Raw genomic sequence first — 144,179 nt, 5'->3', positions numbered from 1 at the left:
TATTTATTTATTTGAGAGAGAGAGAGAATGAGAGACAGAGAGCACGAGAGGGAAGAGGGCAGAGGGAGAAGCAGACTCCCTGCTGAGCAGGGAACCCGATGCGGGGCTCAATCCCGGGCCTCCAGGATCACGACCTGAGCCGAAGGCAGTCGCTTAACCAACTGAGCCACCCAGGCGCCCCCAGCTCCTTTAGTTCTTTGAGGTACCTATTTTACCCATTTTACAGATGGGCAAACTAAATCCTAATCTCAATTGCCTCGGGGCAAGCAACTGACATAACCACTTTCAGAGGGCCGGTATAATCAAGATTAAGAAAATATCTTTTATTGAGAGCAAGATAACTTTACTTTTGGAAGTGCTGGGAAGGCAAAACAAAATATACTCGCTGGTTCCTCTCGCCTTTGAGTCACCAGCTTAAGATCCTTGAGTTCAGTAACTCAGATCAGCCTGTTTCTGGGGGCCATGCTCTTAACACCTAGTTTTCCCCTTCTCTATGATTCCCTTTCTTCCTATGGAGCCCATCAGATCTAAATTGAGTTGTGCGGGCAAGGATGCAAAAAATCAGTATTGAAGAATCCCCAGTATAATTGAGAGGAGAATTCCCACTACCTATTCCGCAATATGAATAACTCAGGTACAAGACAGAATCTTGTGCAGTAGTCCCCCCTTATTTCTGGGGGATCTGTTCCAAGCCCCCCCCCAGTGGATGCCTGAAACCTGCAGATACTACCATCCCTATATATATACTATGTTTTTCCTATACTACATACCTATGATGAAGTTTAATTTATAAATTAGGTACAGTAGGAGATGAACAATAACTAATAATAAAATAGAACTATAACAGTATACTGTAATAAAAGTTACGTGAATGTGGTTTCTCTCCCACTCTTTTGCTCTCATAATATCTTACTGAACTGTACTCACCCTTCTTGTGATGAGGAGAGACGATAAAATGCCTGTGTGGTGAGACGAAGTGAGGATGGAGTGCAGTAGCATTAGGCTGCTACTGACCTTCTAAAGGTACATCAGGAGGATCACCTGCTTCCAGATTGCAGCTGACTGCAGTAACAAACCACAGACAGTGAAACCACGGATAAGGGGGCACTACTGTAGTCTTAAACTTATGCACGATGTGGGGAAAAGAACCCTACCCAATTCTTTAAATCACAATATGGAACATGTCCAAAGAGAGGCAAAACTTGCTTTATTTTTTGTTGTTGTTTTGAGAGAGAGAGAGCACGCACATGTGGGAGCAAGAGGTGGGGGGTAGAAGGAGAGAGGGAGAATCTGAAGCAGGCTCCATGCCCAGCGTGAAACCCAACACAGGACTCAATCTCATGATCCTGAGATCATGACCTGAGCTGAAATCAGGAGTCCCACGCTTAACCAAATGAGCCACCCAGGTGCACCTGCAAAACTTGCTTTAAAAATTAAAAAAGAGGGGCACCTGGGTGGCTCAGTCAGTTAAGCATCTGCCTTTGGCTCAGGGTCCCGGGCTCAAGCCCCGCATCAGGCTCCCTGCTGAGGAGGGAGCCTGCTTCTCCCTCTCCCTCTGCTGCTCCCCCTGCTTGTGCTCACTTGCTCCCTCTCTCTCTGTTAAATAAATAGAATCTTTTTTCAAAAAATTTTTAATTAAAACAGAAAAGCACAAAATGCCATCAGAGTCATTTTGTGTCTATTGCAGTATCTCTTTAAGACAATGCTTTCCAGCCACATTCAGTGGACAGGTAGGGGGGAAACCAACAGCAAAGGACAAACATGAAACATGCTCTGGGGAGGTGGGCTCTAGCCTGAGGGGCATGGAACCTTTGCTGGGTTTCAGGGGGTCCATGCACATCTTGGAAGTTCATTCAAAATTTTGTGTATCTGTGCCTTTTTCTGGAAAGAAGGTTCAGAGCTATCATCAAAAGGCCCACCACTCAGGGAAGAAAAAAAAACAGCAACATTAAAAACACTAACTTATTGTAGATATAAATATCTTCTATAATCTAAAAGTTTTTCTCAAACCCAACTGTCCCTCCCTCCTGAAAATTGTGACGTCTTCCCCACTGGCCCCAGAGAGTTGCTGGGGGCTCCAGGAACTCAGTGACCCCAGGCTTGGCAGCCCAGTTGGTAGTTCCTATCATGCCTGTGCCCGCCTAGTGATGCTGGCGACCCCTCCACAATGGAAGGCCAGGTATGCTCTCATAGCACCCTAATCAAGCCAAACGGAAAACATTCAAGAGAGCCCAAAGGGATAGAGCGTGGAAAATAAGCATCCAGTCCCCAAGAGAACACAGCTCAAGTAACCTGAGGAATGCCTCGGGGAGGCTGGGAAGGCTGAAAGGCTGGAATCACTCAGGGAAGCAGATGAGATTTCCGAAGGTTAGGAAGAAAGAGCATGTTACATGGGCTGGGCTTACAGGTGTAACAAGCACAGATCAGAGGCAGGAACAGATTAAAGCAGCAGAGATGTGGGGAAAGAACAGATGGACTGGTCCAGGGCCAGGGTGAAAATGAAAGGCAAGATGAAGGCCATATCATCAAACATCACTGAGAGATGAGGCTTGAACTTTTATATGGAAGATGTCACAGATTGGGCATATTTCAATAGGGAAAAAGACCATGCACTAGGCTCTAAAGGAGAGGACTGGGAAGTGGGGTTTAAATGATAGAAAATAGAAGAGAGATATGATTACTGAGAAGATAAATTGGCCAGCACATGGAGGGTCAGGTATTAATTTTGAAGGCACATTGTAGACGAATGGACCATTCAGCAAGGGGTGTACAAGACCAGATGCAGGTGTGGATAAATGGGTGACTCGGGTCAAAAGAAATTGAGGGACCCTCTGCATACATGCCTGGGGTCCACCTCTATAGAGGTCTTCCCTCAGCTCTATCAACTGACTTTTAATGTAGAATTATTTTGAGTACCCGTGATGGTCCCAACATCCATCTCTGCCAACACTTCATCTCTTACCTTTTAAGAAAAGATTAACTGAGTAGCCAGTATTAAAGAAAAATATAAATTACAGCACAAGAAAGCCAGAAAATGACCTAGTCCATTCTGGAACCAGTTCTATACCCTGAACCTGGTGTGCATTCTACTCCTTGATTTGTTGTTGTAGGAAAATGTAAAATCTCAACATCCTAAGGACCATCAGTAAATGACTCATTAAATAAATTATTTTATCTACACCCTGGAATATTATGCTGCTACTTAAAGGAATGAAGAGCATCCAGTTGTGCTAACATGGGAAAATGTTCAAAATTCCACCTGGGGAAAGAAAAACAAGCTGGAGATTGTACATATAATACAATTCTACTTGTTAAAACGAATTATACAAATCAATATGAACTGTTTAGTTATGCTTGATAATCATCCATCCATCCATCCATTCATTCAAGAAATATATATTAAGCATCTTCTGTGTATCAGGTACTACACAAAAATCCCTACTTATACAGAATTTCTATTCCAGTGGGAGAGATGGATAATAAACAAGAGAGCTAAGCAAGAGTTATGTGTACTATGTAAAAAGTGCTAGGGATAAAAAGAAATCAGGGGAGGGGAATAGAAGTGTAGGACAGGTATGATTTTTTATACCAATGTCAGGTCCAGGTGACCTCGTGGAGGTGTATTTAAGTAAAGAGTGGAAGGAGGTAAGGGGAAAAGTCAGGCTGCTATCTGGAGGAAGCGAAGGTTCTGAGGCTGGAGCATGCCTAAAAGGCTCGGGCTGGTGGGGAGGAGAGTTGGGGGGGCAAGCAAGAGTCCAAGTCCAGGGGTAACAGGGCCATACAGACCATGTAAGAATACTGCTTTTACTCAAAGTGAGGTGAATACACATGTAAAGAAAAGCTTCTAGAAAAATATTAATACTGGTTAATTGAGAAATGGGATTCGAAATAGGAGTGAAAACCCTTTTTAATTTTCACATTATAAACTTTCATACAGGTTTTAAATTTTATTATGAGTATCTATGCCTTTTATCATTAATTTCTAAAGTAGTTCAAAATGCAAAATTTTTTTTGAAAGTTGAAAATAGAGCTACCATATGATCCAGCAATTGCACTACTGGGTATTTACCCCAAAGATACAAAAGTAGGGATCCAAAAGTGTACGTGCACCCCGATGTTTATAGCAGCAATGTCCACAATAGCCAAACTGTGGAAAGAGCCAAGATGTCCATCGACAGATGAATGGATAAAGAAGATGTGGTATATATATACAATGGAATATTATGCAGCCATCAAAAGGAATGAGATCTTGCCATTTGCAACGACGTGGATGGAACTGGAGGGTATTATGCTGAGCAAAATAAGTCAAACAGAGAAAGACATGTATCATATGACCTCATTGATATGAGGAATTCTTAATCTCAGGAAACAAACTGAGGGTTGCTGGAGTGGGGGGTGGGGTGGGAGGGATGCGGTGACTGGGTGATAGACACTGGGGAGGGTATGTGCTCTGGTAAGCGCTGTGAATTGTGCAAGACTGTTGAATCTCAGATCTGTACCTCTGAAACAAATAATGCAATATATGTTAAGAAAAAAAAAAAAGAAGGTAGCAGGAGGGGAAGAATGAAGGGGGGGAAATCGGAGGGGTAGATGAACCATGAGAGACGATGGACTCTGAAAAACAAACTGAGGGTTCTAGAGGGGAGGGGGGTGGGAAGATGGGTTAGCCTGGTGGTGGGTATTGAGGAGGGCACGTTCTGCATGGAGCACTGGGTGTTATGCACAAACAATGAATCATGAAACACTACATCTAAAACTAATGATGTAATGTATGGGGATTAACATAACAATAAAAATTTTAAAAAAAAGATTTCTTTTTTGATATTAAAAATCATTATTCCATTAAATACATAAATTCAATTAATTTGCTACTCTTAGAGTATTCTATGTTTTCTCAGATTCTGTATTTGTCTCTTGGCATCCATTCATCACAGGATCAATTATATTAACTATATTTTATTTTCTGTATTCTTGGTACTCTGGTATTTGGGGGCCTCATAGACTCAGAGAGAGACTGCCCCTTCCAGGGCTACTAATTCCTAAAGATAATAACAGCTTGCTGCAGAGCACACCTTTCGTATGCAAACCAACCAATCCCTGAGTCTGTATCCCCAACTAGTTCTTAATCTAACTCACAAGACCAGGCCACTATCTCCGCTGTCCCAAGTCAAACCCAAGGCCCCTCCCCTACGTGCATGCATGCATGCTCTCTCTCTCTGTCATAAATAAATCTTTAAAAAATTATCTGATCCAATTCCTATATTTTAGGAACTAAATAAACAGAGAGTCAGAGAGGATAAATGGCTTGCCCGAGGTCACCCATCTCATCGGAAGCAGACCTAGGACTAGAACCCACAGTTCCAACATCTTCATGTTCCCATGTTTCCACTCCACTACCTTCATTTGTATTCTTGGAAAAAAATTATGAAGCTTGCTATGGGATATGGGTGGTGGGGGGGAGGGCTAGAAATGGAGATATAGTAAACAATTTAACACTTTTTAAAAAGAACATGAAACAGGGTGCCTGGGTGGCTCAGTCGGTTGGGTGTCTGCCTTTGGCTTGGGCTGTGATCCCAGTGTCCTGGGATTGAGTCCTATGTCAGGCGCCCCGCTTGGTGGGGAGTCTGCTTCTCCCTGGGCCCCTCCCCCCCAATTGTGCTTGCTCTCTCTCTCTCTCTTGCAAAAATAAATAAAATCTTTAAAAAAATAAAAATTAAAAAAATTAAAAGAACATAAAACAGAATGTCACTACCAACATCCATAGAAATTTTTGTACTTTTAGGTCCCAAATATAGGATGAGGGAGAAATCATAAAGCTCAGGTAGAAGGTAGGACCTGAGAAGTATTTGCGGGGGATGCTCCAATATACTCCTTCACTAAGCACTGTCTACACACTAATAATAGTAATAATGTCTTCCACATAGATATTCTACAGCAGTTCTCAAAGTGTGGTCCAGGAACACACAGGCATCCCAAAACCTTTCAGAGCCTCCACAAGATCAAAACTATTTTCATAATAAAACCCAGATATTGTTTGTCTTTTTCACTCTGAACTCTCAAAAATATACAGCAAAATTTTCCAGAGGCCACATGGCACACAATATCGTAATAGAGTGAATGCCAAAGTAGATATAAGAATCCAGCTGTCTTTCCCTCTGCCTGCCGCTCTGCCTACTTGTGCTCTCTATCTCTCTGTCAAATAAATTAAAAAAAAAAAAATCTTTAAAAAAAGGGGCGTCTGGGTGGTTCAGTCGGTTAAGCAGCTGCTTTCGACTCAGGTTGTGATCCCAGGGTCCAGGGTCCTGGGATCAAGCCCCGCACTGGGCTCCCTGCTCAGCAGAGAGCCTGCTTCTCCCTTTCCCTCTGCCTGCCGCTCTGCCTACTTGTGCTATCTCTCTGTCAAAAAAAAAAAAAAAAAAAACTTAAAAAAAAAAAAAAGAATCCAGCTGTCTTCTATCAAGTGAGACATTAAAGAGATTTGCAAAGATGTAAAACAATTATTACTCTCCTCACTAGTTTTATTTTGTTTTGGAAAATATTTTTCTTTTTCAACAAAATTTATTTATTTATAAATAAATAAAATCTTTAAAATATATATATATATTCCAATGGGAAGGGGAGTGAGAGAGGTATAAACAAGATTGACCATAAATTGATAGCTGTCAAAGCTCAGACATGGATATTATTTTTTCTACTTTTGTCTACGTTTAGAAAAGTCCATAATAAAAAAATGTTTAAGTAGGTTGTCATGCTAAAAAAAAAGTGGGAAACCACTCCCCTGACTCATTCTTGACTTAGCCATTTACAAATCAACAAGCCATATAATTTGGGGGCAGGGAATTTTTTTTTTTTAAGATTTTATTTATTTGATAGAGAGAGACACAGCAAGAGAGGGAACTCAAGCAGGGGGAGTGGGAGAGGGAGAAGCAGGCTTCCCACTGTGCAGGGAGCCCGATGTGGGGCTCCATCCCAAGACCCTGGGATCATGACCCGAGCCGAAGGCAGACACTTAATGACTGAGCCACCCAGGTGCCCCAGGAATTTATTTTTTTAAGATTTTATTTATTTATTTGAGAGAGAGAGCAGAGCGAGAGCGAGAAAGAGAAAAAGCACGAGAAGGGGGAGGGGAGAGGGAGGTGCTGAGCAGGGAGCCTAGTGCAGGGCTGATCCCAGGACCATGGAATCACCACCTGAGCTGAAGGCAGATGCTAAACCAACTGAGCCACCCAGGTGCCCCTGGGGCAGGGAATTTAAATGAGGCCCTCCCTCATAACCAGAACATCAGATGGGAAGGGAGAAACACTCAGAGCAAAACTCATACCCCAGGAGTGAGTATAGCTCCAAGAAAAGCAAGTACTTAGGGGTGCCTGGGTGGCTCAGTCAGTTAAGCATCTGCCTTTGGCTCAGGTCATGATCTCAGTGTCCTGGGATTGAGCCCCACATTGGGCTCTCTGCTCAGTGGGGAGTCTCCTTCTCCCTCTCACTCTCCATCTGTGCTCTCTTGCTCTCAGTCTCTCAAATAAATAAATAAAATCTTAAAAAAAAAAAAAAAAGCCACCTTTCAAAGGCCTCCTGCTTTGGGCAGAACACAGGCGCTATGAAGAGAACCCTTAGCTCCTGCCCAAGACACCTGCCCAGGTTATCTACCAGTGTCTTATCAATCGACAAGCACACTAGTCTCCCTTGAAAAGCCACCAGAAGCACTTGGAGGGAGCAATACTAAATGTGGACCACTTCATTTGAGCCTGAGCCCAACTACATTGATCTCTTATAGCAAACAGTTCTTAAAGACAGAAATCAACAGATGCATACTGATATATTTCACCTCTTATTTCTCTATATTGAACCTTTTTTAAAAATCTTTTATAATCTTTTAAAAAGGAAAAAAAGGGGGGGGCCACCTGGGTGGCTCAGTCAGTTAAGCAATCCAACTCTTGATTGCAGCTCAGGTCATGATCTCAGCGTCCTGCGATCAAGCCCCGCAATGGGCCACACTCAGTGGGAGTCTCCTTGAGGATTCTCTCTCTCCCTCTACCCTTCCCTCTGCTCACACACGCTCTCTCGCTCTCAAATAAATAAACAAATCTTTAAATAAATAAACAAATAATAAAATCTGTTGTGCAAATGCACACTACTTTGGAACACAGTTTAGAATTATTTACTGAGGTATAAAATACACATATCCTACAATCTAACAATTCCTTTCTCAGTACATATCCAACAGAAATGCATATATGTGTACCAGGAGATATGCAGAAGAATATTCTTAACAGAAACAAAGACAATCCAATGTCCCTTAATAATACAATGGATAAATTATGGTATATTTACATATTGGAATATTATACAGCAGTGAACACAACAAATTACAGCTATCCATACAACATGGATGAATCTTATAAACATGAAGTTGAGCAAAAAAGACATAAAAGAATACATTCTGTGGTGTTAAATAATAATTTAATATTTTGGTATATTTTAAGACAAAAGATTGAGGGGCGCCTGGGTGGCTCATTCAGTGGGGCGTCTGCCTTTGGCTCAGGTCATGATCCCAGAGTCCTGGGATCGAGCCCCGCATCAGGCTCCCTGCTCCACGGGAAGCCTGCTTCTCCCTCTCCCCCTGCTTGTGTTCCCTCTCTCGCTGTCTCTCTCTGTCAAATAAAATAAAATAAAATAAAATAAATAAAAACTCTCTTTCTCTCCTTGTCTTTCTCGCTCCTTTAAAAAAAAAGACAAAAGATTGAATGCAGAATGAGAAAAAAATTCCTACCAAGCTGGGGAACCTAATCTAGCACAGAGTCTAGGCTCTGGGAGATGACACTAGGGGGATACGAAATGGGGTGAGTCAAATATCTTCCTCATACTGATACTGGGAAAACAAAGCCTCACAGTGTTGCTGATCGGCTGTGGATATGCAGAATTGTGAGCTAAGTAAAAGGCCTGGGCTGGCTGGGGGAGGTCCCTGTATACATGGGATTACAGCTCCAACTTCAAGATTAGGGCTTGGATGCCTCTGTTGCATATATGATGGTCCCCACTGGGGACTATATTACCCAGCCAGATTCATGCTGGTGTCAGCAATCGAGGTACAAGTCAGTGTTTGTTAGTATTTTTCTATTTGTGTATAGAATTCAAAAATAGGCAAAACTTTAAAAATCAAGGAAGTGATAATCATAAAAATCAGAATAATTGTTACCTAGGTAGAAGGGGGAGGTTGAGAAGGAGGTGATCAGGATAGGACACATGGAAGGGGTTCTAGAGTTCTATTTCTTAATCAGGGTGGTGTTTTCATGGCTTTTTATAATTATATTTACTTTATAATTATTCATCATACTCTGTTTTATGCACTTTTCTCTGTGTGTTATCACTCACAATTAATAAAGGTTTAAAATAAACAAATCAACTTCATTTTATATAACTACAGAAGTCCTCTGAAATTGTTAGACTTGTATTAAGTGTATTAATACAGCTTAATTTTTGTATGACGGTATCAATTGAAAATGGAAGCCATCTATTTCTCACTTGGCAAATTTTCATATGCTATTTTAAGATCTCCTGCCTATTGATTTAAATACAGATGAGCTGTAGAATAAGTATGTTCAACACACTATTCTAAAATGGTGACATTTGGGATCAAAGGTATCCCAAGAACATTCTAAGAATGACTTTTAAAAGTACTGTATTATAACTAATGTTTAATTTGGATCCTCTCCATTTTGCTATGCTTTACACCAATTGAGCTAAGGTTTCCAGGCCATAAAAAGCCATTAGAAAGAATTGCGACATTCTCAAAACACTAGAAAACTAGTGCTCTGGAGATCATACTCTAAAAGTTGGCTCGAGCAAATTCCAATATGCAAATGTATGCTTTAAATTAAGCTTCATTAAAATGCACTTATGAATTTAAGTGGAGGCTGATTTTGTAACCACATTTGGAATTTAGGTTCTTACTACTTTAAAACAAATGCTATGTAAACATGAAAATTAAGTAATCAAATGATTCTTCGACCTCCTTCTACAACAATTTCACTTGGAACAATTGATATACTTCAAAATATAAACCCTCAGAACATCCCAGTGAGGAAACGGAACCCCTTGGCTTTGGTAGTGCACTTTAGCCTAGTCAAAAGCAGACTCCCTTGATCCCATGAAGATCACTGGCTCAGGGAAACCTGGAGAAGGCCCTCTGCAGCTCATCCCAACAGCCTTTCCCAGGCCCGAACAGGCCCTCCGCATTCTCCTGTCCTTGCCTGCCAGCCCCTGGAGTTGGCCTGCATTCTCAGAGCATGCTCCTCCTAGCCCTTAAGGTCCTCTCTCTCCCTATTTGGCTGTGAAAGGGTCTATCATCTCCCCAGCACCTCTCATTACAGACCCAGTTTGAGAAAAGTTCAGAGCATGAGAAAAGGACAGAACACAGACATTAATAACACTTGCCCAGCATGTAATGCAGTCCACACCCCTCAAAAACCTGACAGGGAAGTGTCATTAGACCCTCATTTTACAGAGAAGAAAATCAAAGTCCAGACAACTTGTAAAATCTGCTTGAGGTCACACAGCTAACAGAGTGGAACCCAGCCAAGCCAGTGCTTGGTAATTGACCTCCCTGCCTCTTTGCAGACTCAGTATCTTAGACTGCTCCACTCAGTGGTTCAGAGCTAGGGCTTCAGGTCAGACAGTCCGCACTGGAGTCTCAGGTCTCTCACCTCCAAGCTTTGTGATCTCAGATGGATTATTAATCTCTCCAGTTTGTTCTCTAAAACAAAGCTCAATGAATGGTAGCCATGACTATTTCGTTCTCAGATGCTAATCTCTAGCGCAGGCCTCTGTTCCCAAACTTTCCTTTGCCTAAGGATCACCTGAGGGAACCTGTTAAAAGCAGATTTCTCCTCTGCCCTCGGAACTGCTGAGCCAGGTCCAAGAAGCACCACTTTAATGTTTTAACAAGAGTCCTAGAGATTCTGATGCAGAGAGCCAAGCTTCGGCAAATAGCAACCAAGTGCTTCTATCCTCCATAAGCATCTGTACATACATTTGTTTCTCTAAGGGAAACTCTGGCTCTAAGAACTCGAGGTCTTTCTTCTGAAATAGATCACACTCCATATCTGCCTTCTAACTGGTGGCTTTCAAACATTTAGACCATAATCACAATAAGAAATGCATTTGACATAGTAACTAAACACACACACACACACACACACATAAATTTTCCACAAAATAAGGTCTTCAATGTGCATATTGCATTTTCATTCTTTTTTTAATCTTTTATCTTATTTATTTATTTTTAAAGACTTTATTTCTTTATTTGACAGAGAGAGACACAGCGAGAGAGGGAACACAAGCAGGGGGAGTGGGAGAGGGAGAAGCAGGCTTCCTGCCGAACAGGGAGCCCGATGCGGGGCTCGATCCCAGGACCCTGGGATCATGACCTGAGCCGAAGGCAGACACTTAACGACTGAGCCACCCAGGTGCCCCGGTGGCTTTTTTAAATCCTTTAATGCTAGGCACAACTTCCAATTTCATTTCACAACCCAACAATAAGTTGTAACCAATAAATAAGCTGCAATCAGTAAAGACCAACACTAGATGAATAAATAGAAAATCTAAGCAAAAAAACAGAACAATAAAAAGGTACCAAATAGAAATTGTAGCAATGAAAAAAAATACATATGTGAAATAAAAACCGCACTTAATGGACAAATTGAAATGGCAGAAGAGTTGGTAAACTAGAAATTATTCAGTTTGAAAAACATAGAGAAAAATATTGACAAGAGTCTCAGAGACCTGTAAAATAATATCACACAATCTTACATACATATAATTAGAACTCCAGAATGACCAAAAAGAGAAAAAGAAGCCAAAAACTATCAGAAATAATGGCTCCAAAGTTCTCTAATTTGGTGAAAGACATAAATTCAAGAAGGTTCAGTAAGATCAGCAGAACTCAAGCAGAAGAAATAAAAAACACACCTGGGCATATCAGTCAAACCGCTGAACATCAAAGATAAAGTGAAGAATGTTTAAAGCAGCCAGAGAGGGTGCCTGGGTGGCTCAGATGGCTGAGCGTTTGCCTTCAGCTTGGGTCATGATCTCCAGGTCCTGGGGTCGAGTCCTACATCGAGTTCCCAGCTCAGCAGGGAGTCTGCTTCTCCCTTTCCCTCTGCCTCTTCCCCTGCTCATGTTCTCTCTCTCTGAATCTCTGTCTCAAATGAATAAATAAAATCTTTCAAAAAAAAAAAATAAATAATAAAGCAGCCAGAGAAAAATGACTCATTACTACAATGATATATTTAATAGCTAATTTCTCATCTAAAACAATGGAGGCCAGAAGATAGTGATGCAACATCATTAATGTGTCTAAAGAATAATAAAAAAAAAACCTTCCAACTCAAGGGGCACCTGGGTGGCTCAGTTAGTTAAGCATCTGACTTTTGGTTGCAGCTCAGGTCATGATCTCGAGGTAGTGGGATCAAGCATCATATGGGGTTCTGCACTCCATGTGGAGTCGGCTTCAGATTCTTCTCCCTCCCTCTCTGCCCCTCCCCACTCGTGCGCTCTCTCTCTCTCAAATAAATAAATAAAATATTTTTTTAAAAAAAGACTTCCAATTCAAAATTCTATATCCAGCAAAAATATCTTCCCAGAATGAAAGGAAATAGGGGTGCCTGGGTGGCCCAGTCATTAAGCGTCTGCCTTTGGCTCAGGTCATGATCCCAGAGTCCTGGGATCAAGCCCCACATCGGGCTCCCTGCTCAGCAGGATGCCTGCTTCTCCCTCTCCCACTCCCCCTGCTTGTGTTCCCTCTCTCACTGTGTCTCTCTCTGTCAAATAAATAAATAAAATCTTAAAAAAAAGAAAGAATGAAAGGAAATAGAAATGTTTTCATATAAATGACAACTAAAAGAACTCACCAACAGAACTATACCACAAGAAACACTAACAAAGTAAATTCAGGCTGAAGGGAAATAATACCAGATGGAAATTCAGATCTTTGGGGAGAAATAAAGAGCACCAGAAAGAGTAAATATGTGGATAAATATAAAAGACTTATTTTTTCTCTTAATTTAATATATCTGACTATTTAAAGAAAAATTATAACAAAGTACTGTCGTATTTATAACATACTTATATTAATGCACACAACAACTATAGCATAAAGCAGGAATCAACAAACTTTCTCTATAAGGGGTCCAGATGGGAAATATTTTAAATTCTATAAACTATATGGTCTCTGTTGCAACTACTCAACTCTGCCATCATAGTATGAAAGCAGACATAGACAGCACGTAAATGAATGGGTGTAGTTGTACTGCAATTAAACAAAAGCTGGTAAAGGGCAAGATTTGGCCTAAAAGCCACACTTTGTCAACCTCTGGCATAAAGGCATGAAACCGAATGGTTGCAAAATGTTTACATTTTATGTGAACTGGTGCCATAACTTTAAGCAGACTCTAAAAACTTAAGGATGTATATTGTAATCCTCACAGCAACCATTTAAAACAAAACTGCAAAGAAAAATAACTAAAAGCCAATATAAAAAATGAAATGAAATTCTAAAAAATACCCAATTGACTTACCAGAAAACAGTGAGGGGTGCCTGGCTGGCTCTGTCAGTAGAGTATGCAACTCTCGATTTCAGGATTATGAGTTCAAGCCCCACATTGGGCATAGAACTTAATTAAAAAAAAAAAAGTGAAAAAATAAAAGAGAACAAGAACAAAATTTTAAAAACCCATAGAACCAACAGAAAACAAATTGTAAAAGGATAATCCAAATCTGTCAATAATTTATATTAAATATAAATGAACCAAATACTCCAATTAGAAGTGAGAGATTATCAGACTCAAACAAGAAAGTAAGACCCAACTATATTCTTCCTACAAGAAACACCCTTGTACCAATTATTAATATATTGCCTCCCAGACGAACCATGAGAGACAATGGACTCTGAAAAACAAACTGAGGGTTCTAGAGGGGAGGGGGGTGGGAGGATGGGTTAGCCTGGTGATGGGTATTAAAGAGGGCACGTTCTGCATGGAGCACTGAGTGTTATGCACAAACAGTGAATCATGGAACACTACATCAAAAACTAATGATGTAATGTATGGTGATTAACATAACAATGAAAAAAATGGGTAAAAAAATATACATGTATATATATTGCCTCCCAGCCCCAAATTCATATTTTATTGCAGGCTCTGTAGAAATGGAGCTAGGCCCTTTAAATATCTTCTCTTTACCACCTGGCACAATATTAAGTTTTGTCAATGGTGAGCATTGCAGAAACAGTGCAGGAAAAGAGGATTTTCTTTCCTGGTTAGAGTGCTCTCTCAGCAGATACCCAGCACTATCAACCTCTCTAGTGCCCAGTTTTTGCAGTGCACAGTGGTCAGCAGCACACAGCAACCAGCAGCTTTTCCAGGACCTCCTGGGCAGTTTCATAGCAGAAATTACCCCTGGCAAGACACCTTCTGCATGAATAACTTTCCTCAATACCCCAGAGGGCAAGTTTCTCGCAATTTCCAGAGAGTAGATTTCCAGCAAGTTCTGTCAATGCAGCACCACACTGATTTCTTTGCCATTCTGTAAGCCATGGCCCCACACTCTCCAACAAAGTCTAGCCCTCAGCTTTGGCAAGTGGGTTGGAAATATTAGGAGGAGGGAGAAGCTCTTCCTTGGTCACCCTGTCTTAGCCTTAGGGATAGTGGCTGACACTTACATCTGCTGTTCTTATATGCTTTAGAATTTTGTTCACTTCTTACTAGCTCATTCCTCATTATTCCAATCTCCAATTTTACTTAAAAATTCTTTATCTTAAACTTTCCTGGTTGAAATTACTATATAGTTTGTCTCCTGGTCAGACTCTCACTGATATGGCACCTTAAATATAAAGACAGATAGGTTTTGGGGCGCCTGGGTGGCTCAGTCGGTTGGGCATCAGACTCTTGATTTCCACATGAGTCATGATCTTGGAGTCATGATCTTGGAATCATGGGATTGAGCCTTGTGATGGAGCCTACTTGGGATTCTCTCTGTCCCTCTCCCTCTTCCCCCTTCGCCCCCCTGCTAGTGCACATGTGTGCATTCTCCCTCTCTCTCAAAAAAAAAAAAATTTTTTTTTAAAGTAAAAAAAAATACCCTATAAACAATAATCATAAAAAGAGCTGAACTGAACTGGCTATATTATTATTCTATTTGGTAGTCGTTAAGACAGAGTATTACCAGAGACATAGGGGAACATTTCATAATGATAAGAGATTTAATTAGGAAGACATTAGTCATAAACATGAATGTGCCTAATAAAACTTCAATGCAGAAAAAACTGATAGAATTAAAGGGGAAAATAACACAATCGTTATAAAAGATTTCCACACCCTTCTCTCAATAATTGTTAAAATGAGCAAAAAAAGTAAAAAACATAGAAATGTTTAACATAGAAATAGTAAAACATAGAAATGCTCAACAATATGGGGTGCCTGGGTGGCTCAGTCGTTGAGTGTCTGCCTTCGGCTCAGGTCATGATCCCAGGGTCCTGGGATCGAGCCCTGCATCTGGCTCCCTGCTCGACGGGAAGCCTGCTTCTCCCTCTCCCACTCCCCCTGCTTGTGTTCCCTCTCACTGTGTCTCTCTCTGTCAAATAAATAAATAAAATCTTTTAAAAAAAAAAAGAAAGAAATTCTCAACAATATTATCAGCCACCTTAATTGACATTTTAGAACATTTACTCAACAACTATAGAATGTGTGTTCTTTCCAAGCACAAATATTACACTCACAGAAACAGATCATATATGGGCCATAAAACAAGTCTCAATAAACTTCAAAAGATTCAAATCCTACAAAGTATGTTTTCTGATCACAATGGAATTAAATTAGAAATGCATGCTGAACATAATTCAGCTTTCTCTGAATCACTCAAGACTCATTACTTGGAATATTAACAATTTACCAGATCCATCAGGACCTAATCAAAGTGTGTCAGGACATTCCCCTTATGTTAATTAGTGGTGTTTGAGGGTATCTATCAGCTTTTGGTAGTTTTGCTATCCCTATCCCTGACTATCAGTTTCCTTTTACTTTGCTTTCCTTTTATCTTGAGAAACTTCGAATTCCTATTTCTGTTTGTAAAATGAAAATGAACGTACTATATATTTTCCTAGTAATCTGTAAGGATTAAAATTAAGTAATTTATGCATTAGTATCTGTCATTTAATTGCTCAATAAATATTAGATAACCACACACACACACACACACATACACACACACACAACTATATGCCAAATTTACCTCCAGGCCAGACCTCTCTTCTAAGAGCCAAATGATATCTGATACTTCTGCTTGGATATCTGATAGGCATTGTGATAGACTGACTGCAAAAGTGTCCCAATTCTTTTCCCTTCTTATAACCACGTCCTCTGCAATGTGACTGTAATTCTTCCCACCAAGGGGTGAAGTCTACTTAGGGTAACCCGCCATTCCAATATGCCCAGAACTGAAGAGTTTCCTGGGACACAGGACTTAGAGTGCTAAAACCAGAGAAGTCATGAGCAACCCAGGATGAATCGGTCATGCTAATTCTACTTCCTCTTTTGAATCTGGGCTGGTCTTGTGACTTACTTTGGCCAATAGAATGCAGTGGAAATAACAGTGTGCAAATCCCAAGCTTAGATCTCAAGAGGCATAGTGCATTCTTCCTCTTTCTCAGAGCCCTTCCACTGCTATATGAACAAGCACAGGTCAGCCTGCTGGATGAAGAGAGACATGTGGCCCAGTCACCCTACTTGCCCCAGCTGCTGGCCAAGTGAATGAGGCCATTCCAGACAAGCCAGCTTCCAACTGACCACTCAGGCCTCCACAGACACATGAGCAAGCTTATGCAAGATCAGCTGAACCTGGCCCCAATCAACTGACTCCTAGATTTATGAACAATAATAAATGCTTATTATTTGAAGCTAACAACTTTTGAGGTAGTTTGTTATAGCTAACTGATAGAGATACCTCAAACTCAACATGTTTAAAACTGGAGGAGGGAAGAGCAAGATGATGGAGGAGTAGGAGACCTAAATTTTGTCTGGTCCCAGGAATTCAGCTAGATAGTTATCAAACCATTCTGAACACCTACAAACTCAACAGGAGATCAAAGAAAAGAGTAGCAGCAATTCTATGAACAGAAAAGCGACCACTTTCTGGAAAGTAGGACGTGTGGAGAAGTGAATCTGAGGTGATACTTGAAAAGATAGACTACGGGGGGAAGGTGTCTCCATCAGCCACTATGGGCAAGTGATAGAGCTGCAGAGCACAAAACCGGAACTTTTAGAAGTTGGCTCTACTGAGGGACGTCGCTCCAGTGGCTAAGCAGGGGGTGGAACCCTTGCTGGGACAGTGTGGTCTCAGGACCCTTGGGGTCACAGAAAGACCAGGGTGCCTGAGTGCGGCAGAGCTCCCAGGTATTGGAGTGGGGAAGCCAGCTGCAAGGACAGAGCCAAGGAGTGGGCTCTCAGCTAGGGATGGCCATAAACTGTGATCCGCGGCACAGTCGGGCCACTGTTCTTCAGGCAGCGACCCAACAAGCAGCAGATCTGGGGAGACTCTCCTTCCTCCTAATGAGGAAGCAGAAGGCTAGTTGAGGACAAAGCAGAAGTTGACACCCTACACCCCCCTGCCCCCATATGATATGTGTGACATTCCTCAGGCACTCCTGGCTGCCCTAAAGGAAAAACAAATGGTTAACTGTTAAAGATCACAGTCCTGCAGGACAGGAGTCTCCTTCAGTTTACAAACGTCCTAGTGATTTACAAGGAAGAAGCTTTCTTATCAATAACCTAACTTCCAGAGACCCAGAACTCAGTTTCCTGAAGCCCTAATATCACCCTCCCCTACATGAAATTGAGGGAGGCTGAGGCAGAAGGAAATGTAAATAAAATTGAATTTCTTCTGAACCTGAAGCCCATTGACAAGGATGTGTGATAGGAGGAATATAACATTCCTCCAGGAAACTCCCAACTGTCTTCATGTTAGTGCCTCATTAGAGGGAAAAACAACCTTGGCTTGACAATAACCAGGCCTCCAGTATCCTGAGAATCTTTAACATATGACAGTCCTTCTGAACACCCCCTTTGTCCTCACCTCCCTAGCTTCCAAGTATATAATCAACCACACCTCACAAACCCAGGGCAGCTCTTTCTGCCCACAGGTCCTGTCCCTGTGCTTTCATAAAATCACCTTTTTGCACCAGAGATATCTTAAGAATTCTTTCTTGGTCGTCAGCTCTGGACCTCACTTATATTATAAAACTTCATCACTCCTTGGGGAGGAGCGGCACGGGACCGCACCGCAGGGATCTGCTGGGTTTGGAGACTCCACACCGGATCGGGTGCCAGAGATAGAAATGCTTGGTCACAGGCCGGGTGAGCACGGAGTGCTGCCAGAGACCCAGGAGACAGGAGTGACTGACTGCTTTTCTCTGGGAGTGCACTGAGGAGTGGGGCCCGAGTTCTCAGCTCCTCCATGGCAGAGATTGGGAGGCTGCCATTTTCACTCTCGGCCTCCAAAGCTGTACAGAAAGCTTGCAGGGAACAAAAGCTCCTGAGAGCAAACCCGAGCAGATTACTTAGCCCGGACCAGGCAAGGGTGGGGCAATTCCGCCTCCAGCAAAGACATTTGGGAACCACAGCAACAGGCCCCTCCCCCAGAAGATCAGCGAGAACAGCCAGCCAAGACCAAGTTTACCGATCAATGAGAATGGCAGAACTCCAGTGCTAGGAGAATAATGCACATAGAATCCATGGCTTTTTTAACATGATTATTTAGTCTTTCATAGTTAATTTTTCTAATTTTCTTTATTTTTTCTGTTTTTTTTTTTAGTTGAATTTTTCCTCTTTCCTTTTCCCACCAACATCTTATCGATTCCTATTTTAAAATCTTTTTTCATTTCCATTTTTACAGTCATATTCTATCTCTTCATTGTATTTAACCTTATTTTTTTGTATATATGTAAGTTTTTCTTTCTTTAAAATTTTTGGAGGCAATTTCTTCTAATGGACCAAAATACACCCAAAATCTAGTGTGTGGCTCTGTTCTATTCACCAGCCTGATCATATTCTTTTTTTTTTCCCCCTTTCTTTTACCCCCAGTTTCAGGTCTCTTCTGATTTGTTTAGTGTATATTACTCTGGGGTCATTGTTACCCTTTTAGCATTTTGTTCTCTCATTCATCTATTCTCCTCTGGACAAAATGACAAGACAGAAAAACTCACCTCAAAAATAAAAAAAGAACAAGAGGCAGTACTGACTGCCAGGGATCTAATCAATACAGACATTAGTAAGATGTCGGAACTAGAGTTCAGAATGATGATTATAAAGATACTAGCTGGGCTTGTAAAAAGCATAGAAGATACTAGAGAATCCCTTTCTGGAGAAATAAAAGAACTAAAATCTAACCAAGTCGAAATCAAAAAGGCTATTAATGAGGTGCAATCAAAAATGGAGGCTGTAACTGCTAGGATAAATGAGGCAGAAAAGAGAATGAGTGACATAGAAGACCAAATGATGGAGAATAAAGAAGCTGAGAAAAAGAGAGATAAACAATTACTGGATCACGAGGGGAGAATTTGAGAGATAAGTGATACCATAAAGCAAAACAACATTAGAATAATTGGGATCCCAGAAGAAGAAGAAAGAGAGAGGCAGAAGGTATATTGGAGCAAATTATAGCAGAGAACTGCCCTATTTTGGGGAAGGAAACAGGCATGAAAATCCAGGAGGCACAAAGAACACCCCTCAAAATCAATAAAAATAGCTCAACACCCCAACATCTAATAGTAAAACTCACAAGTCTCAGAGACAAAGAGAAAATCCTGAAAGCAGCTCGGGACAAGAGGTCTGTAACCTACAATGGTAGAAACATTAGATTGGCAGCAGACCTATCCAAAGAGACCTGGCAGGCCAGAAAGGACTGGCTTGATATATTCAGAACACTAAATGAGAAAAATATTCAGCTAAGAATACTATATCCAGCTAGGCTGTCACTGAAAATAGTAGGAGAGATAAAAAGCTTCCAGGACAAACAAAAACTAAAAGAATTTGCAAACACCAAACCAGCTCTACAAGAAATATTGAAAGGGGTCCTCTAAAACAAAGAGCCTAAAAGTAACATATACCAGAAAGGAACAGAAACAATATACAGTAACAGTCACCTTACAGGCAATACAATGGCACTAAATTCATAGATATGAATAGTGACCAATGGTTCTTGTTCTTTCTTTTATTAATGTATTGTATCATACTGATTGATTGAAATCACAAGATTTTAATAGTTACCCTGAATGTAAATGAGCTAAATGCCCTAATCAAAAGACACAGGGTATCAGATTGGATTAAAAAAAAAAAAAGAAGAAGAAAACCCATCAATATGCTGTCTGCAAGAGACTCATTTTAGATCCAAAGACACCTCCAGATTTAAAGTGAGGGGGTGGAAAACGATTTACCATGCTAATGGACATCAAAAGAAAGCTGGGGTGGCAATCCTTATATCAGACAAATTAGATTTTAAACCAAAGACTATAATAAGAGATGAGGAAGGACACTACATCATACTTAAAGGGTCTATCCAACAAGACGATCTAACAATTGTAAATATCTATGCCCCTAACATGGGAGGAGCCAAGTATATAAGCCAATTAATAACAAAATCAAAGAAACACGTTGACAATAATACAGTAATAGTAGGGGACTTTAACACCCCCCTCACTGAAATGGACAGATCATCTAAGCAAAAGATCAACAAGGAAATAAAGCCTTTAAATGACACACTGGACCAGATGGACTTCACAGATATATTCAGAACATTCCATCCCAAAGCAACAGAATACACATTCTTCTCTAGTGCACATGGAACATTCTCCAGAATAGATCACATCCTGGGTCAGAAATCAGGTCTCAACCAGTACCAAAAGACTGGGATCATTCCCTACATATTTTCGGACCACAGTGCTTTGAAACTAGAACTCAATCACAAGAGGAAAGTTGGAAAGAACTCAAATACATGGAGGCTAAAGAGCATCCTACTAAAGAATGAATGGGACAACCAGGAAATTAAAGAAAAATTTTAAAAATTCATGGAAACAAATGAAAATGAAAACACAACTGTTCAAAATCTTTGGGATGCAGCAAAGATGGTCCTAAGAGGAAAGTATATAGCAATACAAGCCTTTCTCAAGAAACAAGAAAGGTCTCAAATATACAACCTAACCCTACACCTAAAGGAGCTGGAGAAAGAACAGCAAATAAAGCCTAAACCCAGCAGGAGAAGAGAAATAAAGATCAGAGCAGAAATCAATGAAATAGAAACCAAAAGCACAGTGGAACAGATCAACAAAACTAGGAGCTGGTTCTTTGAAAGAATTAATAAGATTGATAAACCCCTGGCCGGACTTATCAAAAAGAAAAGAGAAAGGACCTAAATAAATAAAATCATGAATGGAAGAGGAGAGATCACAACAAACACTGAAGAAATACAAATAATTATAAGAACATATTATGAGCAACTATACGCCAGCAAATTAGATAATCTGGAAGAAATGGATGCATTCCTAGAAACATTTAAACTACCAAAACTGAACCAGGAAGAAATAGAAAACCTGAACAGACCCATGACCAGTAAGGAAATTGAAGCAGTCATCAAAAATTTCCCAACAAACAAGAGCCCAGGGCCAGATGGCTTCCCAGGGGAATTCTACCAAACATTTCAAGAAGAATTAATACCTATTCTTCTGAAACTTCCAAAAAATAGAAATGGAAAGAAAACTTCCAAACTCTTTCTATGACACCAGCATAACTTGATCCCAAAACCAGAAAAGACCCCATCAAAAAGGAGAATTACAGACCAATATCCTTGATGAACATGGATGCAAAAATTCTCACCAAAATACTAGCCAATAGGATCCAACAGTACATTAAAAGGATTATTCACCATGACCAAGTGGGATTTATTCCTGGGCTGCAACGTTGGTCCAACATCTGCAAATCAATCAATGTGATACAATACATTAATAAAAGAAAGAACAAGAACCATATGATTCTCTCAATAGATGCAGAAAAAGCATTTGACAAAGTACAGCATCCTTTCTTGATTAAAACTCTTCATAGTGTAGGGATAGAGGGTACATACCTCAATATCATAAAAGCCATCTATGAAAAACCCACAGTGAATATCATACTCAATGGGGAAAAACTGAGAGCTTTTCCCCTAAGGTCAGGAACACAGCAGGGATGTCCACTATCACCACTGTTATTCAACATAGTATTAGAAGTCCTAGTCTCAGCAATCAGACAACAAAGAGAAATAAAAGGCATCCCAGTCGGCAAAGAAGAAGTCAAACTCTCACTCTCTGCAGATGATATGAAACTTTATGTGGAAAACCCAAAAGACTCCACCCCAAAACTGCTAGAACTCATACAGGAATTCAGTAAAGTGGGAGGATTTAAAATCAATGAACAGAAATCAGTGGCATTCCTAAACACCAACAACAAGACAGAAGAAAGAGAAATTAAGGAGTCGATCCCATTTACAATTGCACCCAAAACCATAAGATACCTAGAAACAAATCTAACCAAAGAGGCAAAGAATCTGTACTCAGAAAACTTTAAAATACTCATGAAAGAAATTGAGGAAGACACAAAGAAATGGAAAACATTCCATGTTCACGGATTGGAAGAACAAATATTGTGAAAATGTCTATGTTACCTAGAGCAATCTACACATTTAATACGATCCCTATCAAAATACCATCAACTTTTTTTCAAAGAAATGGAACAAATAATCCTAAAATTTGTATGGAACCAGAAAAGACCCCGAATAGCCAGAGGAATGTTGAAAAGAAAAGCAAAGTTGGTGGCATCACAATTTCGGACTTCAAGCTCTATTACAAAGCTGTCATCATCAAGACAGTATAGTACTGGCACAAAAACAGACACATCGATCAATGGAACAGAATAGAGAGCCCAGAAATGGACCCTCAACTTTATGGTCAACTAATGTTTGGCAAAGCAGGAAAGAATGTCCAATGGAAAAAAGTCTCTTCAACAAATGGTGTTGGGAAAATTGGACAGCCACATGCAGAAGAATGAAACTGGACCATTTCCTTACACCACACACAAAAATAGACTCAAAATGGTTGAAAGACCTAAATGTGAGACAGGAGTCCATCAAAATCCTAAAGGAGAACACAGGCAGCAACCTCTTCGACCTCTGCTGCAGCAACTTCTTCCTAGAAACATCGCCAAAGGCAAGGGAAGCAAGAGCAAAAATGAACTATTGGAACTTCATCAAGATAAAAAGCTTTTGCACAGCAAAAAAAAAGTCAGCAAAACCAAAAGACAACTGACAGAACGGGAGAAGATATTTGCAAATGACATATCAGATAAAGGGCTAGTATCCAAAATCTATAAAGAACTTATCAAACTCAAAACCCAAAAAACAAATAGTCCAATCAGGAAATGGGCAAAAGACATGAACAGACATTTCTGCGAAGACATCCAAATGGCCAACAGACACATGAGAAAGTGCTCCACATCACTTGGCATCAGGGAAATCCAAATCAAAACCTCAATGAGATACCACCTCACACCAATCAGAATGGCTAAAATTAACAAGTCAGGAAATGACAGATGTTGGCGAGGATGCAGAGAAAGGGGAACCCTCCTACACTGTTGGTGGGAATGCAAGCTGGTGCAGCCACTCTGGAAAACAGTATGGAGGTTCCTCAAAAAGTTGAAAATAGAGCTACCGTACAACCCAGCAATTGCACTACTGGGTATTTACCCCAAAGATACAAATGTAGTGATCCGAAGGGGTACATGCACCCCAATGTTTATAATAGCAATGTCCACAATAGCCAAACTATGGAAAGAGCCTAGATTTCCATCCACAGATGAATGGATAAAGAAGATGTGGTGTAGGGGCGCCTGGGTGGCTCAGTCGGTTAAGCGACTGCCTTCGGCTCAGGTCATGATCCTGGAGTCCCTGGATCGAGTCCTGCATCGGGCTCCCTGCTCGGCAGGGAGTCTGCTTCTCCCTCTGACCCTCACCCCTCTCATGTGCTCTCTCTCTCTCTCATTCTGTCTCAAATAAATAAATAAAATCTTTAAAAAAAAAAAAAAGAAGAAGAAGATGTGGTGTGTGTGTGTGTATATATATATATATATACACAATGGAATATTATGCAGCCATCAAAAAAGTGAAATCTTGCCATTTGCAATGACATAGTTGGAACTAGAGGGTATTATGCTAAGCGAAATAAGTCAATCGGAGAAAGATAAATATCATATGATCTCAGTGACATGAGGAATTTGAGAAACAGGACAGAGGAAGGGATAGGGGAAGGGAGGGGGAAAACGAAACAAGCTGAAACCAGAGAGGGAAACAAACCATAAGAGACTCTTAATCTTAGGAAACAAACTGAGGGTTGCTGGAGTGGTAGGGGGTGGGAGGGATGGGGTGGCTGGGTGATGGACACTGGGGAGGGTATGTGCTATGGAGAGTTCTGTGAATTGTGTAAGACTGATGAATCACAGATGTGTACCCCTGAAACAAATAATATATTATATGTTAATAAAAATTTTTTTAAAATGTTTAAAACTAAACTCAGAGTTGATAATTATGTGACATGATAAAGGTGCTAACTATTGTTAAAATGGTAATCAAATTACAATAAATAACGTATCAAATCAACATGGTATACACCTTAAATTACACAACATTATATGTCAAATATATTTCAATAAAAAGAGTGTGAATGTATTCCAATATACCTTTATTTAAAAAATTAAATTCATAGTGTTCTCCCCAACTTGTGCCACCTCCAAGGTCCTCTGTCTTGATAAAGAGCACCACCATCCATCCAGTTCTTTATGCCAGGATCTAGGAGTCAGCCTTGAAGCCTCCTTCTTCTTTGCCCTCACCAAATTCTATTAATTCTACTGCCTAAATATTTCTGGAATCCACTCACTTCTCAAAATTTTCGCTCTTCCCCCCTAAATTAAGCCACCATCCCATAACACCTAAACTATAGGATCTACCCACATCCATTCTTATACCTTCTACCGTCCACTCTCCAGACAACAGAATGTTCTTTTTTCAAAAGAAAGAGAAGAGAAGAAAAACTCCATGAAAGACCCTGTTAAGAAGATGAAAAGAAATGCCATGGTGGGAGAAAATATTTGCAAATAACATATCCAACAAAGACTCTCAAAATTCAAGAGCAATAATGAAAACAATCCAGTTAGAATATGGGCAAAAAACGCAAAGAGACATTTCATCAAAAAAGATGTACCGTGGCAAATAAGCACATGAAAAGATGTTCAACATCATTGGCTGTTTTAGGAAAATGGGATAAAAACACAAAGACATACCACTATTCACTTATCAGAGTGGCTAAAATAAAAACAGTGGCAACACGAAATGCTGGTGAGGATGCCAAGAAACTGGATTCACACCTTGCTGTTGAGAATATGAAATGGTACAGCCACTCCAGCCAACAGCTCGGCGGTCGACAGTGTATTAGTTTGCTAGGGCTGCCATCACAAAGCATCACTGACTGAATGGCTTAAACAACAGAAATTTATTTTCTTTCAATTCCAGAGACTAGGAGCCTGAGATCAAGGTGAGGGTAAAATTGGTTTCTTTTTTTTTTTCACAGCCTTATTGAGATATAATTGAAATATAACACTGTGTAAATTTAAGGTGTACAATGTGTTGATTTGATACATATTGCAAGATGACCACCCCCTAGTGCTAGCCAACATCTCCATCACATCATGGGTTCTTCTTAGGCCTCCTTCCGGGCTTACAAATGACCATCTTTTCCCTCTGTGTGTGCGTCTGGGTCCTAATCTCTTCTTTTTATAAGGATACAGTGATACTGGATTAAGGCCCACCATGATGACCTCATTTTAAGTTAATTACCACTTCAAATGCCCAATTTCCTAGCACATTAACATTTTGTGGTACTGGGGATTAGGGCTTCAACATATGAATTTGGGTTGGGGGCAGAATTCAGCTCATACCAGAAAGTTACTTTTAAAATTAAACATATAACTACCATATGACCGGGCTCCTGGGTGGCTCAGTCAGTTAAGCGTCTGCCTTCGGCTCAGGTCATGATCCCAGGGTCTGGGATTGAGCCCCGCATCAGCCTCCTTGCTCACCGGGGAGCCTGCTTCTCCTTCTCCCTCTGCCTGCCACTCCTCCTGCTTGTGCTCTCTGTCAAATAAATACATTAAATCTTTAAAAAAAAAAAAAAAAAAAAACTACCATATGACCCATCAACTGCACTCCTGAGCATATATTCCAGAGAAATAAAGACTTGTGTTAACACAAAAGCATATACATGTTGAAAGATGTTCATAGCAACTTCACTCATAATAACTAAAATCTGACAACCCAGATGTCCTTCTGCAGGTGAACGGTTAAACAAACTGTGGTACATACATGGCATGGAATACTACTCAGCAATAAACAAAAAGGATAAAAGGATAAACTACTGATACACACAACAATCTGGAAGAATCTCCAGAGAATTACGCTGAGTGAAAAAAGCCAATCCCAAAATGTTTCATATCATGTGACTCCATTTATATAACATTATTGAAATGACAAAAATTATAGGAATGCAAAACGGATTTGTGGTTGCCGGGTCAAGGAGAAGGTGGAATGGGAGCTAAGTGGATGTGGCTTTTAAAGCTCAACACAAAGACTGTACTGATAGAAATAGTATCTTAACCGCATCAATGTCAATATCCTGGCTGTGATTTATACTATGACTTTTTAAAACACTGCAATTGGGAAAAACTGAGTATAGGGGCGCCTCAGTGGCTCAGTTGGTTAAATGTCTACCTTCAGGTCATGATCTCGGGGTCCTGGGATCGAGCCCCATGTCAGGCTCCCTGCTCAGGTGGGGAGCTGGCTTCTCCCTTTCCCACTACCCTCCCTCCCTGCTTGTGAGTGCTCAAATAAATAAATAAAATCTTTTTTAAAAACTGAGCAAAGAGTACAAAAGATGTCTTTCCATTATTTCTTACAACTGCATATCAATTTATAATTATCTCAATATAAGAAGTTTTTTTTTTTTTTAATGTTTTAAACCTTTAGATTTTACCATTGTTCTTAGGCCAAAAACCTACTAGGTCCTACATGATCTAGCACTTGCCTACCTTGCAACCCTGTCTTGCAGACTTCTCACTCACTGTGGGCCAACTCAACTGGCCTTCTTCCAGGTCTTCAAATGTCCCTTTCAGACTCTGAACTCTGCACATGCTATTCCTTCTTCCTGTGATGCTCTTCTCTCTACATTTTACCCAGCTAACTCTAATTGATCCTTAAGTCTCTTTTCATTCAGTCACTCATAGATGATGGGGATCCAGCATTCAGGATACATATGGTCCATACTGATAGAGAGCTTATAGCATTTGCCTTTCTGGATCTGGGTTACTTTTGATGTTTATTTTCCCTTTTGCTATCCCAAAACTTTAGTAAAACCTTGTTTAAACATCTAGAATTCCCCTAGCTGTTCTTTGGGTTATGATCCTAAGAAAGCCAGATGGTGGGCACCTGGGTGGCTCAGTTGGTTAAGCGACTGCCTTCGGCTCAGGTCACGATCCTGGAGTCCGGGGATCAAGTCCCACATCGGGTTCCCTGCTCAGCGGGGGGTCTGCTTCTCCCTCTGACCCTCTTCCCTCTCGTGCTCTCTGTCTCTCAATCTCTCTCTCAAATAAATAAATAAAATCTTTAAAAATATATAAATAAATAAACAAACAAAAAATAAAAATAAAGAAAGAAAGAAAGCCAGATGGTCAGAGTATCAAAAGTGTAATGGAAAATAGTGTACTGGAATACTCCACTGAGCTCAGCTGGGGATAATTACATAGGGAGAAATGCTCAAGGTAACATTGTTAAGACACAACATTTGAGGCCGTGAAGTCTAGCTGCCACTTACTTCACAAGATGTCTCCCTCTGTGGAGAGTGTCAGGGTTTGGGTATTCATGTTACAATGAAGTTCTGTTTTGTTTTATTTAATAAACAAACAGCACTTTCCTTATACTAATTTGTACAATGTGTTGGCTCTACTCTGAATTGGGATGATGTAGATGAAGACCATAAATGACCACTGGGTGTCATCGAAGTCTTATACAAGGCAACAGTCTTGGTTGGCATGGCTCCTTAGTGGTCTACCTTTTCTGGAAAGTGGAGATAAATTGTGCTCGGTTCTAAAAGGAACCAAAGCACATTATCAATTTAGAACTTATCTGTGTGGTAATATGGGCCAGAAGAACACGGCTGAGGACTGGAAAATAAGCAAAAAATAATGTCTTGAAATCATCCAAAATAACATCTCAAAGTCCTTTCACTTGTATTTGTATACTTTCTTCAAAGTATTCGGACAGCTATTTGGGCCCTGTTAATGGGAAATCTACTGTTTTGTTTTGTTTCTATTTTAAATTATTTCATTATTAGTACTTCTAGCCTTTGTATTGCCTTGCCCTTGGCCCATCCCATTAGTTTAGGTACTGTACAGACTATAGTAGGAAGTGGGCTTACCACCTCATGACAACTCGAAGCGTAATAAGCATGTGCCCCAAGGCAAGAGTGACACTGACATGGAAGGGAGGGCCCCACATGGCAGGGTGACAAACCTCTGCAACCTGTCACCTTTCAAAGGAAATACATATGATTTTGGCTTAGACCTGCCAGAACCTCACTAACGATCATTTTAAGACTTGTGTTCCTAATGATAACCACCAGCTGTGCTAACCTATTTCTATCCATGGACTGAATGCACCTAGGAATCAAATCGTTTGAGTTCTATGCTCACCTCCCAATACAAAGTCTGGTTTTCACAGGCAAAAGACGTCCTGGATTTTTTTCTACACTTTGCTGACAAAGTCATCACCCTCTGACTCCAAGGTCATATTAGTTATAGTAGTTAAGCTTATATATCTCCAGTGTGATGATGCAAAGCCATGATAGAATTTGCTGGAGCCCCAGTTAAGCACTCTATTAGGTGACTCCAAAGAAAATATTTTGTAAAAAATAGATCCCAAAATTCTTAAAATATCAGAAGTTTATTTCTTGGTCAGGTAACCTTCCAAGACAAGTGTTGGAGATTCCCCTAAGTGACTCCCCTAGGGCCATGTCATCTGCATAGTCGGGGCTGGTTCCAGCCAGTGGATGGGGGAAAAGAGCAGCTAGGAGTCTCAATGCTGTGTTAAAGGTTCCATCCTAGGAGTGGCACACATGACTTTCGCTCAAGTTCCATTCATTGCCTAGAACTGAATCACATCATTATACCTAACTGCAAGGGAAGCTCGGAAATGATGGTCTAGCTGTGTTCTCCCCAAAATCAGATTTTTGGAGGCAGCACTTGGTCCACAAGTATCCACTACTAGTCCAAATCATGAAGTTTTACTCTGATTAAACATTAAATTGAGGCACAGAGCAGTAAATTTTCCCAAGGTCATACAGCTAGTAAATGGCCAAGTTAGGATTTAAGCCTAGAGTCTCTACTTTTAACCACTCTAGTATATTTCTAATACTGTTTGATTGTCTAACAGCCACTCTGTATAACTTTGTAATTTTTTAACAATAATAATTTTTTTAATTAAAAAAAAAAAAGATGCAAGGAGCCAGGGATAGCTAACCAGAGGGACAATTTCCTATGAATAATTTGCAGGGCTCCTCCCCATCCCCACCCCCTCTGCATGTTCAGAGAGGTGAGCAGAAGCAGACTGGGTATGCCACACATGGAAACTATCTAAGACTTCACCTAGTGGTGCTCTGCCCAGCAGACTGCAAGAGGGTAGGGCAATGCCACATGGGTTAAAAGCTGCTTTAGAACCTTTCCTAAATTCTGGGCAGCAGGCAGCCTCACCAGCACCTGACCTCTTCCCAAAGCACCTGGACAACGCATTGCGGGCCCTTTGGAGGCCCACGCCCGGATCCCCTGCCTGCTCCAGTCCACTGGAGCCTGGAGGCCGCGACTGCTCTAGGCTCCTGAAGAAGGCTTTCTCTCACTGGAGAAGTGGGCAAATACCCTTGCCTTGGCCTCTTAACACTTGTGGAGCCCAGGTCATAGAATGCAGAGTTCTCCAGATAAACGAGGCAGCAGTCCAGAAAACATGTAATGGTCTGTTCCCAGGCAGTAATCCCATGAGGGAGGTACTGTTATTATTACCAGCATTCTACAGGTGCAAACAATGAAGCACAGAAAAATTAAGTCTTTTTCCAAAGGCCAGACAGAAACCAGTGGTTCAACTCAGTGGAATCTGGCTCCTACCGCTGGCGTGAACACAACCTCTTTGCAATCCTATGAATTGGCGGGGCGCCTGGGTGGCTCAGTCCTTAGGCGTCTGCCTTCGGCCCAGAGCCCCGCATCGGGCTCCCTACTCTGCGGGAGGCCTGCTTCTCCCTCTCCCACTCCCCCTGCTTGTGTTCCCTCTCTCGCTGTGTCTCTCTCTGTCAAATAAACAAATAAAATCTTAGGGGAAAAAAAAAAAAAACAACCCTATGAATTGGCACAACTCTTTAGTGAGTGAAGAAGCAGCGTGGGGCGGGGCGGGGAGAGGGGAAAGGGAGTGGAGAGAAAGGAATCCGTGTACCCAAAAGGATACTCAGAGTTTCAAAGGGTTCCTTACAAGTTCTCCCCGTTTGGTGGAGTGTGTGTGGATATGAGTGTGCGCGCGCACGCTTTAACCACCAAATAGACAAAATAAAAGGGACCTGACTAAGATCTAAGACCTGGAAGGCAAAAGGCAAAAATTGGTACTGAAAGTTCCAGAAGCGTGCCGTAACTGACAACCCAGCGCTGTGAGCCTCCGGTGGTGAGGTTTCACCCTCCGCACCTCCTCTGCGAGGAGCTGAGGTTTCAAACTGACAGCCTGGAGCCACACGCGGATGACAGAAGGTTCCAGCACGAAAGCAGCGCTCCCCTCCCGGCTCCTGCACGCAGCCCGGGAGCGCCCGGCACCTCGGCCGGCTGGCGCCCAAAGGTTCCCTGAGGCGTGGGGCGGTGCAGCAGGGCGGGGAGCTGAGGCAGGGAGTAGGGGCGGGGAAGGTCGGGGATTGTTTTCTTCAGGTCCGTGGACGAACCTTGTTGTGAGCCATTTGCACACCTCCGGTTCCTTACGCAATGTGAGTGCGGCTCCAGGTGCAAAGTGCCCGTCCCAGGGGTCTTTCCCTCGCCCACTGCTGCTTGCCCGCCTGAGCTCTTAGTAACCAGGCCTGTGAGCGCGGACTCAATGGGGAGGCCACCGGCCTAGCGTCTCAGAGCCTCGACCCATGCTGGGTACCCTCAAGGGCCAGGAACCCTAGCTTTTGCTCTCTTTAACCACTGAGTAGTCTATAAAGTGAAATGGGCCTGAGTGGGGGTGGGGAGGGGGGCGTCAGTAAGACCTAGAAGGCAGAAGGCTCATTCCCGTTCAAATCCTTTTGCTTTACTCACACCAGCAGATAGAAAGGTAATCTTGGCGGAAACAGCAGGGTCTCGGGTTGGCGAGCAGGGCCAGGCGGCGCCCGCCTCCGGTCCTCGGGGTTGACCCTCGAACCTGTTCCGGGATCTTTCCGGGTCGCCCGGCGATCCCTCCCACTCAATGCCCGCGCTCCTGCTAGTCTCTGGGAGAACACTCTCCTTCCGGTCTGCTCCTGGGCCGGAGGGGTGTGTTCGGGACTGTCAGTGCCCCCTTCCCACCGGCCCCATTGCGCTCTGCTCAAAGCACCTGGCACAGGAAAGGTGGGATAGTGCGGCCTTCCCCCGTGAGCCCCAGGCCAAAAACCCAGCGCGAAGCGGCCTTGCCTCTGCGGCCCAGACCTGATTTCAAATGACGTCTTTGCTGAGTGTCCCTGAAGGTTTTCTCAAGGTCCCCACGTCGGCAGTGGGTGTGTTTCTATTATGCGCTCTCGCGGAGTTTACGCCTAGGAAAAAAGTGGGGTCCAAGTAGGCAGACCCCGGAGCCAGAGATCCCATCTGCTTAAGGGTCGAAGGGTCTGTGAGGAGCTGACCGCACCCAGAATCCCTGGAGGCTCTGTTAGGGATGAGGGGGCAAGTTGAGGACACTAGCAATGTGAAAGGATCGGGCAAGCGTTGTCCCCAAGAAGACGCAATGGCCAATGAAGAAGGGAGGAGAGCAGGCCAGTATGGTCCTGGAAAGGTGGAGATAGGAGGCTCCCATAAACTCCCAACTTCTCCCAACGTCTTTGAGTTCTAGAATGAACCCAAAAGAAATTCAAAAGCTCAGACTCCTAGAACTTCTAGGGGGATGAAAACATGAAAGAATGCCTCTAGGACCAATGGCCCAGAAACCCACGTCCCCAGGACCCTCTATGGGAAAGTGCAAAGTGGGGACAAGGGGCAGTCCAGCAAGTGCATGTGACAGCCCCCCCCCCCCCAGGAGAGTAGGCAAGTGCGAATAAGCCTATCCCTCTGCGCACGGAGGGCACCCTGCGCTCCCTCCCGACAGGGGGCATCCTCTCCCCCACTGGACCCCTCAGTGTAATGGAGGATGCCCAATGGTAGAGCAAAGGCAGTGCATTGGGCCAGGCGAAGCCCAAGGCAGCGGTAGGTCAGGGGCTGAAAACAAGGCATGGAAGACCTGATCTCCAGCTGTTCACCAAGGCTCAGAGTAAATACCCTGTGATTTGCGCTACAGCAACAGAGAAAGAAGGGGTACCCGACTCAAAGAATGTCCTTTCTACCCTCTACCTTCAGTGTTCCTCTGTCCAATGGGAACGGTGATTCCGTCCACGTCTGGCAAGGGTTACCTCGAGGCTCTCCTGGGAGGACACAGCGGGACTCCGTGACCTGATAAAGTACCGCAGCAGCAACCTGATGGGCATGAGATTCAAAGCGGGAATGTCTTAGCGAAGCGACTGGGATGTAGGAGGCCAGAGCAAAAACACTGAGCTCCCCTACTTCCCCCATTCTTCTCTAGTTCCCCGGAGAGTAAAAGAATGCCCCTGCCAAGCGAGAAAACCAAAAGCAGAAAAGGGGAAGGAGAGTGCTCTGAGGCAGAGGAGTGTGGCCACACAGAGGTGTCCCTCTACCCTTCTCAGATCACTGTGGAGAGGGGCGTCCCTCTGCTCTGAACTGTGGACGAATGTGTCCATTCTCTAGGGTACTGTCTCCCTGACTTTAGACCAAAATGAGGAAGTCATTAGGATATTGTGATGTGGTGACCAGATCATTGGGGCAAACCCAGCTTTGTGACTGAATTATCAGATTTCATATTTCAAGTCTTTACTTTATTCTCCAAATGCAGTTGTAAGTTCTGCCTCTCTGGTTCCCTCGCTCTTGCTCTATCCCCTTGCTCATTGCCTCTGGTCTTTTCTCCCATATACACATACAGTCCCTTATTTTCCAGTTAAAGGGAAACTGGAATCATATTTTCTTCCAGGAAGATTCCATTTTCCAGACCTCAGCTGACCTAGACTTTAGGTTATTAATGGAGGTTCTCATAGATAACAAAATACAATAAACTTGCCACCATGAAAAAGCCTAGAGGACATGCTTGGAGTGGGAACAAAGGAGCAAGGAGAAGGCAAAACTAGGGCAATTATCTCTTTTATATTTCATTTTGGTGGGGGGGGGATTTCTACATCAGGCCAAAGCAGCTACCACTGTGGTGACAGAAACTCTTGGAATTTGGAGTCAAGATACCAAAAGGCAATACTGATAAAATATCTAGAGATTAGTTTTGTAACTGGGGCCCAAAAGCAGCAGGCTGAGCACAGCGGTAAGGCAAGGCAGTCCCTTGGTGGTGAGAGCCCCACCTCCCAAAGCGTTTCTAACTAGTTCACCAGCCTCCATCAAGGGGCCTTCCTTAACCAAAAGGAAGGCTGGGAACTAAATCCAGGCAGATTTGAGGGTGGATTACCTTCCTCATTATTCCGCAGAGAGTGAGCTGTGTGGATGCTGGAGTTTTAATTACACACTTGCTTTTTCTGGGGAAGAAGACCAAGATCATATTTTTCAAAGTATCAACTTGTTTTCCATTAGGCAGTTGTTGAAACAAGTTCTTTCAGCGACATGTTATGTCTTTAGGAAGGGGTGCTTCAGATGGCTCGCACTAGCACAATTTTGTGGCTTTTAATTACTATTTTGTTCTTTTGGGGGGTTTCAGAGACTGGCGCCTCAGCGTTATTAGACCGTCTACTGGGCCCGCTGCAACCACGCATGTCTCCAGCAGGTGTCGCCACAAGGCAAGCACTGCCGCGGGAACTGCGAATTTGGGGAGTCCAGTAAGGCGAGTGTCTCTCAACTCCGGGCCACGGTCCCCAACCGCTAGGAAATACTGATATGGGGGAAGTCGCCACTTCAGATTTAAAAGAAGAAGAAATTGCAATGACAGGACGAAACAGGGTCCTAAACTGAAAGAACCGTAAAATAGGGTTAAGTGCTTGAGATAAAACTTTTTTCTATTTGTTTCTGTAAGCTTACCAAGACTTGTAGCATCGAGAAGACTCTCTCACCTATTAGGCCACTTCTTTGTCATAAAAATATGGAATTTAGAATTAGAACGAACTTTGAAGGCCATCTGGTCAATCTGATCTAGCGTTCCAACCTAGAGAGGAAATTCCTGGGATCGCTTTTGACCTGTCAGTTAACCATCAAATATACATAATTGCTCGAAGTCTCGTCCTATCAGGAAAGTACAAGGAAAATATGGTTTCGAATATATCATTAATAAGAATACCTTTGAATTTATATAGCTTTTCACGCAAGCAACAAGAAAAAAATCGTTTAAACATTATCTAATTAATTGCCTAATATTCCTGTGGGTTGGTTAGCCAGTATGTGGAAGTAGGTATTATTATACGTGGTTTATGGATAATTTAAATCAATTGACTTTGTCAAGTGCCGAATGACTGACAAGAGTGAGTAACTGCCAGACACTTCGAGGAAAAGCGGAGCCAGACCCGGCCCGACTCTGGGCACCGCTTTGATTAATGTTTGAACGCTGACCCCGGACAGGAAGATACGAATCATCGGGACTGGTTGGCCCTTGAACACAGAATGGGATGGGAGACCCCGTGTCTTCTTCCTCTGAGCCAGTCTCCGTCCTCACGCCTTCGGTCCTACTGCTGCTGGCCACCCTGACTCCCCACCGCGCCCCTTCCCCAATCCCTCGCCTCGCTGCTCACATTCAGCAGCGGCCTGTCTGCACCCGCAACCACAGCAGCCGCAGCGCCCGCCCTGTGTCACCAGCCCCCCGGCCGGGCGTCCCCGAGCGCCCGTAGCCCCGCGGCCCGGCGCTTGGGATTGGCTGTTGCCAGGTGACGTCGCCTGCGCTCACGTGACGAGTGTTAAATGCCCACCCTGCCCGAACCCGCCCCGCAGACAATCGTAAGGCCGCTCTGGGCTGCTCACCTGCTCCCGCCTCCCGGAGCCCTGGCCCGGCCCCGCCACCCCTGCCCCCTCCACGGCCCGCCCCCCGCCCGAGCCGGCGCTGGGCAAGAAGCCGAGCGGGTAGAGAGGCGGAGAGAGGATGCGGCCGGCGGCAGCTGTCCCGAGCAGCGCACGGTGATCGCCTCCCCCGGAGGAGGAGTTGCCCAGACCGTTGCCACATTTCTTGTTTTCCTCCCCACCCTCCCTCACCCCCCGTAATTACATTGGCTGCTGGAGGGGACAGGGAGAGACGGAGGAGGCGCCTCGCTTCCCCCCTCGCGCCCGCCACCCCTGCTCTTTCCCGTCCCGGGCCAGGATGACTGGAGTCTTTGACAATCTGGTGGCTGATATGCACTCAGCCCAGATCACGGCCTCCAGCACGTACCACCAGCACCAGCAGCCCCCAAGCGGCGGCGGCGCTGGCCCCGGCGGCAGCAACGGCAGCAGCCTCCACAAGCCCCAGGAGTCGCCCACACTCCCGGTATCCACAGCTACCGACAGCAGCTACTACACCAACCAGCAGCACCCGGCGGGCGGCGGCGGCAGTGGGGGCTCGCCCTACGCGCACATGGGTTCCTACCAGTACCACGCCAGCGGCCTCAACAACGTCCCTTATTCGGCCAAGAGCGGCTACGACCTGGGCTACACCGCCGCCTACACCTCCTACGCACCCTACGGGACCAGTTCTTCCCCGGCCAACAACGAACCTGGTACGCACAACGCTGGCGTCATGGGCGACAAGTCAGTCTCGTTACTGGGATGGGTGGGATAAAATGGTTTGGGTCGGGGATCCATCCGGAACCCTGGCGTTTACACTGACCACTCCCTGCCCGCCCTGCGCCTTTTACCCTTCTCAACCACCAATCTGCGGGGTGGGGGGAGGGGGGGGTCACTGGGTACGTCCCTCGGTGCTCGGCTGGTGGGACCGGGTGGCCTTGGGGGGCCGAGTGGGCGCGCGGTGCATGCTTCATGGTAACCCCATTTCCTTACCACCTGCTCCTTCTTTCTCTCCGGTTGGCTCCTTCTTCCCCTTCCCGGAGAATCCAGCTCCCGGGTTCCGTGGCGGTGCGAGTCCGCACTTAGCGAAGTTGAGTCTGAGCGCCCCGCTGCGTCTCGGAGAACCCGCTTCCCGGCTGAGGCCAAGTCCCACGCCAGGCCCCTACGCCCAGCGGGAACTGTTTGGGGCCCCCGGTTGCGCTGTTCTCACGATTGCGTTGCGTTGCAGAGAAAGAGGACCTCGAGCCTGAAATCCGGATAGTGAATGGGAAGCCAAAGAAAGTCCGGAAACCCCGCACCATCTACTCCAGTTTCCAGCTGGCGGCTCTTCAGAGGCGTTTCCAAAAGACTCAATACCTGGCACTCCCCGAGCGAGCGGAGCTGGCGGCGTCTCTGGGCCTCACCCAGACTCAGGTGAGGGCTCCCGGCCTGGAGGGGAACGAGGAGCGCTCTGGTCTGGGATGGCTGGGAAGCAGGCGGGGTCAGGACAACGTTTTAAAAATTTTTAAGGATTACGAGGCCCGCGCCTTGAGCGGCCTAAACTTCTACGCGTGAAGCTGAAATCCCCCCCGGGGGGTGGGGGTGGGGGGGCGCGGCGTGTGAGAAAACGAAAGGACCGGGGTGGGCAGAAATCCGCTTTCACAGTCTTTCCGCGCGAAACTGATGAAGCGGGTAAAATAACTGGCCCTCCTGACCCTCTCCCCCGTCACCATCACCACGGTGCACCCACACCAGCTGTCTCCGACTTTCTGAGATTCCCTCCCAATAGAGTGGGAGCCATCCCAGCCTCCGAGGCCTCGGCACGTGATCCGCTTACCTGCCCAGCGTGCTTGCCTCCTCCCCTCCCCTGCCCCAGATCAGGTTCTTCCACTAACGCTCGGGTCCCTTTTCCACAAAGGTGAAAATCTGGTTCCAGAACCGCCGGTCCAAGTTCAAGAAGATGTGGAAAAGCGGTGAGATCCCTTCGGAACAGCACCCAGGGGCCAGCACCTCGCCACCTTGCGCTTCGCCGCCGGTGTCGGCGCCGGCCTCCTGGGACTTCAGCGCGCAGCAGCGGATGGGGAGCGGCGGCGGCCCGGGCAGCGGCGGCAGCGGCGCGGGCAGCTCGGGCTCCAGCCCGAGCAGCGCGGCCTCGGCTTTCCTGGGCAACTACCCGTGGTACCACCAGGCCTCGGGCCCTGCCTCACACCTGCAGGCCGCCGCGCCGCTGCTGCACCCAACGCAGACCCCGCAGCCGCACCACCACCACCACCACCACCACCACCACCACCACGGCGGCGGGGGCGCCCCGGTGAGCGCGGGGACGATTTTCTAACCCGAGGGAGACTGCGCCAGAGACTGAGAGAGCAGAGACCGGTGATCCTCAGTGCTCGCCCCAAGAGCCAGAGGGTCCCTCCAGCTGGCCCGCGGACGCCTCCCAACTTCAGGGACGAGCGGCCCGGGATGGCCTGCCACGGGCCCTGCTCCCTAGCGCGGCCACCGAGCGGCCGGGAACTGGAAGGTTCTTCGAGGCCCCCGGCAAGGCCTCCCGCCTTGGCCGCCTTTCCGACCTGAGCCCCGCCTCGGACATGCCTCCCCCACCCCTCCGCGCCCCGCGAGGCGGTCGGGCGCCTTCCTCGCCGCGGGCCACGAGCTGAGTCCGGGGGGAGGGACGCCTCCCCCGCCCGCGAGGCTTCCAGGGTGCTCTGAGGCTCCTTTCTCCGTGCCCGCCCCCAGGCCCAGCTCCAGTCGGCTGGGCTGACTGACCTCCCCGGCCTGCGCGCCCTCCCCCACACGGCCCCGTGACCCGGGCGGCCCGCCGCTTTTTTTCTGCCCTGCTGTCTCCAGCCCTCGGAGCCCCACTCTGCCCCGCCTTAGATCTCCCCCAGGAACGCTCCCTTAGCTCTCTCCTCTTCCATCACCAGTGGAGTTTTTTTATTTTTATTTTTTTAAAAGTTTAGGTGCCTTTGCGGATGACCTCATTTTGATGTTGGGGGAAAAATGATTTTTTAATATGCGGACACTGCAAAAAAAAATGTGTTTAAATTATCTTTTTTAAAACCTATTCAGGATGGTTAGGCTGGACTTCGACATAGTTTGTAAATAAAGGTGTCTGTGCAGATTTTCCCACTGATTTATTTGTATAAAAATACTCGTCTTTTCAGACTTTTTTGTAAATCCCCACTTGTGAAAACTGCGGTTTAGCAGTGACCTCAGCAACCCCTCCATTTTATTTTTCCCTTTGAAATTTTTCTCAGTTAAACTAAGCTACTGATTTGGTTTTGTTTTATCTTACCCTAAAGTCTTTGTTCTTGAAGTGAAAGGTATTTTGGGGTTATTTATTATGAAAACAACATGCTTCTTAATGTTGATTTTACAATATGAAGAGATTATTTAAATAAATTATTGTTTTCATTGGATGTGTGCGCTTGTTCCTTGGTGTCATGACCCGGACCCTCGAGCCTCAGCGCGGGCGGGGAACCTGGCCGGCCAAGAGTGACACATCTTTCAGAAGCTGCGAGAGCGGTGAGGCGCGGCGAGGCGGGAGCAGGCGCGCTCGGCGCGGGGCCTCCCGGAAATGTTCACGCTCGGCGGGCACTCGAGTCCTGGCGCGGGCTTTGCCAGCTCGAGGCGCGGTGAGTCACTCAGCGCCGGGGCGGCTGCAGCCTCTGCCCGCCGGGCCCCTCCAGCGCCGGCGCCACTGGCCCGTGCCTGGGCGGTCTCTGCCGCCCCCGCACCGGTGGTGCCCGCCGGGCCGCGCTTCCGAGCCGCCGCAGGGGACCCGCAGGCGCAGCCTGAGCGCTGCCGAAGCCGGGGTCAGACCCCTACATTGGACCCTCCCCTCCGTTTGCCCCGTGGCCCTTCTGGGGCCGGCTGAGCTGAGAACTCGGTGAGTCACCCGGCCCGCGGGAAACTCGGTTGGCTGCTCTGGAATGTAGGGCGACTCCGGCATACAGGGCTGCGCTAACACATACAATCACACTCTGTGACTCTTACAGTCACATCTGTACTATCACATACTCTCACTCGTACACACACTCACAGTCACACACTCCTACTGAGTCACACACGCATTCAGGCCCGCGCATCTTCGCATGCACTGATACACAAACCCATATAGGCACGCTCAAGCACACAGGCACATTCGCCCAGGGACTGATGCACATTGCTGTGGGGGTGGCCCCCTTCCACCTCACATTCTCTGAGGGGAAAGGCCCACACACCATTCAGCTCTGCCTTCCACCTGGGGTCCCACCCAACCAGCTTCCAGTGTGGGAAGTGACCCTACTTTCTGTCATTCTCTGCAAAGGCCAGGGGTAGGTGGGTAATGCAGGCCTGAACTAGAAGTCCCTTTCCTTCAAAGCACTGAGGCCTACAACGGAAGTATCTTAGTTTTCATCACTGATTCTGTGACTTTGGGCTACTCACGTTAACCTCTCTGTGCTGCAGTTTGCCGATCTATAAGATAGGAGAAAGAATAACAGCTATCTCAGAGTTTTTGTGAGCATATAGTGAGACAATGATGTAACACAGTGCCTGGCACATGGTAAGCACTCATTTTTGCTATTAGTAGCACATTGTTTTGTCCCAATGTCCCCCAGAGAGGGAGGCTTTACTCATGCCTGTGATTATGAGGCCCAGACTTACCCAGAGGCCTTTCCAGCTTCACCTCACGTGGGAGAGCAGCACTCTAGAGCTGAGAGAGCTCAGAGCCCTTCTTATATGAGAACCTGAACCTCAGCCACCCCCCCTGAAAGGACCAGCTTCTACTGGAGAGGAATTTAGGGGCAGGCCAGAGAACCCTGCTAGCCAGATCCAGGCCTCCTCTCCTCTAGGATGGCTATTCAGGCCATCCTTGCATGTCTTCAGATAACCTCTGCCAAAAAGCAGACAAGAGATGGGGGTGACTTTCCAGGTTCAGTGGCATCATCCTGACACAAATCCTGTCTTTTCTGGCCAGATAGTTTTGGGCCCTGCATGGAGTCTAGCTTACAACAGAGTGTGGTCAGGGAGTGGGGCTCTGGGAAAGACAGGGAGGTTACAAATCCAGTGTCCATTCACATTCCTGCATTGTTTTCCCAGGCTAGGAAGGCCTGAGCTGAAGCTCATTGACCCCGTGATTCTAGCTTCTCTAAGCAGCCGCTGCCTAGCAGACCCCCATCCCCCAGCTCCAAATTCCGTGGTTTTCTTTGAGTGCCAGTAGCTGGTGCCAGCCTTCCTCCTGCGGTTGAATGTGCCCTCCCCTCCTTTGCGCGCACTCCCCTCCCCCTCCTGAAACCAGCGAAGAGAGACGGGGCAGTAAATTGGCTGGTGTCGAGGATCTGCAGCAGACAAGATGATTAAGAGGCCTACGCCGGAGCGCCCGGGGCAGGGAATGTCAGCCCAAGTTGGAATCACGCAACAGGCCTTGGCATGAGCGAGCCTGGGAGCCGGGAGGGCGGGCGGCCCCAGCTCCGGGGTGGGCCGAGGCCCCACAGACTCGCTGGAGTCACCGAACCTGGCACCCGGCGGCGGCGGGGTCGCGCCAGGCCACGGCGCGTCTTTCCCCGGGAAGCCCGCGAAGCAGAGAGCAGGAGGGTGCAGGGGCCAGAGGAAGGGGGCGTTTCCGCAGACCCCGAGAAGGGCAAAGAGACGCGAAAGCGAGGATGCGCCCAGGTCCCAGAAGTGAGGGAGCGGGGAGGGGGAGGGTGAGCGAGGGGACAAACAAAGCGCGGCTGGGGGAGGCAGGGGCCGGCTCCAGCCCCGCCGGGGGCAACGAGCTGGCAAGTCTTTCTCACAGTCTCACGGCCCGCCGAGAGACGCGGAGCCCTGTGATCAGCCCGCCGCCGAGCAGACACGCTCCCCCCCCAACCCCCCGCGCGCGGGACTGCGCTCCCCAAAGCGCGAATGAAAAATGGAAATGGGAAGCCGCGATCACGGCTCCCTACACTGGGAAACTGGTCGCGCTCGGAACACACATAAATCTTCATTGTAATCCCCTTCCATTTGCTCGCGTGAAATATCAGGCCAGAGACAGGATATGACAAGCGCCGGGAAGCAGGGGGAGGGAAGCCGAAGAGTGAGGGGTGCCCGGCGCTCTCTGCTCCACCCCCTGGCAGGGTTGCTCGGAACTCTGGCAGAGCGCTGGTATTGAGTTCCAATTCCCGAGGCTGGCAGCCTGGGCGCGCCCTCTTCCACTTCTCCTCCCGTTCCCGCCCCCCCCCCCCCCCCCGCCCTCAGCGCGCGCAGGGCTGCAGGCCACCCAGCCCCGGGTGCTCCGCGGGGCATAGACACCCCCCCTCCCGCTGCCCCGAATTCCCGCCGCCCGCCCCGCGGCTCCCGGGCTGCGGAGAGCAGAGAAGAAAGGGAACGGATCCCGGGCCTAATCAGAGCGGCTGCAATGTGGGACCGTTTAGGAGGCTTCCCCCTCGGCTTTCTTTCAGGATTACTTGTGAAAATTGTGAATATCCGTCCTGTGTAAGAATTTCCGAGACTGGTGGGGCGAGTTTGGGGGAAGTATCAGGTTTGATGGGGGCGGAGAGTGCGCTGCAAAACTGGAGCTTTGTTTACAAACAGTTCAGCGGTAGAAGGGGGGAGGAGGGAAAGAGGGGTAAAGGGAGGAGTGCAGATGTGGTGGAATGGTCCCCTCCAGTGTTAGAAGCCCCCTGGAAGGGGAACGATCTTGGGGACCAGGAATTCCCCTTGCCTTTCAAAAAAAAGTCGTGCTCACTGACAGTAAAACCCAGGAGCAACTCCCCCACTCCCACACAGCCCACCCCCGCGTCCCCGTCCCAAGCTCCAGCTCAAAAGTCAAAAGCCGGTTCCTTTCCCGCCAAGGGACAGCGACCACCAGTGCCTTAGACCGGTTTAGGATCAGACACCTCTTTGAGAACGAAGCTACAGATCTTCGCTTCCTCCTAAAATACCTCCCTTGCATTCGATTTTGGGGTCCCCAGAAGCCAGGGGATGGGGCGCGATCCTGAGGTTCCAGTTACGTGCGCCCCTGGCCCTGTCGGACCAGGCTTTCCGGAGACTGGTGCGTTCTGGCAGGGTCATGACACCCCAAACAGCCTCCCTCTGCCGTGACCTCCTTCCCCACCTGGGGTCTGCCCCGAGCGCCTTTCCTGCTGCCCCTTCCCCTCCCCCCTTAGACACCCCAGCGGGGGCGGATGCGGAGGCCCCCCTGGCGGGAGCTCCCCTCGCAGGGAAGGGTTTGGCAGTGATTGCCACATTACAAGATGTTACATTCCGCCCTGGGGCCTGGGCCCGGGCGGGGCGGGGGAGACGAGATGTTTCCCGAAAAGAAAGCGCAGGCAGGTCTTGGAGCCTCCACGTGAGAACACAGGCACAGTCTCTAGAGACCTTTCTTCCAGGGGCCGCCTCCGGCTCCGACTCCGACTGCTCGCTCACTCGTCCCCAGGGTCGGGCCAGACCGCAAACACTACTGAGTCTTCGCGATTTGCGGGCAGTGTGGCCGCGCTCGCGCGACTGTCCGGAGGCCGTTAGCGGGATCCTCAGGAGCCCTGGGGCCACCAGCTGCGTCCCGGGTCGGGTCCGGCCAGCACCAGGAGTTGGGGGGCGGGGGAGGGCGAGGATCAGGTGTGAAGCCCGGGAAGGTGGAGAACAGCTGCGTGGGGCAAGCGGGGGCTGCAGGACAGAAGATTAGAACTTAGGGGACGGAGAAGAGGCGAGAGGGAGGGGGAGACTGGACTTGGAGAGCTCTGGGGTCATCCCAGAGGGCCGACTTGGGCCCGTAGGCGCAAACTGGGCGGGCTTCCCACATTCCCGTTCCTGCCCTCCTTTTGGTGGTGCAGGAGTCTCAGACACCCTAGAAATGAAATCGTCGCTCACGGAACAATGGGGACTTCTGGCCCTGGAACTCGACCGAGTCTAGGATGCTCCGAGAGGTGGCCGCGCACCAGAAGGATTCTCCCGCCCGCAGCCGCCGCGTCGCCCCCTCCTCCGGGGCAGCCCCCGCCCCGCCCCATCCCTCCGCCGCCCTGGCCTCAGCTTCTTAAAGTCGCAGGGTGTCTCAGCGCTCGAGAGAAGCGCCGCCCAAGTGCGGAGTGTGTGTTTCTGGGGGGCGCTATCTCCGGAACGGTAGAGACCAAAGAAGGGCCTAGGGGGCCGCGGGGCGGGCCCCGACAACCCTCAGCTTCTTCCCTCCTCATCCCAAAGCCTCCAAATAGCAGGCTCGTATCCACACCAACTCCTCAATCCGACCGCTGCTCCCGCACCCCACTCCCCGCCTCCCGCCCCCCGGCCTGCAAACTCCCGAGCCCAACCCGGCTGCTCTGTGAAGGGGGTTTGCGAGAATCCGGGAAAGGGGCCGAAGGAAGGAGGGTAGAAATGGAAATAAGAAAGGAAGGAGTGTAGGGATGAGGGTGCGGGAGGTAGGGCTCGGTCACTTTCTTGATCGTTGCCTCATTTAGGGTGGGGGCCTGGGGCTTCCGTGGCATCCAAACCGGGAAAGGCAGGCACGCGGGGAAAGGGATTCTCTTCTCGACATGTTCACGAGGAGAACAGTGAAAATTTGCCTTAGGTGGCCAATTTTCTCATTTGCCCCTATTAAAAGAAAAAGCCCAAGAAATTCAATTAAAGCCACCCTGGCCAAGGCGCTATTTGAGGCATGAATGTCTCCCCTAAAGCTGCAGCAATCATGTGGCATTAGACACTTCCGGAATCCTATAGCCAACCTGAAAAATCCCAGACCCCCTTTTTCCCTAATTTTTGCTCTGATCTGTAATTTTATCCACATTTGCACTAGTTTGAGCATTCTGGCTCTCCCATCTGAAAGCCTGCAATTACTATATAATTCTTCGCAATTTCAGATGTCCTAATATGGACTGTAATTTTTGCGCAAGACAATTTCCTGCTATTTCAAGCATCAACATTGTCAAAGTTGTATGTACATAATAAATGGGAATATCAATGCATAGTTTTTAGCATAACATCTTGACTCCTCGATAATTATATCCGTTCGTAGCCTACGCAGAATTAGCCTGAATTGCATGGTAACTGCTGCTGCTTTAAAATTTTTAAAAATTACTCATAATTTTCCCAAAGATTACCAAGATCTCGAGTGCACAATGTCATCAGCGTAATGAAGAGTAAACATTTATGCTAATAATCTGCAATTTTTTTCATCAGCTATAAAGACAGAGGCTATATAGCCGAAAATTTCAGTCCTATTCTGCAAGCGCAGCGCTGCAAAAAGCCTGCGGCGCTCGGAGGCGCCTGGTCCTGGAGACCTCTTTCCACTCTTTACTCTCAGGATAGGAGGATGGGGCTGGGGGATTCTTTTTGGTTTTCTGGTTTTGTTTTGATCTGGTTTGGTCGGTTTTGTATTTCCTATTTTTCTTTTCTTTTTTTTTTCCTCCTTCCCCCCCCCCTTTTTTGCCTTTTCTTTCCGGTCATTCTCCCAGCCAAATGCCGCCTTCGACCCTTTTGATTTGATCTAGCAAAGATTGTGTCCAGATTATCTGAAATTGACACTGAAGAAGGTAAGGGTGGAAACTGGTTTCATTTTTCAGAGGGTTGGAAGGCTGAGCTGCGCCCGCCGTGGTGGCTCCCGCTCCGGGAGTAGGAGGGTGGGGGAGTGATTATGTATGCACCAGCTAATTCTTCCATCAAAACTTCTTGTCAGCGATGTCAGGATTATTTTTTTTCCTTTTTATAAAAACACTTGATGTTTCAGGAAGTGTTAATCCCTGAAGGTTGGGGGATGAGGGCGGGGGTAGCAAAGGAGTGGGTGTGGGTGACAGGTTTCTTGAGCCTGGGGAAGGCACCCTTTAGAGCCGTTTGCCTGTCTACACGAGTTGGGTCTGCTGTGGAGCTGGGGACTGAAGGAGGGTTTCTTTGAGTCATGGGAGGGACAGACCCTTACCCTCCATACTGCATTTGATGGAGGTGCCTTTGGCTTGTGCGGGATGAGGAACAGAAAAGTTCGCTTTAGCCTGTGATTTCAGGATGTTTAACCCAGGCGGTGGCTTGACAAAACCCAGAGAATTCTGAAATCGGTTTTTAAAAGATACAGAACGAAGGAGATGGATAACAGGATAAAAAAATGTATAGCTGGGGACCTGGGTTGCTTCTTTCCTCTCAGTTTTTCTTGGGATCAAGTATCTCAGGTTCTATATCCAGCACCCAGACCTACCTTTCCATTGGTGACAGAAATGGACAATTTCTTCAAGAGGAGCGATTTAGTTAATATCTCCATCAAATGATTCTAAGAATAAATTCGTATTTCTGTGCATATAGATAGAGGAATTTTTAAACTTTTTGCAGCTCTTAAAACTAGCAAAGAACAGGGAAGGCTGAAGAGCCATCTGACCCAGCCCAGGTTTGGATCCCAAAAAGAAAGAAAGAAATATAAAACATAATAATCAATGAAGGAAAGCTGTGAACTATAAACATGTTTCCAATCTCATATTTTTAAAATATTGCCTAGATTTAGTAGCTGGGTTCTTGCACAACTAGACTACCACTTGCAGGACCACTCAGTCCCAGGCTTATGAAAGCCAAGACCAGTGAGAAGGGGGCTGGGGATTATTGCTTGTGCCCCTACACCCCCCACCCCTGCCCCTTTTAGAGCTAGTGTGAGAGAAGATATTAAAGAGGTATCTGTTGTTTGGCAATTTTGCTAAGTCTGTCTTCACTACTTCGACGCTGTGCATTTGCTAATTTGGAGGCCTGGCCATTGACAAGCTTGCTCCATACACCTGCAAGCAATTTGCCGGCTTCGGTACCGGAGAATTGCAGAGATGGCAGCTCGCACCTATTTGATTTTTTTTCCCCCCTTTTCTCAATGCACAGCAAATTTGGCTTTCAGTGCGTTATCTCTTTTGTTAATGCAAAAAGATTCCCTGGGCGAAAAAATTGCTCATAATTACCAGAGAGATGGGGAAACTGCATTAGAATAAATAAACCTGAAATTACTGTAATTATGTTGTGTTTGATGGGCCCGGCTTGTAATCAAGAAGAGAATACAGTGAAATGATGCTGACCCTCTTGGGTTTGCAGCTGTACGCGCACTTTGGGGTCTTTTTTTGCAGAAAAGAGTCATTTTGATAATCATTAAGCTGTGTGTAACCTATTTCAGAAGTGTTTTAAAATGAGGTTCACATTTTTTGAACAAGGGGGAAAAAATCCCAAAATTGCATTTTGCCATTACAGACTCATACATAAGGAAAGGTTGTGTTTTCTAAGTGACAATTGTTAAGACATAATATTCGAAATCAGTATTTAATCATTATAATGAGGTATTGTTTAAATATAACCACCTTTAGATTATTCATAGTTTAATTAATATACTCATTATGAAAATCTTTGAATCAGATATTTGATGAACTACTTGTCAGTAACAAGGCAGCATTAATTAGGCCTATATTGAGATTAACATTTTTAAAAAGTGCAACCGCTTATAATTATAATAGAGCCTAACTAAAGACCGCCTTCGTTGAGCTAAAACTAATAATTTCTCTATTTGAACTGTTAGCAAGAGATTATTAAATTAGTATAAGCTAATATCTCAAAATATTAAAATCCGCTTGACCAAACAGATTTTGCCTGTGGCTTCAGGCACTGGGCCCTGGCTGCCGCACCGGAGTTGGATGTGTAAGAGCAACCCACCAAAACCTCCCCTCTAGCAAAGTCACGTCTCCAGGGAAAACCAAATCCCGGAAGGTCCCTACCCCGGCTGCTGCCGAACCCAGCCTGGGAAATTCTGTTCCCTCTCAGCTTTGAGGCCCGTCCGCTCCTGCTAATGATCTCCCCCATTTGCGTTCCGGGTTCTGGAGACCTGCAGGAGAGGAAAAGCCCCAATCCCAGGCCCTGATGGGGCCTCGAGGTCCCCGGCTCCATCCCCCACTATTTCCCCGGCTCCCTCCATCACCGCCCCTCCACCACTTCCCCTCCCCTTCCCAAAGGGCGTCAGAAGAGCCTGGAGCATCTGCTCTTTCACCAGCACCAATTGAAAAATGGGTGCTTGTCACAACACAGATCACTGCCTTCCCCGCTTTGCTCCCCACCGCGCACTGCAAAGGGCCCCCCAAAGGCGGAAGGCCAGCCCGCAGGAAGCAGTGTCGCAAGGCGAGTGCGAGGGAAGCGGGAATCGCTCAAAGCAGCCCGTCGGGGCCCCGCAGCTTCCCTGAGCTTCCTCGGCTCGGCGGTGGGGTCGGGGGTTGAGGTTGGGGTGAGACGCCGGGCCACCGGGTGGAGGGAGCCAGGCTGGTTCTAGTTGCTCGAAGTCCACTTTCTCCTGGAGAGAATTCATCGGAACGTTCCACTGGAGGTGCCCCCTTACTGACCTGGCCTCAGGACTGTCGGGCTAGGGTGGGGGGGTCTTGACTCGGCCAGCTCCTGGGTTCCAAGGAGTCAGCGGAGCCCTCCAGCCCCTCCCTTGGCATTTCCATCTGAGGCACGGAGAGAAGCTGGAGATCATTAGGAGGGAAGGGGTTTCTCGTTGTGGATGGGCCCGACGGGTGAGGGTGACTGTGGAGGGGCCCAGGTGGCGCCTTAGGACTGTCCCCCGTAGCTTACTGATTGACCGGGTGTAGCCCGACAGACGAGTCCTTCGGCCCCTTTCCGGTGTCTGGCCGCATCTTTTCCTCGTCGGGATCTAGCGCCCTAGGGGCCAGCAAAAGCCGGAAGGCCAGACCGCCGCGATGGCGAGGGGGCAAAGCCTAGCGTCTCTGCTTTCAGTCTTCTAGGCTTCCGGAGAAGTAACTGGGTGTGGGATGGCACTCAAGTCTCCCATGCGGGCTGCCTTTGAGCTCTGCTTTCATCTCTCAGCCAGCCTTCACAGTCCCTTTGGTTCCTGAGACCCCGCTCTGTCACACAGCACCTGTTCCTGATCCCCCACCCCCCAAGGACCCTTGCCAGACAGTCGCTGCCCACCCTTCCAACCCAGGTAGGGATCAGACCCCTTGGGGGCCAGAAGCAGAGCAAGATGAACAGTCCCAACGTCTCAGGAGGGCCTTCCCCTTTATTCTGGTATGTCCGGAGCCAGGAGTCTCTACGCCTGCGTTATCTGTCCCAGAGGTGAAGGCCCGGCCCAGCCCACAGCACCCCCTCACACAGCACATCAGACAGCAGTTCTTTCTCGAAACCATAATTTTACTGTCTCAAAGAAACTTTATAACTTATTTACAAAGTTCTTTTTTTCCAAGATACAAAGCAATAAGTTAACATTCTCAATATAAAACTAAACTTTGACATAGAGAACACAAAACACGGTTGATTTCAATTGATCACATTTTCCAAATTTCACAAGTAAAATGTCAAGATTCTCATTTCACAAAGCATCAGGTTTTACAGCCACACACAACAGAACGGAAAAAAGCTAAGCTTGTGCAACATGTTTACGGAACAATAATAATAACAATAATAATTAACAACAATAATAATATGTACAGCGATTAGATCCTGCACTGGAGACTGGGCGTCCAGGGTGCTGCCTGGCGTTATTCTGTGGTCGAGCCTCTGGGGATTAGTGCTGCTTTTGTCTGTCTTTAAAGCTCACCGGCTTTAGGGCACTCGTTTATGACTGCCTGTTTTTTCTTCACTGCCCATCGGTCCTCTCTCGAGCTCCGGAGGAGGGAATTGGGATCTTCTTGTCTGGGCAAAGCGACCAAGTGTTTTTCCCCGAGATGAGAATATTATGTTGGCTTCATTTCTCTCTCTCTTTTTTTTTTCCTTTTAAAAATAATGTGGAACATGTAAAAATGCAAAGCATTAGGTTCCAACCTCTCCATACCAGCGAAGTACAAAAGTTACTGTATACGTTAAAAATCACCGGGTCCTCCTTATTCGTTTTTCCGAGTGCGTTTGAAATAATCGGTACTTTTGGACCATGCGCTCCTCGCGCCCCACAGAACTGCGAATTGGCCAACATTCACCCTCAGGCGAAGTCCATTTCTCAATAAATAAAACCCCCTCCCTCCAATTTCCCCCAATTCCCGAACGAGCTACCCAGATGGTTAGGCAGGCCCAGGAGAAGGTCCGAAAGGACAAAACGTCCCAGCATGTGGAACTGGGCGGCCGGCGGCCCGAGCCTCTTCCGACCTGGTGACTTTTTTCAGAGGCCGCAGAACGAGGACAGCGGACAGACGAGGACCTCGACTTCGTCAGCGCACAGATACAGAGCGAAAGGAGACAAGAGACAGACAGAACAGAAAAAAAAAAGCTTTTGCTTTTTCTACATTGTTTTTTTTGTGGGTGTTTTTTGTTTGTTTGTTTTGTTTTGTTTTGTTTTTTCCTGATAGTCCCACGTAGCTGAGGGTCGGCGAGTCGGGTCCGGCTGGCTCGTCTTGCTGCTCTGGCTGCCTCGGGAGCTTGTGCCTGCGTTCGGAGGCCGCTGTCTGCTGTCACCGCGCGGCCTAGGCCGGGGCGAGGGCGAGGGCGTGGGCGCCGGGAAGTCGCCGGTCCAGACCGCGCGGGACTCCAAGGAGGTGGCGGGCGTCCTGCCTTCGCTGTTCCTTCTTCTTTGCCCCTGGGCCCCTCTCCAGGCCCAGGGCTTGCGGACAGGGTGGTTGGACCGGGAGGCGGGAGGGGCCCGGGCCGGGGGGGAGACGGGAAGGAGGCGGGAGGGTGCGGGCGGGCAACCTCACATGAGTTGGGGTTGCTGCATAGCTTCTTGGTGCGCCGAGGGGTACCACGACGTGTAGCTGGGGATGTAGGAACCCGCGCTGCCGCCCGAGCCCTTCCCAGATGAGGAGTTGGGGTTCCAGCCGGGCGGCACTGGCGGGGAGCCCGCGGACAGCGCCCGGCCGTTGGCCAGCGCGCTACCCTCCAGAGCCGCCCCGCCCTGCTTCATCAGTTTCTTGAACTTGGAACGCTTGTTCTGGAACCAGATCTTGACCTGCAAGAGCGGACAATAATGTGACTCGGCTAGGTCCATAGTGCCTACCATGGTCGTCGGGGAGGTAAGGGGGCCGTGGGACAGGGGAGAAAGGATCCCCCTCGCCGCCCTGCGCGACTGGGCAGCTCCCTGCTGGAGGAACAGAGCCCCACCACCACCTGTAAGAACCAAAGCCTCAGAGGCCAGGCTGCCGGCCGCCGGTGGCCCGCAGGGGCCAGCTCTCAGAGAGCCAAGGGGGCGTGGTGGTGAGGAGTTAAGGGGGATCCAGGCCTTCGCTTGTCAGGGACTCAGCGCGACCCTGGCAATCGTCTGGGGGAAGAAGCAGCGCCTGCACAACATCGAGTCTTCAAGTCCAATGTGAACATCAATAAAAGAACCGAGTGGAGGAAAGGAGTGGAGGAAATTTATTTGCAATGCCACCTGCTTTCTCTTTGCTCCATCCTTTCTGCCCTTGAGTTGGGGGCTGACTGAGGAGGCCAAAATGTTTCGTTAAACTTTTCATTTGGACTTACATCAACCTTTCCTTAGTGTCTGTTTGCTCTCCCCAGCTCTGCTCCAAATACGGGCCCAGACGTTGGAAACCTGCGCCAGTCGTGATCAGAAAGCCCATGGGCTCCCCCAGAGTCTTAGAGCAATCCTCCTCCAGGGTCTGGGACTGGGGAGGCGAGAAGGCGGAGGAAATGACTTCGCCTTACCCCAACCCGGTGAGAAGGAGGAGGAGGGAGACTGAGGCTCCGGCCCAGGCCCTGAGTGATTAGCCACACACTTCAAAGGCAAAGAAGGGATTAAGCCCAGCGTCTATTGTTCCAGTTGTTCGGGCACGTGTGACCTCAGAGTCCCCAAACAAAACGTCTAGGGAAATCCTTCCGCGCCCTAATCAGATTGTCCAGGGAGTGAGGGCCGGGCGGCAGGCAGCGCGGAGTACAGAGTGCAGCGACAGAGCCAGGGCAGAGAGAACTAGGGAGGAAGGAGAGAGACGCAGGGAGAGCCAGGGGTGGGACGGACGGACACACACACACACACACACACACACACACACACACACACACACACACACACACACACACACACACACACAGTCTCCGACCCTGAGGCCCAGAGAGCGAGAAATGAAGCTCCGGGCGCAGGCCGGCCGCGGGAAGCCCGCTTGGCAGAGGGGCAGCGGCAAGGTACCTGCGTCTGCGTGAGTCCCAAGGAGGCCGCGAGCTCCGCCCTCTCGGGCAGAGCTAGGTACTGAGTTTGCTGGAACCTCCGGTTCAAAGCCTGCAACTGCAAACTGGAATAAATCGTCCTGGGTTTGCGGATCTTTTTCCCCTTGCCATTGAAGCGCACTTCACCGCCTTCCACCACCGTGCTCTTCTCGGAGTCAGCCCCTGGAGGGACAGCAGAAGCGGGGGACTGCTGTTAATGCAGGGACAGCCTTTAGTGCGGGGAGCCGAGGGCGAGTGGCAACTGAGGGGTGACAGAGGCTGGGCCGAGAGAGAACGCGCAAGAAACTCCGAAAGCCAGGGAAGTGTCCCGTAAAGTCCGAGGGCCGGACCGGGCCGCTGCAGGCGGACTGGGGCAGTTCCCAGGCGTGCAGTTCCTGCCTTTGCAGAGAAAGTTTGCTATTTTTGCAGGCGGTAGTTGAGGTTTAATTACCCTTAATTGCATACATTGTTTATAGCGCTACGCAATAAATAATTACTGAGACTAATACGTGCACATGTGGGTTTCTGTTTTCCAAAGGGGCATTGTGTGCTCGGCGCACAGAGCCGCCCAGAGGCCCAGACAGTGCCAGGGGACGCTCTCGGATTTATCCTTTGCTGGATAGTTGCGAGTTGGGTGGAATTAAAAAAAAATTTTTTTTCTTTGCTATGACAAGGATCCATACATAGATTGATACCCGAAACCTCCATTGCTCCGGCGTCCTCCCCACCCCCACCTCTCTCTCCCCCTCTCCCTCCTCTCTCTCCCTTCCTCCCCCCCTTCCTCCCTCCCTTCCTCCCTCCTTCTGTCCCTCTCTCCCTTCGTACCCTTTCCTCTCCCTCTCCCTGGCAGGCGCACGTACCTGGGTCCTCCAGGCGGCTCTGGGCGAGGCTGGCGCTGCCCGGGTAGGACTGCACCGAACTGATGTAGGGGCTGGACGCGTGGCTGCTGACCGAGTTGACGTAGGGGTAGCCCAGCGGTCGGGAGAAAGACGAGGCCGAGCTGTAGGCGCCATCGGGCTGCGAATGGCCCGCCGAGTGTAAACAGTGCATGGAGTAGTGCCCGTGGGACATGGGAGAAGGAGACATTTGCTGGTTGGGTGGCCCAAACTCCATAAACACCGCCTTGCCCGACACGGGGCTGTTGAGACTTTCTGGCATGGTGGTCATGGTCATCTCTTCTCGCGGGGTCTGGGTGTGGGTCTCTCTCTCTCCTCTGCTTCCCTTTTGGGGGTCTCTGTGTTTCTCAGGACAGGAAGGAACCCAATTTAAGCGGAACAGGGGTTTTCACTTTCCATTCATAAGAAAATGGAGTTTGTCTCTTTGAAAAGTCTAAGCATGATGCTGCCGAGCTCCCCAAACTCGCTTCAAAGCTTTGACTCAGCCAAGGTCATAAATATTCATGAGCTGGCGGAGCTGATTGGTCCGCTGTCTTGCATAATCACCGGGGATTGGTCCGAGGCGCTCCGGCTCCGCTGGACTAGAGCGGGCGAGGCGGCCCGGCCTCGGGAGAAACGCGTCCACACTTCCCGGCCGGGGCTCCTCTGCAACAGAGCGCGCGGTGTGGAGCGCACAATGGGCTGCAGCGCCCGCGCCGGGACCTCCGCGGCCCGTGGCTCTTCAGCCTCCCGCCTCCCCGGCGCGCCTTACTTCCCAGAAACCCACCAGCGGCTCGGCGCAGCCGCCCTCCCCCCACTACTGTCCCCACCCTCCGCCCGCCCCCAACACCGGGACAGGGGCACCGCTTCTCCTAGCCGCAGTCACCCGGTCCGGCGCTCAGCTAACGCGGCTCCGGAGCCCCGGCCGCGGCCTCGGAGCGCAAAGTCGCGCACTGCGGGGTGCGGGGCGGGGGGCACCAGAGGCGGCCAACAAGGCGCTGTCCTCCCGGGAGTCGTGTGCCTAGCGCAGCGCTCTCCTTGGCGGCGCCTCCCTGGCCTGGGTCCGCTCTGCCACATCCCTGGGGTCGGGTTTGGGGCCCTCCAGGCGAACTCACTCACTCGGCCGCCGCGCCGCCGCCGCCGCTCCCTGGGGCCCGCTCGCATTGCTCCAGGCCCAGCTGGCCACTCCAGCTCGAGGCTGCACCGGTCTGATTAAAGCAGAGCGCGCGAAGAGCCAGGAACCCGCGCTTCTCCTCCCAGGAAAGGCGGCCGCACCGCCCCCTCCCCCGAACACACACCCCCTCTTTCCCTCCCAACCTTCCTCCGCCTCCCCTCCCCTCCACTCCCTCTGCGCCGAACGCCCTGGGCTCACTCGCCCCAAGGGCGCGGCGCAGAGTGGAGCCGAGGGGCCGGCGGGCTCAGTTCGGCTTGAGCCTCGGATACCAGGGGGTCATTTTCCGGCCTCCTGGGTCTGGCAAGAGTACCCCGGGTTTGGGAGTCCTGCGGGCCACCGAAACCCGCGGCAAAGCCAGGCCGGTGGTAGGCTCGCAGATCTGGTTACAGACTTGTCTCTCATTGTCGCCCAGGATCCTCCTCATCTCCAGTGGCCAAAGCGGGCTCCACTGGGCCTGGGGGCAGGGCTGGCAAAAGCTGCCACGGCGCCTTCTATCTTCTGGGGCGCTAGGTACAGAAAAGCGCACAAAAGCCCCCCGCCGCCGCCACGACACAGCCACCCCCACGAGGCGTGGCGCGCACCACGCTGTCTGCGAGGGGCTGTTGGTTCCCCATCCCGCCAGCCCCACGGTGAATCCCAAATTACTTTGTTAGGTAATTAGAAAGTGTTGATAATTATTTCTTTCATAATTTAGCGGTGTGATGGGAACGGGGAAATGATCTTGTGAAAGTTCACACGTGCAGATGTATTAGTTACTGATTCATTTGATTAAATGGTAGTCTCAAGTGCTCGGATCCGCAGCTGAAGGCGCCCCATTAGCATAACACTGATGTTTAATTTTCATACGCATAATTAGCCATATATTTAACACTAATAGCAACATGCAGCCTTTCAGCGTTAAACAGCCCGGGATTTGATCTGGCCTGAGTTGAACCTTCGGCGATGCACCTTCCCCTGTCTGGAGTGCGCACTGATCACAGGACAAACCTCTGTAATCAAGCACATTTTGGCAGAGGGAACACCAATAAAAATGAACATTCAAAACAAATTACATCGGTGCTGTCGTTAGAGATATTAGTGGAAGGGGCTTCTCTCTTTTTTAACTTCTGTAGCCGCAGCTGCTGCCCGCGGAATTCCTCTCCTTTGGTTTAAGGGCGTGATGTCGGGGGTAGCAATATTTCAGGCAGCGTGGTTGGAGCAAAAGGAAAAACAAAAGCAAAACAAAACAAAAAAATCATTCAAACCAATAACTGGCTTGCCAACGTTTAAAAAGATTTTTTTTCCTTAATCACCGAACCACAGGGTGATGCTTTGTAGCAACAACCAGCTAATGACTCCGCCACCAGACTAGCCCCGGAGCCGCTCGACTCCTCTTGATTTCCGTGTTGCACTTGTGGTTTTAACTGCTCCTTCCCAGCGCCTGTTGCGGGGTGTGGAGTGCGGTGCGGTGCGGTGCGCCCAGAGTCGCATGGATGCCGCCCGGGCCCCTGGTCTCTTGCGCGCACCTCTGGCGGGCCCTGCCCACGTAAGTGATCGCCGCGGCTGGCGCCGGGTCGGGCTTGGGGCCGAGGGAAGTGGCTGTTGACTTCTGGCGCTCAGGGCTGTACGCGAGGAAACCCGACGGCTGGGCGGCCCATGGGCCAGTTTATTCCAGAGAACTGTAAGGTGGGGGAAGGGGAGAGAGGCGGCGACGGGTCGCGACCGTCTACAGGGCTCTGTCCACATCTGGAAGGGGGAATCCAAGCCTTTCCAGCGCAGGGGACCAGGCTGGCTCCGTGGGACAAAGGACCCGCACGCGCCCTCTCAGGAAACGGTTTCAGAGCCTTGTTTATTTTAGAAATGCATTATATGTGGGCGAGGGAGTGTCTACACTCGGGAATTATTTCTTAGCCCCAGAGAAGCAGGTCCGGGGAGGGGCGGCTGAGCCGGGGCCCTCGGGCGCTGAGACACCGGGCCTTGAGTAGCTTCGCAGCGTGCGATCTCATCTCCATTCTGTGAGCCGGGAGTGGATCCCTCGCACCCACCCCCACCCCACTGCTAAGACGACACCTGTTCTGAAACGTTGGTTTGCTTAGATCTTTGCTTGTCCCAACCCTCACATTTATCCTGAGAGTCCCGGATTCCGAGTAGAACCTGTGGGACACACCGCACGACCCGAGTCCGGTGGTGTTAGCAGTAGCCACGCGTGGGCTGGAGTCCCGGCGGCCCCGGGTGAGGTGTGGGGCCAGTTCAGCTGGAAGGTGGTGGTCGTGGTGGTGGTGGTGCACACGGTATTTTTAAAATCTGCTTTCTAATTTCAACTTCAAAGCATGTTAAACGGAGTTCGTTCTAAATCAAGTTTGTTTCCTACGGAGCTGCTGATATTGGCTGGTGCTGGTATATATGCATATATATGTGTGTGTATAATGTTTAAACTAGGCTTAAACTAGTTACTTTAATAAATAGGATTATAAACCTGTCCCATAAGTACTTCCACCTCAGAATAATTGCTGCACAAACAGCATGTTATCCCAGTGGTTGGTAAAATCCTGTGGTCCTAATAAAATTATTCCTGGGGAACTTGGAGTAAACTGATCCGTAGATAAGATAAGTGGCTAATGTTGCAATCTGACTGCTCTAGGAGAGAAGTGAAATCATTATCTGGCAAAGCTCTCCCAAGGCACTTCTCTCCCAAGGCCATCTGGGCCAGGTTCCTTCCCAGAGAATCGGGTTGTTCAGGAGCAGTAGTCTCAGTCTCTAGGCCTTTGCTTGGCCAATGTCTCAAGCACCCCGAAAAGTTTTTCTATGGTCCTTGTAAATCTTCAACCCCTCCCTCGCCTTTTCCAGCTCTCAGATCCACTTGAATTGGAATCACCTCTGTCCAAATTCTCCATCCCTGCGTGCAGAGAAAGGGAGCTGTAAGGGATGGAGGGTGCCCAGGAGAATCTGAGTTCTGGGAAAAGCTTGAACTAGCCACTTTTCCAAGTGTACTTATTGACCTGTTTCCTATCTCTTCTCCCAACACTCTGTGTCACAAAGACACAGAGTGTCTCCTGGGTCCTGATCACAGAGACCACCTGTCATGGCAACTACAGGTGCTTGCATTTCCTTGGTGCGCTCCAGCCCAAGCTATATTTAGTGGGCCCCAACTTTGCAAAACCCGCTTCAGTAGAAACAAAAGTTAGCGCAACCCCTGGCTGCCGGGACACCCTCACCAAACTTGTTCCTAAAACTATAATCAGAGGGGGGCTATTCTCTAGGTGGCCTACTAGACACCCAGCACCTCTTCACCTGAGACCAGGTGTGAACAGGTGCTGGGGGGGGGGGGAGTGGGTAGTGCGTACTGAGGAAGGGAGGGTATTCTGATCAGAAATGGGCCTTTGGGAAATGCAGAATGTGGGTGCTTGGATTTTCTGCTTCCGAAGCAGGTGGAGCTGCAGGCTTGCCAGTTCCAATCCCAGCTAACTTGGCTCTTGCCCTCTGAAGTTTCCATATCTTCCCCTGCTAGAATCCTCTGGGTCTCCAGCAGGAGAGCGCAGTTCAAAGGGGGCCAATATGGGGAGAGGTCAGCTTAGGAGCTAGACCAGCTGGACACTGTTCACACCTGGACTGGTGGGGCCAATGTTCTAATTTCTAGTGCAACAGACAGTCGTGTGTGTGTGTGTGTGTGTGTGTGTGTGTGTGTGATGGAGGGGTGAGAGGGTCCCTCAAAAGTAACCTCAGGAATGGCCGCTTGGGGCAGGATGAGGGGTGTGAGGAGGAGCCACAGGGGACCAGGAAGGTTCTGTTTGTGTAGAGGCCACTGTAGAGGCCAGACCCAGGGTTCACAGGCAAGGAAATATTTGTAACCAACCCCACCGTTTGTGGGCTAATCTTTTCATCACAAAGCAGCTATGAAGGGAAAGGAACTGGAAGGGCTGGTGCCAATGTGGGATCCACAAGGGGGAAAGAAGAGACTTTAAAAAAAATTCCCAGCTAACATCTAGCCTCATTCTTTCCCCCACGCGCCCATGTGAAAAGTTCAGAAAATCAAAAATTAACCATCTACCCTCTCCCTCTAGTAACTGTCGGAGACCAAGGACCACAGACACAATGGGCTTAGGAGGGGAAAGCTTTTTACTTGCGCAGTCAAGACAAGGAAAAGAGAAAACCATGCATCTCTAGAAATCCCTCATCTTACAAACAAGAGCGTCCCCATTCCCCGTCCCGCCCCCCCCCCACCCCCCCCCCCCCCCCGCCCATAATCGTTTCCCGCGGTGGGAAGCCGAGCTGCGGTTTCTCCGAAGCCGTGCAGCCAAGGCAGGGCTTGAGATCTGAGTTCCCAACTGCCCCCAATCCCCACCGGGTTTTTCCAAGCCTATAAGCTAGGTTGGTTACTGCGTGATCTCCGGTTCGCCTGTGTCTTCTGAAAGTTCTCCAGCTGGATTTCAGCAATTTAGGAAAAAAAGCGCCCGGCCTCTGCGACCCTCGGGCGGCTCCTCAGGCCTCCTGGGGCAGTTTGGTCAGGATCTGCACGCCCCCCGACGTGATGAGAACTGTGTGCTCGAACTGGGCGGACCTGAAACACATACCGCAGCGGTCAGAAGGCGCACGAGCCGGCGGGGCGGGGAAGAGCAGAACGCGCGAGCCGTCGGACCAACCTTCCCTTCCCATATCATTTAAAAGCAGTGACAGAGAAAGCAAACACCTTTGATTATCCACGGAGACCACAGTCCAGGCATCTTCCAGGACTTTAAATTCAGGGCATCCCTCGGTTATGATTGGTTCTGTAAGAGGGAAAATATTTACTGCAGGGATCTAATCAGATTCTTGTCAAATATTGTTTCGGCTGATTATGAAAAAAGAGAATAAGAAGGTCCTCCTCCCCTCCCCCCAAGTGCTTCCCCCACGGGTTCCTGTTGTCATCTCACAAGGGCTGATAATTGATGTTGCTTACATAGTATACTACAAACTAAACAGTAGGAAGAGCAAACACTACCGCATTCAAAAATGTATGAAGTTGCCTAGTTCGTAATTTTTTTGAGAAAAAAAAGGTTATTTTAATCAAGCCTTAATTAGGACCCCGTGGATAATAACCACCCAAACACCAGTCCCTCTTATAAATACCAGTCAGTTTTTAAAAATATTTGAATTTTTAAAACATGCTTAAAATGTTCATTAATCAGCAAATAACAATTTTCTTATTTCACGCTAATTGCTTCTCCATTAAGTACCACAGTCAGACATATGATGCCGTTAGGGTCTTAGATGATTGGAATTTGGTAGTGACACCAATCACATGATCAGCCAGGAATGGGCGGCCAGACAGTACGTATCACTTGCCGACAAGGAGCAAGGGACATGATCACTTCTAGTTACTGGGTGTTACGGGGTGGGGGTGGGGGGCACCAAAACAAAATAAGACCCAAAAAACACCAAAACCAAACCAAAACAAACAAAAAAACCCACAAACACCACATTATGCTGGTAACAGAATTAGAAGTTGGATGGCTGCCGTCTCCTAAATGTGTCGGTATGTATCTGATTTAGGAAGATGGGGCTCAAGGATATTATTTAATCAGATTTGCTATGCATCTGAATTATTTCATTACACTGATTGGCTTTATTATTCCTTCGCGGGACTGCAGGGCCTAGGCCAGCACTGCTGCCTCCATCCAGGAAGCCACAGCTCTCTGAAGGGGAGCTTGGGCACTGACCTATGGTGAACGCCATTCCCTCCTCCATGAGTAGATCGCTGTCATTTGCTGCAAAACAAAAAATACGGGGTAGGGAGAGTGAGAAATGGAGAGAAAGAGAGAAACAGAATTAGAGGGGCAGGGTTGCTCAAAAAAAACCTTGGTCTTTTAAAAAAAATTTTTTTCTTTTAGGGTATGAAGAAGGATGGAGATTTCTAGGAACCTGGTAGTGGTCATCACCAAGGAATGGGGTTCTGAGCCTTAGCCTTTGCATTTTCTTTGCTTGGGGTCAAGGCCCCTGGGAAGGGTGCACCAAGGTCTACCAGAGGCAGCCGGGGTGTTTTTAGACACCTGTTGTGGGTTTTAGACAACCTCCACAGTCCCCTGGCCACTTGCTTCCCGGTCTCCTGGCTTCACTGGGTCCTAGGCCCTGCCCACCACCCCAAAGAAAAAGACATCTTGGGGAACTGATACAAAGGGAAGGCAGTCCCTTAGGGTGCAGATTAAAGCAGGAGGCTAGGACAGGGGTGACTTGAAATAACTCCGAGTGTTGGTGCAGGGTGGGGCACACGCCTGAGACACTCTTTCTGCACTCCTGAGCTGCCTCAGGTGGGGCTCTTTGGTGCAAAGGGAATTCTGACCTGCTGGGTCCATGAGGATCTTCCAGGGAATGGGTTCTAGGCAGTATTTCTTCTAGGGCCTGCTTCTACCCCAAGCACACAGGTCAAGGCCCAACTTTCCTTCAGTCCCTGTCCAGGTGTGCAGCCCCCCTGGGGGGCACTCTATAGAACTGCCTCCTACCCTAACCACTGCTTCTGGCCCACCCTTGCCTTCTCATTGTAGGGTGCACACCCAGGCAGGGAAAAGCAGGAGGTTCTGGGGAAGGAATACAAGGGTGGGTATAATCTAGAAATCACTAAAGAGTACATGCTGCTAAATACATCAGCTGTCAACGCTGTGTAGGATGTAATGAAGTTTAACCACAACAGTCAGCGGTTAGAGAAGGGGGTAGAAAAGGAAAAACAGAAAACAGTCATATGTGCATACTGCTGGGACAATGATGCAGTGGCATTTTGTTTTTAGTAACTTTTTCTAGACAAGTATCCCTTGTGCCTTCCAGCCATCACCCTTCAGGGGAAGACAAAAAGCAAAATAAACCCTATTCGGAGACTGAAACTGCTGGGCTCTAATCCAGTAACATAGTAATGTGCTGGTTACAATTAAGTAACTCCCCCCCCCCCACACATGCACACACATGCATACACACAAAAGGATGATCATATGAATTCAAAGTTAGAGGAACATCAGGAGCAAAACTGCCTTATTCTGATTCCACACAGTAAATAGTTCCCAAATTAACTTCCTTACCATGATGCCAAATTTCTGGATGTCCATGAAAGTAAGATCCTATCCCATGCCCCACAAAATGTGGACAGACTTGCAAACCATTCTGATGAGTTATATGGCTTTAAAAGTGACCAAACAAAAATATTTAATTAAATTAGGTAGGTTTTTAATGCATTCTTAGGTAAAGTCACTTTATAATGGTCTCTGAAAGAGAAAAAATCAGTTATATTTAGAGCCAGATAATAACAATGTTTTCATTATTCTGGAATAATTAAAATTTTTGCCATTGCATGCAACGACTCCCTTTGGATAAATGAAGAAAAAGGTATGTATTGAACAGTAGTTTGCTTCATTTACCTTAGTACAGCATTCAAACAAGGCCACTTTTGGACAACAAATGAGTGTGCACGCACACATATATAGATCGACATGCATAACCAAGACACACGTGCATAGAATGCAGGTCATACAAAGTTGCCTGGTTTGTATGAGGTTTCACAAAAGACCGTGCAAATTACTACTGATTTGGGAACTGAACAGAGAAACAAAAATGCAATCTAGAAATGTGACCTCCTACTTTTATAGTTTCCTTATTCTGGCCTATTTCAAAACATTATACATTTTAGAAACAGACACACTCATACAAAAGGTCAAATTGCATTGTCAATATTCCTGAAATACTCCAAGATTTTGTCATCATTTGGGATTTTCACTCAAGACTTATGTCATTAACAAAATGCACACAGAATGCTTTTTAATCACCGTGATGTTTAAGAGAAGCTAGTATTGTGATTCCTAATTCTTAAAGCTTTATTAGTTCTTTCTACATGCAAATGTACTGGGTTCCATCTATTCCATATAAATGAAGTCTGGCATATAGAATCCAGCCCTAAAATCCTCATGTACAAAGTTAAGAAGTTGTTTTTGAAATCAGGTGAACATACTCATTTCTAGGAGCACCAGAAAGATACCAATATAAATGATGAACAATTTATATTTTCATGAGGATGAGAGGCATAGTGCCCTAACCCTAACCATAACAATGGATCGGTTTTTATAGGACTACTATTTAAATTCAAAGTCAAAGTTCTTAGATCCCAAACTAGAGTTTCCAGTAGACCCTAGGTTTAGTTGAACATGAACTCAAAGGCAGCATCTCTAAGAGCATTCATGTCAATACATTTATCTCTGAACACATTTAACTTTAATCTCCAGACCTGCAAGATACCTTCCCTTAGACCGGGATGTCACTATAAATAGCAGATGGACAGCCCCTCATTCAGATTTAATTTCCATGTAACTGATAGTGCAGAAACAGGTAAGCTATGCATGTGTCAATGACCGGAATAACAAGTCAACATTTTTATCTCTTAAAGTTGTACTTTATGGTTATAGTTATTTCTGTATGTCTTTGCACTTGGGGCAGGAGGTATAAAAGCTTTTCCAAGGTGCTTCTATCTGTACCACATAATTTCTGAATAAAAACTGAGAATGGAGAGTGGATAGAGGGTGGAAGAGAGATTATTAGATAAGACAATAATGATCTAGACTTTTTTTTTACAAGAATGGGTTCTACTTAAACCTGTAAATTATGTGACTTCAGTCCCAACAAACCTCAATGATTCTAAAAACATTCAATATTGTTCGCCTATTTTCTTTCCTTAAAAAAAAAAAAACAACCCTAGGATCTAACTGATTGGCAGGCATCACGGCTACATCTTAAATGTGTGTTACAATGGCAATCTTCATTTTAATTTCTGATGAGAGGAGAGGAAGAAAGCCCACTCTGAAAAAACACTTGGGGTCCCTCCGCCATCACACCTCTCATTCCTCTTCATAAAAGAAGCCGTGCAATTACAAGGTGGCTAAAGATATTTGAGTGCATTCTCCTACAACAATTTACTGCCTGGATCCTGCTGGAACTTACGGTTATAGGAGGATCACAGAATGTATGTGTCATGAATGCAAAGGTCAGGATTTCACAGCCGGGTGGAAAGAGGAAAAGCACAGGACAAATTTTGCTCAGTTCCTTGGGTGAGCACCCATCTCAATGCTTGATTCCCAGGAGCTAAGTATATAGTTCTGTCTGCTTTTCAGGGTATTTCCCTTTTGGATTTGTAGTGAGCTTTTTAACACATACTTACTGGGACTAAATGGGATCAAATCTCACTAATGTTCCTATTTCCTATTTAAAACCATGCCCCTTCTACTATTTTGGAATATACGGGAAGCACGAGATTATCTGCCCTGATTCTAGGGCTTAAATCTAACTTCATAAGAGACCATCCGAGTGACCTGTCGTAGCAAATTCCACTCTAACGTGAAAGCAAGTGGCAGCACGGGAAGGTGGAGCATACGTGTGCTTCCCTTAACTGGTGTGTTGTGGGAAATGGAAACAGCTGGGTGGGCAGGGCTGCCCAAGAAACGTAGCGGCCACTCCCCAGCACCAGGCCTCACAGGGCCGTGGCCCCTTCTGACTCAAGGGTCTTCTTGCCCTGGACATTCCCACTCAGGAGATCTGCCTTCTTTCTGCTGCAACCTACCGAAGAAAAGAATTCTCCTGGTATTAGCTGTTCTGTTCCGATTTTCTCTAACTAAAAATCCTCTCCGACAGTACAACACTTACCCATGAGCCTGAGCGCATTTATGATTTGAAGTCCTTCATAGGGACTATTTGGGGAGGAAGAAGAGGGGAGAGGAAGAAGAAGGTGTACAAATGTAGTTTCTGAACTTACTTTGAAATCATCCTATTATTACAGTTCACGTTTCAGTTACGGTTCCTCTCTTAAGGAATTTCATCTTGTGACGGTTTTCTTCCACTTAATTCCCTTTCATGAGGTAGTTTTCCTCAGTTGAAGTATTGTGTAGATAAATTAAAATTCTTAATACATTTCAAGTATATTTTGTGACTAAGAATACATTCCCCAAGAGGGCAGAGGAGTACTATGTTTAAGTGCATACTCTTCTCAAGAAATAAAAATGCACATGGAAATAGTTTTATCACCATTTTTACATGAATCCTATAAAGAGCACTAATTTCCACACGGTCACATCTCTAATTAAATGGCCCCCTGATTTTCCAAGTTCGGTCTTTCCAGACTTTTATTTTAAACAGTAGTCTTTGAACGAAGGAATGCACGAGTCCAAGGATTCCCTCTAATGACACGGAATATTTAAGTACAATTAGTAATATTTTTGAAAGCCAACAACCGTTTTCCAAAAGAGTGGTACATTTTTTTGTTTCAAGCTGGATCACAAATTACTGTATTTTTCTTACAATAGTGCTGAACTTTTATTCGAGGTTTTCTGTTTCCGAAAAGCAGACATGATGGATTGAAATAAAAGATAATTTATTGCAGTGCTTACTTTCATGTGCCGAGAGAAGCAGTGTAATTGTAATTTACAGTAGCTGTCAAGAAAAATCCATCACAGATGACATTAAAATGACTTATTTTGCCTGAGCCACTTATTGTTTAAATGTGCATAATCTAATAGAAAGAGATTATTTTTAAAAATCTGCTTTATATTCTTCTAAATTAATATCAAAACATATACTTATGAATTCAACATTAAAAACCATTTACTGATACTTTCATCATGACACTTACAACTGTAAGTTTAAATTATTTTTGATTGAACTGTCACATATTTGGGATGCATGAATCTACACATTCACAATATTCTCATGTACAGATCATATCATCTAGAGATAATCTGAATATACAGCTTTAGAGATAATTTAAAGCAAATGGAGGTACGGTGAGCATAAGAACATTGCAATCTAAAGTTCACTAGCTATCCCTCATGAAGCAAAAGGGCACACAGAGAACTTTTCATTAAACTATTATAGCCAATACTTCTTCAGAGATATCCTCCTACCCTTCCAGGCTTCAGAGAATTTCAAAATTTGCCCCTGAAGATCACTAGGTTTTTGGTAACATACTACGAATAAAAGAAACTTGAATGTTCTTTTCGCAGTGTATCAGTAGAAGGAGGCTATGCAAAAGACGGTGAATATCTTAAAATAAATGAGACTGAGTTGAAAGATGTTTGTAAACCTTGGGTCTGTAACGATTCCAAGTACTTTTGGCTTAAAGGTGGAGACTGTTTGTTTATTTACTCCCTTGAGATTTTGCCTGAATAAGAAAAGGCAAAATAATAGATGTCCAGAAACACCGCCTTAACATTGGTTAGTCCCCGGTGGCAGACAGAAACCATCTAAATAATGAAATGTATCAGGGTACAAGGAAAAAGTTCATTGTCTATTATTTTTCACATAGTTTTCTAAGTGTAGCTGTTGGGGCTGGTCTGGTTTTCAAAGGAGCCTGTACATCTCATGTTCATACTCTGGGAAAACTGACCTTTGCATCCAGAGAGCTAAAATCCAATGTCACTTTCAATTTTACTCTTCTTCTTCTTCTTCTTTTTTTAATGTAGCTAGAATTAATGTAGTGAATATGTAATGAAATGCATTATCCTGCATGGAGATTTATCAGATTTTCCGACTGAATGCTATGCTTTGCTAGCACTAGCTGGAGCTCACCTGCGTGTTGGTGTGGCGTGTGGCTCTTTTTTGTAAAGAGTTAAGTCGTACACAAAAAAAGGGAACAAAGGTCAGCACCCAGCCGCCACTTGAATGTGAGATTTTTCTTTTTATTCCCCTTGATGTATACTAGGCTCTGTGTTATTAGTCTTAATGATGGAAAATTGTAGTGTTGATACAAATCTTTTTTTCAAAGTAGTAGGCGGGAGCTCCATTTGTTAGTAAGTTTTTTTGTGACTAAAAGCCACGGACAGTACATTTATGTAGCAGTAAAAGGCCTAGATGCTCTTTCCATAGCAGAGCTAATTATTCCTACTGTGACCTTACTGATCTAGCCTGTTCCTAGCACATCTCATCTGCACGCCTGTTCCTCTGTGTAGATGGTGTCAGAGAATATGAAAAACCCTATAATGAAACCATTTTCATGATGGAGAAAGGCTACTGGAGTTGCACTTGCTACAAAGAGGCTCAATTATATGAGTAATTGTGATAATTTTCTACATTCATAGCCTTCAATGGGGAAAAAAGAATGAGAGCCACAAAGGAAAATTACTTTAACAAGAAAGTACAGAGAGTAAAAATGGAAGAAGAGACAAAAAGGGGAAAAAATAACCAGAAAAAAAAGTTTAAAAAATAGATCTGGAGGGAGGAATAGCGAGACAGGGAGAACAACAGAAATGCTCAAAAGCCCATGTGCAGCTGTGTTGCACAATTAAATTGAATTTTTTTTCCTGCAGTTGATGAATGTGACTACTGCAAATGTGCCTCTGTAGTTAGCTATCATTTGTTGTTCCGTGACAGGAAAAGGATAATTACCTCTCAGAGAGAATCAAAGGCTGACATGCCCTTTAGACACAGCCATGAATGCAGAGCTCGATAGAATGCTTGAATAAGAATCTAGTGTTCTCTGCCCCCTTCTACTGAAGAATAAATTTTGTTAAAATGCAAGAGCACCACCAGTAAATTTGTTGAACCCTAGGTGTTCAAAAATATGAGATACATCTATCGACTCATCCCATTTGCAAAAATAAAACTGCATTTTGAATTCATTTCTATTATATTCATGGACAGTAAGATAGTGAGATATGCATTAAATTTCTCTTCCCAGTAGGGGTCTGATTCAACATTTCCTATGAAAGAACAGAGAGACACTATCCTTTTTTCCCAGGCTAGTTAGCCTATAATTTAAAACTGTCAAAAACACAATTTTGTTCAAAGTCTTCAATAAAAGCTTCTCAGATATAACCCAAAGAGATTTTACTAAAGTTTGACTCAGACATTGTTACAATATTTTTAAAGCCATACATACATTTAACTGATATTTTACTGCCTTTTTTCTTAAAGTATTTGAGGGCTTACGAAGAAAAAAGGCAGCATCTTTTCAAGGTGACTAAGCCTTCCATCCTTTAGACAAACGGGAAGTATTCAATGGTTCATATTAATGAGAACAGTACTTTAAAAGGTACTGATGTGATCATCTTTAACACAATGTATTACTTTTGAATGAAAACACATATTCTGTATGTCTACTTCAAAACAGTTATGGGGGTTAAAAGAAAAGATCTAAAAGGAGGTAACAGATTACGAGGAAAAGTCTTGAATTCAGAAAATACACATATACTCAAAAAGCAAGCATAGAATACTGTTTGGAAAATAAACAATAGTTTACAGGGAAAAAAATGAACCAGACAAGAAAAGGACATAAGCTCACCCTTTCAGCCTGTTTGCTAATCCACTAATTTGAAAGGTAAGGCTTGCTTGAGCTAATGTTTTTTTAATCTCTGTATCACAGGAATATGTTTCACTTCATTCCTTATAAAATTTAGCTTTTCTCCTGTTTCATTATCCAAGAGTTGGGATGCTTATCCCCTTCTTAGGTACTTTCTTCCATGTTTGGTGTGATTTTGGGTAAAGGAACACTACAGACCAATATGTCGAGCTAAAACTAAAGCAGTCATAAATATTGCTTGCTGCTCCTGTAAGTTTCCTGCTGACCCTAGTATAATTCACTGTTTTAAAATCTCTCTCTCTCTCTTTTTTTAAACCCAGGGAACAACACGGCAGCTTGGCAGTTCACATACTGATATCAGACTGAAATGATGGTCCTGAATCATAAAACATGTCATCAACTTTATACCAAGCTACCAATAATTTGTACCATTTGCCAACCCTCCCTTTACTTGTCAATGTAAGGCTTACCTGATTGTGTTTCCAATTACAGAGAAGGGAGCCCCCGCTCTGCAAGCTGCAACTGCTTCATCTCTACACCTCCTGGCAACCTCCACTAACTTTTTACCACACTCATCCACATTGCCCACCAAAAACGTTTCGGACGTGTCTCCATGGTAGCCATTGTAATAGACCTAAACACAGGCAAACATTTTAAAATATGTCCTTGTTTAAAACCGTACTTTCCGAAAGTATATATTGTGTTCATTTATGTATTTAGTAGATTCATATGTTTCACCCTTCCAGAATTACTCTCATTTCCCTACAAAAAAAAAAAAAGGATATGCTAAAGCCTTACAGAAATTAAAAAGATGAACCATATGATGATATTACAAAATCTAAAAATAAATACGTAACTAGAATGGCTGTTTCAGCATTATGATTAGCAATGCTAGTATAATGTTTTGATTCTTCATTTTATTTCTGAGAAGACAAAACTATACATGCATAAATGAGTGACCAAAGACATTGACCCACAATTACTACAATAGCTCTAGAGAACCTAGAAGTATTTAACATAGTGAAAAGTTTCTTCAGTGTCATGAAGATACTTGATCTTTCATTTACCAATCCTACATTTGGAAGTGATAGACAATAAGAAGAAGAAATAAAATAGACTTGTCAGTATTAGACAGTAGGAGAATTTCGTTCCAAGAGTTGAAGTGGCTCAATATGGGAATGAAATATGTTAGGGAAAGATCCTGTCTGGAAGTGAAACCTTAGTCAAATGGTCCAGATAGCAGAATGTTAACAGAAAACACTATACATGGGTTTTTAAAGGATTAAAATATAACAAAATAGGCTTAAGAATAAAATTACAGAAAAAAAAATTTTATCAGTTGTCAATGATTCAGTAGGCCCAATAGGATCTTGAAAGACACCAGATTCATTATAAAAAATCAATAATTAACAAACAGTATAATATATATAGAAGGTAGAAGGGACTGGTTGAATACTGATCCTTAGATATAGCATGGAATTTGCTATTTTGCATAAATTTTACCTATGTAATTGTTCTTCACATTTCTCTTTCTCATAAAGTAAAATGTAGAAACTTATAAAAAAAAGATATTTAGCTGTATTTAGCTGAGCTTTCTGTCTATCTTAATACTGAGTTAATGTCTTAAATCTGTATACTATTCTGCACCAAAAAAATACTCTACTACACCCTGTAAGGGAAGCAGGAAAAGTTTTTATTCAGTCTTCACTTTATAAGTCAGCAACCTGAGGCATAAACAGGTAACTTGTCTAAGGCTGGTGGCAAAATACAGAGGTAGATCCAGATTAACATGATGGATTATTGGCTTCTAATCAAATGTTTCCTCTACTATGTCAAATGACCTTAATTACCTTGCAATAGAATACTGTTTTATATATTTTTTCCTATTTGCAATCCAAGAAAGTACAAGTTTGATTTTATACACAAATATATTACAGTTACTAATATAAGTGTGTTTTAAAAATGTATAATTCAGTGTTTATGTAACTGTTATTTAAGCAAAAAATATTTTTAAAAATCTTTATTTGCCTTTTTACATTACTTTTTGCTAGCTTTCAAAATATGTGAAAGATTCAATATATATGAGAATAACAATACTTCTGAAAGTCTATGGCAGTTATCTATAATTAGGGTTTATGCTCACCAAGTATTCTTGTTTTGTACTTCATTTATTAAACAAATTTATTGAGCAACTACTCTAGGCATCTCACAGTCTGTTTTTTTAACATTCAACTTTCAAGGGGGAAAGAAGTCTGTTTTCTTGTGGTATATACTAGATATAAACAATTATAAAATGCATAATGAGTATTTTCTGATAAAAGTATAGGATCTGATAATGGAGTCTTTCACTTAATAACATATCTCACAGGGAATGTAATTTGTGGGGAGGGGTAAAAAATATATAATTTATTAAGATAGTGACCAATATGTTTTCTTGACTCCTTCATATTTCTAGACACTTGAAGTATTTCACATTGCTTTATGAGTTTTGCAACTGTGAAATAATTGAATGTTAAAAATGTACTAAAAGTCTTCAGGAAACAGAAAAGGCATGGAATATTCTCTTTGGATGCGTTGGGAGCAGTAGCAAAGAGTGTGCTGATTTCATTCAAAGCAGCAATATTTTATTAGGGGGTGATTAGGTGAGATAATAAATGTACAACCCCCAAATCAGTTACAATTTGAAAGAAAAGTATATCAGGAAAAATACTTTACTTCAGGTATACTTCATAAAATACCTCTTCCTTCATGACTCTGAGTTGGAAAGATAAACCGACAGAATATATGTGGAGCAAATGTTCAAGTATTCTAAGTAGGACAAAATGGTGTATGAAAGAGAAGCAGCAATACAGGAATCGTTGGCTATGTCACCATACAAACTGATATGAAGAAAAGAGGGTGAGTTAGTTTAAACAACTAAAAATCTGGCCGAACTCAACTATCGGATGCCAATTTCCACCTCATTCTCTCGCCTACCTTAATTCACGGTGTGGATACAAAATAACTATTATGGAAAATACTTCCTCATCCACAGAAGCTATACTCCTTGAATGGTGTCTATCGCAACTAGTTCTCATCAGATGATTAAATTTTATTTACGTATTTAAACCTTATTTATTAATCATCAGATGTATACAATTTATTTACAATCTACATAATCCAAAGGGACCATTACACACTTTTTTAGTGAAATGAACTGCCAAAGAGCAAGTAATCCAAGTCTGAGAATAGTGAAAGGCTGAGGGAATTAGAAAAGGTTAGAGCTTGTACAATTTGAAGTTCCCGTGTTAAATCACTTTGGGTTGTTATTTAAAAGAAAGGCTGTTAACCATGCGGTAAAAAGTTAGGTTCAGAGAGAAAAGCATTCTGCTCGTATGCTCCGAGTTCAAGGCTCTCTAGACCCTCTCTGCCACAAATGGAACACGACGTTACCTTCAGGGATTTTACTAAATCTAAGGAACACTGCTAGCAAAAGAGTTGCTGTCCAAATAGACTGACACACAGGCCAATGTAGCCCCTAATGACAGAGTAAGATAATGACAGGCCCCACTCAAAATCAGCAGGAAGAGGAAGATCAATCTTGGCAGAGTGAAGGAAAAATGCTGGCTTTCTTCGCGTTAGCTCATCTCATACATATCCAGCTTCAGCAGCTGCCCAGTGCTGTGGTGCCTCTGCATTAACTACACAGTGGATCAATAACAATTACACCTTCTCAAAAACATGACACATAGCAGGATTGGGTTGACATTTCACTTAGGCCAACATTGATCTCAGTGCATCTGATTCCAGCCCTAAATTCAAGTCAGGCCTGGGTTTACTTGGAATAAACACGGAGTTAAAGACAAAAAAGGAAACCAGCTGCTTGCGTCTGGGTCTAGAAGTAAACAGCACTTCCCTTGGTGCGGCTTGCATTTTCAAGCCACAATTCTTCCTGGTGCTACCAGCAATTCTCAAGTTGATCAGACTATTTTTTATATTATTTACTCACCGTGACATCAATGTTGATAATATCTCCATCCTGAAGAGGTCGGCTGAAATGTAAACGGAATAAAAATGGTGACAGACAGATCTCAGTAAGAGGAATGTAAAAATAAATACACAAGCCAGTGAATTGCAATGATAATTCAGAGTAGAAGAGGAATAAATGGAAAAACTATATCTAGTCTTTAAGTTACATCAGTCACATCCAATTTTACAAGAAATACAGAGTATGAACATATTGCCATTATTTAAAAATCTTTTAAAAATTCTTTAAAAAATGTACTTATCAGTTACCTTAATTTTGCAAAGAGCTGAAACAATAGTTGATAACCTGTATTTGCCTACATTTGGATTTTTACCATTTATATGGTTAAAATCTAAGAAGGTAAAAGAAATATTTAAGGAACAATGACCTTTTTGGATTACACACTCCTTTAACAAACATTAAATTATGTCCACCTAGAAGCAAAATACTTCAAAATTTTTGTTTTACCCTAATCAGCTTCACAAGTTTGCAGGTGGGTTTCAATTAAGCTAGTGTCTTTCAACATGTGTTAGAGATCTCAGTCTCATGTTTTAGTTTCCAAAGGAACAATATGTTATTAAGCAATAAATACCTGTCAGGAATACCATGACAGAGCACGTTGTTTACAGAGGTACAAACAGATTTTGGGAAACCTCCATAGCCTAGAGGTGAGGGATAAGCATCATGACTGATGATTTCCTGATGGACAAGAGCATCTATCTCTTCAGTTGTCATGTCAACCTAAAATATTAAATAAAGAAATTGTGCAGCAACAGTTGAAGACATTTCCTGCCCTCGCTGACCATGTCTATAGCTACAGCACTCTCAGATGAGACTGTCCAGATTTACTGTGATAAACTTGTGATAGAACATTTTGATTAATGGCAATTAACCTGAAATATTTAAGTTGTGCCTTTTTGACAGTCATTTGGGTATATGATGGTGTTATGGGCTGTGAGGAAATGGAAGTTGTAAGCCCTAAGATCCTTTAAATTATCTGTGAGTCATTAAATGACATGATTCCTTTTGAGCCTGAACACTTCACAAATATGTTCCTAAGCAATTCCTTCCTCTTCCTCAAGGGTTAGTGCCTCAGGCTAGCTGAAGCATATAAATAAATTCTCAAAAGTAGCTTCAGTTTAGATGACAAAGCTTGAAAAAGTAGGTCGACCCACACCTTTTTATCTCAGTGAAACCTTGCATGGGTTTTGCAGCAATGATGGGAAGATTATGGATCATTATTTTAAAAACTCAGTCTGATACATATTGTAGAAATTTGGTTTTCACGAATCTTGCTTTCTTTCAGACCTAAGTAAATCCACTGTGTTCTTAAAAAGTATTTCTCTCTTATTAGGAGGCATCCAATTGCTCTCAAACTAAAAAAAAAAAAAAAAACCCTAAAATTGAGTTTTATGAGTACACGAAGATACTGCCATAAACTCATAAGTCATAGGTAAAATTCTAAAACAAAACCTTTTATTAAAAATTACCTGTTTCTTCAATATTTTTCTTTGCGTTGATATTCACATTATGCTTAGTTATGTTGCTATAACAAGTTTATTACATGAAACTCTTAAGTGATTTCACCAAAGAGACTCACTTCCTAAATTCTGCCCACCATCTGGAAATTACAGGCCCATACTTTTTTTTTTTTTTTAATGATCCTTATAAAGCAGAGTGTTTCAGATTATTCTGGTTGTCCGTAATTACATTTCTATATTACCCATAGCTTTGTGTATATGCTCTAATCTTGCTTTGCAGAGCTAATGCAAGGAAAAAGGAGACAAAGGATAAGGGAGAACAACTCTTCAGGCACCCAGAAATAATGTGGGCAGTAAAAGCAGAAAATACAGGCAGGAATAAGGGGACAGAAGTCAAAGCTGTCTGCCATTGATCAAGTTGGATAGGCTGATTGGGCCCAAAGTATCTCCAGAATCCTGCTACTTAAAATTTAATTTGGATTTTAAGTTACCTCTAGAATAAACACACAAAATAATGAAATCCCCTTCCCCCATCCCAAGGCTTGACTTGATTTTTTAACAAATTAGATGTGTACACAAGATGAGTGAAAGGGAGAGAGGGAAAAGAGGAGGGTTTGTTGCCCCTGATGTATGTCCTTCTGAGGCTTGGTGAGACGCCACCTTTAAACTCTTCCCAGCCAGGAGGAGGACATGTCGCGCCAGCTGACAAGCCTGACGAAGCCCTTGAATCTGATCTTCATTCTTCACTTCTATGCTGTCTCCCCAGTCGGGTACAATGCCTGTCGTCACATAGTCTGGCTTCTTTATGTGCTTGAGGAAAAAGGATTGAAAATGAAGATCAGAACCCAGCACACGACAATGGGATCATTTTTTCGGACACAGCCTCCTGCTTCATGGAGCTCTGCCCTTCCTGCCGGAGCCCCGACCTCCGAAGCCAGCACGACAGACCCTCCAGGCTGCCCCCAGTTCCTTCCCCTGCCCTTTTGAACTTAACATTGCCTGTTAGTGCTGCCTCTGGATGGTCTGTTAACCTTACTCTGCTTTGAGTCAAACTGGTCTGAAGTAGACTTCTGGTCAAAACAAACAGTAGTTTTCTTTTCTTCCTCCTCCCAACCCTGTGAGAAGCATTCTAGCCGTTGATGGAAAAAAGAGCACCAAGCTTCCAAATTGCCAAATGGCTAATTAAGAGCACTTTCATCTTCTTAACACAAAGATAAAATTTATGCAAAGGATAGCTCACAACACCCTCTCCGAATGAATATATGTAAAAGGCTGACTCTCAAGTCCACTGAAGCCTATTACGTATACACTTTTCTTGCACTCGGCAACTGTACCCAAACTAAGAAGGGACTAGAGAACAAAACCCAACAGCTTTCTTTTCTTTGTCTTTGTTTCTTTCTTTTTTTTAAGTACATAAAAAAAATACCTAGAACATTTCCATCATTTGTCAAAAACAAACAAAGAAACGCCCCAAACTCAAAACATTCCACTCTGATCACCCTGTAGAACATTCTCCACTGCTTCCTTAAACCTATGGGAAGTATTCAGAAAATAAATACTATTTTACACACAGAGCTTCTTTCAGTCCCAAGGTTGTGCTCAGCTCTTTACAATCTATTTATGGAGACTGCCACATAAGCATTGTGGAGCCGTACCCAGGAAAGGGTACACAGCAGTTGGGGACAGGAAGCTGAGGGAGACAAGACTCTTCAACTGACATCACAGTGACTCTGGCAGGGCTGAGGTTAGGGGTCCGCTCTTTGTGAAGCGCATCGCACTTCACTTGTAAGACCTTCACCTCTTGTGTTCAGATGGGCCCTTCTGATCCAGAGCACGCCAGGGCTTGGGTGGCCACGGCTGAGCTCGGGGCAGGCATCGACTCCTACAGCCTGGCCACCAGTGCCCTCGAAAGCTCGCCCAGTCTCCGCCCCAGACCGTGCTCCTGTCTCCACTCTGCTCTGTGACGCGGCCAGGTTGCAGTCACAGGCAGAGGGGCTCCTGGGTTGTCACTGACATTCTAAAACAATATATTCATCTCTCTGGAGACTTCCTTTCCTTTGCCACCAAGGAAACACCAGGAACACCCTCTGGGCTCTGGTAGCCTGTCTCATTGGCCCCTTTCCACACACACACACACACACACACACACAAAAAGGGCCACTCACCTTCAGGGAGTATAATATACTTAATGTGGGTTCACTGTTAAAAAAATGCCTCAAAGGGAGAAGGTAAGTGACTTCTGTGACAAAGCTAGACTTCTTTCAGCTATTCTCGTTCTTCCTACATGACCCGCATGCCTCCTTTATTTTGCATTTTGGAACGTGGATAGATTGTCTTTCCAGAGAATTGTAGTCTCTGAGAAAAAAATCAAGAACACTCTGAGGCGAGAGGTTTTATTTCCTTACTCTAAAGGAGCGTTCCAAACAGCAGCATTAATACTATGGAGAGTCTGAAAGCAGGCTTAGGAAATAACATCTAGTGTACCAGTTCCAAGTAATCTCTCTTGAATGATCCCAGTTTAACAGTCAATTTTTTTCTCTAAAAAAGTTAAGAAACTGTAGACATGTGCTTTTACCTTTGTGTTAGAAATTTAATGTAGAAAATTTCGTGGTAGAAACTAATTCTAAATAAGCTACGCAGCGGTAAGCCCAGAGCTTTATTTAAAAAAAATAATAATAATGTTATAGAACTGCGGATGTTATAGCTTCTCAAATGACGATTTTAGATCACAAACCAAGTTTAAAAATCATGATTCAAATGGCTCAGAAATCAAAGGTGCAAAGACATTTGATCGCTTCTGCGGTTAAGCTGCATCTTGGCTGGAAAAAGCAGCAGATAATAGGGCAGTACGGTACCTCAGGGACTGGGTGAGCTGAAGAAACTGCAGCTGGCAAAACTACACTGTGGGAAATCTCTCTTTGTCTCCGGAAAAAGAAATTTCTTCTTTGTTGACTGCTGGACTGCTTGTGTAAGTAGATATGACTGAGTGGTGAAGAGAAAATTCTGTGACAACCTATGAGCAGAAATGGGCATATTTTAAGTTAAAAAACCTAACACAGTGCTATATTTTAAGATGTTGCATTGTTGTCTGTTAAATCATTGTCCTAATCCTTTAGTGGCTAAGAAAGGAAAAGCCCCAAATAGAAAGGAAAACGGTGATATCCTGAGTTCTAGTACAATAATAGCACAGCACATTTATTGGCTAATACTATGTTTACATAAATGTTTGACAATGGAAAACTCCACTCTGATGGGAAACAAACATATAGAAGCATCCGCTAAGTACCAGGTCTGCGAAAAGAACAATTTCTGCTGTGGTACCTTCCCCAGCAATGTCCAGGATGACCCTAGATTCAGGGCACTGCTTGGGTGGCTTTATATTCTTTAAAGCCATTTTCCTTTCAAGAACCATGGGCAAATGGCCAGCTGCACTTTTTGCCCTTGATAGGATTACTACTCTGTGTTAAGTTCACGTGCAGCGAGCCATTATACCAAAATTCACTATGATGAATGCTCAAGTCAGATAAAGACTAAAAACCAGAAATGTAGGGTGTGACCCTGAAGCAAAATGAATGTAGGGTCCGAAAGTGCCCACAACAGGAATTTAGAAATAGCTATCAAAATTTTAAATGCGTGTATCGTTTGACTCAGCAACTCATCTCCTAGGACCTTACCTTGCAGATATTATGCAATAATGGATGTAAGACATACCCTCACTTTGTGGTAGAAAAAAATGAGGAATAATGCAAATGTCCCTCAGTGGGGGACTGGTGAAATATAGTATGGTATATCTACACAGAAAACTATGAAGCTATTAGAGAATAAGCTAAAGCATTTAGTTCTATGTGTTGATATGTAAACAGGCCACAATACATTATTAGGGAAAAGACAAAAGCTGAACAATATGTATAAAAAGTCCACTGATGTAAGAAAGAATGTATACATTTATATAAGCTTGTAAATCTCTATAAAATTTCTGAAAATTGATATTCATCAATAGTGGTTATTTTTGGGCCATGTGATTAGGCCTGGGGTGGGGAGGAAGTCTTCCTGATTCATTTTATTTTCTTCTATACTGTTAGATTTTTTATTTTTTAACTTTTTAAAAGATTTTATTTATTTATTTGACAGAGAGAGACATAGTGAGAGAGGGAACACAAGCAGGGGGAGTGGGAGAGGGAGAAGCAGGCTTCCCGCTGAGCAGGAAGACCGATGCGGGGCTCGATCCCAGGACCCCAGGATCATAACCTGGGCCAAAGGCAGACGCTTAATGACTGAGCCACCCAGGAGCCCCACTGTTAGATTTTTTAAACTATCCACCTGCATGCATTACTTTTATAATTAAAACAATAGCTTGAAAATTCCCCAGCATGTCACAATTGCATGTCAGGGGTCGGCAAACTATAGCCCAAAGGCCAAATCTGGCCTGCTGCCTGTTTTTGTACAGTCCGCAACCTAAAAATGATTTTTACATTTATAAGTGGGCAAAAAAGAAATAAGAAAAATAGTATTTTGTAACATGTGAAATTATATGAAATTCAAATTTCAATGCCTGTAAGTACAGTCACACTCATTCACTTACGATGCTCTATGGCTCCTTCGAGCCACAGCGGCAGAGTTGAGTATTTGTGACAGAGACTGTACGCCCCACAAAGCCTAGAATATTTACCGTCTGGTCATTTACAGAAGTTTGTCAATTCCTGGTCCAGAGCACTGGTTCTCAAAATGTGGTACCCAGACCACCATATCAGCATCACATGGGAAAAAATGCAAATTATGGGTGCCCTCAATTTATTGACTCAAACTTTGGGATGAGGCCAGCAATCTGTGCTGCAAGAAGCCCTCGGGGAGACTGATGCCCACCTAAGTTTGAGAATTACTGGCCTAGAGTAACATTTCAGCTGTGAAACATAACAGAAACACGAATTGCAGGTGAGTACTGGCCTCCAAAGTCAAGATCTCCAAGTGAACTGAAAAAAGGCAGGGACACAAACAAACCCCCATGGTCAGTGACTCAAGGTCATAAGTTTCACTCGGTTATGTTCTTCCATAAAGTTGAATGTAATAGCGTTGAATCAAACTTACAGAAGTGTTTCAGTGTTATTTTAAACAATTCCAAATACTAGACAAATGCAGCAATATCATTTCTTTTAAAAATCAAAAGTTGTTTGATAGAGGCAGGTACATATTCCCTGACGCTTGCACGTTTCCCTGAAGACACCACCACCAGCTCTAGGATTGTCAACTGGTGTACGGGGCATGGCAGTAACCTAGGAAAAGCAGACAGCTGGAAAGCAGAAGCCTGAACATTCACTTCAGCCCCACTTGTTAGCTGTGTGGCCCTGATCAAGTTTCTTGAGGCTCAGGTGAGAATTAACTGGAATATGTGAAAAAGGATGAAAGTATGTGAAAACACTTTGCATTCAGTAGATGCCTAATAAATGACAGTTCCTTCAAGAACACTTAAAAAGATTTTAATGAGAAAGAAATCGTGCACTCCATTATAGCTTCTAATATTGAGCACTTACTACGTGTCACTTATTGTCCTAGGCACTTTACATACGTTAGCTCCTTAATCTTAATGAGAACTTTCTACTGCATTCCACAGTTGAAGATATTGAGGCACCCAAAGGTAAGTAACTTCCCCAGGAACATGCAGTAAGTGCCAAAGCTGTGGGAAAGCACATCAAGTTGCCTCCACAAAGTATATTATTTTTCTCATACACGAGAAAAAATGACCTGACACACATGGAAACACCCAGAAAACATAAAAGGCATCACAAAACTGTTAAAAGTTACTAGCATCTAGGTTATTTTTCCAAAAGTGGTGATGGGTTTGATGTAATCCATCCACTCTCTCAAGCCAAGCCCCCTTCGCTGAGCAAACACATGCTTCGGTGAGGTGGCTGACAGAAGCTGGTTGGCAGTCTGTGGTCATGGGTCCCAGCTAAAGTAAAGACTTAGGCGGAATCAATCTATGACTCCAGGGGCTGCCTGGGTGGCTCAGTCGTTAAGCGTCTGCTTCAGCTCAGGTCATGATCCCGGGGTCCTGGGATCGAGCCCCGCATCGGGCTCCCTCCTCAGCGGGAAGCCTGCTTCTCCCTCTTCCGCTCCCCCTGCTTGTGTTCCCTCTCTCACTGTGTCTCTGTCAAATTAATAAATAAAATCTTAAAAAAAAAAAAAATCTATGACTCCAGGCTCCCCAACTCCATCCCAGGTAGGACCACAGACAAGACACAAGCTCACAAGTATTTCCCTTCTGAGGAAAGTATGCATTATGATTACTATTAATAAGGATAACACTAATAGAATTAGTAACAATAATAGTGGTTAACATTTAATGGCCACTTTCTTTGATGAAGCACAGGGCTAGCTAGGTGCTTTATATACATTATCTCTTACCAACTCTGTCTGGTAGGTAGGCAGCTATTAACGTCACTATTTTATGGATAAGGAACTAAGACTCACACCTCTGGTGGTCACTGGAAGGCCTGGGCTCCACATCCCGTAAAACCAAATCAAGGACTGTGCCTGCCACTCCAAGCTGCCTTCCTACAGTGCGCAGGGGCTCTAGTAGATAGCATGCTTTCCTATAGAATGTGGTTTTTTCAGGGATTAGTTTTTGGATTTTTTTAAGATTTATTTATTTATTTGAGAGAGAGACAGAGTGGGGGGGTACAGAAGGAGCAGATCTTCAAGCAGACTCCCTGCTGAGTGGGGAGCCCGCCGTGGGGCTCGATCCCATGACCCATGAGATCACGACCTGAGCCAAAGCCAAGAGTTGGATGCTCAATGGACTGAGCCACCTAGGTGCCTCAGGGATTAGATTTAAAGGAAAGTTGGTTTGTGTGTGTATGTGTGTGTTTGTGTGTGCTTTAAGATTTATTTATTTAGAGAGAGAGCACGCAAGCACACGAGCGGGGGGAGGGGCAGAGGGAGAGAGAGAAAGAGAATCCTCAAGCAGCCTCCCCCTACCCCCACCCCCGAGCACAGAGCCCATGTGGGGCTCAATCCCAGGACCTTGAGATCATGACCTGAGCCAAAATTGAGAGTTGACTGCTCAACCAACTGAGCCATCCAGGCACCCCTAAAGGAAAGTGTAAAAAAAAATGAAAAAAATAAACATCATAGGATCAACATTTAGAATGAAGGAACTTTTCATGAAAATTCGTAGATCTGATCTAATTGGGAGGTACTATAGTAGTGAAGATAGCATGAGCTTTGAAGGCACATAGATCTGAGTTACCCAACTTCTGAGCCCCATGCTCTTCACCATTACACGGGAACAGCAGTGTTCTCCTCACCACTCCACTGTTGTGAGCTGAGATAACATTCATAAGTAAACCATCTTAAAAGCAGGTGCCCCATAAACATTCATTTTTTTCCTTTCCCTTCTCAACTCTTCAACAGGTTTACCTGCGGGCCTCTAAATTTATTTATTCTTTTATTCAGCAACTACTTACTGAGCTCCTCTGTATGCCATGCTCCGGATGCAGGGTGAACCAGATGACAAAGTCCCTGCTCTCACGGAGCTTATATTCTATGGTGGGACACAGACAAGAAGCAAAACAAATCCATTAGACTGTATCAGATGGTGATATGCATGACGAAAAATGGGCCAGAGCGAAAGGCAGCGGATGGCACCTTGGAACCATGGTTCTGCTCCTGGTCCTGCCAAGAGCTAACTATGTGACCTCGAGTAATAACATTAACAGTGAACACTGGCTAAGCACTTCCTGTGGCCGAGCTCTATCTATGCTGAGCACTTCAGACACTGCCCACTGATACAGAAGACTTAGGAAAATGAGCGAGTTGGATTTTCTCATCTTTGAGGGAGGTCTCTCTTAGCCCTGACATTTGTGCCTTCGTTCAGCAGCATCTGACTGTCATGCTACCTCCTAGGCAATGGGATGATGCGGACGCCGATCAATTTTAGGACTCACGAAGATTTTTTTCAATGCAGCTGATTACATGAAAGAGAGATCATCTTTATCAGCATTATCAAGTTCAAGTAGACAGTCATTATAGGGGGAATCTTTTCTATGTACTTAAACTTGAGGCATGAAGTCACCAGGCCTCTACTTGGATATCTGGTTGAGGCTTTTGAGACATTCGCTTCAAGGATGAACAGTGTTGCCAATGTACCTGTCCTGCCAAATGATAGGCTCACTGCTGAAAAGATGTGGGCACACCCACACACGACCTAAACATTGGGAACACAGCCTGAATATATCCAATCTGTTGACAATTACGATTCTGCAGTGTACTCAGAAATTCCACTTTCATATGATACTTTTTTATTTGAAGCAAAATCTTTTCTTTCAATCTGATAAAAGACACCCTATAAACGCTGTCACAAGGTAACAGGATAATAAGGTACCATACCGTGTTTATTCCACTAACTATTCATTACAAACCAGGAAAAAAGTCTAGTGTTTTCACAGGTGAAATGAAGAAATGGGCTTAAGAAATACATGCTTTTAGAAGATAATGGTCCTCCAATTAATGTGGCAAAAAAGAGGTGGGGCAAAATCTTCAATTTTGTTTATCATACCGTAATAAATAAATAGTAGTTAACAAATTTCCTAAATGCAGAGTGGATAAAATAAAATTCTCCAGTACCCATTATATTCAGGGTCACAGGATAACCAAACTACAGTTACTGCTACAGACCATTCTAGAAAAGGTGTGTTGGGTTTCCTTTTATTTCCTTTCTTTATAAAAGCAGTGCTCTGTACACCAAAAGCTGATACAATCCAAATATTATATGTCAACTGTATCTCGATTAAATAAATAAATAAAAGCACTGCTGATACTATATCACAACTGTATCTAACTTTCAACTTTCTGCAGTCAATGTTACAGCTAATTTAATGCATGACATCCATCATCAGAGGCAGGGACACCAGCCAGGCTTCCATTAGTCATAAGACTGGCCTCTCTGTCTCCTGGGCACCACAATTTACCCAGGATGCACAGCACACACCCCCTTTTTTAAGGTTTAATTTTTTAAAAATATTTTATTTATTTATTTGAGAGAGAGAGAGTGCATGAGCGGGGTGAGGGGCAGAAGGAGAAGCAGACTCCCCACTGAGCAGGGAACCTGATGCGGGGCTCGATCCTAGGACCCCAGGATCATGACCTGAGCCAAAGGCAGCACTTAACTGACTGAGCCACCCAGGCACCCCAAGGTTTTATTTTTCAGTAATCTCTACACCCAACATAGGGCTCGAACTCACAACCCCAAGATCAAGTCTCATGCTGCACCGACTGAGCCAGCCAGGCGTCCCAGACCCCCTTTTGTTATAGCTATTTTCAGGAAACAAGTTTCAGGTGTGTACTAACCATTGCCAGGGACAAGCTGACCAATCTGAAGTTAAGGAGGTACAAGCTGAAAATCATCAGAAACCTCAGGAGATGAGAGCCCCAGATCAGCAAGGAGCTGCTTTGGACTAATTTGATCTTCAAAGAGTGATCATAGTGAGTGTTGTTACTGTCGATTATGTAACAGAAACTCTACATAGGGTTTCCTTGGGCAGTATGTCTATACGTTATTTGTTATAAATACTAGAATATTTACTGTTATCAAAGGTAATAGTAAGAATTATTTTCAGTGTCACAAAAATTCTATCAGTGTCTAGTTTCAGCTGAGTGTCGAAAATTATAGGCAACTGCTTCTTTCACTCCATGGAGAAGCACACTGTGCAGCCTGAATGTCTTTTGAAATTGGTATATGTCCTCTGGATCCTGCAGCACATTTTTCATATTTTAAATTTGTATTTGCAGTAGAAATCTAAGTTATGGTTTTAAATGTGAAAATATTTGGGAATAACATCAATTTCTAAAAACTGCATTTTATTTCCCTTTACAGATTAAGTCTGAAAGGTGGGATTACAGAATTCAAGTATGACGGAGGGAGGAATGCATTTTAAATAACTAAGGTTGCTGCACGCAACATGCCCATGTTTACTGGCCTCTTACTCAGGGTCCATTTTAATTGTTATCTGCTCGTGCATTCTATACCACATAATGAAACACTTCCATTTCACCCACTGAGCCCTGGGTTTTTCTGTGCACCTCTACTAATGACCCTTAATTAAGCCGATTTCTCCTTGAAAATGTGAGTTTTCTTTTGGCCAACAAGTATTTTTAAGGAAGAGGCCTGAATGAACTTTCAAAGAGACAATGAAAATGCTTATTATTTTAAGCAGTTGTAAAGCTGAACAAAGTATATTTGTACTCAAGTGTGGGCTACCAACACCTATATTTTTCATTGTATGTTTCCAGGGAAGCACTTTCTGCCTGTGGCAGGGCATCAACCCTCGGTTATGGTGCATTTCAGAGGTATTAAATATCTGGGTAGAAAACAACACAATAAAGTAGCCTGTATTACTTTATGTTAGTTAACAATGTCAACCAGAGATAATACGTAATTTAAAAGATACTCTGTAAAATGTCTGCCCGAATATATTTTTTCATAATGATCAAATGCCAAAGCCTAGTAACAAAACTATTATTTATAGCATATCAGCATCTAATTGATTTTACAAATGGAGGCAATTATTTTGGCTGAAGGGGGGAATGCGTGCCAGATTTAAATGATTTATGATTACTAAGAGAGAAAACAATGTTTTGCTAATTCATTTTCAAATATGGCTCTTACAGTCATTGATAATTTTAATTTCAAACCAAATGATTTGCTTAAATTACACATTAACTTAAAAAAAAAAGTAACTCACTTTGTGATAGCAAACAGGTATTTTTAACTGTTTAGAAATATTGCTTCCTACAGTAGGCTCAAAAGGGACTGTACCATAGGAATACATTTTCGAAGTGCTGATTTAGAGCCACAGAAAGATCACACTTCATGGACTCCAACCAATTACCTAGAGTAGGAGCACGGGCTTTTATAGCACCGTGTGCTCAAGTCCAAAAGGGAACACTGCAAATGCATCCATGCCTTATATTTCTTGACCTAAAACACGGACTATCTACTTGATAGGTCTGATAACTTGCACAAATGTTGTGAAAGGAAAATTAAATAGTCTGCATCACTTGATATAACTCTCATTGATTTTTATAATCTAGTACTCAGATGTACCTGTTTTAAAAGTAAATGAGAACGATTGAGGGTTCCTTCCCATTTCAAGGAGACTATAAAGCAGAAGAGAAGCTCACATTGCACAAGAAATAACCTGTGCATTTGTTGAAGAATAAAGAAAATCAGCTCAGGGAATGCCCCAGGCTGCAGCAGATCCTGATTGGGCAAAGCTAAAGGACAAGGGCCCTTGAAACTAAACAAAAGCAAATTCATTCTGTTGACAGATGTTGATTACATCAAAGCAACAGGAACTCCCCCAACTCCCCAATTTTTTTAAAACAATTAATACCTCTCTACAATTTACACAATGAGGACAAAGTAAGTTTCTAAACCAATCATAATAAACATTATTAAACTTGTTTTTTAAGTTTCAGTTCAGTTGAAGACTGTTCTGGTGTGTTTTTAGCTATGGGCTTCTCCAAACAGTGGTTTATTCATTCCCATGGACATGTCGGGGAAGCCAAGCTGGCCATGCCATCAGCCCCTTCCTTCCAGGGGTTAACTGCCCTGGCTGCCAAATAAAATACAGAGTGAGCCATGTAATTATGGAGACAGTCAAAGGGCAGGCTCTATTTTGAAATCTATTTGCACAGACAAGGTCTTCCAATTGAGCTTACAGGAAACAAGCTGGTAAAGAGCCTTCTTTTCCCCAGATGCTTTCCACACTTTTTCTCCAATTCAGGAAATCATGGATATGGACACCATACACCATTGCTTCCTGGATTTCAAGCTAAGATACCACGACAAGAAGAAGAGTGGATGTTTTACAAACCCGTAAAAAACACTTTTTTTTCCTTTTTCTTCTTGCCTAATTAACAGCATTTAGCAATAGCCTCTGGATGATAAAGCAACAGTGTTTATTAAACAACATTTCTAAAGAGGATGCAGGCACAGTTATGCAGGTGTTGGAAAACAGATTCTTTTCCTTAATGCTCAAAATAAAGTATAAAGTCAAGTCTAAAATATATTGGCATGAACACTTGTCTGAAAGAAAGATTCTACCTGACATCCAATAGTGTTGTCATTGAAGTTATTCACAGCTAAGACTGCTAAAACAGTAACAAAGATTCCACAGAAATAAAAAAGAAATGTGTAAAATAGTTTAAGTGAATAAAAAAAACCACAAATCACTTTATACTGTAACATAAACATTTGTCCTAGTTGCTTAAAGCTCTAAATTTGCAATTGCTATGAGATTTTACCGTGCTCAGATTAAAATAGAATCAGGCCACCGCTGCCAATAAAACAAAGTAGTCAGATGAAGGTGAGACAGTCGTCTTCATCGATACTAGCCTGTGGATGTCAGAACTCGTCATCAAGCCATAAACCAAAGCCTGGGAGTCCTGATTCTAGAGAAGATGAGCTGGAAAGTCTGCCATGGTTAGAGCACTTCTGGGGAAAGGAAGGGCGGTGGCCTGAGGGCACCCTCTTCCAATAATAACAACATTCAAGAATGATGCCCAGGTCACAGCAAAACATGACCTTCCCCAAGGCTCCATCAGGAAGTTGGCTCCACGCTACATCCCTCCTCCTTTTGAAAAATTTAGCAATACCAAATGATAGAGTATAATGACAATGACAAGCTCAGAAATGGGGTTAGGAAAATACTGCCTTTTCTTTTTTACAAAAGTCAATCGGATAATATGTGATTATCCATTAATGTATACTACCAGCACCCAGGGATCTGTGATTTAAACAAAAAAGCATTCCCCTCTTCTTGGGAGACAAAAACACCCCATCCTACTCTAGAAACACGTATCAATAAATAAAACCTAGTTAATAAAATAGACTTATGTTTGTGGGCCTAGAAAAAAATTCCTTTAGGCTGGCCCAACCATAGGTGGGGGAGGGGAGTCAAAGATTACAGTAAGAACTCAAAATCTAAAACTGAGAGCAAATCATTTGATGGATAAATGGAAGTTACACAGAAATGACTGATGTGTAAAAGGAAATGGGGCTGTTGTGTGAAACTTCTCCATTTAGGGTAAAAAATGTTTACTTCACAATTTAAATCTAAATTCATTTTTATAATCACAAAGTATTGAGTCACACTGCAATAGTATATGCTTAGAAAATCCCATTGTCTCCCAGCTAAAGTTTAGAGAAAAGCAGCTTTTTAGCACTTCAACAATACATATACTCAGGCAACTTCTTGGACAAAGAAATATTGTGTCTTTCCAGGGGAAATAAAGGAACTGTTTATTAGGGCTGTGGTTAAAATGTAATAATTCATTCTAGTTGAGCCCTGTGGAAAATGTCATCAAAATATCATTTTCTCTGCCAGATTTTCTGGATGCCGTGATATAGTTTAAATACGGAATAAAAGGCAAACTCTGATTAGAGTAGCAGTATACCACCACCACCAAAATGAACCAAAAGCAAATGTTCATTCCATCAAAGGAACAGGAAAGAAACCCACACAGTCCTGATACCCAGAGAATGCACACTTTTAGGTTAGCACAGAACATCTGGCAAACTTCAACCTTCCAAATTTCTCAAAAGAGGCATTCCTGTTACCACACACTTTGGCTAAAGAAGAGGAACAGAAAAATTTTATATTAAAGCACATAAATAAGAATCAGAAAGAACAATTTCACCAAAATCATACACGGAATACAACTTTAGAGAAAGTTCATATAAAAATAAATATCATGAGTTTTTAAAAAATGATACAGTAAGAAAGTCCTTCTTTAATTAAAAAAATCCTTCATAAATACTACTGTCATGTAAAACACTACTCAAAATATTAGTTATTTGGATAAAAATACCCTGTAATAGAAGACAGTGGGACTTAAGGTTTGTGATCAAAGGCATGGCTTTAACATGAATATTTCTGTATTAAAGCATTTGAAAAGAGTGTAATTTTAGTCTTCATCCCACAACACTGTCACCTGAATTCTATATGCAACATGCTCTAGTTACATTGTTGGATGTATTTCTTTCTCTCCTTTAATGAATCACTTAAGGTCATTTATGCAAACAATTGGTATAAAATAGCTCAGAGCTTTGACCAAAGCTGCACTATCAATACAAAAACACCCCAAAAACCCCCCAAAAAACCAGCGCTACATCATAATATTTTTCTGAGAATGTTTTCACAGTACAATTCAAAGTGAAAGGCATGACATAAAAAGAAAACATTTAAATATAAATTCTACCATTGGTATTTTGACACATGTGGGAGTTTTGTTTCTGCTCTGTAACCAGGTAATAGGAGTGGAAGGTAGGTAGGGAGGTCAGTAATCACAACCCAAAGTGAGGAAGCTAAAGCCCCAGGAAAACAATATATTTCTAACCTTCTGCAGTTGAGATTACATAGATTTAAGACAATAGGAGCCAAGATCACTCACCAAAGGGTTATTTTCACAAGAAAAATAAAGAGAAAATAAACAGTAGCCTCTGTAGTAAAAGAAAAAGTTCCAAATTATTTAAAAGTAGCTTTTTGGACTGATGTAGTTATGTTGCCACAAAAAATTTTATATTCAATTAAACTGTATGGACTTAGTTAACCATGTGAATAATCACTCCATAGCTTCAGGCATTAATGCAAAAAGTGCAATGTATTAAAATGGTACGGGCTTAAAAGGGGAATACTTACAAACTGACCCTTGTCTTTTTTTTATGGATGCTCAACTATAAAATCATTAATTTTGTACTAAAGATTAAAAATTGGGGTGCCTGGGTGGCTCAGCTGGTCAAGCATCTGCCTTTGGCTCAGGTCATGATCCTGGGGTCCTGGGATTGAGCCCCACATCAGGGCTGTCTGCTCAGCGGGGAGCCTGCTTCTCCCTCTCCCTCTGCTCCTCCCTCAGCTCGCTCACTCTTTCTCTCTCTCTCTCAGATAAGTAACTAAAATCTTTTTAAAAAATCAAAACTATTACATCACCCCTAACAAAACATGTACTCTATCTGTATACTCTATCTGTATAAAGCAGGCTGCTTCTCATGTCTGAAAATGTATTATTACTTGAAAACTTTAGCAGACCAAGATTAGTCACACTTGGTGGAATGACAAATCCATCATCTCATTTTTATTTATTTTTTCATTATCTCATTTTTAGACCAAAGTCTTCAATATAACCACAATACTAAAATATTTGATGTGTATATTTGAAACATGTTTTATTGTCTAATGTGAGGTGTACTGAACATTTCTTGAACTATACTCTTAGTAGAGTATTACAAAAAGAAAAGCAACCCTAAAATGTCTAAATAAAACTTAGCAAATTTGTAGGTAAAAAGAAGGAAATAGTGTGGCATTTAAAACATTTTATATTTGGCTTGTGAACGCACCATAGGATATTTACTTGAGTTCTTGCTTAAATTGATTTTCCTTCTCTGAACAATAGTTGGTTCACTTGCACAAGTTAGTTAAACACTCCAAGCCTTAGTTTCCTCATCTGTTAACAGGAATAATAATACCTTCCTCACAGGGTTGCTAGGATAATTGTATGACATGAGGTATGGAAAGTGACACAGGGTAAGCACTTGATAAATTGTAATTACGATCATTGGTTGTGTGATGGAGGGAGGGCACTCTAAAATGGACTAATCAGTAGGTAGAAACCAGCCTGAATTTCAAAATGGGCTTTGGCTAATTCACAAAGCATTCATGAGATCCTAGGTTGGGTCCCAGAGCTGCTTCCTAAAAACCATGCTATCCAAAACACTGGCCCTATCCTGCCTTCATCACAGGACCACCCTGACCATCAAATGAGACTGCAGATGTATTAATACTTCACAAACTGGATAGCATCTCATGATTGTAGTGTATTGAGAGAAGACTCAAACTCAGTAGGATGAATTATGCACAGCCTAATTTTGACATTTTTCTCAGAGTTCTTGGGGAGACCTTGCCAGAATGCTGATGGCTAACGGTGAAGTCTAAGGAAAATCTCTTCTTCCGTTCAGAGGCATAAAAGACCCCAGCTTTTCTCAAGAATCATATCCTTCCAAACACATTAGTACATGAAATAGTTTTTATATCTGTGCAAAAGGTGAGATAGGAGAAATCATGTTGTAGAAAGATTCCACTTAGCAGTTAAGATTCCCTGTAAAGCTCAGTATCACAAGCAATTTTAAGAGTTAGAGTAGAAAGGGGGTGCCTGGGTGGTTCAGTCAGATTAAGTGGCCAACTCTTTATCTTGGCTCAGGTCATGATCTCAGGGTCATGAGATCAGCCCTGAGTCAGTCTCCTCACTCAGTGGGGAGACTGCTTGGGATTCTTCCCCTCTGCCCCCCCCCCATTTGTGCACATGCACACATGTATGCTCTCTCTCTAAAATAAAAATAAGGGGCACCTGGGTGGCTCAGTCGGTTAAGCGTCTGCCTTCAGCTCAGGTCATGATCTCATGGATCAAGCCCCACGTTGGCCTCCCTCCACCTCGGGGAGTCTGCTTCTCCCTCTCCCTCTGCCCCTCCCCCTGCTTGTGCTCTCTCTCTCTTGCTTTCTCACTCACTCACCTCTCTCTCAAAAAAAAAAAATCTTTAAAATAAATAAAATCTTTTAAAACAGAGAGCAGAATGCTATCTTTATTCTGTTACTAAATTGTGTTCAGTCCATATTGTGCTTATCCATAGTTACGTTGTCCATGGTAAACTTGGGAACTTAGTTTGTAAGAATTACAAATATATTTGTTTCAGTGTGCAATTATTTAATAGAGATATTCCAGAGCTCACCAAACCTTATTGTTTAAATGTACCAAGAAGTCTTCTTTGCATAAAAATTCCTGTTTATTAAACAGTGATACAGGAGAACTTATTTACATGTCAAGCACCAGCAACATACATCATTTATGACAAAAAAGGCAAGCACTCCATAAGAAATGCTCAATCACTGTCAATCACAAACACCAAAATATACATAAACCAAAGCAAGCCATGTGAACTGTATTAAATTCAGCTAAACACAGAATTACTAACCAAACAAACAAAAAAACAATTATCAGTGACTCACAGACCTATTTACATAGTACACAAAATAACTTGGAAAGGTGTAACCATGGAAACCTGATAGCCTAAATTCAGTGCCTTTAAAATTTGCATTTATTTAAACACTGTGCAAATGATATCCTTATAAAGTTTAAATATTTCAAAAGCAGTCAAAGCTTATCTTTGTTATCTGATCATTGATCAAAATAGTTTCAACTATAAATTAGCTGCCTTTAAAATTATTCAGGGACCAATTTAATGAAACTATGATAAAAATGTCAAATAATTTTTTCTAATTTTTCAGCAAACTTATTTTCACAACCACTGATTAACAATTGAAAAAATTCAATTATACACAACAAATCTCACAATAGTCAAATAATATTAAAACATGCTTTGACATAAAGACTTTTCTTAAACTCACACTGTTGCATGCAACCACCCCCACTTTCTCTAATTAACTATACTAAAGCAGAAATGTTATTAGCTGTTTTGGTTTACAGGTGATTTTCACTGACAGTTACCATTTGAATAGTTTAATATTTAATGCTATGATTAGTCGTAATGTCTTATATTTTATTTTATAAGCTACATGAGTAAAACATTATTTTGTAGTCCACTGGCTCCCACACTCAAGATATAATGTTCAGTGTGTATTTCATTATGTAGATGAGCAATGGATGTTGTTTGACATGATTTAAATGGGTCAACAGTATTTTCCTAGTCACATTAATCATTCAGACAGCTGGAATTAAAAAAAAGGGGGGCCTTGAAAACTAAAACTAGAGAATCTATTCACACAAATGACACTTACCATTGGCGGGTTATCTAGGATGTGGTTAAGCAGAAGGAAGAGTTACAGACTTTGAACACATGTTTCATTATTTATTCGGAAACCACTTCAAGACCTAGCTCTATTTTCAGAATCCAAGTGAACACCCACAGGGACAGATTTCTGAGATACCAAACTATAATATATTTTTTTTAAAAAGCATTAGATGGAAATCTATGAAAACTTTTTCATTTGAAAAAAAGAATAAAATTTGGGGAGCCCAGCTGCAAATGAGACTGGGCCTCAGGATAGGGTCAGGAGTATGGTGTCTATAAAAATACACAGCAGCACAAACGAGGGCACAGCCCTCACTGTGGACAACAATCCTATCTTCACCTGCTGATGGCTCCTAGGAAGTGAGGAGGAGAAAAAAGAAAAGCAGAACCAGCTTTTAGGAATAGCTGCAAATCATCTTGCTCCAGGCCTGAATCAAAATAACCTTGTAAGGAACACAGAAACAACAGGTGTGAGCTCACCAACAGCAACTCCACAGCCCTCTTTCTCTTTCATTGTCATGACTGACCTTTACATTGTGTCTGACCAAAGGATGATTTGGTCTACTTGGCTATTCAGTGTGCCACAATACTATTCTGGACAATCATCCTACCACTTTGTTCCATATGAATCAAGCGCTTTCTAATAACAAGTATGGAAGTGACATACAGTCTTTGCAACTAAAGCTCTTTAGTGGGTGTTTGGCAGCTGTGAAGAAGACAGCGTCTTGGGGCGCCTGGGTGGCTCAGTCGTTAAGCGTCTGCCTTTGGCTCAGGTCATGATCCCAGGGTCCTGAGACTGAGCCCCGCGTCGGGCTCCCTGCTCAGCGGGGAGCCTGTTTCTCCCTTTCCCGCGCCCCCCCTGCTTGTGTTCCCTCTCTCACTCTCGCTCTCTGTCAAATAAATAAAATCTTAAAAAAAAAAAAAAAAGACAGCGTCTAGCATTAACTTTTTCATTCTGAACCCACTTCTCAAAGGTCATTCTCTTGAGTGGATGTGCTCTGTCCTCTCCTGAAACCACACAGAATGAGCCAGAGTCCATGGAAAGCCCCTATCTTGTTCTGTTTTATTATGAAAATGGTACATGTGTGGTATTAAACATTTTTATAATACTAAAAAAGCAAGAAACAGTAAAAAAAAAAAAAGATTGCTGTTAACATTTAGCCAACACACTTTAGAACATTTCTCTAAGAGGCACCTGGGTGGCTCAGTCCTTAAGCATCTGTCTTTGGCTCAGGTCATGATCCCAGGGTCCTGGGATGAAGCCCCACATCTGGGTCCCTGCTCCCTGCTCCGAGGGAAGCCTGCTTCTCCCTCTCCCTCTGCCCCTACTTGTGTTCCCTCTCTCACTGTGTATCTTTCTCTGTCAAATAAATAAATAAAATCTTAAAAAAAATTTTTTTTCTCTAAGTATCCACTAATATATTATACTTTATATTAATTTATCATATTTCATAAATATTCAGTTTGTATATGGAGTTTTGTTAAGCTGCCTTTTTTTTGAGAGAGAGAGACAGAGTGCAGAAGCAGGGGGAGGGGCAAAGGGAGAAGGGAGAGAGAATCTTAAGCAGGCTCTACGCCTAGGGCAGAGCCCAATGCAGGGCTCGATCTCATGACCCCAAGATCATGACCTGACCTGAAGTCAAGAGCCGGCTGCTTAACTGACTGAGCCACCCAGGCACCCCAAAGCTGCTGTTTTGAAAGCAATTAACTTCTCTCCACAATATATGGAAGATAATCCGTCTTTACCAAAAAATACAGATCTACAGGATTCTTTTTGGCTTCTTGGGTTGTTTTATTGATTTCATATTGTTCCTTTATATGGATGGGTGACAGAGCACTTTATTTAACCAATGATAAGCATTTGGATAAGTTTTTTTTTTTTGCCTTGCATAATATACTTTTTACAAATACAATTGCACATTTGACCAATTACTCTTTTTAGCTTAAGTTCCTAGTAGTAGAATTCTTAAGTTAAGAAATATGCAGAATTCAGGGCTGCCTGGGGGGCTCAGTCAGATAAGCATCTGCCTTGGGCTCAGGTCATGATCCCAGGGTCCCGGGATGGAGCCCAGCACCAGGCTCCCTGCTCAGCGGGGAGTCTGCTTCTCCCTCTCCCTCTGCCACTCCCCCTGCTTGTGCTCTATCAAATAAATAAATATAATCTTTAAAAAAAAAAAAAGGAAAGAAATATGCAGAGTTCTGCCATTTGCAAAACTGCTCTCCACATAATAGCAATTTATATTCCCAATGGTGCCAATTGCCCTACACCCTCACCAATATTAATAATGTTAAAATCGGGGCACCTGGGTGGCTCAGTTGGTTAAGCGACTGCCTTCGGCTCAGGTCATGATCCTGGAGTCCCGGGATCGAGTCCCGCATCGGGCTACCTGCTCAGCAGGGAGTCTGCTTCTCCCTCTCCCGCTCCCCCCTCTTGTGCTCTCTCTCTCTCACTCTCTCTAATAAATAAATAAAATCTTTAAAAAAAAAAATAATGTTAAAATCTTTGTCAGCTTGATAAATGAAAAATTATTATCTTGCTTTTACTTATTTTTCTTCAGGTACTACTAAGGTTGAAGATCTCTTTATATAGTTATGTTCTTTTGTGAAATCTCTATTTAGGCCTCTTGGGTTGTTTTTTACTTATTTTTAAGAGTGTTCTGTGAATTAGAAACATTAAACATTTGTGTACTCTATTGTTTCAAATTTTTCAGTTTGCCATTTGCATTTCAACTTTGTTTAAAGTCTTTTTGGCCACCCAGTTGGGCTTAACATTGAATTTATGGAGTAATTTAGGGAGAATAGGACTCTAAAATACTTAGTTGCCTTATTTAAGAGATGTCTTCAGAGGTGGCTCAATCGGGTAAGCATCTGCCTTCAGCTCAGGTCATGATCCCAGGGTCCAACCCCGTGTCAGGCTCCCTGCTCAGTGGGGAGTCCGCTCCTGTTCTTCCTCCCCCCTGCTCTCACTCGCTCTTTCTCTCAAATGAATAAATAAAAAATCTTAAAAAAAAAAAGATGTCTTCATAGGTATTGCAGTCTTTTTAAACGTCCCTCAGTAAAAGTCTAATGTTTTTTTCACACAGGTCCTATATATTTGTTATTATTTGTTTAGTCCTAGGTATTTTATATTCTTGTTTGCTATTATTTATTTTAAGATTTTATTTATTTATTTGAGAGAGGGAGAATGAGATACAGAGAACAGGAGAGGGAGGAGGGTCAGAGGGAGAAGCAGACTCCCTGCTGAGCAGGGAGCCTGATGCGGGCCTTGATCCCAGGACCCAGGATCATGACCTGAGCTGAAGGCAGTTGCTTAACCAACTGAGCCACCCAGGTGCCCCTCTTGTTTGCTATTATAAATGGAATTTTTTTCCATTATATTTTCTACCTAAATACAGGACAGTAATTTATTTTTGTATAATAATTAAATTTTTCTTTTAAAAAGTTGTTTAAAAAATCGAAATACTCCAGTGTCACATGTTTATGCTACTTAACATTTTAAAAAGTCCTACATACAGACTCATACACTTACCATTAGAAAGAAGTAAGTTGCGCCTGATAGGTTAACTAGACTTTTCTTTCCATCATTGCCAATTCACCTCTCTTACTTTGTCTCTCCCCAAAATTACCCTCCCTCTTCCCAAATATGAAGTGCTGGGCTGGGTAGGCTAACAGGTGCTAGAAGTGCCAGTAAACTAAAGACATCAAAAAAAAGGGACAGATTTTTTGGGAAGGGTTTGATATTTAAAATATCTCCCCCAAAAAGCAATGACCTAATCACGGCAGGGAGGAGAGGGGGAAAATAGAGCTTTTTAGAATTATTTATCCATACTTATCTAATTTTATAGCTTAGTCTTGCTTTTGTTTTGGATTACATGTCTAGGTTGGCTTGGAGAGACCCTAAATCTTTTTAGTGCTGTGGTCCTGTCTCGATTCAGCCTTTATGTAACTATAACTGTGCCCACAAGTACACGAGGATCTGAATGCATCAAGCAAATGGCACAATTACAAAACTTCCCCTGGTCTTATAACAGTGAAAGAGAACCAGGAACTTTAAATAAAAATAAATTTAAAACCAATCTGCCAGCTTTCTGAACAAGGATTCTGTGTAGCTCTAGTTCCTAGAATCCTCTCGTATTTAGTTTGACTTCCCCCTGAGAAGAGCAATTATGTCTTAAAGTTGCAGAAGAGGGGCAAGAGGGGGAGAACCCTCTATTGCTCCCTTAAATCAAATGTTCTCCTGATGTATTTTCTTTCATGAGTTTCAGAATACTACTTCCAACTCCACCTATGAGTTTGGAAAATCATGATGCTATACAGATGACAGAAAAAAAATGACTAATTTTTTCCATTAAAAGTATCTGATCCATAGGTACAGCATGGAGTTCATTATATGCTTTTCCCTATATTTGAAATTTTCAATAATAAAAAGTTTTAAAAGTCTTTGAACCAGCACTAAAAAAAAAAAAAAGTGTATCTTTCCTAGAGAATTCTAAGAAGTGTAGGAAATGGAAGGGTTATTTTAAATCTAGATGCTGTTTATATGTGGAAAAAACCCAACCATTTAAAATGAGCATTGACCTGCAGTTGCTCCTGGGCCATGAGCTAGGAACAGCCAGCCCCAGGACTCCTGCTTCTTGACAGTGGAACCATACAGTTAGTTATTCACACGTGTCTCATTTGCATTTCACAACCACATGTGCCTCTTGGGAGTGATCCTGGGGTCCAGACTTTTAGCTGCTCACATACTGTGCAAGTCAAACTCCTAAAAGTACACTGGAGCACAGGGCTGGACACTTAATTGTTTCTGAGAGCAGCGTGAAGTTTAGGTGCCAGCCGGGATCTGAAACGTGTTTGGGGTTTGGCCACGGTGATGATGTACAGACAGGCAGGAGGTCTTCATGGCAGTTCAACACTGGAAATGTTGGAGAAACACTGTAGAGTGAGGGGAGTTCTCTTCCCACCTTTGCCTTATAAAACCTTAGGCAGCGAGATTTTTGCACTATGGTGTGGGGTAGAGAGTTTGGAGATGATATATAAAATAAGAAGGCTATATAATCCTTTAAAGGGGGTAGCAGGGGACTGACATGGACAGAATTTAGACTTATAACTAATGTTTCATAATTGCCAAATCCACACTACTCTCAACTCCACTGCCATGACTAGATGATGCTGACCTCACTGAGTAATCTGAAAGACTAGCAATATTTGGGTTTGGTGACTGCTAACTTCAGACCTCATAAATATTATTTAACTCTAGTCTCTTTGCCTCTAGCCAACCAGCCTGACTGCAATTTTCAGCCACAAGTGGCAAACTGACACTGAGAATTTATGGGCTCTGCTGTATTAGTAATGCACATTTCCTTTTGAATTATCCTAGCCTGTAGCCTGAAGCAGATTATTAATTATATTCCTTTTGCCACGCAAGTCTGGAGATCTACAAGTGGCTCAGGAAGCTACATGAATATTTTTCAATGTCTTAAGTAGGTTGGTAAATAAAAGTCCCATGTACGGCAAATGAAAAACAGATGAATTTTTTGTATTGCTAGAATTTTTAAGCTATCTTAGCTAATTAAAATTTGGTCCCAGTGACAGTGTGTCCATAGAAAATGATTCCCTATCTTATTAGAGATGATTTTCACTTTACTATAAAAAAATGCATATTGTACAGTTTTCTCCAAGCACAGTATTCAGGTAATCAATCTATACTATGGATAAAGTTAGTTCTACACCAAGATAAATATGTGGTCTTAGCTGTTTGGAAAGCATTTGCCTACATAAACAATGTGGCTAAGTTCTCAGGCTACCCCTTTGCCTATAATGTAACTGAAATACTACACATCTGCAATGAAAACAAAAAGCTAGAAACAATTCAGCTGCAAGCACCTACTATTTTAGCTACATTATGGGTTTTCTGAGCTACCCTGGGAATGTTGCTGCCATTTACAATGTAGTTTTTCTAAAGAACAATGTGCTGCACATTGGTGGACAATGAGGTAAAGTAGAAAGTCTACTCTACTGCCTCCTACCTCCCATTCTCAGCATCTTCCTCTCAAGCCCCAACCAGAAAGGGGACGGAGGCTGAGTGGCCCTGACAACACTAGAGAAAAGAGAAGGCAAAGTTTCATCCCTTCCCATAAAACCTGTACCTGTGCCAGTCAGGATTCTCATGTTGCGTCGTCAGCTTCCAACTTCTGGAGCGAGTGAAAGGAAACAAACCTGTTCTGAAGTTCAAGCAACCCCTCTCGCCTACATCTCAAGCCCCAGTTCAGCCACCCTGAGAGTGAAACATGGTGGTGCTGGAGGACTACTGTCACTCTATCCAAAGTTCACCAATATGGGCAGGAGCTCTAGTTAGTAACTGTTTCCAAATTAGAGCCAGTGGAACTGGACTGTCTAGCTTCAGTTCCAGCTCTAAGATTCACCAGCTGTCAACTTTCAGCAAGTTACTTGACCATTCTGTGCCTCGGTTTCTTCGTTTGTTAAAAAATGGGAAAAACTGTTATAAGGATTAAGTAGGTTCATATGTCTTAAGTACTTATTAGCACGGCGATTGGCACATAGCAGTCACTAAGTTATCACTCAATATAGGTTTATTATCACTATGAATGAAAAATTACAAAAATGTTCTCTTTTTTTCTTTTTTAAAGTAAGCTCAAAGGCCCAACATGGAGCTTGAACTCATGACCCTGAGATCAAGAGTTGCATGCTCTGCTGACCGAGCCAGCCAGGCGGCCCTCTCTCCTTATTTAAAGCTATATTATTTTTTTTCTAGTCTTCAGAGTAGTAGTTAGGTAGGAGGCTGTAATTTAGCAAGTAGACATTAATAACCAGAAAGAGTTTATGTACCTCTGTAATACTCCTATACACCCCTACCCCACATACACACTCCTCAAACAAAACCCAGATGTTTAAATTACAAGTACATATGGGTAATAAACAGTAAACTTATTTTATCTATGTTTTTTGTACTAATAATATTTTAAAAGAAAGCATTTTAAAAGTCAATGCAAGTACAGATGAGGATGTGGAGCAACAAAAACACTCACATTCTACCAGAGAAAGTGGTGATTGGTATAACCACTTTGGAAAACTGTTTGTCTATGAAGTTGTTGGCTCACTCTTAGGTATATACCCAATAGAAATGCATAGAGAGGTGCACCAAAAGACATGCACAAGAATGTCTGTAATAGAAAAAAGTGCAAATAATTCAAATGTCCATCAACAATAGAAGGGATAAATTATGATAATTTTATAAAATGAAAAGATTATACAATAACCAAAGTGAATGCACTACAGTTACAGACAACAATATGCATGGATCTTTAAGATGTAAAATAAGTCAAAGAAGTCAGACACACAAAAAAGAAAACTACTGTATGATTCTATTTATATAAAGTTCAAAATCAGGCAAAATTTGAATCATACTGTTAAGGAATTATACATGGGGGTAAAACTATAAATGAAAGCAAGGAAGTGAATACTAGTAAGGTCAAGAGTGTGATTACCTAAGAGATGGAAGAGATTTGAGCTGGAAAAGGCATGCAGAGTTCTGGGGTGCAGGCAATGTTCGATTTTTTTTTTTAACTGGCAAGTAGTTATATAGGTGTTTGCTTTATAACCACTTACTAAATTGTACATTTCTTTTATACATGTTTCTCCCCTGTGCATTATACTTCACAATAAAGTGCTAGAAGGAAAGGAGGGAAGAAGGCAGGAAAAGAAGGAAGGAAGAAAGGAAGGGAGAAAGGGAGAGATAAAGTCAGAACTAGAAAACAAAAGGAGAGAAAGCATTGTAACAATCAGGTTTCTGTATATTATAATGCAAGTAATTTGAAATACTTATTAATATGTGAAATTCAAGCAATTTTTAAATCAAGGAAAATTCAAAATCAGGATTCTTCCTATATAGTGAAAAAATTAATAGCATAGTTGTCTATATTACATTTAATTGGCTAGGGTATGAGAAATTTATATTTAAAAATTTTTCAAATGAATTCTTGTAATTATATTACTTCAAACTAGTTAATAAATACCCTTGATGACCATGTAACTATATTCTTACTCCAGAGCTTTTTAATTGATATAATGTACATGGGACAACTATACTACTTGCTGAAGCAGAAAAGGCTACACATTTTCTTAGCAGGAAAACTAGCTGTATAATAACAATAATAATAACACAGCTGACATGTTGTAGCAATTTACAAAGTAACTTCATACATATTTAATATGGTCCAACAACCTGTGTAAGGTAAACTGGGAAGATATACTTACTTTACAGGCAAAACCCCCTGAGACTCATGGAGCTTCAGGGATTTGCTCAAGATCACAAAAATTATGAGTTGCAGATGTGGGTTTTAAACCTAAGCCTATTTTTTTTTAAATTTTTTCTTGTTATGTTAATCACCATACATTACATCATTAGTTTTAGATGTAGTGTTCCATGATTCATTGTTTGTGCATAACACCCAGTGCTCCATGCAGAACGTGCCCTCCTCAATACCCATCACCAGGCTAACCCATCCTCCCACCCCCCTCCCCTCTAGAACCCTCAGTTTGTTTTTCAGAGTCCATCGTCTCTCATGGTTTGTCTCCCCCTCCGATTTCCCCCCCTTCATTCTTCCCCTCCTGCTATTTTCTTTTTTTTTTTTCTTAACATATATTGCATTATTTGTTTCAGAGGTACAGATCTGAGATTCAACAGTCTTGCACAATTCACAGCGCTTACCAGAGCACATACCCTCCCCAGTGTCTATCACCCAGTCACCCCATCCCTCCCACCCCACCCCCCACTCCAGCAACCCTCAGTTTGTTTCCTGAGATTAAGAATTCCTCATATCAGTGAGGTCATATGATACACATCTTTCTCTATTTGACTTATTTCACTCAGCATAATACCCTCCAGTTCCATCCACGTCGTTGCAAATGGCAAGATCTCATTCATTTTGATGGCTGCATAATATTCCATTGTATATATATACCACATCTTCTTTATCCATTCATCTACCTAAGCCTATTTTTTTAAAAGTTCTTATTTACAGAAAATTTCAAACATATACAAAAGTAGACATTAGTATAACAAACTTCCATATACCCATTATCCAGCTTTAACATTATCCACTCATGCTGATCTCGTTTTATCTATAACCATCTTCCCTTCCCACAGAACTATTTGTAAGCTAATCCCAGACATTATATCATTTCATCTCTAAATACTTCAGAATGTGTGTCTAAAAGATGAAAACTCTCTTTAATGATTTAAGAATATAATCTTATCACACCTAAAAAAATTAACAGTAATTCCTTAATATCATCAAATATTTGGGCAGTCTTCAGATAGTCTCCTTTTGGCATATATATATGACAATTATATATATATATAGTATAAATATATATAAAATTATATATATAATTTTTTTAGATTAAACAAATGGTTTGTTAAAATAGGACTCAGGGGCCTCTGAGTGGCTCAGTTGGTTAAGTGACCGACTCTTCAGTTTCCACTTAAGTCGTGATCCTGGGGTCTTGGGATCGAGCCCCATGTTGGGCTCTGACCTCAGTGCTGAGCTCAGCAAGGAGTCTGCTGGAGTCTCTCTCCCTCTCCCTCTGCCTCTGCCCCTCCCTCTGTGCGCTTGCTCATGCTCTCTCAAATAAATAAATCTTAAAATAAATAAATACATAAATAAATAAAATAGGATCCAAATAAGGTCTATCCATCTCATTTGATTGACATGTCTCTTATGTGTGTTTTAATCAATTCCTCTTTTTTTTTCCTTCCATGTGATTTATTTGTTAAAGAAATGAATTTTTGTCCCTAGCATCTCTGTATTTTGGAATTCACTAGTTGTATCTCACTCAGTGGTGTCATTTAACTGTTTCCCTGTCCCTTATATTTCCTAGAGACTGATATTAAAACTAGGGACTCAAGGGCGCCTGGGTGGCTCAGATGGTTAAGCGTCTGCCTTCGGCTCAGGTCATGATCCCAGGGTCCCGGGATCGAGTCCCGCATCGGGCTCCCTGCTCTGCGGGGAGCCTGCTTCTCCCTCTGCCTCTCTCTCTCTCTCTCTCTCTGTCTGTCATGAATAAATAAAATCTTTAAAAAAAAAATAACTAGGGACTCATTTTGATTCAAGTTCAGGTTTTCTGGCAAGAGTATTTAGTGGATGTTGGCAGCCACTGATGGTCAGTGCCTAGATGCATTAATTCATTAGGGGTTTGCCAAGTGGTGATATTTTATCAGTCCTTCTTCATTCATTGGCAAGAATACCTCTATACAGAAAAACTTCCTTTCATCAAAGTAGTTGGTCAACCTGAGGTTCAGTTCACACATGAAATCAAGCTAAAGACTTGATTCTTTCCCTCTACTTAAGCAGTTTTCAGAATTAGCTAGTAAAAACCTAGAGCTTTGACCAACCAAATTCAGTGTTCCTTTTTTTTTTCAAATTCAGTGTTCTTAATCAGAGATTAGATAAAATTTCTATCTAAAACATTCAGATCTAAAATTTTGTATATTTCTATATAAATGATTTCTATATGAAAGACTGAGTCAATGAAACTTCACTTCACTTTGAAGTCAAAATACTGGTCAGAGTCCAGGAAACAGAAACATTTTACTTATTTTTATCATAAAGCAAAAACACTAATCATCCAGGCTTAATATCACATATCTTCTCCATCCTTCTCACACTTTTATTGTGGGGGTGGGTGGGGCTGGAAGATTAGAGTTAACAAGACTGCAATTTAAAGGGAGGTAAAACCCAATTCCAAATGGATTTTTCTTTAGGAAAGAAACCCAAAACCGAAAGAAAACAGGTAAAATTAGCTATTGGAAATTATGGCCATGTGAATCAACCCTTGCTCCCCACATCTGGCAGCACTTAGCTCCCCGAGGGCATGCTTGGTGCCCTAGGGCCCCAGTACATATGTTTGACCAGCCGGGCAACAACAAAGGACACAGAGGCTAGAAAAAGAGGCAGCAGGTAACCATCAGGCTGGCCAAATGGCTGAGGCACTTTGACAAAAAGCACAATGAAGCAACTGGTTATTCCCATGGCTGAAAAGTCAATGAGGGAGGGCTTTTATTTTAGGATTCAAATTCCACAAGTTGCCTCTTTAAGTCACTGGGTTACTTCCTTGTTTTAATCGAGAGTCCACAAATCCTCCCTTTTCTTTCAGATACTCAGTGAAAACCATCAGAGACAAACTGTATAAAGCCACCTTGTGTTCTTGCCAAAAACCCATCTGAGAATTCAACTAGACTGTTTTCTGGACTCTACTTCCAGACTGTGGAGGAAGTGAAGGTGCCAAGTTATTCTGCACACACATTGGCATTATGCTCAAAAAGAGACAGAAGCATCCGTGAATGACATAGTCTATCTTATCATATCCATTCTACAACTTAGATGAATACAGTACTATCAGTTTTAAATATGGCTGCTGCCAAAGCAGACATTTCATAATTATGAAGTCGGGGCTTTGCCTTTCCCACAGCCTAAAGTCCTCTTGGCTGGTGAGTGTCTCCCTTATATCTCACCAAGAATCCCTACACTCCCCTCCATCTCTTCACCAAAACTATTAAAAACATACCAACTCATTCCTTATAATCCATCCTTAGCAAAACACAGGAATGATAACTCTTACTAAACTAAGGCTTTTTGGGAGTGCCTGGGTGGCTCAGTCATTAATCGTCTGCCTTCGGCTCAGGTCATGGTCCCAGGGTCCTGGGATCGAGCCCCACATCGGGCTCCCTGCTCAGCGGGAAGCCTGCTTCTCCTTCTCCCACTCCCCCTGCTTGTGTTCCCTCTCTCGCTGTCTCTCTCTCTGTCAAATAAATAAATAAACTAACTAACTAAGGCTTTTGGGGGAAATTCCCTTGACCCAAAGGAATGATTCTAATAGTTGGAAATTTTAGGTTCCAAACAGTGCAGAGGGGAGATATTTTGGGGCCAGTAGACCTTTCCAATGATTTTAGTTACACCTTTGTTAATAATCTGTTTCATAAATACGAAGCTCTAGGGAAGGAAGAGATGACTATCAATGTCTTTAGTCTTCCCTTCCAGTGAAATATTTCTAAATTACAGATTTTTGAAAATGGTAAGCCCTTAAGATAAAATATTTCTAAGTTGTCATTCAGTATTTACTCCTCAAAACAACTTCTTGAAACTAAGCAAGAGGAAGATTTTTTGATGTCTGACATATACATACATACACACATGTATGTGGGTGTGTGATTAATTGTGGAATTAAGACATCTTTTAACAAATGGATCACATACAATTAAATATTTGGAGAAGCTAAATATATTTTCATTTCTATTTTTTATTATTTTTTAAAAGATTTTATTTACTACACCGAACGTGGGGCTCAAACTCACAACCCCAAGATCAAGAGTCATATGCTCTGCTAACTGAGCCAGCCAGGATATAGGGATATTTTCATTTTCAAATGCAGGAGAAAGTTAAATGAAAGGTTTTATTAAGAAACAGACTATTTCTTGCTAATTGATGTTACTTCAGTGTCTCCAATTTAAGATAAAAGGCAGAAGGGTAATTGATGAATACATTACTGTTGCTCATGACTCTATTACAAAACCAGAAGCATATCAAGAATCTGAACTGGGAATGCTGAAGGCTGGGGCCAGGGTTCATGGGTTAAGAATGCAGACAGGGGTTTGCTCCAGGATATGCCTCCTATAATGTGACAGCAATGTTGTGTCACACATCTATATATCCCCTTACTTCTTGCCTGCTTTAGCTCATGTCCACCTCTGCAATATGGTTTTTTTTTTTTTTAATGTAGGCTTAAAAACGAACGAAGTTGGGGTTCATGAGTTTGAGGTGGTTATTTTTGTGGGCTATAATTTTTTCATTTACCTTCTATTTTGGAAAATGTTTGCCATAAATGTCCATACTCTAGCAGACTCTAAGACCAGAAAACATAATCCCCATCTCTGCTTTACTGTAATATAGGCAGTTGGTCCTATGCAAGTTTGTGCTTAGATTTTACAAATGGGCAAGAACTAAAAGATGTTGAAGTTTTTACAGTTCAAGGATTTGTTAAAATCTAAATATATTTTAAAAGTGAATAAATGAGTACAATTATTGGCAATAGTAAACTGTACTTTTATTTATTTTTAAGTTTTTATTTAAGCAATCTCTATACCCAATGTGGGGCTCACACTCATGACCCCGAGATTTAGAGTTGCATACTCTGAGTGCCTGGGTGGCCCAGTCGGTTAAGTGTCTGACTCTTCATTTCGGTTCAGGTCATGATCTCAGGGTCGTAAGATCGAGCTCCACGTCAGGCTCCATGCTGGGCGTGGAGCCTGCTTAAGATTCTCTCTTTCCTTCTCCCTCTGCCCCTTCCATCCCCACCTTCCCTTCCCCACCCCATGCAATAGCTCTAAAAAAAAAAGAGTTGCATGCTCTTCCAACTGGGGCAGCCAGCCACCCCAGTAAACTGTACTTTTAAAGGTGATACATTCTCTGTGGAGTTTATTGAACTTCTCCTGGTTTGTTATGGTTTGATCACACGCTTCCTGTTGAATTCTTACTCTTCTATTTTCCATCTTTGTTCAGGCTATGCTGTATCTAGAAGACTAAGAATGACTTATAGAGTTCCTTTAACAATAAATACATGATTAAAGTAAATACTAATCATGATAAGTTTATGAGAAAATCAAGAATCAAGTGAGAATATGTTTTTAATGTTCTTAAATTATTGACATGAATTTGTCTATCTATAATAGACATTTAAAGACAACCACTGTCCTTCCTTCTTCACCCCTAAGAAACTAATTTTCCACCATGGCTTCAATTTTTTTTTCTTTTTAGAGGGAGAGAGAGAGGGAGAGAGAATCTTAAGCCGTCTCAGGCTCAATTCACATAAGCAAACTATCCACAGTGGGCATAAAATACAGTTACTTCATTCGCTACCTAAAAAGCTGGAAATGAGAAAACCTCCTGCAAACTTCACCACAAATGACATATGTAGATAAATTAAAAATGAAGAAACTGATTTTTTGAAAAGTAAATGTAAGTCAGAAGGAAAAAATCAAATAATACACACATATATTTGCCTATATGTGTATAAAATTATATATATAAAATCAAATATACATATATATATATATACACACATACATATGCATCCATACATATTATCTGTAAGTACAAGATGACATCTGATGGCTAACCCTAGGCTCAGAGATATGTGGTTTTATGTGCCAGGTTGGGATTTCTCTAGTGTTTATCAGCTACCCCAGTGCTGGCTCAGTGTCAGGCATAAAGTGGACAATCAGTACATTTGTTGAATGAAGGAATGAACCCTGGAATGATTTCAGCATTCTTCACATTGCTCTGAAGGAGAACAATGGGATGTAAGTAACCACTTACTGCTTTGAGTAAAATCGTCTGCCCCGATCCAGAAATCTCACGCTTGCTTTTGGGACAAAATAGATAAATACAAGGATTAAGAACTCATCTCATCTGCCTCAGGATGGGATGAGGTACAGAATTGGTGGCTGTGACTCACTTGTACTTATGCCGGGGTCACCCTGCCTGCAACTGTGGTTTCATTACAGAGCCCCAAACTTTTTACTCAATTGTGTGGTCATCCATTCATTAAGATGAACAAGTCTCAGAAACTGAAATAAGTGTTGTAGGCACTAGGACACATTTTAAAGATTACTACATTGTGAAAATGAGACTAAGACGTGAATGCAAGAAAGCCTTTCTGCTTTTGGTAGCAAACAGTGTCTCAGTTGGCAGCTACGGGTTCACTGGGAACACTTCAAAAGCCTAACTTAGAAAATGAAAAATCCATGATGAGAGGGAGAAGGTTCTTCCACCAGCTACTTACTAAGTTAAAATACGGAGCTTTCCCTAGGAAATAACGGATCTCGCAAAGAGAGACAACGAAACATGTGCCTCGCAATGGAAGCATATGATACCACCTATGATGTATTTTTGCCCCCAAAATGAACTTTAATCTGGTCAAACTCCATGATGGAAGTGATGGAGTTTATAGGAAATACAGGGAAAGAAAAATGGTAAGTGACATCATGGGGATCCAATCAGAAAATCTAGACTGAGAAAATCTACAGAACAAATGAACTGGTTTCTTCAACAAATAAATCACAAGGTGGGGGGGGAAGAGGGAGAGGGAACCTACAGATTAAAAGATTAAAGAGACACATCAATCAAATGCAATGTGTGGACTGTGTTTGGTCCCTGATTTCAACAAATCAATTGTGAAAAAAAGGAGAGACAATCAAGGAAATGTAGGCACTCACATATTTGATACTAAAGAATTCTCAAATTTTATAAGATTTAATAATGATATATTTCTAGAATACTTATATTTTAATATTTCAGAGTTGCCTACTAAAATATTTATTAATGTAATGATATACCTAAGATTTGCTTCCAGAAATAATCTGTGGAGGAGAAGTAGATGAACATAGAAATGAACCAAAATTATTGTGGTTGGGTGATGGGTCCATGGAAGTTCATTACACTATTCTCTCTACTTTAGTGTATGTTTAAAATTTTTCCAAGAAAAACCTAAAAAAAACCCCCATAAGATTCTATCAAGTTAAGACCCACCAAAATACATCTATACCGATTCTCATGTGGTCCAATAATTGCATCAGTATCACATTGGATGTTTATTAAAATGCAGATTTCTGAGCTCTGTCCCAGACCTACTGATTCAGAAAACCCAGGTGTGGAAGCTGGAATCTCATTTTTAACAAACTAAATGATTTTTACACACATTGAAGTTTCTTACATAAATGATTTTTACAAACTAAATTAGAGTTTGAGGATCACTGACTGGGCATTTTGTGTCAGGTTTCATTTCTTACTTTCCAAGTGAGAAAATTAAAGAATGGAGATAAATTAGTTGGCCAGAGTTCACTTTGAGACCCTAAAGAGTTGAGATCTTTGAGCCTCTCAAGTCTTGCCTGTCTAGTCTACTGTTTAAACACCAATTGAGCAACACAGCCACATTTAAAAATATAGTATCATACGGAATATATCAATTCCACCAGAACCAATTTACCCTTTTGACCCTTCAAGATTAAAACACATATACACACACAACATAAGTATTGCCAAAGGCCCATATAAAATATCTTTAAAAAGAGGGCTCTATCAGGATATAAGAGCTAGTCTGGCATTCTGATGAAATAGAGGTGTTCTTGGCCAAATCCCTGGGATTTGGCTAAAACTGAAAGCCCATTTTCATTTGATAGGGCCTTGATATAAGGTATATAGCACGGGAGTCACCTGCTTGCCATTGGTGAAGATTATGTGTCAGGAGGCCATGTCCTTCCCCATGGTTAGGGTTCTGGAGGCCAATTCTTCTTATCTGCCCAGAGAGGTCACTGGTTGGGCTGCATGGTTTGGATTTCTCAGAGTTCTTCTTTTTTGTAAGGACACCCTTGGCTTCCATGCTTGGTAATGGCCTTTCAAAAGGTAACTGGAGAAAGTATGAGGTTGGACATTTTTCTATTTATCTAAATGGCTACATTCACACCCCTCTCCACTTTTGGTATTAATCCAAGTGGTCTGATCTTGAATGGGGGTGGGGATTAGAATTAAAAATGGAGGTACACAGATCCTTTATTGAGCAAAAACCAGTACCTTCATTTTCACCACGCCCCAACATTTTAGGAAAATTTTCAAACATACCAAAATGTTCAAAGAATTTTAAGGTAACCAATCATACTGCCTAGATTCTACAATTGACATTTTACTATATATGCTCTTTATCACACTTCTAAACATTCCACCATTTATCTTTCTGTGGCAGGGAGTGTATTTCAAAGTAAGTTTCAAAGCTCAGTAACCCTTTCCCCCAAATTTCAACATGCATATTATTAACCAGATGTCAATATGGGTTTAGAAGTCCTTTTTTTTTTTTTGGTATTTTGAGGTAAAATTTACATACTATGACAGGCACAAATCTTAAGCATATCATTTGATGAGTTCTGACAAATGTATACAGCTGTGTAACCAAATATCTATCAAGATACAGACTATAATCACACCCCAAGAAGTTCTCTTCCCTGCCTTCCCAGCAAACTCCACCCTCACTGAATGCCTATAGAAATATGTGATCTGTTGCTTCCACATCATCTGGTTAGGTCAGGGGCTAAAATTATTGTAACACTTCCCAAATAGGATAACATAGGCCAGAGATAGATTATTTTTCTTATATCACATGAATATGACATAAGAACCAAAACTTCATTTGCTGAACAGTTTCATGCTTTTCCTATTTGACTATATTCCAAAGTTTCACTTAAAAGCTTCTAAATCAAATTTAAATCAAATTCATGCCTTCTGACTGCTTCCAAGCAAATAGACAATTTTTCCACAATCTTTTATCAAGACAAACCTACAGGAATAGCTAGTATAGAGAAAAAGAATCATAAATGCATTTTAAAAAGAGACTAAAAATAATTCACATAGAAAATGCAATTAAGTTTAATTACATTGAATGCTAATACTCCCCCTGCAATCATAAAAACAAATGTTCGAAATATGGTCTAATGAAAGGAAAAGCCCCTAGTATATTGCACAGCTAAAAAATAATACATTTGCTTAATATCTGAACTTTCATTATTACTCTAAATCTAATACAACCCAGATTTCAAAAATTAATGATTCTGTTCATTCTACAATTTTCAACTCATGCAAGCAAAAGCAGTAATGTTAGAAGACTATTCTTAGGATATCTGAAAACTACCAATAAACAGCATCTTCTCATATTTGTTTAATAACTGCTGTCACTCTTTTCCTAAGCAGCAATCACAAGATGTCAAACAAATTCTGCCTTGACTGTGGGTACTGATAGATGTCTTTGCTTGTTTTTATTAAAAACAAAAAATTTTCCCTGCATTAATTACCAACATCGGAGAAGTGGGGCACTGCTGGGATGTTCACCAGCCTCTGGGCAAGCAGAGATGCAGCACAGAAAACCACAGGGCAAACTCCAAACCCCTGAATACCGGAACACATTTTTCTCGAGCTCCCTTGGGGACGCAGGGACTCCAAGTCTTAGATTCCCTTAAAGGGAAAAGCAGGCGCATGCATGGGGGCAGGGCGGGATCATGTTTATCAGTCACAACAGTTCATCTGGGCCTGGATCCAGGTAGTCTGCGTGTCTAAATTTGATGAACTATAGGCGCCACCAGGTAACAGTAGTGGTCAGGGAGCTTGCCAGGAACCTGTAACTCAAAACTGAAAAATGAAATGAAAAGACTACTCTGGCCAAGCAATTTCTTTCTTCAGGATGCAATATTGGCAAACTACAAAGCTGAAAGAACAGACAATTCTTTGTATGTTTTAAAATTTCTCCTCCCTAATGGGACACAACATCTGGGCCCGAAAAATATACACAGATAATTCCCAAACTTGCATTTTAATAGCAAACTGTCATGCTTCTGCAGGACTTCCCCCTTCTCTTCCTCCTTTCTTCTTTCTCTTCTCCACACTCTGCATGGGGGCTTGGCCTATGGCAGGGAGCCAAGGCCGGCTGAGGTCTTGAGGGTATCCGGAGGGCAGGTATGAGGGGCAATGGCAGCAGAGCAGAGGCCTGACCCTGTCCTGTCAATAAACCTTAACCCCGACCTGCCAGGCCCCTGAGCCAGCTATTCTCTGTCTAGCCTCTGTTCTAATTGCTCTAAAAATGACTCTTCATTTAAAAGTACCTTTGTGTAAACACCCCACAGGAACTGACAGTCATCAGAATTACCACACAGTTCTAGTATTTGAGGAGAGCACGAAGTCTTTCATTGGGGGAGGACTCTGCAAACAGTTTCAACTGCTGTGCGAAACAATGCTCATCACTCTTTTAGCGAACTCTGCAGGTGACATTAATTTGACTTTTAAGACTGTTTACAGTGAAACGTTAGATCTTTTGATTAAGTTATTTGAGAGTAAAGATGGATAAGAGATTTTCCCCACAGAACCAGCCTGTTTCTCTTTCTTCTGAGCACCCCTGAGAGGTAAGTAAAGCTAAAGTCCTATGCTTCCTCATCCATGGGTGAGACTTTCATAAAATCCTGAAAGGACCAATGCTGTTTACCTAAATATGAAAATCCAAACAAACAAGAATTTAAAAATGGGGAAGTGAGGGAGATAAGAAAAGAGGTTTGGAATAAAGTTTTTTAAATAATAAAATTAAATCAGTTTTGTAGATTAGTATAAAACACAAACTTCTCTTTACTGGTTCATGGCTTAATTCTTTTTCCCTTTCTCTTTACAGTAATAAAACATTTATATCACCTAATTTATCTAGGACTTCTTGGAATCGATTCCCTAAATTACTTCTCTCCCAAGGACAAAATGGGAAAGCCAGTTATTGTCCATTATAAAAGAAAACCAGTCTTGAATTTTGCAAATCTTCAGCTCTCTTCTGATGGGGTACAGGTTAAATTCTGCCTTTTAAAGTATAGCTTATTTAAATAGCTCCAATTAAATAAACTCTTACCTCTAGTACTTTATTACTAAGTCCTGACAAAAATAAAAGAAAGCCCACCCTTTCCATTTTCTCCATAGTCCTTATCACCTTCTAAAATACTCTGTGATTTCCTTATTTATTTATTGCCTCTCAATGCAAGCTCCTTGATGGTAGGGACTGTTGCTGGTTTTGTCCACTGATGCACTCCAAATGACTAGAACAGTATCTGGCACATAGCAGGTCCTCAACAGTAGTTTTAGAGTTAATGAATAAAAAGCTGAACACATTAAGGAAACACTCTTTTTTTTTTTTTAAGATTTTATTTATTTATTTGAGAGAGAGAATGAGAGAGAGAGAGCATGAGAGGGGGAAGGTCAGAGAGAGAAGCAGACTCCCTGCCTAGCAGGGAGCCCGATGCGGGACTCGATCCCAGGACTCCAGGATCATGACCTGAGCCGAAGGCAGTCGCTTAACCAACTGAGCCACCCAGGCGCCCCAAGGAAACACTCTTGAATAAGGGTATTTATCTTACTTTTACTTATCTACCTCACCCTGTATTTCAGTATAATAAGCTTCCTTATTATACTAAAGAAGATTACATATGCTTTTTTTCATCAACAACCCAAAAGCTTTTTTCCCCTGCCACAACACCAGTTAAAATGCATGAAGAAAAAGGTTTGATATTTCAGAGTTGAAGGAGATCTTAGAAACCACTTCAAACTGAGGTCTGAGCCTACAGAATCCCCCAAGGAGTTTGAACATGCAGATTCCCAGGCCCCACTCCACACCTACTAACAAGGAATCCCTATGTTCAAGTACTTTATCATCTAGAAGGAAAAATAAAGATAAACTGATTAACCCACGGTTGTGATCAGGATGCTGTTGGAACCAGGAGGAGGTGCATATAAATCAAAGTGTATGGAGCTGAATTCGAAAGTATGAACAGAAATGTATTAGACAAGTATCAGTGGTGGGATATGCATTTCACGTAGAAAGTAGTCTTTGTAAAATCTATAGGTGCTATGGCTTGAGGGAAGAATGTCCATCACAAGATTAGAGAAGGTGGCTGAGGGTCAAAATACAAAGAGCTTTGTGTTCTAAGATAAGGAGTTTGAATTTTATCTTAAGAACTGGGGGAAGACAGGGGCTCCTGGATGGCTTAGTCAGCTGAGCATCCGACTCTTGAGTACGGCTCAGATCATGATCTCAGGGTCCTGGGATCAAGCCCCGCATCGGACTCTGCACTGAGTGTGGAGTTTGCTTGAGATTCTCTCTCTCCCTCTGCCCCTCCCCTACTTGTGCATGCTCTCTCTCTCTTTCTCTTTTTTTATTAAAGATTTTTTTTGACAGAGAGAGAGAGCACAAGCACAAGCAGGGGGAGCTGTAGGCAGAGGGAGAGGGAGAAGCAGGCTCCCTGCTGAGCAGGGAGCCCGATGCGGTTCTTGATCCTAGGACCCTGGGATCATGATCTGAGCCAAAGGCAGATGCTTAACTGACTGAGCCACCCAGGCGCCCCTCTTTCTCTCTTGAAATAAATAAAATATTTTTTAAAAAGTGGGGGAAGACATTGAAGCCTTGGGCAAAGAAAAGTCATGATCATATTTAAATTTTAGAAATATCTGGAGAATGGATTGATTGGGGTGGGCTGGGGTTAGGGGCAGATTAGAGGCAAGGAAATAAAAAAAAAGGCTACTGCAGTACAGAAGGGGGCAAATGATGTGGCCCTGACTGGGAAGTCACGCAGGAGGCAGTAACTACAGCATCCACAGTGGCTGTGTGAAATGAGTGAGAGTCTAGAAATTGCTTACTCCCTTCTCTACTTCCCCCACGTTTCTGGCCTAGGACCTTGGGTGAATGCTGGAGTTATTAACCCAAACAGGGAAAAGAGGAAGAGGAGCAGACTTCTTGGGCTAAGATGGTAAGGTCCATTTTGGACATGTTGACATTGCAGTGGTTCTCAAAGTGTGCTTCTTCAGACTAGCTCCATCAGCATCACCTGGGAACTCACCAGAAATACAAATTTTGAGGGGCGCCTGGGTGGTTCAGTCAGTTAAGTATCTGACTCTTGAATTCAGCTCGGGTCATGATCTCAGGGTCATGAGATTGAGCCCTGTGTTAGGCTCCATGCTGAGCATGGAGCCTGCTTAAGGTTCTCTCTCCCCCTCTCCCTCTGCCCCTCCCCCGCCTCTCTCTCTTTTAAAAAAGAAAGAAAGAGAGAGAAAGAAAGAAAGAAAGAAAGAAAGAAAGAAAGAAAGAAAGAAAGAAAGAAAGAAAGAAAGAAAGAAAGAAAGAAAAAGAAATATAAATTCTGGGAGTTGGGTGGAGCTCAGCTTTCAACAAGCCCTCCAGGTGATTCTAATACACACTGAAGTTTAGAACCACTGACGTAGCCTGATGTCTAACTCCAGAGGATAGTTAGCTTTGGGGAATGAATAGATCATAGATTAGATAGATAGATAGATAGATAGATAGATAGATAGATAGATAGATAGATAGATGATAGATAGATAGATAGATAGATGATAGATAGATAGACAGATAGATTAGAAAGGAGTCTAAAGCCTAAAGCCATCAGCTACCAACTAAGAGACATGCCTAAGGTCACATGACAAGTTACAACCAGAGCTAAAGTTACCACTCCTACAGTCTCCTGTTTGCTACCTCTGTACAACATGCAAGTGTCTCTTAAGTGAGGCTCTTAGATAAAGGAAAGACTTCTAATACAATTTATCCTATTTGTTGTACCTTAATATAACAGGATATCCTTCAAACTCTGACTGCAATTCATTACTGGAACCCTTGCATTCTCATAAATGTGTTCATAGCCATGAAGTCCAGTTGATCACCTTTGCCATCTGTGGCATGATAGGTCCTCTCATTTCCCAGATGCACATATTTTATAATAACCTTTTTAAAGCTTTTCTGCTTTCGTATCTTAATCATCACAGTAGGTAATCTGCATAATAAGCAGACACAAATGTATAGGTCTCAATTTTATTTACTATTCTGAATCTTCTCATTCCAAACACCGTGTTCAATAGCAACTGCATCTCCTCCATAGGACACTTCCTTGTATTCGATGACACCAGGACCATTTACAGGTTCTCTTCAATGTTGGGAAGGAGTTATTTATAGCAAGATTCTCTTTTTTTCTTAAGTTTTCATTTAGATTCCAGTTACTTAGCATTCAGTGTGATATTAGTTTCAGGTGTATAATATTCAACACTTCCATACATCGCCCAGTGCTCATCACAAGTGTAGTGGATTCTCAATTAAATCTCTATTTTTTACATAAAAACCCTGAATTTTCCCTTGGAGGTTTTTTTATACTCCCTTCAAATTACCACCTTATCTTGTCTTGGGTTAATATTAAAAGGTTCTCCCTTGTATCCAAGTATTAATGCTACTCTTGGCAAGATGACTAAATTTCATTCATTTAGCAAATAGTTATTTAGTTCTTACCCTCTTGTGTATGTACTGGGGAGGGAGAGAGGTGATTATGAATTACTTATACACATTTCCTGCCCTAGCAGTCTCGATAATCCAGTAGCATGCCAAGGTTAGTGTGAAAATCATTACAAATATAACAGCTCATGACTCACAGTAAGTGACTATGGAAGAAAAGATGGACTCATTCCATCTCATCCCATCCATTCCAACCTCTTTCTAAGTGGTCTTCTGTACTGCAGAGACTGGATTGCTAAAAACTACATTTCCCAGACTCCTCTACATAGAGGTTCTACATCTGAATTTTGCTCTACCAATTAGATGCATTCGTGGGATATTTGAAGGGGGAAGTGTGGTGAAGGCCTCGTCCCTATTGCTTCTGCTATTCTTTTTTCTGCTGGGAAGCATACTTGTGGAAACGTTAGGTTTTTCTGAGCAGCATTCTGCTGTCCCATATTAGCTTTGTGAGAAGCAGCCGGAAGCGGTGGAAGCTTAGCTGCCATGGTAGGCTAGTCCAACCTGCTCCCTTGCTGGGTCGGTTCTGGGAGCTGTTGCCTACGTTGTTCCTGCAGGCCCAGCCTACAGGCTGTTTCTTTCACCTCCCAACAATTAGGAACATCCGATTCCCACACTAAAGGCATTTCTACTTGAAATAGCTGGAGTGACCTCAGCTTTCTGCAACTTAACTCCAACTGGTGGGGTTCCAATATTGGTGGAAAAAAGGAAGGGAGGGAGGAGGGGAGGCGGACAGACAAGATCACAACTATTAGGGAAGATCAAGAGAGGCCCAATAGAGAAGGTGGTGCCTGACATAGTACTTGATATATAGAAGGTATTTTGACAAAAACGAAAGGGACGGGACTAGCACACTAGACTGAAAGTAAAGTGTGAACAAAAGTATAGAGTTATGAAAGCCCTGGGTACATTAAGGGTTGAGTGGTCTAGTTTTTGTTAAAGTATGTTTATTTTGGAAGGGTAGAATAAGACCATACTCCAAAAGATTTAAAGTGCTTAGGGTAAAGAGTTTAGATTTAATTCCACAAATTATTAAAGTTTTTGAGTAGGGGAATGCCAATATTAGAAATGACTTCTTAGAGAAATGAAAAGGGTAACAAGGATTGGAATGGGGAATCAGGATACAGTACAATTAGGAGGTTATTGCAAGAGGATGGATGAGAAGTAGTGAGGGATTAAACCTCTGTGGTAATTTAGGCAATGTACGAAAGGGGATGGACACAAGAGACTGCAGAGATATAATTTACAGAACTTGACAACTGATTAAATATATACAGATTAGGGGAGAGTAGTCAAAGATGACTCTGAGGACAGGGGTGCCATTAACAGAAAGAGGGAGCACCAAGGTGGAGGGGATGAGTTGGTTCTGGTCTGGGGAAGACTTAATTTGGCTTTGGATTTACTGAATGTGAAGTAGTAGCAGGACCTTATGTGAGGGTGTCTAGAGAGCATTTGAAAAGACAGGGTTAGTCCTGAGAAGATAAGTCAACCATATTGAATCTGGAAACTTACCTTATTATCTGATGACACTTTATCTAAAGAATTAACTAAATAGAAACTAACTATAAAGGCTTCCTACCCCTCTAGCTACTCCTTATCCTCTTTTGCAGGCTTCCCTTCCCTGATCACCCCTTACAAATCAGTTTTCCTTAGGGACCCATTCTCACTCCTTTTCTTGACAATCTACCACCTGCCCCTAGGGAGCTTATATTGTCAACACATGTTCATGACATCCAAATCCGCATCTCTAACCCAAATCCCTCCCTAGAACTCTCCTTATCTGTTTATCTCCTCTGTTTACTAGAATCTCTACTTGGCTGTCTCCAGGCACTTCAGACTCAACATGTCCCAAATTAGACTGATCATATTCTCCTCCAAACCTGGTCCCTACTCCAGTGTTCCCAATGAATGGCACCATAATCCACTCAACTGCCCAAAACTGAAGCTGGAAATCAGTGGGTCACCCACAACTTATCTTTTTCCATCACCACCATCCCCAAATCCAAACAATAACCAATTTGTGAGTCTACCACACAAATATCTACTAAAACCATTCACTTCTCTCCACCCCCACTATCCTGGTCCAGGCCACTATAATCTTTTACCCCAAACAGCTGCAACTACTTCCCTACTGTTCTCTCAGTTTCTAAAGTCATCATCCTACAAATCATTCTCTTCCCTGAAGCCAGTGGGATCTTTATACCAATGCAAATTTGAACAGGTCACTTCCTCACTTATGATTTCTCACTTGACTTCCTAACTGCCATTATTGATAAAACCTAAACATCATTACTTGTGTTGGTTAGCTTTTGCTTTGTCAAAGTACCCCAAGAATGAGTGCCCTAAGACAACAAACTTTATTTCTCATGGCTCTGTGGGTTGGCTGGGTAGTTCTTCTGGTCTGGGCAAGCTCAGCTGATCTCTGTGGTAATCTAGGGGCTCTGCTAAGACTGAGATGACCTCATTCCCATGTCTGAAGGTTGGCTCAGCATTAGCTGGGAGATGGTGAAGACTCAACCATGTGTCTCCCATCATCCAACAGGAGAGCTTGGCAGCACTCATATATGGTGATCAGAGGGTTCCCAGGAGAAGGAAAGTAAACTCCAATATACCAGTACTTTTCAAGCCTCTGCTTAGGTCATCCCATTGGCCAAAGAACTTACATGGCAGCCAAGCCCAGATTCAAAGGGTAGAGAAACAAAAGTTGATCTTTTGATGGGAAGGTCTTTGAAGTCATACTACAAAATAACATACATACAGAAAGGGGAAGAATTTGTAGCCTTTTGCAATCTACCAAATACATGTACTTTACAAACTTCTTATGATCTGGATCTGATTACCTCTTACACCTCACCACTTAAAACCTGACCCTTGTACCAGGACTCTCATCTACTTCAACATAATAGGCTCTTTCCCTTTTAGGTCTTTGTACATGTTGTTCCTCTACCTTGAATACTCTTTCACTTCACTATCATTTATCCTTCAGGTCTCCTCTTAAATACACCTTCTTTAGGAAGTCTGCTTTGATCCCCTAAGACCGGGGTAGGTGCATTGCTGCTGTGCTTCACAGACTCTGTGCTTACCCCATCACAGCACTTAACACGTGTTATGCCAATACCCTCATATCTGTCTATACTCTCTACTACATTGTAAGCTCCCTGAAAGTGGGGACTAGGTCTTCTTTATCACTGAAGACCCATGCACAGTAAGTGATAGATTCCTGACCAGTGAAATTACCAGGTATGAAGTATTAGGGCAAAAGAAAGTAAAGTAAGCAAAAAGAGAACAAGGAATATGGACAAAATGTAATTCATGGGTAAATACGTTTTCAAAGATTAACACTGTGGGGCACCTGAGTGGCTCAGTCAGTTGAGCGTCCAACTCTTGGCTTCAAGCTCAGGTCGTGATCTCATGGATCGTGTGATCAAGCCCCAAGTCAGGCTCTGTGCTTGGTGCAGAGTCTGCTTGAGATCCTCTCACTTTGCCCCTCCCCCTACTTGTGTGTGCACTCTCTCTCTCTCAAATCAATGAATAAATCTTTAAAAAACAAACAAGTCTTTAAAAAAACAATCAAAACCCCAAAGATTAACACTGTTATCCTACCTAGGACTTAACAAAAATAAAAAGATTTGCAGAAAAACTTGAGACCCCTTAGCTTTCATCATATCAGAGGTGGTAAGACCTGAGAACCATTCAACAAGTCTGGGTAAAGGAAAAGGAAGGAAAATTAGATGAGGGCTACCCCTACAGAAGAAATTATGAAACTGAAGTAAAATTAAACAAAATCTGACACATACCAGGGCAATATTTCTGGCCAAAATGCATCAAAATTCATTTCAGAAGTCAATAAAGAGGGGTGCCTGGGTGGCTCAGTTGGTTAAGCATCTACCTTCAGCTCAGGTCATGATCTCAGGATCCTAGGATCGAGTCCCATGTCTGGGTCCCTGCTCAGTGGGGAGCCTGCTTCTCCCTCTACCCCTCCACCCCCCACTCATTCTCTCTCTCAAATAAATAAAATCTTTAAAAAAAATAAAATGCGATATGTGTTATAAAGGAGAAGCATTGAGAATATACTAGAGGGTAGAGTGTGAGGGTGGCAGAGGGAGTCAGGAAATCCCTCTGATGAAGCTAAGACCTCAAAAATGAGCAGGCTTTAGCTAGGTAAGAGTGGGGAAAGAACAACTCAGTATAGGGAACAGCATATACAAAGATCCTAAGGAGGCAATGGTTTAGGGTATTAGAACACCTGAAAAGCAGGCCAGTAGACTGAAGTGGAGGGACTGGAGAGTTGAGATGATAAGACAAGGCCAGTGGGCATTAGAGGTCAGGATTTTCATGATAGTAAAATGGGAAGCCAACAAGAGGTTGTAAGGGGGAGTGAAATGACCCAGTGTGCTTTTTATTTAATTTTTTAAAAAAGATTTTCATTTTGGGGTGCCTGGGTGGCTCAGTCGTTAAGCGTCTGCCTTCGGCTCAGGTCATGATCTCAGGGTCCTGGGATCGAGCCCCGCATTGGGCTCCCTGCTCGGCAGGAGGCCTGCTTCTCCCTCTCCACTCCCCCTGCTTGTGTTCCCTCTCTCGCTGTATCTCTCTCTGTCAAATAAATAAAAAAATCTTAAAAAAAAAAAAAAAGATTTTCATTTTAAGTAATCTCTACACCCAATGTGGGGCTCGAACTTACAACCCCAAGATTAAGAGTCACATGCTCCACTGAGCCAGCCAGGTGCCCCTCAGGGTGCTTTTTAAAAGGCCACTTGACTGCAGTGTGGAAGTAGGTGAATGACTGTATCACAGTTCCTCTCATCTTATAGATATCTCATAATATGCTTAATCATTCCTCTATTTTATTGGACATTTAATGTTTCCAGTTCTTTGCTAATATAAGCAATACCGTCATAGAACTCTTTGAAACTAAATCTTTGCCAACATCTCTGGTTATTTTCTGAATATAGATTTCTAGAAGGAGAGTTAAATAATTGAGTTAAAAGGTATGAAATTTTCTGGCTATTTTTTAAAGTTGTTTTTTGAAAATAAAGATTTTGATTATTACATACGAAAAATATACTTCACAAAATGGATATCTCCCCACCTATTCAGTTAAATGATATCCACAGATGATAAAAAGATGAAAAACTTGCATTTATATGTAAAAAATACTCCCATTTATTTGTTTCTTAAAAATGGTAAGCACTTAAGTCTTCAAAATCAATACTGTCCAACTTCTTGGTTGGGATGAGCCACATTTAAAAAAACCAATCTGACGGCAAGCAGGCCATGCTTCGGAATCAAATGACTACATATTTGGGACATCCTAAAATAGTCTTGATGTAATGTAATCTTCCAAGGGTATATCTATTTGTGGTTTTACTTTTTTATAACAATACTTTTTTTGGTGTTTTTAAAAATACACTCACAAATCTGAAAGAAATGCTTTGTCAGACCATGTTTCCCCATGATGTGTGTGGTCCTGCTCTGCCAAACAGAGCTGTAGTTTTGCTCCCTATTTTCTCTTCTATTCTCTCCCATGTGGCCTCTTTCACCCGCAAATTTACCTCTTGTATCTCATCTTACCAAGTGGCATCACCAAACACAAGCTCCTTTCACCTTTTTACCTTCTTCCCACTCATACTATATCTCTATGCCTCCTCACCTTCAAGTTCCTACATATTTATTTTCTCTTCCAGGATGTGAGCCTTTCCCTCTTTTTCTCCCACATCCCTTCACCCTCACTTTTGGCTTCCCTCAGATTCCTTGGCCCTCCCACCTCTCCTCTCACACACTGACTGGAACAACTCCTGCCCCGGGTCCTAGTTCAGGGAAATCTGCCAAAGTGGCTGAGGGGATAATTAGGGCAAGGGTGGGGGTGCAGATGCAAGGATGCTGGGCACGAGGAGACCAGGTGGCCAGCCAGGGTTTCCCAGGCCTCTGTGGCAGGAGGGGGTAGGCCTGAACTAAAGGATGGGGCCACCAAAGCAGGCGACAGAGGCCGAGTCCTGCTGCTCGACAGCCGGAGTGCATACACAGAAGCCACTAGAAACGCTCTGTGGCCTGGATGGGGTCTGAGAGTTGTCAGTTGGCCATACTGACCTAGACAGCCAATTAAGGCATGTTCAAGGTCTGCTGAACAGAACAGTCTTTTAAACTCGGCTAAATCCCCTGTTAAGAGTTGCCGATTTTTCTCCCCATAAATTTTCCAGATTTACAGTCATAGTAAGAACTGAAAGACAAACCAAGCAAGGGTACTGAAAAATCAGACACACACTGAACATTAGAGTTACTGTACTTCTGGAAACAAACTAGGTATTTGGTGAACACTGAGGGATCTAGTAGATATGCTTGACGAGAATTTGTACTGGGAAGAAATTTAAGATCAAGGTCAGGAATGATTAATATGCATGGAGGAAGTCATCAACATTTAAGCATAAGCAATACGAATCTCATTAAATCTTCAATCACTTCCTATTGCCTGAAGGAACTGGTGGTAGTTTAATGATTAAAGCAGTAACATTAAAGTAGAAAACAGTAATAGAAAATGAATCTGACCCTTATAAAAGGAGCTAGCACAAAGGACCAGTCCACCTGAGCCGACTTTGAAGACTCTCCGTGGCAGCTGTGATTTTTCTTTAATGTGCACTGTCTCCTCGTCCCCTGAGCTAGAAGGCTTTGCTGAAAAGTGACTGCTGAAAGAGACGTGTGCGGGCTTTCTGCTTTCCTTTTTTTAATCCAGGTAATTGATAATCTTTCACATGCTTCCCAACAGGCCATCATAGTGCTATTTGTCGTTTCGCCCACTTACTGCCGCTATCAGCAGAGAACAGCACCTCCCTCTGCCCCAGCCTTCTCCTGCTGTGCCGCTCACTCACTTTTCTGATTGCTCAGCAATGCCCTGAACAGCTGCTATTCACAGAGCATAAAGTAGGGGAGAAATGACAGAAGACAACAGAGGAGCTGTCTTTTGAAATATCAATTCCTAGAGGGGCTGATTTTCAGCCGCATCAGCCAGTTGGCAGCGAGTATGGTAAGGGTGTTCTTTTCATCCCTGACCTATTTTTATTCGATCTTATAGGAAAATCATAAACTTACTAATGACAGAGACAGAGTATGATGCCCCAAATTCAGAATTATCACAGTGCCTAAGAGAAGGATAAACAAGAAAGGATAAACAAGAGTGTGCTATAGAGACTCCAAGTATGAGAGATAAAAGGACCTCAAGGTTAATTTTCCTAAGTTAATATTTCAGTAATTTTTAAGCTTTTTCTGTGGATGTGGTAGAAGTTTTTTAAAATCATGGTTGTATTACTAGTAGCCCTTCTTAGGAAAAAATCGTTTTAGGAACGCCTACTCTTTCTATCAAAATGATAAGACTGTAAGTGACTTTTTTCTTCTTTATATATCTTCATAATACCTTAATACTACCACTACAGATAGTTAGTAAGGGCTTATTATGTGTCATGCACTGTGCTAAGAGCCAATGGTAGATGGTCTCCAATGACCCAGCCTCCTGGCATTCATACCCTGGTCGGCCACACTGTGCTGTTCTGTGTGATTGACAGCATATGGCAGGAGTGATGGAAGTCACTTCTCAGATTAGGTTATAAAGGACTGTGGATTCTGTCATGGGCACTCTGATTCTCTCTCTCTCAAATCACCAGTTCTAGAAGAAGCAGGCTGCCATGTTGTAAGCAGTCCTGCTTGTAAAGACATAGGTGGCAAAAACATGAAGTCTCCACAAGTAACTGAGGCCTGCTGTGAGCCATGTGAATGAGCTTGGAAACGGGTCTTCCAGCCCCAGTCAAGTTGTGAGATGAGTGTATCTCCAGCCAATAGCTCAACTGCAGCCTCCTGAGAGGTCCTGAGCCAGGGGCACCCAGCTAAGTCACGCCCAGGTTCCCAGCCCTCAGGAACTGTGACATGTTAAGTGCTTGTTGTTTGGGATAATTTGTTAACACAGCAATAGGTGACTAATACCACTGTCAGGCATTATTTCTTAAATCCTCATAGGAGCCCAGTAAGGTTGGTACTTGTCTCATCCTGATTTTAAAAATGAAGAAACTAGAGGCGCTGGGGTAGTCAGTCGGTTGAGCGGCCACCTCTTGGTTTTGGCTGGGGTCATGATCTCAGGGTCATGGGATCCAGCCCTGGGGTGGGCTCTGCGCTCAGTGGGGAGTCTGCTTGAGATTCTCTCTCTTCCTCCCCCTCTGTCTCTCCCCCATCCTGTCTTCATGGAGCTTACACTCTGGTTATGAGAAATAGACATAAATACATGAAAGATAGTGATTTGTGTTATGGAGAAAATACAGGGTGATTAAGTCCTACTGCTAAGGTGACATTTGAGTAGATAAAAAAAAAAATGAATTTGTGAGCAGTGTAGATAGCTCAAGGAAGAGTGTTAACACGCAGAAGAATGGCAAGTGCAGAATGTGCTGGATGTGTTCAAGGAACATGAAGGAAGCCAGTGTGACTGAGAAGGATAGCTTGGGAGGATGACGTGTCTGGAAGCCAAATGATGAAAGTGTTTGAAGGAGGAGGAGGTAGTTAACTATGTCAGGTGTTGCTGGTAGTTCTCATAACATAAGGGCTCTTGGGATTTAGTGATTGGATGTTGTTTTTTTAACGAGAGAAGTGATGGAGTCATAGGATCTACTTGTAAAAAGTAATTTAAGAGAGATTAAGAGGAGAGGAATTAAAAATGGAGCGTAGACTGTTTTTGAAGTTTTGCTCAGAAGTGGAGTTGAGAAATGGGCAGCTAGAGGAAGACACAGGATAAAGTTAGATGAAAAAAGTGATACACAATTTACAGACAATGAAACATGATTCAGGGAGGTTTGAGGTCCCCTCCCCACAAATAGCTGCCTTGGACGGGGGTTGAATTTAAAACCCAATTTTTGGGAGATTGAGACATGCAACAGATCTGGTGGGCTGCATTCCTCTTTGTTTTGTTTTGTAAACAATTGCAAACTTAACAGAAAATTAGGAAATATAAAAATACAAAGACCTTTTTTCCCTGAACTATTTGAGCATAAATTGCTGACTTGATGAACCATCACCACATACTCTTTAATGTATATTTACTGTGAACAAGAACATTAGTATACATGGCCAGAATATAATCATCAAAACTAGAAAATTAATATCAATACATTATCACCATTTAATTCTCAGACTCTAAGTTTTCCCACTTGTCCCCAAATGCCCTTTATAGCAAAGGGATCCAGTTTAATTAGGATCAGGGCTTACATCTGGTTGCCTTGTTTCTTTTGTCCCCTTCAGACTGGAACAGTTGTCAGTCTTTTCTCGACTTTCATGACCTTGACACCTTTAAAGATGGCAGACCAGTTATTTTGCAGAATGTCCCTCAGTTTGGGTTTATCTGATGTTTGCTCGTGGTTATTTCAGGTTCTGTATCTTTGGTAGGGATATCACAGAAGTGATGTGCAGATCTTATAGCACCTGTCAGTTTTTCATTAAACTTCCAATTCATTTATTTAGTTCCCATTTTATTGAGTGGATTATAATCTGTTCCTATAATTTATTTTGGTCCTTACATTGTCCCTGACTTGGCTGGTGGGAGCCCAGTTCATGCTGGCTTCTATGTTTTATTTACTTCTTTAAGGATTTTATTTATTTATTAGAGAGAGAGCACGAGAGTGGGGTGAGGGGCAGATGGAGAAGCAGACTCCCCGCTGAGCAGGGAGCCCAATGTGGGGCTCGATCCCAGGACTCTGGAATCATGACCTGAGCCAAAAGCAGACACTTAACCAACTGAGCCACCCAGGCGCCCTGGCTTCTGTGTTTTACATTACATGTCCTCCTCCTTATTTGATTATACTTCATTCTTTGATTACTTTCTGGAACAAGATATTCGAAGCTCATCTGTTATCTCTGCCACAGCTCTGGAATCAGCCATTTCTCCAAAGAGCCTTGTTGGCTTTTCCCTCCCCACTCCTCCCCTCCCCATCCCTCCCTCCCTCTCTCTCTCTCTCTCTTTCTTTCTGAAGAGGAAAATGGCATTTCAAAGCCAAGATCTGCTAGGTGAGCAGGTGAGCTCACTGCTGTTAGTGTTCTCACATTAATGAGAGTGGGCCTTCTCAGTGGACAGAACTTTGCTCCTTCCCTTTCTTTTTTTTTTCCCCTAAAGATTTGTTTATTTATTTGAGAGAGAGAGAGCACAAGCATGAAGGGCAAAGGGAAAGGAAGAGAGAATCTCAAGCAAACTCCGAGCTGAGCGCAGAGCCTGACACAGGGCTCTGTCTCATGACCCTGAGATCATGACCCGAGCCGAAACCAAAAGTTGGAGGCTTAACCGACTGAGCCACCCAAGCGCCCCAAACTGTGCACTTTATATAGGTGAACTGTACGGTCTGTGAATTATATTTTGATAAAGTTGTATAAAAAAAAACAAACTACAGGCCTCCATACTTCTCTAGAGCCACCACCATCACTTTTCATCAGTTCCTTCCATTGCTAAAATTTTGGTCTAAGTCACCATGACTTCCTGTGGCCAAATTCACTGACCTTTACTGAGCCATCTAGAAACTTCCTCCTGAGCCTCTCTTTTCCTGACTAGGCTGTTGGTTTCTGCCAATTCCTGTTCTGCTTTGGCAACTCCTCTCCTCCTGTAAGTCCCCTTTTAACCACCATAGCCTGTGGATTTCTCCCCTGCATCATTCCTCCTGCATCCATCTCTCCCCTTCCTTCCTGTGGTCACTGCATTTGTTCAGGCCCTCATTTCTGTTTCTGCCACTACCTCCTAACTGACCTGCAATGGTTTTTCCTCTCCAGTACATCCAGAACACCACCAACAGCACATGTGAACAGAGACCCCACTTCACTTGTTTGTCAAAAAACTCTGCTGCCCATAAGACAGACCCTCAGGTGGCCCTCAGGGCTCTCCACGACCTGGCACTAACCTATATTATTAATCATCTCCTATAACTCCCCTACACAAATGCTCAGCTCTAGCCAAACATTCCATTCCAGAGCCCTCTAGCCATGTCTTGATTTTTCCTGTATCCTCGTGGTTTTCCCACCACTGCCCTGCCTTATCCCCTTAGGAATGGCCCCACCCCCAGGCTCCCTGCTGACCACCTGACTCATCTATCAAGGCGCAATTCAACAGAGTGCTCAATTCTGGAAGTGAGCACTCCCCCTCCAAATGAGCTTTCCTTCCTCTTATTCTCAGAGCCCCATTATATATTTTGCACTGTTAAATGTATTACGCTGCTGCCTCCAATTAAATTAAAAACTATACGCGCCCATTCAGAAGTCACCTCCATCATGAAACTGCAGACTACCCTCAAACCTTTCAATTTTCTCTCTTCATTCCCACTATACCTGTTCTTTGACCTTGCTAGTAATTCGCATTTTAGAACTCCTCATCCCCCCAAACTATCAGCCTCTTCTCTTTTTACTTCTACATCCTAGATTATTCATTATAATAATAATGGACCCAGAAATAAATGAAATAGACAGGGTCCATGTCCTTAGGAAACTTACAGCCTCGGGTAGACTCTAGAATTCATTAAATCAATCCCCTTCTTGCCAACCACCTACTTCTCTTACTCCCTGGTCTTTCCAGGGCATCCACCTGGAAAATTCCAGTCAATTCCACTATCTACCTTCATTCACTCTTTCATACACACAAGATGATGCCCATTTGGAGAAAATCACACAGTAGCAATGAATGGGGCCATTACAAATACACTGACTCTAATTTCACTTGGATCTCAACACTGCTGGGCAATCCTCCTATTATCCCTTATCAGTTTCCTCTCCTATTTCCCAATCTCCTACTTCATCTCCAATCTCTGCAAACATGTACAGAAAGAAATAGAAGTCTTTGGGGGAATGAGGAGCTTCTTCAATTTTCTTTTCTCTCTCCCACTTGAAGAACCATCTACATGCATACCTATCATTTCCTCCAACCCTAAGGGAGAAGTCTAGCATCTTCACCCCTTCTCACACATGTGCTTCAGCTGTCCCATTCAAGTGGCCCCCAAATCCTGTATATTTACTGCCAAGTAGCTGGTTCCAACCCCCTCTCTGGCTACTCCCTAGCTCTCACCCTCCTTGCCTACCATATTAAACCAGCAAAGCTCCCAGAGGCTGCAGAGTTTCTCACCTCCGTCTCTGCCTTTGGATAAGAGGGTGCCTTTGGACACCCTGTCTCTAGACTCCTTCCTCTGACCAGGCCCTCCTTGCACAGCAGGACTCAATCCAGTCTTCTCCTCTGTGAAGCTGAAGACTCCTCGGTCTATACTGGATGATCCCATTGCACCATTTGCTTACCTCTCTCTGTGCATCTATCTTACTCTGTTGCAGTAACTGACTTACATGTCTGATCCCCCCTAAAAGACTGTGAACTCAGAGAGGACAAGAAACATGGATTCCAAGTCCATTACAGTGTTAGTGTCACATTCTTCATTATCTAGGTTCCTTTTGTGTTTCCACAATATGTGGATCAAATCTCTTCTCTCTCCCTGTTAATTTATACACTACTGCTTTGTGATCAGAGAATGTAGTTCATACAATTTTTTTTCTAGAACTTTTTAAGGTTTTTAGTGGCATAACATCAAATTTTATCCCAATTTCATGTATATTTGTAAAAAACAATCTTTAATCCAAGGTATCAAATTTAATATTAAATCAGATTTACTAATTATAACATTCTGAACTTCAGTAACCTTATTATGTCTACTTAAATTGCCAAATTAGAGGCATGCTAAAGTCTCCCACTATGATTGTGGTTTTATCCTTTTGCTTTTAACAGCTTTATGTTGCTGTTTTATGTATTTTAACATGTTATTTGATTCATAAAGATTCATTATTAATAACTATATTGAAACAACACTAGCCACTTTTCATTCATTCATTCAAAAAATCTTTATGAAATGCTTATTATGTGTCAGGGACTGTTCTAGGTACTTGGGATACACTGGGAACAAAATAAACAAAATTCCTTCTCCTTATGCAACTTGCATTCTGGTGGGGGAGATGGGCAACAGCAACAAAAATGACAAATAAGTAAATCATACAGTGTGTTAGAACGTGTTAAGTGCTATGAGTAGGACCTTATAGGATATTATAAGGACTTTGGCTTTTACTCTGAGTGAAATAGGTTTTGAACAAAAGAGTGACATGATCTGACTGACATTTTTAAAAGTTCAGTCTGGCTGTTGTGCTGAGAATCGAGTTGAGGAGGGTGAGGGTAGAAACAGGGAGACCAGCAGTGGGTTATTACAGTAATCCTGGTAAGAAACAACAGTGGCTCAACTCAGGGTGGTGACAGTGGGGGTGAAAAAATTGTCTGCATTCTGGGTATATCTTTTTTTTTTTAAAGATTTTATTTATTTATTTGAGAGAGAGAGAGAGCAGAAGCGGGGGAGGGGAGGGAAGCAGAGAGGCAGACTAACCGATGAGCAGGGAGCCCGATGAGGGACTCAATCCCAGGACCCTGGGATCATGACCTGAGCCGAAGGCAGACGCTTAACCAACTGAGCCACCCAGGTGCCCCTTTTCTGGGTATATCTTAAAGGTAGAGTAAATAGGATTTCTTGGCAGATTAGGTACAGAGTGAGAAGAAGAAAGGAACTGGGAGTGATTCAAAGGTTTATGGTCTGAGAAACTGACAGACAAAATTACCATCAACTAAGGTAGGGAAGTTTTTGGAATGGAGCAAATTTTAGGGAAGAGATTTGAAGTCCAGTTTTGGAGTTTTTGGACATGTTGATTTTGGGATGTCTATTAGACATCCAAGTGGAAATGTTCAGTAGGCAGTTGAATGTATGAGCCTAGAATTTAGGAGAAAGGTCTTGGCTGAATGCATAAATATGGGAGTTGCCAGCTTAATGGATCATGGGACTGATGAGATCATTAAGGGAATGGTGAGTGTACAGAGGGAAAAGGTGCATGAACTTCTTTGTTCTGTTTGATGCTTTTTGCCCTAAATTCTCTTCGGCCCAATTGTAATATTGCTACTTTGCTTTTTCTCAATGAATATTTCTCTGTTGACAAATTTGGCCATGGGTTAATTTTCTAGCTCAGTTCTCCTGGAAACCTTATAAAGATGGAATGTCAGCCATCATATTAAGTACTATCACTTATGATAAAAAATTACTCCAGATTGATAAACTTCACTGAGGCTACAAATAAATTTTAAATATCTGGCGAGAACCTATACTTTGTTGTCTGTGGTGACTCCAGGATCTGCAGGAGACAGTACATGCCTGCATGTACTACCAAGTGGCTCTTTGTAGGCTTTCTACTGAAATTAGTTATTGCTGGCTAGTAAATATTATAAACTGTTCCAGTTACCATTGCTGTACAACAAGTTAATCAAAACCTGACAGCATAAAAGAAAAAAAAAAACTAATAATTTTATTATGCTCATGGATTATTTGGGTCAGGAATTCCAAAATGAATGTCTGAGGCTGCCTGAAGTCTAAGGCCCTTAGTCAAGAAGACTTGAAGGCTCAGGATGACTCAATGGTTGAGGCTGGAACCCTCTGAAGGCTCATCCACTCACATGTCTGGTGATGCAATGACTCAAAAACTAGGTCTCCTGACCAGACCACCTTCAAATAGCCTCTCCAAGTGGCTTGGCCTTCTCACAGCACGGTCACCCCAGGGAAGTTAGGTTTTTCACAAGACAACCCAGGCTCTAAGCACGACTGCTCCAGTGAACAAGGCAGAGGCTGCATCCCTTTTTATCCCCTTTTATGACAGCCTTGAAAGTCACACAGCATCACCTCCCCCATTCTCTTTTGGTTGAAGCAGTCACAAGACAGTGTAGATTCAAGGGGAGGGAACAGAGACCGCACTTTTCCAAGGAGGAGTATCAAAGAATTTTGATAATCTAAGGGAAATGCTTTTTTTTCCCCCAAATCACATCTTACTTTAGGAAATTAATGAAAGCCATGCATATTTTCTTTCAGAAATCTGCTCATGTAGACAAAATTTTGCATATATCTGGGAAGTTCATTCCTTCTCTCCACTGCATTCAAGAAACAGCCTTCAATTGTCACAGCTGACACTTATCCCATTAAGGACTCCTATGTCCACTCCCCTGATTCGGGGCTGCCTTGTGATTGCTTCAACCAATGGAGAACATCTGCCACAAGGAAAGGGGCATTTCTTATGCTAGGTGTTGTCACAGGTTCTCTCAATTTTCATTTGACTTAGATGACTTTATACCCCCTCCTTTTTTTAATAGATGAAGAAAGTGAAATTCAGAAAGTTTAAGTTATTTTTTAAATAGACTTAATTTATTTTTATTTTTATTTTTTTAAGATTTTGTTTATTTATTTGACAGAGAGAGAGAGCGGACAAGTAGGGCGAGCTGCAGGCAGAGGGAGAGGGAGAAGCAGGTTTCCTGCTGAGCAGGAAGCCCAATGCTGAGCTTGATCCTGGGACCCTGTGATCGTGACCTGAGCCGAAGGCAGACGCTTAACCAACTGAGCCACCCAGATGCCCCTAGACTTCATTTTTAGAGCAGTTTTACGTTCACAGCAAAGTTGAGTGGAAAATTAAGTTACTCTTTTTCATCATGTGATAAGTCGTAGAGACAGCATCCAAAATCAAATCTTTACCCAGTTGCCTTTCATCTTATATACAATGATCCTTTGGATATTAAGAAGCATATTTATTGTAAGCACAAGATCTGACATTTCACTAGATACAAAACTGAGTCTCTTGCTATAGTGTGAATGACTAATAATATGAGACTCAACTTGCAACAAGCTCTGGGGGACATTCAATCCTTTTTACCTTATAATCTTCTACTCTAACATTAAGTTATGGTAAGAATTCCCTAAATTCATTTTTTAAAATGTTACTTCTGTCAATAGCTTTTGGTTTTCTACCTTGAACCTTGCAATCCTGCCTTAGGATTCTGTTTCAACACTGCATGATCCTTACATATACTTTCATAAAATTAAAGAAGTAGATACACAATTAAAAATAAACCCACATTATTCTAAACAACAACTCACTGGTCACTTTTGGAGGATAAACTTGTTATTTAAAAACTGGTAAATAAAGAGAACAAACCAAGCATTTAACTTTCCAGGATGAGGTCTATCAGGGTAATTAAATACTTGATGAGAAAGTTTCTCTCTGTAGACATTTTTCAACAATAAATCAAGAAGGAATGATCGAATTAACATACTGCCATTTTGCAAACTCCAATGACCTAATGGAGCCAAGTAATGATCACCAGTGGCCACTAACATAGCAAAAAGCAACATCCTATGAAGTATTCTTGCTCCCCCCCCAAAAAAAGTCTAACCTAAATCAGGCCAGGCCTTAGATCTAACAGTGAGTTTACAGAGGAACATTTTAAATGACCCCAATTAGATATACAATCTGCAAAATCCAGAATGTGGAAAGCTCCATAGGGCAGATATACTAACCAGCTGCTTCAACAAATGAATTTCAAGAAAAAAAGACCAAAAAGTGGGAAAGTAAACCTATAGATTAAAAAAAAAAAATGTGGAGCGCCTGGGTGGCTCAGTTGTTAAGCGTCTGCCTTCGGCTCAGGTCGTGGTCCCAGTGTCCTGGGATCGAGCCCGCATCGAGCCCCGCATCGGGCTCCCTGCTCGGCAGGAAGTCTGCTTCTCCCTCTCCCACTCCCCCTGCTTGTGTTCCCTCTCTCACTGTGTCTCTCTCTGTCAAATAAATAAATAAATAAAATCTTAAAAAAAAAAAAGTGACTTTCTCTTCTGGCTATGTTGACATAACTGTTATTAGAATTCCCTCCTGTCCTAAACAACTAAACTAACTAGACAAAACATGAAGGAGCTATTTTTTTTTAGCACTGGATATTGAACAATGCAAACGGTGAACCTTGAGGGTAAACAAATACACCAAGTGAACCCAGACTGTCCCCAGTGTTCTGCCTGGGGAAACCATCCCAATTGTGGCATTTGGAGGTGGAAGCTGAGCCAAACACAGCACCTCGCTGCTTAGTTAGGGAGGCAGAGAGCAGAGATCTGGCTGCTGATGCAGCTGGAATCTGTGTGTCACAGTAGTGAAAGGGAGGCACAAAGTCTACTAGACAGTAGCTGCTGTAGGCTGAGTGTGAACAGGGATTCTAGGGGTTGCAGGGCTGAGAGAAGTTGGGAGTCCCAGCTTAAACAGAGTTGAAAGACCTCACTGAGCTTAAAATACATTGAACTGAGACCTCAGAAAGACCATGCCTTAGGAGTAAGAACCACACATTAGCTGAGCAAGGGTGGGCAAATTAAGACCTGGCTCACTGTTTTTGTAAAGAAAATTTTATTGGAATATAGCTATGCTCATTTGTTTAATACTATTTATGCAGCTTTTGCACTATATTGGCAAGTTGAAGAGTTGCAATAGAGACCACAGGGTCCACAAAAGCCTAAGATATTTATTACCTGGCCCCCTATAGAAAAAGTTTGCTGACCTCTGCAGTAGAGTAAGGGCTACACTCTAGGTCTAAGGGCAAAACAAACAGATCCACTCTAACAAAGAATAAAACCAAGGCTGGTGGAATCAAAAAGATTTTCCAGTGATTTAACTGCCTGTCAGAACAAAACTCAACATATTTTAAAGAAAAACAACGTAATCTGTACAAGGTATTATTCATTATGTCACATATACAATTATGTATTAGATAACATTTAAAGAAGCAGAAAAATGTGACCCACAATCAAGGGGAAAAAAAAGGTAGACCTCACCTGTGCCTACCCCAAGCCAGGGGTTCTCCACCTCCATTCAGTGAGATGCACCACGCACTGATGACAATGCAGTGGACAAGGGCAAAGTGAGGGTCGCCAGGCTCAGACTGGGGCTAATGCTTCTGGTGCTGCGCCTACCCACACAGATTTATTCAAATCAAATAACTGCTGTAACACTTTCAAGTAACTCCTCCCAGAATATTCTGGCTGCCCCAAATCCAGCTGGTGCTCTGCAGTCCACAGCTAGTCTCTCTAGTTCCTTTATAATCCTGTTATCCCTTCTATATCTATTCTGTTTAGAGATTCAGGCCAAGAAACACCTATACTATCCCATCTTCTAAACCCAATTCAAACGGCATCTAGACATCCAATGTGACAAGGAAAAAAGAGGTCTTCATCAAATCTGCTAATTCCATACCTTATTGACTCAGAAAATGCTGAGGATCCCAAATTTGATTGGTTTGAAGAGCATGTGAAGGTTTTGATTGGTTTGAAGAGCATGTGAAGGTTTTGACTAGATGATGAAGGTCAATATTAACACCCAAAATGAGTTGAGATGATTACTTTAATGTGGCTTAAGAAATATGGACACGTAAAACTCTACTTTGAAAATGAAAATAGGGGCATCTGGGTGGCTCAGTCGGTTAAGCAGCTGATTCTTGATTTCAGCCCATGATCTCAGGGTTATGATATCAGCCCCACATTGGGCTCTGCGCTGGGCATGGAGATTGCTTAAGATTCTCTCTCTCTCCCTCTGCCTCCCCTCCCTCTCTAAAAGAAAGAAAGAGAAAGAAAGAAAGAAAAAGAAAGAAAGAAAGAAAGAAAGAAAGAAAGAAAGAAAGAAAGAAAGAAAGAAAGAAAAGGAAAGAAAGAAAAGAAAAGAAAGAAAAGAAAAGAAAGAAAAAAAAGAAAATGAGAATAAATTTTTTCTTACCTAAAGAATGGAATGTGGAACAGAGATTCAATTTTCGTTTGGTTCATTAAATCTTTAAGGCCATAAAACAGGTAATACAAAAAGCTTTCCATGAGCTCCTTTAGAAGAAATTTCTAGACATTACTATAAATCCTCAATGCACTGTTTCAGCAGTACTGATATAATGCCTGTGTACTCAGGATAAAATTTTACATTGTTAAGCTATTACTGTTCTCTTTGAGAACTAAACTCTTCCCCCTCTGCGGCTTTGGGTTTGACATTGCATTTGACTTCTTATGTAGTAATTGATATGAGCCAGGGAAATGATGGATTGGAATCTACCCCAAATCAAAGCATAATGAGTGAATTTTGTTTATATATACTTATCACCTATTCCTAATCAACAAAAGCACGAGATTCATTTAGCTAAACTGATTCCAAAGAGTCAAAATACACTGACCTCAATTAATTTCAAAATGCTTATTTCTGTGTATGCTGAATAGTTTTTACAATTTAAAAACGTATCTGTAAAAAGAAAAAAAAGATAGGATCACTCACACACACACACACACATATCTGTTTTGAAGGTAAAATTGCCAAATTTTGAAATTAAAAAGGCAAATATGTGCAGGAGCCAAAACTGTCAATCAAGTATTTGGGAAGTGAAAACTGGAATTACATTAAATTCAGAAAGACTTTTATACTCTTTCTATAAATACTTTTTAAAAAAATCAGAGAGGCGCCTAGGTGGCTCAGTCAGTTAAGCATCAGACTCGATCAAATCAGCTCAGGTCATGATTTCAGGTTTGGGGAATCTAGCCCTACATTGGGCTCTGTGCTCAGCAGGGAGTCCGCTTCTCTCCCTCTACCCCTCCCCCTGCTATTGTGCTCTTGCATGCACTCTCTCTCTCTTTTTTTTAAAGATTTTTATTTATTTATTTGAGAGAGAGCCCACAAGTAGGAGAAGTGGCAGGCAGAGGGAGAGGGAGAAGCAGGCCTCCCAGTGAGCAGGGAGCCTGATGCGGGGCTCGATCCCAGGACCCTGGGATCACGACCCGAGGCGAAGGCAGACGCCCAACCGACTGAGCCAACCAGGCACCCCCCCCCTCTTTTTTAAAAAATTTTATCCATTTATTTGAGAGACAGACAGAGACAGCAACAGAGTATGTGGGGAGGAGGAAGAAGCAGGCTCCCCACTGAGCAGGGAGCCCAACACGGGGCTTGATCCCAGGACCCTGGGACCATGACCCAAGCTGAAGGCAGATGCTTAACTGACTAAGCCACCCAGGCACCCCCCCTCTTTCTCTCTTTCTAAAATAAATAAATAAATCTTAAAAAAAAAAACAACTCAATCAGAATACCCACATTTAGAATACTTTCTGTTCTCAGTCAGTATCTTTAGATAGTTAGAACCTGATCCTAAGCCTAACGTGGGCTTGACTCTGGAGAGTAAATCTTTTCACAATTGCCTCAATGCACAGAAAGCTTTTTAAAAATAGACCCTCTCTAAGGTCTTTTGTTTTCATGGTCACACGCTAATGCTTAGATGTTCCGGTATCTAATATGGCCACACTGGTCTTGATAACCAAAGTCATTTTTTCCCATCTTCAGGAACCTACACTGCAACAACCATATCCAACAGATCTCAAGCTACTGTGTGTGTGAATGAACATTCCCTTTTGTTTCATATCTGAATGCTGTACATCTATTTCAGGTTGTACATTGTGTTTGTGTATTTATGCTTTGATTCATAGTAACTTCTCATGTTATAGAATTGATCTGCATTGACACAAACTGTAAATAAAAAGAAATGGCTGAGAGAACAGAAAACCAAGCAGTCAGTAAAACAGGAACAGACCCTGAAATCACCCAGATGACAGAATTAACAGAGAAGGACTTTAAAAATGGTTAGCAAAATTATGTATGTTCAAGTACTTAAAGGAAAAGGTAGACATAATGAGTGAACAGCTGGGAAATCTCAACAGAGAAATGGAAACTATAAGAAAAGAACCAATCGGAAATTCTAGAGCTGGTATGTAGGATATAAGAAGAAAATAAAAAGGGCTCCCTGTCTTCCAGAGATACATAATGAAAAATCTACAGGTGAAATTAGATGATATCTGGGATGTGCTTCAAAATAATCCAGTTTTAGGGAGAGAGTGGCTAGGGGTAAAGCTAAAACAAGAGTGGCCACAAGTTGGTGATTATTGTAACTAGGTGATAGGTATACGGGAGTTTATTTTACTGCTCTCTCTACTTTTGTGTATGTTTGAAATTCTCCATATTCCGGGGCGCCTGGGTGGCTCAGTCAGTCAATCGTCTGCCTTCAGCTTAGGTCATGATCTCGGGGGTCCTGGGATCGAGCCCCCGAGGCAAGTTGGGCTCCCTGCTCAGTGGGGAGTCTGCTTCTCCCTTTGCCCCTCTCCCCCCACTTGCACATGTGTACACACTCTCAAATAATTAAATAAATCTTAAAAAAAAAGAAATTTTCCATGTTCAAAAGCTAAAAAAGAAAATCCAATCTCCACAAGAAAAAGCTGTTTTAACCGTAAAATAATATGTTCAAGTGATGCTCCGCATGCATATTATTCTCCTTCCATCTTTCCACATTCCCTAAGATATATAGCATCCACTCTTCATTTTCAAAGATCTCCAGTGCTTGGGGAAAGTGGGCACTTCATAGAAACTGAGTATTTAGAATATTTTCTCTTTCTCTCTCTCAGTACGTTATACACTTAGACACACATAAAGATACTGGTATTTCATTTTACAAAATGGGATTATATTAAACTGTTCTATAACTTGCTTTTTCCAAACAATATATGTTGTAGACATCATTCCATGTCAACAAATACAGGTCAACATCATGGGTGTTTTTTTTTTTAATGACTGCAAGTATTCATCATTGAGGGTCTACATGTCCTACACTGTGCACTGAGATTTTATAATTTCAATGGGAGACAGGAGCTATCTGTGTTAGAGAAAGCGGTTTCAAGCAGAGGAAAAACATAAGAACATATATGGCTTTAGGGACATGTCTGACTTTAGAGAATTTAGGACCAATATTTGATTATTAAGTATGTCTTAATCTATGAGTAACAAGCTATATTATAATAGAGTTGGAAGATATCATATTAGCAAAAATCCATTTCATTCTCTGGCTAGCAACATTTAAGTCACAGGAACCTCCTTATTACATTAGCATTTTCCAAATTGCACATAGACCATATCCCAAAACTTAATTCTAACTTGGTTTGGCAAAATTGAGGATACATTTTCCTACAGAAGCTATACAGATAGTAAGGATCTCAGGTCAATCGACAAAAGTTTAAAGTACTTAATTCATGATGTGCAACAGCCCCTCCCTGACCTGGAGGTTAAATTTTTGAAAACCATTATGGTAAGAGAATTCTCAGCGGAAGAATTGATGGCCTTAGAGTCACAAATGAACAGAAGCACTTGTAAATACTTTTTACATTTGTTAAACTAAAAAAACCAAGAATAATGAAATATTAGTAGCGTTATATGCATCTTAAATTACAGTATAGTAATGAATAATAATACAAATATCCTATTTGGATATATTACTAATACCTGGATAACAAAAATGCTCATATAAAATTCAAACACATCAAACACAAAAAAGTAAAAATCAGTCCAATCTCGCCATCTAGAAATAACAACTATGAACATTTGGGTGAACATCATTCTAGATACCTCTTTGTGCATACATACATGAGAAAGCAAAGCTACAGACTTTTACATAAGGAGGATACACTGTTCTATATCCTGCCTTTTTTCTTCCTCAGTATGTGTCAATGACTATTTAAGTCTACAGTACATCGGTATCATCTTTTTTTTTTTTAAGATTTATTTATTTATTTGAGAAAGAGAGAGACCACGAGCAGGAGGAGCAGAGGGAGAGGAAGAGAGAATCTCAAACAGATTCCATGAAGAGCGTGGAGCCCCATATGGGGCTTGATCTCATGACCCTGAGATCATGACCTGAGCCGAAACCAAGAGTTGGACGCTTAACCAACTGAGCCATCCAGATGCCCCTCGACATCATCTTTTCTAATGGTTGCATAGCACCCCAGTGCATGGATGAACCACAATTTATATAGCCATTCCCTTACCAATGGACATTTCAGATTCTTTTTTTTTTTAATGTTTTATTTATTTATTCATGAGAGTCAGAGAGAGAGAGAGAGACACAGAGGCAGAGGGAGAAGCAGTCTCCCCGCCCAGCAGGGAGCCCGATGCGGGACTCGATCCCAGGACCCTGGGATCACGACCTGAGCCGAAGGCAGACGCCCAACTATCTGAGCCACCCAGGCGCTGGACATTTCAGATTCTGTCCAATATCACCAATATACAATCTCGTTCAAACACCTTTACATACTCATCATATTGGTCTCTTAGGATAAATTCCTAAAAGCAGAATTGTTAGGCAAAAGGCAGGTATACCTTACATCTTGACAGACATTGCCACACGGCCCTCTGGGAAGGCCAGACTCTTCCACACACCCACCAGCCTTTCTTAGAGTTTCTGCCAGACTTGCCAACAGTCGGCCCCTCTCCTCTCACAGCGTCAGCTCCTTCCATGTGGCTTGTTTCCACAGCAGGATAGTCCTTAGGTGTGAGGGTTTACTTCCATCTGCTTCCTTCATCTCTCCCATGGCTACTCTGCTTAAACTTCAAGCACTTCTCTTTTAGATTTCTTCCCTTCCCCCATTTCAACTTCTTTTTTTCTAATTATAAGTCTGATTCACAATTCAAATAACCTGGAATGAAATTCTCAATAGTTGCCAAAAAAGATACACAGAAGTAAAATTGTCTTAAATTATTCTTGGAGAGATATGGAATATAAAACAGAAAGGAAGGAAGGAAGGAAGGAAAGAAGGGAGGAAGGAAGGAAAAAAATTCACTATCTAGACCTGTTATGTGAATAAAACTGACATTTTGAGATACTGATTCTTTAGGCCTACCATACAATCTCTGTGCGCAAGTATTTCTATAGGAGGTTGCAATCTGAAAGGGTTTTCATTCAGTTATGAAACTGAGTACTTACCATGCGCAGACACTGTGCTCCAGGCTTTGGGGAGACAAAGAAGGTAAGACACACCTGTAAGAAGCTCCCATTCTATTGGGGAGATAGAGGTGTAAACTAATATTTTTTAGAGAAGTGTACATACTTTGATGCCAGGTGACAAGTGTTGTGGTAAAGGTATGCCCCAAGTGCTATATAAGCAGAGTGGGTTAGTTTGGGCAGAAGCAAAGAAAGCTTAAAGGAGAGATGGCATTTATGTGTGGCCTTGAGGGATGAATGGTTTGTCAGGTGAAAAAGGACACTGCAGGAGCACAATTAAGGAGGTGCACATGGTTAACCTTAGCAGCGATATAAGGAGAGGGAACTGACAGAAGATGAGGCTGAAAAGATAAAGTGAGGCCAGACTGTGCTGGAGTTGGCTTTCCATGCTAAGGGACTTTATCTCAGCAATGAAGAGTTCCCAGAAGTTTTTCAGCAGGGAAGCATCATAATCAGAGCAGAATTTTAGAGAAAGAACTGTAGTTGTGGGGAAGAGGATGGACTGAGATGGAGACCAGTTACAAAGGCCCTGTCTAGCCAAGGAATGGTAAAGACTTGTACCTAGACCATGCCAAAAACTGGAGGGATCCAAGAAATGGGATTTACTGGGATTAAGAGTACACTTATCATGATGCGCACCAAGTAATGTATAGAATTGTTGAATCATTATATTGTACATCTGAAAGTAACACATTACTATAGGTTAATTAAACTTGAATTACAAAAATAAGTAAATACATAGCTTGGGGGCAGGGGAGGAATGGGATTTACCGGGGCACCTGGGTGGCTCAGATGGTTAAGTGTCTGCCTTCGCTCAGGTCGTGATCCCAGTGGCCTGGGATTGAGCCCCGTGTCGGGCTCCGTGCTCAGTGGGGAGTCTGCTTTCCCCTCTCCCTCTGCCCCTGCCCCCTGCTTGTGCGCTCACTGTCAAATAAATAAATAAAATCTTAGATAAAAAAAAGAAATGGGATTTACTAACTCATTGGACAGAGAAAATTTTTTTTAAAGGTTTTATTTATTTATTTGAGAGAGAGAGTAAGAGCATGGGGAATGACAGAGGGTGAGGGAGAAGCAGGCTCCCCGCTGAGCAGGGAGCCTGACGTGGGGCTCTATCCCAGGACCCTGGCCTCATGACCTGAAATGAAGGCAGACACCCAACTGACTGAGCCACCCAGGCGCCCCAGGACAGAGAAATTAAAAAAAAAAAAAAAAAGGTGGGGACCAAGAGAACGCAAATGCTTTCACTTAAATACTGACTGTATGGTAATACCATTGATGGAGACAAAGTCTATAAGCCCAGAAGAAGATGTGGAGAAAAATATTCATTTCCACGTTGGACCTGTTGAGTTTAAAGGGCCTAAGAGACATCTAGGAAAATATACCCAACAAAGAGCTGGCAATTGAGGCTGGTGCCCAGTTCCAGCAGACGCTCTGTTCATTTTTTAAAAATCGCCTAGATTTGCAGTCATCGAGGTAGATAAAGGTGATTGGTGACAACAAATAGAGAAAGCAGGGATGAAAGTTTAGGACAAAATCCTGGGGAACAATAATATTTAGAAACCTAACAGAGAGCCTAGTGAAAGTCTGGGAAAATCAGAGAGGTAGAAGACAAGCCAGGCTCATAAAAGTGACCAGAGTGTAAAGGAGAAAGTATGCCCCACTTACTTGCCTTCCCCATTTCTTCCTATACAAAGGATCCTGTGTAATGCCTTCAGGAGCTGGAACAAGGATTCCTATAAGTGGGGTTGGGATTGAGAGATTAAGCAAGGAAGAGTTCCTGGGACCTGACAGTAGGCATTATGTGCCAGGATCTGGGATTTCCTGCCAGTGCTAATCCAGGGAATAATTTCATCCCTAAAAGGCTCTTGTTACCTTATCTCTTGCTTTCAACAGATTGATATGTCCTTTCTCCTTTCCAATGTCACTACTCACAGTTTCTACCCATCCCTTAGTCCATGATGGAAGAGAGCACAGTCTTAACAGCCTCTCAATTCAGTATGTTTAGTAAGTATAACTTGGAGCCGGGGCGCCTAGGTGGCTCAGTCGTTAAGCGTCTGCCTTCGGCTCAGGTCATGATCCCAGGATCCTGGGATCGAGCCCCGCATCGGGCTCCCTGCTCCGCGGGAAGCCTGCTTCTCCCTCTCCCACTCACCCTGCTTGTGTTCCCTCTCTCGCTGTGTCTCTCTCTGTCAAATAAATAAATAAAATCTTAAAAAAAAAAAAAGTATAACTTTGAGCCAGTTACTATGCTTGTTAAACTGGACAGATAAAACATAGCTCCTGCTGAACAAGAATTAACAGGAGTGGGGATGTTGAGAGGAGGTTTATAACTACTGTCTATAGGGTATACAGTGACTAAAGCTACAGTGAGCTGGAGAGTCATGAAAAAAACCTTATGCCTTCTAAACGGGTTAAAAAAAATGTTTTCTTTCTATTTTCCAGGAGGGAAAGATGCACACAGATGCTGATGATAAACCCTGACACAGAAAGACTTATAGTGAATTGATTTACATCAATTTAAGTGTGTGAAAAGGAAGAAGAGAGAGACAGGAGCCTTCATGAATTTACCCTTCGTTTTCCATCCTAGGGGCTTGGGGAGCAAGTGGTATAGGACAGCCTGTCTGCAATTTAAAACTAGCTATGGATAGTCCATAAAGGTGACCTTTCCTGGTCAATAAATCTCTCCCTGATGACACATTTTCTGTCCCTTTTCTAGTCAGAAGATCCCTCTTTTAGTTGTTGCAGCACTGTGGGATATAATGGAATGGGTTATAGGAACCAATAACCCGACCTGGCTTCCCTATAGCAGTCTTTCCCAGGATTGTCTGAACCACCATTTGTCAAAAGCAGAAGTGACCCAAAAAAAAAATAAATAAATAATATGCTATTTCTGTAATCTGCGGGGATTATACACATACACATATATGTGTATATATATAAAATATACATGTGTGTGTGTTTTGATTCCTCCTCTACCTCGACTATCTCCCCAGATTCTCTTCACCATTACCTGTGGTACACAAAAAAGTCTAAACACCATTATTTCTTGCCAAAAGAGGAAACAGAAAAGTAACTTGATTAGTAAACAGAGTTTGGCCTGGAGCCCAGATCCTAAGAGATGTAAATTGGGGCTTTTTTTCACAGGGCTGCATTCTCCTGTTGACTTCCACTCTAATAACCAACCAGCCCAAAATACTGCTTACATCACCTTCTTCTTGCACCTCTCTCCCTTCAAATCTTCCTGTGGCTCCTCTTAAAATCTGTGCATATTACTTAACCTCTCTGCCTCACTTTTCTCGTCTGCAAACCGGGAGTAACGCCTAACTCATTGGATTTTATTTATTTACTTTTCACAGTACAGTGTTCCTTTATTTACTTGTAATCTTAAAATTCTAATTCCAAAAAATATGGAACGCTTTACGAATTTCCACATCGTCCTTGCGCAAGGGCCACGCTAATCTCTGTATCGTTCCTGTTTTAGTATAGGTGCTGCTGAAGCGCGCACTAACTCATTGGGTTTTAAAAGGTAGCTAGCATATGTAAGGTGCTGACGCAGGACCATGTACTTAAAAAGCACTTAATAAACGGTAGCTATTTACTATGAAATTTACCTCACAGGACTGCTGTTCCTATGTGCCTGACACCTAAGCAGTCCCTCAAACTATGTTAGTTCCCCTCTTTCCCAATCCTTGAAACAACTTTCTAGTTCTTTCTAACCAAGATTCAGAACAAATCTAACAAGGATTTCCCTAATATACCTGCAAAAGTATCTATTTACTAAAGTCTCACCATTCACGCAAGGGTAACACCTACGAGAGCTCTCCGGACATGATTTCTTCGCTTCTTCACTTTAAGTCACTGTAACCGAATAATCACATGTTGCAGGTCTCCCAAAAGACGTACTGTATCATGCCAATATATACAACAAACCAATTGCTTTCTCTGTGGCAACTGGGTATCCAGGCGCATTCCCGAGTTACCGTAGGTTCATCGCTCCGCAGCCAAAATAAGTAAGTTTGCTACACTAATCATACAACTGACGTGGGGGAAGAAAACTTCAGACAATGTCCCATAAACCTCAAGGAGTGACTGCGAATAGATGCCACGCAGTGACGCAGTCCAGGCAAATGACGAGTGAATAAATGTGTCGTGTTCCTGCGGCGTGTCCCTGTGTCAGCTTGCGTGTCTGCCTGTATCGGTAGAACTAAAAGTACATTCGTGTGCGGCGAAATGTTTGAGCGCGGGTGTGTAACCCCTTTGAACCCGGGTGCTTAGCGAGTGAGCTACCGCGCAAACCCCCGCGGCGCGGTTCTCCAGGGGCTTACCTCCGCGGACGAGCAGGTGGACGCCGCTGGGCGCCGCCATGTTAGCGCCGATCACGTGGTCGCGGAGCACTCCTGAGCCGTCCCGCCCCGCCCCGCCCGCTGGAACTGTCCAGTCGCAGCCCTGCCGAAGCCTGGAGGCGCTGGGGCCGCCCCGGGGGAGCGCGCGTGCGCGCGGGGGGCTGACTGCGGGAGCCCCGGCAGCAAAGCGGCTCCGGCTCTGGGGCCAGCAGGGGAACCCGCGGCCCGCCGAGCCAGCTCCCGCCGCGAGAGGCGGGCTCCAGCCACGGTTCGCGCGCTCGCTCAGAGCCCCTGCGCCCAGGTGGGATGGAAGAAGCCTGTCAGGTAAGCGTGGCATCCAATATTTGTAGCATCAACATTTTGGTGCATGGAAACGTGAAGTTGGGAGGAAAAAATAAAGCACAATCTAGCGTTCAACATAGCACTTTGCATCGTCGGCCACTCTGTTGAAATTTCCCTGAATTGAGTTGAAAGGTAAAATTTGGTTCAAAGTCACCAGCTGCCCCTTTGCTGTCCCAGAAATTACATTACTCAGCAGAGACTCCAGGTTAAGACAGGAATCTGTGTGCAGCTGCAAAATCAATTCTGGATACCCCAGTGGGTCTGTTCCGGGGACTTCTCTTTCCCCAAGGACACTTCCCGCTCAACGGTATTAACTGGAGTCTTAATCGTAAATCTGACTTTTAAGAATGAGAGGATGGCGCTGCCGAAAGACGAAGCCTACAGAAGGCCAATTATGAGACAAGTGAGGGTGCCGTTGTATACCTAGTGATGATGGTGCCCATTCTTACCAAATTCACTTTTCCTCTTAGCTGCATTTTGGGGAAGATTTCCATCCTGTCATAGACCAGGTGTTACTGATCTTGGTAGCCTGGTGCCAGGCAAAGAACCTAGTATTTAAGGAGTGTCTGGTGAAGGAATTGAACTCTCCATGGAACCAGTCAAAACAAGAATTTAACGGTTTCCCAGACTTTTAATGCATTAAAGATGATAAAGATTCTTGGTGGATGTGTGTGATGTTCCCTAATTAATTTTAAAGAATTTAAGTACACACTTGGTGAAACATCCAGGCAATTCAGAAATGAATAAAGGAAAAAAGCCCAGGTCCCCTTCCTAACCCTCTGCGCACCACAATCCAGCTCTCCAGTCAGCCACTGTGAGCATCATTCTGTGCCTTTTACAGGCAAATATGTGTAAATATTTTAAATGGACTCACATACTTACTGTTAGGACTTGCTTTTTGCACTCATTATAAACATCAAATCTTAGTTCAAACTCATTCTTTTTAATGACTACATAGTTTTGATATTTTTACTTTCAAAGAATGAATTGTGGCAGTTCATTAGAGGACACATGCTATACTTCTTGGAGACCCAGTTTTGGATGCTTTTGGGTCACCTTGAAAGATAAAGAGAAATAATGTTTTCCACTGAGGTAAGTAAGATGTGCTAGGATGAGAATGAAAAGTACTCCCACAGGTTACTTCAAGCTCTACCTTTTTCAAACTCAGATCAGTTCCAGAGAGAGGACTTTTGAATATGGTAAATCTGCTCTGTTCCCCTGCAACTAGAAAGAAAAGGAAAAGGAAACACCGTGTGGAATCAGGTGGCCCCATCATAGTGGGATCCAGTGAGGAAATGCCCAATAAGTTCGGCATAGAATGTGGGTATCTAGGATGAGCTAGAAATGACACAGATGGGAACTTGCACAGATTATGTAGCTCATCCACTGACCTGATTTGGCTTATCTCATACTATATCCCTCTGACATTAAAAGAATTCAAAGTTGCCAGTATGTGTCCTCCAAAATCATCAGTTTATGAGATAAATGCCAACAAGATAAAAGGCTAGACCACCAACATCTGAGATCCCTTGCAATTCTAGCATTCTGTGATCCTGGAGAGTCAGGGCATTAAAGTGCTTTCATTTAAATGAGTAACCACTACTGACTCACTTCTCTACTCCATTTCTGCCCATCTTCCCACCTGTAAAATGAAGGTTAATTATATTGTGGTGCTTTATTAATTTGAATTCCCACCAATATTCAGATTTGCGCTTGGGATTCTTGAATAAAAAGTTGAGTAGTTTTTCAAAACCAGAGTTCAAGAAATAAAGGATAACTTCTTAATACCTTCAGTTTCTGTGTCCAAAAATTCATTCTTTAATGTTAAAATATTTTTATTAATTGCGATTAATTATTGTTTTGTAGGTCTTTTACCTCAGTTTTTGCCTTTTACCTAAGTTCATGTCTTATTAGCACCTTTTAAGATCTTTTTATCCTCTTTTATAAAAGAAATAAATCAGAAATAAATTCTTATATTCATATTTTTGAAGTCAGTTTTTACTTCTTCTACTTAACAATATTTTATTATAGATTTATACCATATAACTTTTTCAAAAGTTGTATATAGTTTGTAATCAAATTTAAATTATATTGGTTTCTGTAACATATGTATTGAATTTGTAATTCAAATTCACATTTTTTAAATGCTCTAGGGGATTATGCAACATGAAGTAAATCTCTTTAAAAATAAATTTTGCTTTGTAAAACATCATCCTGTAACTTGTTTTACAAGTTTAGATTTTTAAATACTTATTAAGATTACCTATAATGCAAGATACTTAAAAACATAAACCATACTAAGATGCTTACATATCTATAGAAGAATATATGAACACATTGTAAAACTAACTGGAATAATGCAGTATTTCCTACTGGGCACAAAGCAGATTCTATGGCCTGCTGAGGGAAACTGCTGCCCTAGGGCCTGCACAGCTTCAGCAAGACTGTCATCTAGCCTGAAATGCCTTCATTTGCCCTTCCTGACCTTGCTTCTCAATTTTGCTATGTGAATCAGAAAAATTTGCCTTTTGATTTGATTTCAGGATCATTTCTTAGCATTTTACTCCACGGCTTGTGAAGAATATTTCCAAACTTGCCCTCTGACTTATCTGATTTTAGTATGAGGAAATACTTTAATTTATTTACATTTTTTTTTAAGTCAAATGAACATTCTTTCCAGGAACTAGGAGTCCTGCATAAAAACATAACTGAACATACAACAGGGACCTGTCTCAGCAGCTCACTGGACCCCTGTAAA

The 144,179-nt window shown here is 42.9% G+C and overlaps 3 protein-coding genes and 1 pseudogene across 11 annotated transcripts; 1 reads left to right on the top strand and 3 right to left on the bottom strand.

The window, feature by feature from the left end:
• Positions 1-35,392: 35,392 nt before the first annotated feature.
• On the top strand, positions 35,393-38,817 carry DLX2 (distal-less homeobox 2). The gene is made up of 3 exons (XM_045867401.2): positions 35,393-36,139; positions 36,655-36,839; positions 37,324-38,817. Exons 1-3 carry the CDS (start codon positions 35,746-35,748, stop codon positions 37,738-37,740), a joined length of 996 nt encoding a protein of 331 aa, XP_045723357.1. The 5' UTR covers positions 35,393-35,745; the 3' UTR covers positions 37,741-38,817.
• A 10,491-nt stretch (positions 38,818-49,308) lies between these two features.
• On the bottom strand, positions 49,309-52,929 carry DLX1 (distal-less homeobox 1). Its single transcript, XM_045867402.2, has 3 exons — positions 52,295-52,929; positions 51,418-51,617; positions 49,309-50,244 (listed from the first exon to the last, which is right to left on the bottom strand). The coding sequence occupies exons 1-3, from the start codon at positions 52,605-52,607 to the stop codon at positions 49,990-49,992; spliced, it is 768 nt and encodes a 255-aa protein (XP_045723358.1). The 5' UTR covers positions 52,608-52,929; the 3' UTR covers positions 49,309-49,989.
• A 4,767-nt stretch (positions 52,930-57,696) lies between these two features.
• METAP1D (methionyl aminopeptidase type 1D, mitochondrial) lies at positions 57,697-141,168 on the bottom strand. 9 transcript variants are annotated; one of them, XM_064586679.1, is made up of 11 exons: positions 141,062-141,109; positions 138,402-138,469; positions 75,099-75,256; positions 72,904-73,053; positions 71,355-71,503; positions 70,745-70,787; positions 67,227-67,390; positions 60,506-60,603; positions 59,159-59,206; positions 58,150-58,228; positions 57,697-58,020 (listed from the first exon to the last, which is right to left on the bottom strand). In XM_064586679.1, exons 2-11 carry the CDS (start codon positions 138,412-138,414, stop codon positions 57,942-57,944), a joined length of 981 nt encoding a protein of 326 aa, XP_064442749.1. In that variant the 5' UTR covers positions 138,415-138,469; positions 141,062-141,109; the 3' UTR covers positions 57,697-57,941. The 9 variants fall into 9 exon arrangements, 8 of the variants coding, with proteins under 8 accessions (XP_064442749.1, XP_064442748.1, XP_045724578.1 ...); XM_064586678.1 differs by lacking the exon at positions 138,402-138,469 and adding an exon at positions 106,393-106,585 and having other exon boundaries at positions 141,062-141,106; XM_045868622.2 differs by lacking the exon at positions 138,402-138,469 and having other exon boundaries at positions 141,062-141,168.
• LOC123840027 (U6 spliceosomal RNA) lies at positions 140,138-140,237 on the bottom strand (annotated as a pseudogene).
• Positions 141,169-144,179: the final 3,011 nt, after the last annotated feature.

This window comes from Mirounga angustirostris, unplaced genomic scaffold, assembly GCF_029215605.1.
Source record: "Mirounga angustirostris isolate CCGP_5_RB_7025 unplaced genomic scaffold, mMirAng1.0.hap1 SCAF_3, whole genome shotgun sequence".
Taxonomy (NCBI): Eukaryota; Metazoa; Chordata; class Mammalia; order Carnivora; family Phocidae; genus Mirounga; species Mirounga angustirostris.
The sequence above is the reverse complement of the archived record's forward strand: the minus strand, read 5'-3'. Positions and strand labels throughout refer to the sequence as shown.

Coding starts and splice junctions, on each gene's coding strand:
- DLX2 (XM_045867401.2), top strand. CDS start 35,746: ATGACTGGAGTCTTTGACAATCTGGTGGCTGATATGCACTCAGCCCAG. Junction 36,140..36,654: donor CCCGGCCAACAACGAACCTG/GTACGCACAACG, acceptor GTTGCGTTGCAG/AGAAAGAGGACCTCGAGCCT. Junction 36,840..37,323: donor TGGGCCTCACCCAGACTCAG/GTGAGGGCTCCC, acceptor TTTTCCACAAAG/GTGAAAATCTGGTTCCAGAA.
- DLX1 (XM_045867402.2), bottom strand. CDS start 52,607: ATGACCATGACCACCATGCCAGAAAGTCTCAACAGCCCCGTGTCGGGC. Junction 51,618..52,294: donor GAGCCGCCTGGAGGACCCAG/GTACGTGCGCCT, acceptor CTGTCCCTCCAG/GGGCTGACTCCGAGAAGAGC. Junction 50,245..51,417: donor TGGGACTCACGCAGACGCAG/GTACCTTGCCGC, acceptor CCGCTCTTGCAG/GTCAAGATCTGGTTCCAGAA.
- METAP1D (XM_064586678.1), bottom strand. CDS start 106,558: ATGGAAGCCAAGGGTGTCCTTACAAAAAAGAAGAACTCTGAGAAATCC. Junction 70,788..71,354: donor TGTCATGGTATTCCTGACAG/GTATTTATTGCT, acceptor TTTACATTTCAG/CCGACCTCTTCAGGATGGAG. Junction 67,391..70,744: donor TTATCAACATTGATGTCACG/GTGAGTAAATAA, acceptor GCCTGTGTTTAG/GTCTATTACAATGGCTACCA.